Source organism: Leopardus geoffroyi, chromosome B4 (genome assembly GCF_018350155.1).
Source record: "Leopardus geoffroyi isolate Oge1 chromosome B4, O.geoffroyi_Oge1_pat1.0, whole genome shotgun sequence".
NCBI classification, from domain to species: domain Eukaryota; kingdom Metazoa; phylum Chordata; class Mammalia; order Carnivora; family Felidae; genus Leopardus; species Leopardus geoffroyi.
The window spans coordinates 78,371,104-78,475,292 of NC_059341.1; the positions used below are offsets into that span (position 1 = coordinate 78,371,104).

General features: G+C 48.5%; 3 protein-coding genes, 1 long non-coding RNA gene and 1 pseudogene across 16 annotated transcripts; 1 reads left to right on the top strand and 4 right to left on the bottom strand.

Moving 5' to 3' along the window:
* Positions 1-1,276: 1,276 nt before the first annotated feature.
* BIN2 (bridging integrator 2) lies at positions 1,277-35,594 on the bottom strand. 6 transcript variants are annotated; one of them, XM_045467134.1, is made up of 14 exons: positions 34,834-34,991; positions 27,058-27,138; positions 26,535-26,700; positions 16,870-16,924; positions 16,506-16,600; positions 15,831-15,926; positions 14,032-14,139; positions 13,642-13,727; positions 12,075-12,150; positions 10,533-10,615; positions 6,118-6,838; positions 3,671-3,751; positions 2,218-2,289; positions 1,277-1,410 (listed from the first exon to the last, which is right to left on the bottom strand). In XM_045467134.1, exons 3-14 carry the CDS (start codon positions 26,616-26,618, stop codon positions 1,387-1,389), a joined length of 1,581 nt encoding a protein of 526 aa, XP_045323090.1. In that variant the 5' UTR covers positions 26,619-26,700; positions 27,058-27,138; positions 34,834-34,991; the 3' UTR covers positions 1,277-1,386. The 6 variants fall into 6 exon arrangements, with proteins under 6 accessions (XP_045323090.1, XP_045323089.1, XP_045323088.1 ...); XM_045467133.1 differs by lacking the exons at positions 26,535-26,700; positions 34,834-34,991 and adding an exon at positions 35,457-35,594 and having other exon boundaries at positions 6,118-6,835; XM_045467132.1 differs by lacking the exons at positions 26,535-26,700; positions 34,834-34,991 and adding an exon at positions 35,457-35,593.
* Positions 35,595-35,743: 149 nt separating this feature from the next.
* On the top strand, positions 35,744-49,693 carry LOC123592158. Its single transcript, XR_006709611.1, has 6 exons — positions 35,744-36,243; positions 39,053-39,110; positions 41,999-42,119; positions 45,942-46,028; positions 49,032-49,148; positions 49,581-49,693. It is a non-coding gene; the product is annotated as an uncharacterized LOC123592158 (long non-coding RNA).
* Positions 38,378-56,304, bottom strand: CELA1 (chymotrypsin like elastase 1). Of its 2 annotated transcripts, XM_045467139.1 has the most exons (9): positions 56,299-56,304; positions 55,811-55,870; positions 55,049-55,131; positions 53,791-53,891; positions 52,788-52,913; positions 51,858-51,994; positions 50,442-50,587; positions 39,327-39,476; positions 38,378-38,532 (listed from the first exon to the last, which is right to left on the bottom strand). In XM_045467139.1, the coding sequence occupies exons 2-9, from the start codon at positions 55,848-55,850 to the stop codon at positions 38,515-38,517; spliced, it is 801 nt and encodes a 266-aa protein (XP_045323095.1). In that variant the 5' UTR covers positions 55,851-55,870; positions 56,299-56,304; the 3' UTR covers positions 38,378-38,514. The 2 variants fall into 2 exon arrangements, with proteins under 2 accessions (XP_045323095.1, XP_045323094.1); XM_045467138.1 differs by lacking the exons at positions 38,378-38,532; positions 39,327-39,476 and adding an exon at positions 46,130-46,673.
* Positions 56,305-63,353: 7,049 nt separating this feature from the next.
* GALNT6 (polypeptide N-acetylgalactosaminyltransferase 6) lies at positions 63,354-101,062 on the bottom strand. 7 transcript variants are annotated; one of them, XM_045467129.1, is made up of 13 exons: positions 100,693-101,062; positions 90,839-90,961; positions 86,551-86,640; positions 85,493-86,086; positions 83,731-83,903; positions 72,874-73,023; positions 71,563-71,797; positions 69,252-69,369; positions 67,659-67,859; positions 67,021-67,152; positions 66,094-66,195; positions 64,928-65,080; positions 63,354-63,658 (listed from the first exon to the last, which is right to left on the bottom strand). In XM_045467129.1, the coding sequence occupies exons 4-13, from the start codon at positions 85,981-85,983 to the stop codon at positions 63,545-63,547; spliced, it is 1,869 nt and encodes a 622-aa protein (XP_045323085.1). In that variant the 5' UTR covers positions 85,984-86,086; positions 86,551-86,640; positions 90,839-90,961; positions 100,693-101,062; the 3' UTR covers positions 63,354-63,544. The 7 variants fall into 7 exon arrangements, with proteins under 7 accessions (XP_045323085.1, XP_045323086.1, XP_045323080.1 ...); XM_045467130.1 differs by lacking the exon at positions 86,551-86,640; XM_045467124.1 differs by lacking the exons at positions 86,551-86,640; positions 100,693-101,062 and adding an exon at positions 98,776-99,694.
* Positions 101,063-102,938: 1,876 nt separating this feature from the next.
* LOC123591827 lies at positions 102,939-103,773 on the bottom strand (annotated as a pseudogene).
* Positions 103,774-104,189: the final 416 nt, after the last annotated feature.

Sequence of the window (104,189 nt, forward strand, 5' to 3'; positions counted from 1 at the left end):
ACCCAGAGTAATTCCTGAAAAACTTCAGTCATGTGTCCTCCTCTAACCCATTGCTAAATGCTGCCCATTCTGCTCCCTGATCAATATTCTGTCTCTATAAAGTTTTAGCTTCTCCCTCATCATTATTTGTCTAGTACCTAGTACAGTACTTGGTGCAGAGTAGGTACTCAGTAAATGCTTGCTGAATGACTGAATTGGGCTGTTGTCCATAACCCCAGACACAAAAGCAAAGATGTAGGAGTGTGTGTTTTTAGGCTGGCAGGAAGTCGAAGGGAGTTTTTAGTGTTTTCACAGAAGTAAATGATAGGACGTGAATCCTGGATTTCAGACTCTAAATTCAATGCTGTTTCCATTATATTATTGTATTTTGTCGGGAGTTCCATTTCTTCTTCCATCCTGCTGAGATGCCTTTTTTTTTTTTTTTTAAGTTTATTTACTTATTTTTGAGAGAGAAAAAGAGCATGCAAGCCAGTGGGGGAGAGGCAGAGACAGGGACAGAGAATCCTAAGCAGGCTCCGCAGAGCCCAACGTGGGGCTCAAATTCATGAACTATGAGATCACGACCTGAGCCGAAGTCGGAAGCTCGACCAACCGAGCCACCCAGGCGCCCTTCAGATGCTTATTTACGCCAAGGACCACATTGTAAACACTAGACACAGCTCTAAAATGCAACCCCTTTCCAAGGGCATTTGCTTATTAACTGAAAGTGAGGGAGGGCATGCAGTAAAGCGTCTGGATTGAGGAAAGGAACCTGTGGCCCCCCTGCAGCATTCTGACTGAGCTGGGGGTCAAGGATGGGACTGACGCTTTCTGAACAAGGGGTACATGCAATACGACCTAAGCGGAGAACAGTGCGCTGGGCTGGAACAACTTTGTGTTAAAATAAGGATCCACACACGGTTCGAATAATACTTTTATTTATTGTCTGCAAATCTGTTCTTCTGGCTCGAGGTCTTGCCAATGAGTGGTGAGTCAAAGATTTGTCTGCTGTTCTTTGAGTACGTGTGGTTATGGGTCTCTGTGCGGATGTGTCTGTCTATAGATGCTTTTGCTAATTTATGGTCATTTTCCGCCTACTTTAATTAACATATAAAGTCTTCTTATTCTGACAATGCTAAAGCCTGAGTTCAATACTCCCCGAGTCTAATGGTTTCTTCTCCCAGGCCTGCCTGCCTCCCTCCCTCCCCTAAGTCTGCTCCTCAGCCCCCATTAATGCTAGATCTTTAGAGACCATCAGCATTCACACGGGTGGAGAACCTAAAAATGAATGCTAGATCTTAAGTCCCTCTGACCTGTATACCCTTGAGCTGAGGAGCTTCTTGGGGAGGTGTGTGCTGCAGGGGGGGGGGGGGCGGGGGGGGGGGGCTCGGCAGTCCCTCTTCAGAGTTAGTCATTTTGCACTGTAGATACCTGGAGAACAAACAAACATGATTGGGTTAGATGCCGACCTGCCCTCTCACCAACCACTCCCGGGGAGGAGGGGGTGGAGGAGCTCAGTTTGCTTCTAGCAAATTGTATTTCTTGTAAGGCACTGGGCTGTACCCAGGGAGGCGATGTAAAACTGGTTGCTGGGATTACTGTAAAGACTGGGTGCAGATACTGTTCATCGCATCATTTGCCATCTCTTTACGAGGACTCACAGGGGAAACTTCTTTTCGTCTTAGTAACAAGAGCTGTTGCTCTCTTGAGGAGTGGGCAGCACGAACTAAATGAGCTGATCATGTTTTCCTCTTCTCCTTGGATGTTAGAAAGTGTTGCAACCACCTTTGTGGTCCACCCCCGGTACTTTTATTTTATAGACTGCTTTTTTGTCTTTCCCTAGTTCATGGCTCCATTTTATGCCATGGTTACTAATATACTTCTGAGTATGCTGTGCGTGTGTACGTATTTACCTTTTTGTGTGCCTTTTATATATATCTCAACTCCTTTTTGAAATAAGTTCCCATACAACTAAACACACATTTAGGAGATAAGGCTACGGCGAGAGGTCCAGAGGTTCAAGGTCAAGGGCTGGGAAACGGGCACAGAAACCACAAAGGCCCAGGTTATTCTTGGTTCCTCTGGCTCCCACCTGCCTGACTTTGCCCGGAGGATACTGTTCACTGCTGGCTTCCCCCTGTAGGCCACGGTGAGGTTTCCAGACTGTAACCAAACCTCTGTCCACCCCTAGTGCCCAATCTTCCCACTCATCCCATTCTGTGGATCTGGCCTCCTTACCTCTTCTTGAGGCTCGGGTGCCATGACGTCGCTCTCTTCTGGAACTGCGGAGACGTGAAGCTGATCTTGGCTCTACAAAAAGAAGAGTTCTGCTGGTTAAGAGGTGGATCCACCTCCCCAGCCTCTCCCCAGCTTAGAAGGGTCTTCTGTGCCCTACACTTTACAAGGGGCAAAGACAACACAAAGGGCAAACGTACAGTGTTGTTTCACTATGGCCTGAGAGCATCGGGGAAGGCTTTACTGTCATGCTGTGTTACAGATCAAGAGACCCAGATTCAAAGGTGAAATGACAGGGAACCGGGTCTTGGGACTCCCGTTGTCTCCCTGATCACTGTGTGATCTGTGTGACATGCATCTGTATATAAATCTATGTGGGAGTCTAGGAGGGTATAAATGTAGGTCTTTTTTTTTTTTAATTTTTTTTTCAACGTTTATTTATTTTTGGGACAGAGAGAGACAGAGCATGAACGGGGGAGGGGCAGAGAGAGAGGGAGACACAGAATCGGAAACAGGCTCCAGGCTCCGAGCCATCAGCCCAGAGCCTGACGCGGGGCTCGAACTCACGGACCGCGAGATCATGACCTGGCTGAAGTCGGACGCTTAACCGACTGCGCCACCCAGGCGCCCCGTGAATGTATTTTTTTAATTGAAATTTAACCTACACACTATAAAATTCACCCGCTCGAAAAGCAGGACCAACTTCTAACAGTCTGGGACAGCCACTTGGAAGTCTGTGGTTTCTCCTTTCGGGGATCTTTCTTCTTCTTCTTCTTCTTCCCTCCTCCAGTTCCAGGCTGTGAATTACCCCAAAGGTAATACTGCCTCCCAGAAAAGTACTATTCTTTCAGAGACCCTTCATTCTCTCTCAGGCAATTAAACAAAAATATGCCTCCTTAGCTGAGGACTGAACAATCCCCCAGGAGAGGCTGGGAGTAAGGAAATACTATAAATCTCAAACATAAGGAGGGGAGGAGCGGGGAGCAGGTTGTGTCCTATATCTCTTTCCCAAGGAGGACAGTGTTACTAGCGCATTCCTCAAAAATAGACAGCATCTCGGCCCCTATAATCGCCCCTCCAATAAGATTACTCCAAAGAGGCAAACCTGTTTTATCCGCCAGAGCCAAAGAGGCCATTCTATTGCTGACCCTATGCCAAAATCATGTAATATGTTACAGTCACACTTAAATTGATCTTGGACCTTCCGTGCCATTGAATTGCTCTTTGTGGTGCAGGCAAGTGAAAAGTGGCTACACTTTACCCATTCAAAATCCCACGGTTGGCCTGTACTTATTCACCGTCCACAAGTCCTGCCTCTTTCTCCCAGTCAGCAGAGCTTCCTCACACGAGAAGCCAACAAGGGGCAAGTTCTAGATCTTGCCCCGTTAGGACCTTCAGTGCCTCACGTGGATCAAGACCGAGGGCATAAGGGCGCTGACGACTTAGATGTTAGTACCTCAGGGGAGTCAGCGAAGCCCAGCTTCTTGTTCTCTTCGTTGTCTTCTATCTTCTTTGCCTTGTCAGACTCTGAAAAAACCTGCAGATCAAAGCGGACAATGTATGAGGAAGTGCCACGCCTTCACACCCTGGATGCCACCCTGGATGCTTTGTCTGTTAGCTGGTGCCCACAGTACTGGCCTGGTGCCTATGTCCAGATACCAGGAGGCTCTCAAGGTAGCCTGGTCAGCCCTCAGTGAGGCACAGGCAGTCACGGGGTGGTGTGAACCGAGGGGCACCAGGAATCTCAGACTCCCAGATATCCACGTGGTTCATGCCCCGGCCTCCTTCATTGCCCAAATGTTTCCTTTGGCCACTCCGTTTACTTTTTTTTTTTCTTTAAATTTTTTTTTTCAACGTTTATTTATTTTTGGGACAGAGAGAGACAGAGCATGAACGGGGGAGGGGCAGAGAGAGAGGGAGACACAGAATCGGAAAACAGGCTCCAGGCTCTGAGCCATCAGCCCAGAGCCCGACACGGGGCTCGAACTCACGGACCGCGAGATCGTGACCTGGCTGAAGTCGGACGCTTAACCGACTGCGCCACCCAGGCGCCCCTGGCCACTCCGTTTAAAACTGCAATTTAGCCGGGGCGCCTGGGTGGCTCAGTCAGTTGAGCGCCTGACTTCGGCTCAGGGCATGATCTCACGGCTCCTGGGTTTGAGCCCCGTGTTGGGTTCTGTTGCTGACAGCCCGGAGCCTGGAGCCTGCTTTGGAGTCTGTGTCTCCCTCTCTCTGCTCCTCCCCCACTCATGCTCTGTCTCTCAAAAATAAGTAAAAAACATTAAAAAAAATTAAAAAAAAAATTTTTTTTTTCAACGTTTATTTATTTTTGGGACAGAGAGAGACAGAGCATGAACAGGGGAGGGGCAGAGAGAGAGCGAGACACAGAATCGGAAACAGGCTCCAGGCTCCGAGCCATCAGCTCAGAGCCTGACGTGGGGCTCGAACTCCTGGGCCGCGAGATCGTGACCTGGCTGAAGTCGGACGCTTAACCGACTGCGCCACCCAGGCACCCCCCAAAAATTTTTTTTTTTTAAAAACCTCCAATTTAGCCTTCGCTCCCTGTGCCTTCCCCTACTTAATTTCTCTCTATATCTCTTATCAACACTAAATTGTAATTTACTTATTTATCGTTTCTTGCCTATCTCCCTTATTCTCCCTACCCCCTAGCCACTAGAATGTAAGATGCAGGAAGGCAGAGAATTTTGTGTTTTGCTCACTGTAATATCCCACCTCCTAGAAGAGTGCCTGGCACATAGCAGGGACTCAGTAAGTAATTATGGAATGAATGAATGAATGAATGAATGAATGAATGAATGAATCTCGGTGCCATCTAGTGAGGTGTCTCACCATAATCTTCTCTATAATGCACCTGACAGGTGATCATATATTCTTAGCTTTCAACAGCAAGGGACGGGGGCTATTTCTCAAGGTGGCCTATCCTATTTTGGTTTTTGGAAGTCCCTGTAAAATTACACACAGTTCTGCCCTCAGAAATCTCATAGAACAAGTCAAATCGCTCTTTGATATGATATAGCCTTTCCGTGTCATTTGAATAGAATACAACTTGATTTCCAGATCCTTTACAGAACTGGTCGCTTTCCACAGGTCTCTTTCTCTGTTTTAACACAATCCTTTTCTCATCCATATCCTCACCTTTCAAAAGACAACCCCTTTTGCCTTACTTTCCCCTGTTGAGTTCCTTCTTCTACGCCTCTCTCATCACAGAAGATGCACCTTGGAAATTTGCAGATGCCATTTTTCTTACTGTAGTCACAAGTATGATGAACTGGAATGAGACCCTCCTCCCTGTCCCTACTAAAAAATGTAAAGCTCAGGGTGCCAGTTGTAGATTCTTTTTCTTAAAAAAAATTTTTTTTTAATCTTTATTTATTTTTGAGAGAGAGAGAGACAGAGTGTGAGCAGGGGAGGAACAGAGAGAGAAGGAGACACAGAATCTGAAGCAGGCTCCAGGCTCTGAGCTGTCAGCACAGAGCCTGACACGGGGCTCGAACCCACAAACTTTGAGATCATGACCGGAGCCGAAGCCGGACCCTTAACCGACTGAGCCACCCAGGAGCCCCGTTGTAGATTCTTTACCTTGGGAACTCCCAGAACTTGGTAGCAAAAGCAAGCAATGAATAAGAATCTGTTCATAACAATAATAATAATATGAGAGATAAGTCCTTTGCAGAAGTCAACCACCCTGAGAGTACAGGTCACTAAATTAGTCGCTATGAATCTGTGAAACGATGCCCAGGACCAAAAAGGTGTCCGAGAACATCCCTGAAACTGTAACCTAATGACAGAAGATCTTATCACCTGGGGCAAGCTGACTGTAGTAAAGGTGATCTACATGGAGGATGTAAAAGGGAATAAAGACTCAACCAGACCCAATCTCACCTCAGAGGACATCAAGGTAGGGGAAGTACAAAGTTCTTCTGGGTTCAGATTGCTGATGTTCTCCTTTTCTCTGGCCTCAGGAGTTCTTACTGGCTTCTCTGGCGGCTGGGGGTCAGGAGAAGCCTCCAAGAGGGCCCTAGGACTGGTGGGCGAGCCCTGTTCAGAGGCTGGAGGGCTGGAGGGGAGGTTCCCCAAGGAGTGCCTGGGGCTGGGAGTGGCTCTGGGCGGAGGCGGCCTATTAGGAGGTGCAGAGGTCCTCTGGACAGGGGCTCTCTTCTTCGGTTGTTCGGACCCTTCACTTGAGGTGCGGGTTCGGAGGACCACTTCTGGGGGAGATGAGGGCTGTTCTGAAGGGAGAAGGGGTCCGCCTGGTGATGGAGATGGGGAGCCGGGGAGCGCTTCCTCTTGGGACTTGCCGTCCTCAATGGTGGGAGAGGGCTGGGCCTGGGCGGGGCCGTTGCAAGCTGGCAGAGGCTCTTCCTCCTCAGAGGAGCCAGCTTCAGACTCTCCCACTTCTTCTTCCTGGTCTTTTAAGGGCTCTTTAATCTCAGCATCATCTTCTCGCTGGGCCAGATCAGATGCCAGCTCTTCTTCACTTGCTGAGATGGAGTCCCCTTCATTCTTCAAAGAAAGCGCGGAGGGACTGGTAGGTGAGGTGAGAGGGCTGGAGACTGCGGATGTTCGAACTGGGGAAGAGATGACTAAAGAGCGTCTGCTGCTGCTAAAAAAGTAAGAGCGTTCAGATTCAGAAGAGCTGAGACCCGGAAGCAACCTAAATACCGCCACGTAAATAACGATGCATGCACATCATAAGAAAATAGAACAAAGCCATCTAAGATATGGGAAAGCTTGGGGACGCCAGGGTGGCTCAGTCGGTTGAGTGTCCGACTTCGGCTCAGGTCATGATCTCACGGTTTGTGAGTTCGAGCCCCGCGTCGGGCTCTGTGCTGACAGCTCAGAGCCTGGAGCCTGCTTCGGATTCTGTGTCTCCCTCTCTCTCTGCTCCTCCCCCCGCTCATGCTCTGTCTGTCTCTCTCTCCTTCAAAAACATTAAAAAATTTTAAGACATGAGAAAGCTTGTATACTTTGCGATAATGCTTCTGTTATATAGTGCAAAAGAGGCTATAACATGTTATATATATCACGATCTCAATTACGTAAAAAAATATATAAAGACAGCAAGACTGGAAAGAAACATAGCAAAATGCTGACAGGATGTTTTCTCTGGGGAAAAGATTCACAGGTGATACACAGTTGATTCTTGTGGACTCTCTATTTGCAAATTCACCTGGTCCCCAAAATTGATTTGTAACTCCAAAATGAACCCTCACGATGCTTTCTTTTGCAGCCAGCCACGGACACGACGCGAGCTTTGAAAAGTGGGTGTCTGAAGGGCACTTTCCCAGCCAAGGTCTAACCAGGCAACCCTCTGCCTGGTTTCAGCTCTTACAACCGCAAACATGTCCTTTTTGCCATGTCTCTCTCAGTGTGCTTTTCGTTGGTGATTTTGCTGTTAGAATGGCCTCCCAAGCAGAGCAGTAAAGTGCTTAGAGCGAGACGACTGTGATGTGCCTCACAGAGGAAAAAATGCCTGTCAGATAAGCTTCCCTCAGGGAGGAGTTATGGTGTTGTGGGCTAGGAGTCAACAACAAGGTGTCTTTCAACAGAAACACACACAAGAAGACAAAGTTACGTACTGATTGGCTGATGAAAATGCTAGGAGTGGGGTCTTATGGGAACCTAACTCCGTGTCTCCCTTAGGAGTAATGGTTCAGTATTCGCTAATCCAGTGGTCACGGTGACTTTATGGAACACAATGACCATGAATAATGAAAACTGACTCTATGCATTCAGTAGGCCGGACACCGTGCCGAGTGCTTGTATGGCCAACGTCAGCTTGAGTCCTCCTCACCTCAGGGGCCTCCTATGTACTGTCTACAAACTGATTAAGCAACCCACAGATATTTACTCGACAGATACCAATTATGTTGGCACAAGGATGGGAGATGGGAATAGGCAGAGAAAGAGAAAAACTTCGTTCTGGCCTTGTGGGAGTTTCTGATGTAAGATAATAAGCTGAGCGACAGAGGTTATTTCTAACACTGACATTCTAGGGTCAGTAGCTTTAGAGGCCCAGGACATAGCCAGAAAAAAACCGCATTTCCCTACGAGGTTCTGGGACATCTTGGTGTCAGTGATAGTAAGTTTCAGACAAATGGACCACTACAGAGAATTCTGTCTCTAAATGCTGAGAAATGGAGAAACAGAATTTTTGGAGCAAAAAGGGAATTCGTCTAGGAAATCTACATTGACCCTTTAGTGATGATTTGTAATCACTAAACAAATTGCTGTAACAGATTGCTAAATGGATAATACAAATAACAAATGTGAGCCCGATGCTTCCTTTAAGTCCCAAGATCAGTTTCACCACCTCCTTTAAAAGTCTACCCTGACCATCCCTGCAATGGCAGATACTTACTTCTCTGGAATTCCTACTGGTCTCATTGAGTACTTATGTGTGCAAGCTTATATTGTTCCTTGTCTCCATGGGTACCTTTTCTGTCCTTTCAACTTTTGGTAAATCACTTCAGGGAAAGGACAAGTCTCCTATGTCTTTGGGTCTCTAACTCTCAGCATAAAACCTTGTAGGTAGAAGGAATCAAAGGCTTCAGAATGAGAAAGTGATCACATTCTGAGGGACCACTGAACTGCTTATGTTTACCAGCATAAAGAATGTATGAAGGCAATAGACAACACACACACACACACACACACACACACGCACACACGAGAAGAAAGTCATAAAATTGAGAAGATATTTGCAATGCATAGCATTAAAGTATTAATATCCAGAACAAACAGAAAAAATACCTCCTATAAATCAATTTTAAAAAAGGGTAAACAGGGGTGCCTGGGTGGCTCAGTTGGTTAAGCATCCGGCTTTCGCTCAGGTCATGATCTCACAGTTTGTGAGTCTGAGTCCCACATTGCGCTTACTGCTATCAGGGCAGAGGCGGCTTCAGGTCCTCTGTCCTGGTCTCTCCGCCCCCTCCCCAGCTCACGCACTCACTCTCTCTTTCTCGAAAATAAATACACATTAAAAAAATTTTAAGAAAAAGGTAAGCAATCCAAGTGAAAATGTGAAAACAAGGTTAAACTGGAAAGTCACAGAAAGGAACCTTAAACGGCCAGTAACACGAAAAGATGCTCAAGGTAACCAGCGATTGTGGAGTCTGAGTTAAATTGCAAAAATTCCACTTCATACCCATTAGTTTAGAAAACTAAATAGGTCTGACAGTGTCATATGTAGCAAGAACATGGAGCACTGGGGGCTTTTACTACTCCTGGTGAGTTGTAAATTCCAGCAGTCACTTGGGAGAGCCATTTGACAATGACAATCCCTAGCAAGGCTGAAGAAGCCCAAATGCGCAGACTACGACTCAGCAATTCCCCTCCAAGTGCACACCCTACAGAAACTCTTGGTGATACACACAAAGAGAAATGCAAGCTGTGTCCGCTGTAACATTATTTGTAATAGCAAGAAACTGGAAAACAACCCAGATGTCTATCAGCAGGAGGACAGAAAAATAAATTGTGGACAGCCACACAACAGCATCCATCACAGGGGAAAGGAAAGACAAGAGCTGGTAACACGTAGCAACAGGATAAACAAATGTCACAAACGGTATGAAGAGAACAGAAAGAAGTTGCAAAAGAACACTTCAAGTATGATTCCAGTTTATAAAGTTTGAAAACATGCAAAACGGTATTTTCTGTGCGTGCGTGTATGTGTATAAGAAAAGTAAAAAGACATGCATGGGAAAAAGAAATACGAAATTGAAGACAGTGGTCACCTTTGGAGAGGGGGCAGGAAGAGAAAGTGAGTGGGGAAGGGACACCGTGTGCTTCAATAATACATATAGTAGCTGATTTCTTAAATCTGGTGGTAACTGCATGGCTATTTATTGTATTATTCTTTTTTTTTATTGTATTTTTTTATACTTTTAGGGATAGCTGAAATATTTCATACAAAAAAAAAGAACTTATAGGAGGCATAATACAAACAACAAAGTGGGGTGCCTGGGTGGCTCAGTTGGTAAGGGTCTGACTTTGGCTCAGGTCATGATCTCGTGGTTTGTGAGTTTGGGATTCTCTCTCCCTCTCTCTCTGCCCTTCCCTCCCCTCTCCCCCCTCTCTTTTTCTTGCCTGTGTGTGCACGCGTGCTCTCTTTCTCAAAATAAAACCAAAAACCCAAAAAACAAAAAAACCAAACCCAAACTCTTTACAAAAAACAAGTAACAACCAGCGTCATGCACATGACCGTGAAGGGAAGGCCAGGACCGGGGATGGAAATGGGAGTGCTGCGAGTGTTCACAGGACAAGGGAAGCAGCCAAGAGTCTCAGAAGTTGCTCACCTTGATACTCCCTTCACCACAAAGACCTTGTTGGAATGTTGCTTCTCCAGTTTGCTCATCACCTCGTAGAGACTGTGGTTCAGCTAGAGCCAGCAAGAGAGACGGTTGCTAGCCAGAGGGAACCTGAGACTGGCATATCCCTTCTCTTCTCCCTTTCAGACAGTTCCCCAGATAAAACCTCCCCACCCTTAACTATAAAACTCCTCCTCATCTCTTTTGCACTAGTGTCTAGGGTCCTGTCCTGCCACCCCTTCTTCCTTGACTTGTCTGTGTCCTAAGTTCTGTCTCTTCCATCAGACTGGCAGCTCCCTCCCTCAAGGCTGGGTCCTTGATGTCTGATGTTTGAGTTGAGGTTCTAGCTTCTCTCAGGTAATCCAGGCAATAAAAACCCATTGTAATATTAACGAGGCAAACCATAATTTAGCTCAAGAAACTGCGGACAGGAACATGTGGATGTGTGCACGAATTCAGTTAATGTTGTAATAGCAAAGAGTCTTGGAATCCCAGGACTAGAAAAGACCCCATGAGGTCATGTTGTGTGGCTGCCTGTCACTGCATAGGACTGGCCTTCTCCATTCACGCCCAACTACCTGAGAAACCCACCTGTGTTTAAACACCGCCCTCCTTGGGGCGCCTGGGTGGCTCAGTCGGTTGAGCGTCCGACTTCGGCTCAGGTCATGATCTCACGGTCTGTGGGTTCGAGCCCCACGTCGGGCTCTGTGCTGACGGCTCAGAGCCTGGAGCCTGCTTCCGATCCTGTGTCTCCCTCTCTCTCTGCCCCTCCCCCGCTCTCACTTTGTCTCACTCTCTCAAAAATAAATAAATGTAAAAAAAATAAAAAATTAAAAAAAAAACAAAACAAAAAAACACCGCCCTCCTTGCTCCCTAGCAACAGAAGATAAAGATTTCCACAGCCTGGGACTCCTGGCTGGCTCAGTCAGTAGAGCATGTGACTCTTGGTCTTACGGTCGTGAGTTTGAGTTCTGCATGTGGCACAGTGTTTACTTAAAATAAAAAATAAAGGGGCACCTGGGTGGCTCAGTCCGTTAAGGGGTTCGTGAGTTCGAGCCCCACATCGGGCTCTGTGCTGACGGCTCAGAGCCTGGAGCCTGCTTCCGATTCTATGTCTCCCCCTCTCTCTGCCCTTCCCCTGCTTGTGTGCGTGTGCTCTCTCTCTCTCTCAAAAATAAATAAGCGTTAAAAAAATAAATAAATAAAATAAATAAAAATAAAAGATTTCACAGCTTGGTTCCCCATGTCAGCTATTCCTTCCAAAGGCCTACCTCCTTTATTCATCTGAAGCTCAAGTTTGGCTGCCATTATTCAGTTGTTAATGGAGATGGGGAGGGGCCTCTGAGGCAGGTACAGGTGCTTTAACCCAGTTCAACAATGTCAGTCAAGTGCTATTATCTCCTCATGAGAAAAAGGTAAAAACCCGTGCTGCCAATATCAATATTTAATGAGCTTATGTAAGTTAGGGCTACTTTCACATTTCCTAGGAAGACCCACCTAGCTGTCCAAATTCGCCAAGATGTTTCTCACCTTGCTCATCTCCCTGTAGAAGACATCCCTCAGGTTGGAGATGTTCTGGAAGATGGTCACGTAACAGCCAATACGACTATCAGGGGCCAAAAAACAAAAACAAGACCACATGCAGGTGAGCGATGGTAAAGGAAGTCTTTGAGATACAAGGGAGGAGCTTAAGCCAACACCAGTGGACACGAAGAGTCCTCAGAGAAAAGCACCCTGCACCCTAGACTCAGGATGTGATCTGGATTTGTCAGGGTGAGGCCAGCAGCACACTGGGCTCTCAGAAGAGTGGGAAGGTCAGGGGAGACACTTATCGGCCCAGCCTGATGCCAAAACATGAGACCTCTAGGTGCGTGAAGCTATCTTGATCCAGGCCCTTTAGGTGCTAACGTAGATATGAAAGTACTCTAAAGACTTTTTAAAGTGCTGTAAAAATATAAGGCCATACCATTATAATTATTATCATAAATAATTATTCTTTCTCATTGTGCAATACCTGGGCTTCGATGAAGCCGAAGGCACATTGGCAGAATTCTACTGTGAGTGAATGGGGGAGATTTACATTTAAAGAAACTGTATGAAATTGCAGCGCTATTTAAATTAGGAGTCACCCTGTTTCCGATTCTGTGTCTCCCTCTCTCTCTGCCCCTCCCCCGTTCATGCTCTGTCTCTCTCTGTCCCAAAAATAAATAAACGTTGAAAAAAAAAAATTTAAATTAGGAGTCACATAACTGGTGTCTTAGAATACGTGTAGTGATTAAAAAGGCTTCACCAGGGACGCCTGGGTGGCTCAGTCGGTTAAGCGGCCGACTTCGGCTCAGGTCATGATCTCGCGGTCCGTGAGTTCGAGCCCCGCGTCGGGCTCTGTGCTGACAGCTCGGAGCCTGGAGCCTGCTTCACATTCTGTGTCTCCCTCTCTCTCTGCCCCTTCCCTGCTCATTCTGTGTCTCTCTCTGTCTCAAAAATAAATAAACATTAAAAAAAAAAAAGGCTCCATTATACAGAGACTGATATTAAGTGGCAATATAAAATACCGACTACAGCCTACAGCTGCCATTACAGCATATCTCGTACAATGAAAAGTCGGACACAAAGACAATTTCTACTCAGACGCCTCCTCCCAATGTGGGAGATTTACATCTACAACATGTTTACCTCCTGTGAAGCAAAGACATCATTAATAGAAATAATCATCCCGTGGCTTAGCGTCTCCATCGAGCCGGATGTTCGTGAGCCAAGCCGGCTTAAGACAGCACACACTGAGGCACGGAACCATATACTCCTGGCTCGCGTGATGACGGCCATCTACTTGCCAAGATCGCCCCTGTCCCAGAAGCACCTTGCCTTTAAACTGGAAAAGCTGGCAGGGCAGGCGTGGTTAGCTCTGTACCGCCGGTGAAGTAAGCAGGGTCTGGGGCGATAAGGCAGCTTGCCTAATGTCACCCAGCAAGGCAGTGGCAGGGCTGAGGCTACACATCCCACCCTTGCACCAGAGCTCAGGTGACACGTTTGGGTCGCCAGGTAACCCGGGCCTCCAGCGGCCCCGGGGTCCAGGCCTTTTCTGAAGGTCAATCATTACCTGTGATACAGAGCGGGCAACTCCTCCAGCAGTTCCTGGTTCAGGTCTTCAAACACACTCTGGGCTTTGTTGAACTCTTCCTCTGCCTAGGGGGTGAAACAGACAGGGCCGTTGCACTCAGTCCCGGGTCTAAGGCTGGAGAGGCTGTGTCTCCTTGATCCTCTGCGGCTTTTCAGGGACTTCCTGGGAACTGAGTCTCTCTTTCCCCAGACCCGTGCCCTCCCAAGCCATGAGTGTTTGACTATCCTGAGAGCATTGGTGTCAGGGAACACAGGGTTTCTTTCAGGACACGCTGGATGCTGGATTTATCGTTTTTAAACCCAGCCTGGCCCAGCGGGAGGGCAGGAAGGTTTTATCAGGTGTTTTTTGTTTTTTTGTTTTTTTTTTTACCTTGGCAGTCTTGGCCTCATCTTTCTTCTTGGCATTCTGCAACGCCTCCAGGTGGTGTCGGGCACTGTCATAGTCCACAAGTTTCCGACCCCGCTTGGCAATTCTTTCCTAGCCCAGAGGTAGGAGAGAGGCCTCGAGAGTCACTTTTCGGTGGCCAGGATGCAGGTGACAGAGTGTCAAACACAGAGGCACGATGACTGGGTCCTATTATCGCATTGCACTTTCTAACAGTTTTGTGCCCAAGGGATCTCCCTCGCTCTTTGGAAAGAATGGGAATTCTCGGGGGGGGGGGGGCAGAGTAAAGGGAAACCCTACAGAGCATGTGGAAGCCTGCACTAAACATCACTACTTCCTATAAACCCACTAGAATCTGGTTCAGCCTCCAGGAGACATGGCCTTGAGAATCTAACTAAATTCAAAGTCAGGGGTGCTGGGTCTTACTCCCAGTGCTGCCACTTATTAGCCCCGTGATGGAGGGCAAGGCACGTCTCTTTGGGAACATCAGCAGCCTCATCTGCCCCTATGGTGTTATTTGAAAGCTCAAACGCGGACTATAAAGTGCTTTGCAAATCCTGAAGCATAATAAAAATGGTAACTTGTTACGTGCACTGAGAGACCGTCTACTCAGTCTCGTCCAAACTACGTATTCAATCATGGATTTTATTCATGGATTTTATTTTATTTAAAAAAAAATTTTTTTTAACGTTTTTATTTCTCTTTGAGACAGAGAGAGACAGAGCATGAACGGGGTAGGGTCAGAGAGAGGGAGACACAGAATCTGAAACAGGCTCCAGGCTCTGAGCTGTCAGCACAGAGCCCGACGCGGGGCTCGAACCCACGGACCGTGAGAGCATGACCTGAGCTGAAGTCGGCCGCTTAACCGACTGAGCCACCCAGGTGCCCCTCAATTATGGATTTTCAAAGGACTAGTGATGATCTGGCCCAGCTTCCTACTGAACATGTGGAGCTGCAATATCCCAAATAAGTAGTTTACCAATTTCTGCTGGAACAGAGAATGGACAATTCCCAATTTCACAGCAGATTTCATTTTTTGAAAGCTTGATGACAGACTGAAGTCAGGACCCCTCTAATTTCTCCCTATTAATCTAAAAGCAGTGCAGCACCTGACAGAGTAGATGTTTAATAAATAGGAGTTGGGGCGCCTGGGTGGCTCAGTCGGTTGGGTGGCCGATGTCGGCTCAGGTCATGATCTCGCGGTCCGTGAGTTCGAGCCCCGCGTCGGGCTCTGTGCTGACCGCTCAGAGCCTGGAGCCTGTTTCCGATTCTGTGTCTCCCCCTCTCTGATCCTCCCCCATTCATGCTCTGTCTCTCTCTATCTCAAAAATAAATAAACGTTAAAAAAAAATTTTAATAAATAGGAGTTGAATGAATAAATGAACTCTAACTCTGCTTTCTGGAACAGCTTAGAAGAGGTTGCATCCCTCTTTTACCTAGCAGACTTCCAAGTATCGGATGTAGTTATCATGACTCCTCCAAGTTTCTTGTCTACAATATACAGATGGGCTGGGGTTTTTTTCCATAAGTAAAAGGGATGCCCTGACCTAGATCTAATTCAAAAACAGCTCCAATCTTCTTCACCCAAATCTAATTCTAAACATGCCCTCCACACACCTCTAACCTTCCACCTTAACCTCCCGTCTGACCCCAGACTTTTAATCCTCTTTCCTGAGCTTCATTCCCGACTGTGGGTTCAAACTCTATGTAGGACGTTTACCCTGTATGTTCTCTAACTTCCAGGGGCCACCTGTGACCCATCCTTGACTCTGCAAACCGATTACCTTGATCTCGCTGAACTGGGCTACGTAGTTTTCCATGGTTCTCACTGCCTGGTCAGCTAATTTCTCTTCGTAGTCTTCCCAAAGGAGATCATTGTTCTGTGGGGGCAGAGGCAGAGGGCAGTGGTGAGGGCCCCACTTCTCAGCAACAACCGCCTACCAGGGGAAAGCCCAAATTCTGCCTGCCACAGACTTCCTTTTTTGGAGCGCTGTATTTAGAATATCACGTTGGGTTCCGGTGAAGAAGTCAGGTGAAGGAACAGCCCTTCCCGAAGGGGCTGCCCTATAAGACACCGGACGTACATTCAGGGATTAAGAACAGGAAGAGATGGTCAGAGTTTTGGACTCTAGAGCTTGGAGGACAGGCAAATTTGGGAGCACAAAACTGCATGAAGTTAACTTTCAAAACCAACCGCTTGGGTCTTATGGAGCGGAAACTTCCGTAAGGTTTTAGGAGGGGGAGAAGGGCAACTACGGAGGAATCCGTAGACTAGGGAAAACTTGTTTTGACTTCCATAGTTATTGCTTTTTGCTACCGCCCGTGACCGAGGCTACATAAATGAACGATGCGGATTGGCTCCTTTGTTTATCCATTTGCTGGGATAGAGAAGCAAAGATGAGGCTGAGATGAGGGCAGGAGTCAGTGCCAGAAGAGGTGTCTAGCCCAAACGCTCTTACCCCTACGATGGCCTTCAGCTCGTCGTGACCGTCCCACTCGTTGCTGTAGATCTCCTGCAGGGTTTCTGACACTCTTTTTGAGCTTTCGTGCATCACTGAGAGGAGAGAAGTCACGTCTACCATAAAGTTTCCCCCAAAGTAGGCTGGTATAATCATACGGGCGGACAGGCAAAATCAGTGGGTCTACTTCAGAAGGACGCAGACCAAGAAGGTTTGGGTTATCCGTGAGTTGCTCTCGCTCTGCCCACAAGCCCCAGGACTCAGGGGCAGGCAAGTAAGTGATCAAACGCCTGAGAATGGTTGTTTTTCTTTCCGCGCTCAGGCTTCTCAGGAGCTCGAATCCCCTGTGCTACGCAATACCCACCTTTGACGGCGCTAAGGAAGTTCTTCAGGTCCTTGTAGAGCTTCTGGCCTTCTGCCTGAAAGGGAGAAGTGCTTTCAGTGACTGAACAGATACGTTTGGAAAGACGCCTTCGAGGTCAAAGTTGAAAAGTAGGTTCAAAGCAGACGTCAATCCTGGAATCTGCAAATGTTATAAATGAGCCTCTGTTCTCTTTCCCGAGAAGTTGTAGGTTATCTTTTTGGGGGCGATCTTTAAGTTGGGAGATTGTTCCCATGGCACTCGCAGATTTTCTTTCCTCTGTTTGTTCTCCCATCCAGCGAACAAAAGCCTACGCCCCGGGTTCCTCTGCTGGAAATATGTGTCCTCCGTGACCCTGTGGGTTATACCTTCCTCCCTCCTGTGCACCCTGACCATTCCTCTCCTCTCCTGATGTCCTTCTCTGCCTTGCCTCACTATACCCTTCCCTTCCATCAGTCACATGTTTTACACTCTCCTTCAAACAGCCTCATCGCTGATTCTCCTCCTGTTCCAACATCAATAGCTTCATCCATAGCTCTATCCATCTACCCAATTCTTTCTTTGTTCCCGTGTCTGAACTCTCATTTTTTAAAAATATTTAATCTTGAGAGAGAGACAGAGACAGAGACAAAGTGTGTGAGTGAGTGGGGGAGGGGTAGAGAGAGAAAGAGGGACAGAGGATCCAAAGGGATCCAAAGTAGGCTCCGTACCGACAGCAGAGAGCCTGATGTGGGGCTGGAACTCATGAGCCATGGGATCACGACCTGAGCCGAAGTTGGATGCTTAACTGACTGAGCCACCCAGGTGCCCCTGAATTCTCATTTTTTAAGGCTAGGACTCCCAAGCACAGATTAGGTCTCCTCCCTATTAAAAAAAAAAGGCGGGGGGGGAGAAAAGAGAGGAAGGTATCATTTAAGTTTGGAAGTTTTTCTCTCAACCCCACAGGTGACCCACTTCTGTTTTAACTCTGACAAATGTTCATTGAGCCTCTGCTTCTTGAATCCAGCAACCAGAAACTCGTGACTTCTTGCTGAGACTGTGCTTCAATTTAAAATAGCCCTAGGGGCACTTGGGTGGCTCAGTCTGTTAAGCGTCTGACCCTCAATCTCAACTCTGGTCGTGATCTCTCGGTTCGTGAGCTCGAGCCCCGTGTCGAGCTCTACACTGTCGGTGTGGAACCTGCTTGGGAGTCTGTCTCTGCCCTTCCCCCTGCACTGTCTGTCTGTCTGTCTGTCTCTCTCAAAATAAATAAATAAATTTCGGGGCGCCTGGGTGGCGCAGTCGGTTATGTGTCCGACTTCAGCCAGGTCATGATCTCGCGGTCCGTGAGTTCGAGCCCCGCGTCGGGCTCTGGGCTGATGGCTCAGAGCCTGGAGCCTGTTTCCGATTCTGTGTCTCCCTCTCTCTCTGCCCCTCCCCCGTTCATGCTCTGTCTCTCTCTGTCCCGAAAATAAATAAACGTTGAAAAAAAAATTTTTTTTTTAAATAAATAAATAATTAAATTTCAAAAAAAAGGTTCTATTAGAACTTTTGCCCACTGGTCTTAGGCTGGCCTTCTGTACTCAGAGTAGATCTGCTTTCTCTTGCACATATGTTTGAAGACATCTGTCACATACCCCGCACCAAGTCTTCTCTTTCAAAGGCTTCCTCTGTTGTTCCTCATGGTGTTATTTAAAGCTCCTTCCGCCTCTGGTCTCTTTCCTCTGTGTGAACTCCAGTTTCTGGGAGTTGAGGCTAGACCATTGACCTCTTGGAGCCTGACTTCAGGAACGTGGGCTTGGACTGAAAGGTGCAGTCCACTTAAGGGGGTTTCCTGGGGCCAGACCTGTGGGTCAGGACAGTGACCTTCACGCCAGCTCAGGTGAAGGAGTATTTAAGTTGAGATGCATTATTATGAAGTATACCCATAAGCTACTTGTGAACTTGCTCATTTATTTTATTTGTTTGTGGTCATCACTAGATAGGCTATTGAGCATACCAAAAGTATAAACAAATGTATGGGAGGAAAAACTGAAAATTCAGAAAAGTCTAACAACTTAAACTTTTTTTTTTTAATCTGTGGAAATCTTTGCAGGAAGGATGATTACTGTGTAAACAGCCGAAAATCTAGGTCAACTCGGGGTCAAAGTAAACTGGACTAATTATTTCATCCATCTTTTTGCCTCCAGCATTTACTTCTAAGCCAGTCCAAACTTAAAAAAAAAATTTTTTTTAGCATTTATTCATTTTTTGAGGGACAGAGAGAGAGCATAAGTGGGGGAGGGGCAGAGAGATGGGGGAGACACAGAATCCAAAGCAGGCTCCAGGCTCTGAGCTGTCAGCACAGAGCCCGATGCGGGGCTTGAACTCATGAAACGCGAGATCACGACCAGAGCCAAAGTCGGATGCTTAACTGACTGAGCCACCCAGGCGCCCCAGCCAGTCCAAACCCTTAACCATACTTCAGGTTGAAAGTCCTGGGAGCTGGGATGCCTTTAAGCATCTGACTTCAGCTCAGGTCATGATCTTGCAGTTTGTGAGTTTCAGCCCCACATCGGGCTCTCTGCTGTCAGCACCGAGCCCACTTTTGATCCTATGTCCCCCTCTCTCTCTGCCCCTTCCCTGCTTGTACTCTCTCTCTCTTAAAAGTAAATAAACATTAAAGAAAAGAAGAGAAGAGAAGAGAAGAGAAGAGAAAAGAGAAAAGAAAAGACAAGAGAAAAGAAAAGAAAAGAAAAGAAAAGAAAAGAAAAGAAAAGAAAAGAAAAGAAAGGAGAAAAGTCAAGTCCTTGGAGCTGAATGCCAGGGCTCTAGGGACATGAACACACAGTCTCAAGGGCGTCTAAGACACTGTCAGGGAGGTGGGAAAAGAACTGGCATTGTGCGGTATTTCACAGCAAGTGAGGATCAGGAGAACATCAGAGAAATGACCGGGGGTGGGGGGGGGAGGTGGGTTCAGATGTTATAGAGAGGTTAGAGTGCAGGAACAACTGGTCACAGTAACTGGACTTGGTAACTGGAGGTCACTGGTAATCTTGAGAAAGTGCTTTCAATAGCATGATGGAGACGGTCAGTCAGCCACCAAAATTCAGAAACACTCAGCATTCATCAGGAAGGATGTTCCACTTCCTTCTTGCTTTTTCATTCATGGGAAAAAAGTTGAAACAGCCTAAGATGTTAAACGTGCATAAAAGCTTTTAAAGATGGAAATGGTAGGTGGGTGTAAGTTTGAGAGTTTTAAAAATGTGACAGCTCAGGTTTGAAAGAGTTTTGAGGATTATAAAAATTAACAAGGATTTCAAGTTCCTTTTTGAAAGAAAACAAAATGAACTCAACTTTTTACCTCACCATGAAGATTTGGTCTCCAAAGTACATATTGGAGTAACAAAACCTGTTAAACCATCTTGCGTAATTTATTTAAAAAAAATTTTTTTAATGTTTATTCATTTTTGAAAGACAGAGAGAGACAGAGCACAAGCAGGGATGGGGCAGAGAGAGAGGGGGGACACAAAATCCAAAGCAGGCTGCAGGCTCTGAGCTGTCAGCACAGAGGCCGACGCGGGGCTCGAACCCACGAACCGCGAGATCATGACCTGAGCCGAAGTCGGACGCTCAATGGACTGAGCCACCCAGGCGCCCCCATCTTGCATAATTTCTACAAATGAAATTCAAATTGGTTTTATCCCATTAGACATTATATGGCCCGACAAATCCGATCAGTAATCAAGGCTACCGTGCATGACCATGCACTTGTATGTATGCTGTTCAAAACCAGGGGGTTCTACTGATACCAGAGTCCATAAAATGTGAATGCCTTCTGCCTTCCATGGCACCTCACAAAAGCCTAACTCCCCTTCTGTGTTTTAGGATCAAGCTTCCAGGTCAAAGTTCTTCCTTTAGGCTCTTGCTCTTTCCTTTGAGGAGATGAAGTGTGTGTGTGTGTGTGTGTGTGTGTGTGTGTGTGTGTGTATGGGGGGGAGCGGTAATGGGAAGTGGGGTAGCGGGACGCCAGTGGGTGTCATTTTATTTCACTGACCTGTCTGCCCTCCTACCCTGAAATGTCTCCAGGCTGAAGAATCCTAGCCTTCTTCTTCAGGTGTGACTTTTACGGTCTTAGGTTCCTCCCTGTCTGTGAGTCAAAGACTTGCAAGTTATTCCACTTTTCCGGTTCCAGTTTCCTCATCTATAAATGTCGGGTCAGACCATTTCTAGCCCTAAATCTTATCATTTTAGCATTTCCGCTCTCTGAATACCCGGCCAAATTCTTGGCATCACCATAAAGAGTCTGACTCGGTCCTTCCAACCCCTATATAAACAGCCCCAGCCCTCAGGTAACGGACCATTCGCTGTAGAAGCTTGTCCTAAACCCTTAGGTAGACAGAGCTGTGTCCTAAGAGACTGGGATACTGAGGATGGAGAAGAAAGTCCCTGTCCTGGGGCTCTCCACTTGCTGGAGAGAAATGGACTCAGAGAAACCCAAACGCTCAGCACAATAGTAAGTAGCCTGAAGGTCCAGAAGCACGCTCTAGAAATGCTCCATCTAATGGAGGCCCAGAGGGGAGACGAGAAGCTGGATTGTTGGGTTTGATTTTAAAGGCAATGAATTGGAAGCAGCTGTCACTACCAGAAATAAGAGATTAAAATGCTGCTTGGGGAAAACAATTCTTCCTCTATAATATGTTTTGAAGAGGGCGGGGGGGGGGGGGGGGAATGGGGAAGTAAACAAAGCCTTCAAAGAAAACTTACCTATGGAAATTTGATTAGAAACCTGGGCAAGCGGCCAGGCCCTTGAAATCAGGCTGGGAAGTTTGGGAGTGATATTTATTTATTTATAAAAAAATTTTTTACGACGTTTATTCACTTTTGAGAGACAGGGAGAGACAGAGTGCAAGCGGGAGAGGGGCAGAGAGAGAGGGAGACACAGAATCCGAAGCAGGCTCCAGGCTCCGAGCTGTCAGCACAGAGCCCGATGTGGGGCTGGAACTCACGAACCGTGAGATCATGACCTGACCCGAAGCCGGATGCTCAATGGACTGAGCCACCCAGGCGCCCCTGGGAATATTTATTTATTGATAAAAAATATACCTACAAGCTGATTGCGGTAAGGGACTGGGTACATGACCAACTGGTCCAACTTCTGGAATACTTCACTTTCAATCTCCTTGACCTTGTCTTTCCCCCCTCTGTTCGTCTGAGCTATCCGAGGTCCCGTCTCAGAGCTGACTGTATTGTTACAGTCTTTTTCCTTAAACGGTGAATGCCTGAGGGCAGGCGTATTGTCTTATTTGTGTTGAAATATCAGGATCTAGCCTGGCATACAGCAGGCTCACTTGTTAAGTGAACTTTTCAGGCAGGCTCAAATACCAGTCACTATGGGTAAATCATTCTCTCAGGAGAAAAGCTTCCCTTATTCCTAATCTACCTCCGCTTCCTTTCTCAAACAGATCTCCACCCCCTCTTCAAGTGACGTTCAGCTGGTGGGCTCACCCAAGAGATTCTGAGGGGACTGTCTCATCTGATCCTCTTATTCTTCTAGATGGCCCTTCCTTCATCGCTGACCCTTCCTTCCCACACACCTGCCATTGGTAGATCCAGCCTTTAACGCCAAGAGGAGGAGAAAGGACCAAGCTACAGAAACCTTTCAACGTGGGTGTTGACTTACTGACTCCTGTTCTTTTCATACTGGGGTTAAAAGCCGAAGGGTAGGCGCCTGGGTGGCGCAGTCGGTTAAGCGTCCGACTTCAGCCAGGTCACGATCTCGCGGTCCGTGAGTTTGAGCCCCGCGTCAGGCTCTGGGCTGATGGCTCAGAGCCTGGAGCCTGTTTCCGATTCTGTGTCTCCCTCTCTCTCTGTCCCTCCCCCGTTCATGCTCTGTCTCTCTCTGTCCCAAAAATAAATAAACGTTGAAAAAAAAAAAAATTAAAAAAAAAAAAAAAAGCCGAAGGGTAACCTTGATTGAGCAGAGGCCCAGGGAGGCCTCCTCGTGCGGTCCAGGGGGAAAAGCACAGGGTTCACATTTGAATCCTCGCTCTGTAGCCCTTGTGCTTTACCTTGATTAAATCACCTCCCTCTCAGATCCTATTCCCCGCCCTCTGCCCCCTTCCCCCCCAATTCAGACTAAAATCAGTGGTTGCCAAATGCTGTTCTCAGACTGGCTACCACCTCATAATTACTAGAAGCTTAATATACAACATAGACTCTCCAGTTAATGATCAACTATGGCTGTTAGTGTCACATAAAAAAAAGATAAGAACACGTCATGTGCCTCCAGATGAGAGAATATCCCACCTAGAAAAATATCAAGTATTCCTGCCACCCAAAGAAACAAAATCTGAATCTCATCAAACCTCTAAATCTATTCATTTATGGAAAATACAAGAGACAGAGGAACATGTTAAACAGTACCACGGGGATTCAGTCGGCCTGCAGGAAACTTCAGGAAAACAACCCGGGATCAGCAAGTAAACCGCAAAAAGGGAGGCATTAGAAACCTGCAGATGAAGAGATTTAACTTTAAGGGACTTAAACATGTCCACAAGTTACTGATTTAAACAAACCAGGGGAGGGGCGCCTGGGTGGTTCGGTCGGTTAAGCATCCGACTTCGGCTCAGGTCATGATCTCACGGTCCATGAGTTCGAGCCCTGCATCGGGCTCTGTGCTGACAGCTCAGAGCCTGGAGCCTGTTTCAGATTCTGTGTCTCCCTCTCTCTCTGCCCCTCCCCTGTTCATGCTCTGTCTCTCTCTGTCTCAAAAATAAATAAACGTTAAAAAAATTTTTTTTTAACAAATCAGGGGATTAAAAAAATAGGGGAGTGAACATTGGACATTTTGAATTATGAAATTATTGCTATTTTTTTTTAAATTTTTTAACGTTTATTTATTTTTGAGACAGAGAGAGACAGAGCATGAACGGGGGAGGGGCAGAGAGAGAGGGAGACACAGAATCTGAAACAGGCTCCAGGCTCTGAGCAGTCAGCACAGAGCCCGACGCGGGGCTCAAACTCACATACCGCGAGATCGTGACCTGAGCCGAAGTCGGATGCTTAACCGACTGAGCCACCCAGGCGCCCCTGAAATTATTGCTATTTTTTAAAGGTATCACTTAATCTTATGTTTTAGTGGGGTGATTAACCTGAAATATCTGAAAAGATATTTGTATTACGTTGTTAACTGAAAAGGGCAAGTTATGAAACCATTACAAACAGAATAATCTCACTATTGTGAACCTTATATTTATTCTGGATTTACTTGGCTACCATACACATACATAGCACAGTGACCATAAGGATATGAAACAACAGTGGTTGTAGCATGGGAGGGTGCAAAATCATGATTTTTTAATTCATGTTTTTCTTGTCCTTTCTGGTTGTAATGAGTAAACGTCTTATCGAAAAATATTTTTAGGCATGATAATGGCTTTGTGGTTATATTTTAAAAGAGTCCTTATCTTGGGGGCAACTCAGTGGCTTAGTCAGTTAAGCCTCTGACTCTTGATTTCAGCTTAGATCATGATCTCACTGTTCGTGGGTTTGAGCCCCATGTCGGGCTCTGTGTTAGCAGCATGGAGCCTGCTTGGGATTCTCTGTCTCCTTCTCTCTCCTCCCCTCCCCAGCTCTCTCTCTTTCTAAATAAATAAATAAACTTAAAAAAAAATTAAAAAACTGGGGTGCCTGGGTGGTTCAGTTGGCTGAGCATCCAACTCTTGGTTTTGGCTCAGGTCATGATCTCACAGTTTTTGTGAGATTGAGCCCCACATCAGGCTCTGCACTGACAGTGAGGAGCTTGCTTGGGATTCTCTCTCTCTCCCTCCCTCTGCCCCTTCCCCTCCCCCTCCCCCACTCATGCGGTCTGTCTCTCTCAAAAAAATAAATGAACTTAAAAAAAATTAAATTAAAAAAAAATTAAATTAAAATAAAAAAAGAGTCCTTATCTTTAGAGATTAATAATGAAATATTTATGGATAAAATGATATGATATGCAGAATGTCCTTCATAGTAATCAAGGATGGGGGAAAGTGGGTGGAGACATAAATGAGTTGATTAATTATTAAAGCTGGGTGATGGGTACATGTGGATTAATCATACAGGTTTTCCTATCTTTGTGTATATTTGAAATCTTCCATTAAAACAAGTTTAAAACTACGGATTCCCAAGCCCTATTACAGGTGACCTTGCATTTAAAAATATTTCCCAAATGATCCTGATATACAATTAACTGCTGAATTAGATTATAGCTAGGGGTGCCTGAGTGGCTCAGTTGGTTGAGTGTCTAACTTCGGTTCAGGTCATGATCTCATGGTTCACGAGTTTGAGCCCCCCATCAGGCTCTCAGCCCTTGGGGCAGAACCCGCTGCAGATCCTCTGTCCCCTTCTCTCTCTGCCTCTACCCGGCTCATGCTCTCTCTCTCAAAAATGAACATAAGACAAAAAATTTCTATAGGATATAGCTAGTGTCCCTTTAATAGCATCATAAAGAATTATTTTCCATATAATTCGATGCACTGATATTGTGCAAGAATGAATTTGGCTGGTCTTTGTCCCCAGTCCTGGGAAGTTAACTTCTAAATCCTTGGGAATTCCTGAGTGATGGGAGTGTGTTCATTTTTCATGGTGGGCCTCTTCAATCACGTGTGACTTTATAATAAACAAATGGCTCAGGATGGTGGCTGGTCAGGCTGGAAAGATGAACCATGTGATTAGAGGGCTGGGGCTTTGAGACAGGTGATATCAGCCTGACCTCCAGCAGAAGGGAGGGAAAAGGGAGCTACGGATTAAATTCAATCATGTGGCCCATGATTCACCATGTAATGAAATCACAACAAAAAACTCTAGACACCTGATGCTTGGGTGAGCTTCCTTGCTGGGTAATCCTATATCAACGTGCTGGGAAGGTGACACATCTTGAGAACACAGAAGCTTCTCGTTTGGAATTCTCCTGGACCTCACCTTATGTCCCTCTTCACTTGGCTGGTCCTGATTGGTGTCATTTATAATAAAAGTGTAATTGTAAATAGAGCACTGTCCTGAGTTCTGTGGGTTGTTCTTGTGGATTACAGGAACTGAGTGGCTAGTAGGACCCCCCCAAAATTTGTAGCATTGGTCAGCAGTGTGGGTGTCCTGGGAGCTCTGGAGCCTGCAGCTGGTGTCCGAAGTGAAGCAGTCTTGTTGGGGACAGTGCCCTTAACCTGTGAAATGTGGCCGAACTCTGCGCAGTTAAGTGTTAGGACCACATTACAACTGGGTATTCACGTGAGTCAATAACCCCCTTCTGTTACAAAGAGGGGACTGCGATCTCCAGGGCTCATGTAAGAATTAAGTGAGATAACATGTGTAAAGCACCATGCACAATGCCTGGCACGTGGAGATGGAAAGTGAAATATCTTGGGGCACCTGGGTGGGGGGGGGGGGGGGGGGGGGTGGGGCTCAGTCGGTTGAGTGTCTGACTTTGGATCACGTCACGATCTCATGGTTGGTGAGTTTGAGCCCCACATCAGGCTCTGCACAGACAGGGCGGAGCCTGCTTGAGATTCCCCTCTCTCTCTCCCTCTCTTCTGCCCCGCCCCCCCATTCGTGCTTACTCTCTCTCAAAATAAATAAATAAACTTAAAAAAAAAAAAAAAGTGAAATATCCCATGGAAGCCTACACCTATTGCCCACTTCTCAACGTAAATTTTCTGTAAGAGAATTACCCGTAGCAGCCAGTGAAGGTAGAAGGAACCGAGACAATAGGAGGTTTGCTGGTGAGAATGACAGGTGAAAGATGGACGGATCATTTAGAATTCTGGGCTTCGGCGAGGTAGATGTAGTGGCCAAAGAGGCAACAAGGAAAATCGGGGGCTACTACGATGGGAGAGCCTAGGGTGGGAGAGAGGCACCCTGAGGAAGTGATCACCCAAAGACTAAAGTGGCAGGGGCTCGTTCCAACTTTGTCCAAGGACCTAGGGATGCCACTGTACCCCGGGGGAACCACTAAGAGGAAAGAACACTTGTCTGTCTCCCAAAACCCAAGGTCGGTGGGAACAAGAAAGGGAAGCGTCTCTGGTTCCCAGAGAAACAGGAAGCAGCAGGTTACTCTGTGGCCCTTGCCCCCCAACCCCGGGGGGAGGGTGGGGTAGGAGGGATGCCTGTTGGCTTGCCCAAACCTACTGTTCTTCTGCTACCCTCAGGTCTCCCTTCTTCCTCCAAGCTCCCCCTCCCCACCCTCCAGATTACCTGTTGCTGGTGGAAGTTGTTGGCACTTTGTTCAAACCGTTCATCTTTGGTTTCCACAGTCTTCCCCAACTTCTGCAGAACCTGGGAATATAAGTTGGAAAGGTCAATGAGGTGGAGTCAAGTCCCTCTCATCTGTTGGCCTCCTATGACCCTAGCTTCTCAGAGTCTCGGATGCAATTAAAGGGCTGTACTCGTATCAGCCCAATGGAATTTAAAAAATATAGAGTGCACTGTTGGAAGAAAAATCGTATTTGGTGGTTCTTCTCAAATTGGGGTATGCCTGAGGGTATCTGGCAGTGTGCAGGGGTGTATATACAAAGCCCAGAATAAATATGGCATACATGCCTGGAATGACATTATTATTTACAGTGGGGTCCCGGGGGTGGGCTGGGGTAAAGTATTATATTAAAACAAGGATTAATAAGAATGCAAAATATGCAGCCCTAACGATAAAATATGAGCCTTGAAGGTACTTTTCACTTGAGAGATGGTCTTCCAGCCACAGCCCCAGATTCCTCTAGATAGATGAGGTTAGAGGCAGGCAGGAGACTGTTCTCTTAGGAGAGCCCTTGTGGAAAACGCTGAAGAAGACCCACACAACGCATTTAGAACCCAGCTCGGAATGAATGCTCTCTATCTCCTCTCTCCTGGGAGCCAACCATCATATTGGTCTCAGCACTAATATAAAGGACCGGAAAATGAAAAAGATACGGTGCCTCTTCTCATAGGGGACACTCACCTGTGCACAAGCAAGAAAGCCCTGCATCTTCCACCTGTAGCCCCCATGTTGGGAGGAGGCACTGTCATCACGCTGCCCCCGGGCCGAAGTTAGAATCTCAGAAGTTGCCCTCAACTACTTCTCCCTCACCTCCTTCATCAAATCCCTCAATATGTCCATCTCTGGAAACCGTCCCATGCTTTCTAGTCTTGCGGTCATAACTATGTTCCGGGCCCTTGCTGTTGCTCTCCTGCATCTGCTTAAAACCTTCTAATGATTCTCCACTTGCCTGCTCAACAAATTTGCATGAAATGCCCATACGTGTCTCAGTTACTCTTGATCTTGGGGTTGTGAGTCTGTGCCCCACGTTGGCTATAAAAATTATTAAAAACTTTTTTGGGAACATTTATTTATTTTAGGGAGACAGAGAGAGACAGAGCATGAGTGGGGGAGAGGTAGAAAGAGAGAGGGAGACACAGCATTGGAAGCAGGCTTCAGGCTCTGAGCTGTTAGCATGGAGCCCAATGAGGGGCTCAAACCCATGAACTGCGAGATCATGACCTGAGCTGAAGTCAGATGCTTAACCGACTGAGCTACCCAGGCGCCCCTAGAAATTATTTACATACATACACACACTTTAAAAAAATTAAAAAAAAATTCATACTCTATATCCTTTATGACACTTAACCGCTTTATCCCATTAATCGAGTTAATCACTCCCTTCTAAGTGTTTGCAACTTCTACACCTTGTAGACATTTCTATTACCATTTTTTTTTTAATTTTAAATGTTTTTATTTATTTTTGAGGCAGAAAGAGACAGAGCATGAGCAGGGGAGGGGCAGAGAGAGAGGGAGACACAAATTCCGAAGCAGGCTCCAGGCTCTGAGCTTAGCACAGAGCCTGATGCGGGGCTTGAACTCACAGTCTGTGAGATCATGACCTGGGCCGAAGTCGGACACTTAACCGACTGAGCCACCCAGGCGCCCCTCTATTACCATGTTATGATTTAGGTTTATCTAGCTATGTCTCCTTCTAAACTGTAGGCTCCTTGAGAACTGGGTACTTGCCTTACTCATCTAGATTTCTCAGTACCCAGCAAAGAGATACTTAATACTTCGAACAGGAGGGAGAGTGGGACTGACAACGGGAGGGGACCGACCAATGGGCTGGGACTTGAGTTAAGATTTTGCTAGACTGGAATAGAGTACAAGGGGGGAGGGTGGAAAGAGGACAAAGTCACGGAAATACCCACCCACATTCACACCGCTTTGGGAGATGACTCAGCATGGCTGGTTTAGGGTGTGTTATGGGGAGTAGTGGGTAAGGGAGCCAGAAAGGGAAACTGGAGTCTCGTCGTGAAGGGCTTTGAATCACGTGCAAGCGTGCCCAGGTCTTGGGGAGTGAGGAAGGCTCTACATAGATACTTGGGCCCACCTGTCCCCATTCTTTCTTTTTTTTTTTTTTTAGAGAGAGAGAGAGCACATGTAAGCTGGGGAGAGGGGCAGAGGGGGACAGAGAGAGAATCTTAAAAAGGCTCTGCGCTGAGTGTGGCTCCATCCCACTACCCTGGGATCATGACCTGAGCCAAAATCAAAAGTTGGAGGCTCAACTGACTGAGCCACCCAGGTGCCCTGACCATATGTCCCCATTCTTTTTTTTTTTTTTTTTTTTAATGTTTATTTTTGTGAGCGAGAGAGAGAGAGAGACAGACAGAGCATGAGCAGGGGAGGGGCAGAGAGAGAGGGAAACACAGAATTGGAAACAGGCTCCAGGCTCTGGGCTGTCAGCACAGAGCCCGACGCGGGGCTCGAACTCATGAGCCTTTGAGCCGTGAGATCATGAACTGAGCAGAAGTTGGCCGCTTAACCTACTGAGCCACCCAGGCGCCCCCACCCCACCTTGTGTCCCCATTCTTTTTTTTTAATTTTATTTTTTATTTTTTAAAATTTACATCCAAATTAGCATACAGTGCAACAATGATTTCAGGAGTAGATTCCTTAGTGCCCCTGACCCATTCAGCCCATCCCCCCTCCCACAACCCCTCCAGTAACCCTTAGTTTGTTCTCCATATTTATGAGTCTCTTCTGTTTTGTCCCCCTCCCTGTTTTTATATTATTATCCCTTCCCTTATGTTCATCTGTTTTGTCTCTTGAATTCCTCATATGAGTGAAGTCTATGATTTTTGTCTTTCTCTAATTTCACTTAGCAGAATACCCTCCAGTTCCATCCACGTAGTTGCAAATGGCAAGATTTCATTCTTTTTGATTGCCGAGTAATACTCCATTGTATATATATACCACATCTTTATCCATTCATCCATCGATGGGCATTTGGGCTCTTTCCTTACTTTGGCTATTGTCGATAGTGCTGCTATAAACATTGGGGTGCACGTGCACCTTCGAAACAGCACACCTGCATCCCTTGGATAAATGCCTAGTGGTGCAATTGCTGGGTCGTAGGGTCGTTCTGTTTTTAGTTTTTTGAGGAACCTCCATACTGTTTTCCAGAGTGGCTGCACCAGCTTGCATTCCCACATGTGTCCCCATTCTTAACCCAGTGGTTAGCATCTCTAACTTCTGGAGCTCTCTCTGTAGTGGTTACGATCAAGGGCTCTGGAGTCTGACAGATATATGCCCCATCTTGGCCTTTCGATTTATGGCTCTAAGCCTTTAGGCAAATAAGCCTATCCGTCTCTTGAGCCTCTGTTTACACAACAGCATCTCCTGGAGTTGTCCGGAGAATTAAATGACATACATTCTCAGTGCTGCCCTTTGGTGAGTGCTCAGTGCAAATCCATTAGCATTATGTCTAATTGCACTCCCTTCCCTATGAGTGCCTATTTCCTTCTCAGTTCAGCCATATGTCTGTCTGTGTCTCTGACTCCAGCTCATTGAACACCTGACCCTGGGTACACCCGGTCTGCCATCTTCCCTGCACCCCCACCCCCACCCCCACCCCAGACAACAGAAAGTTGCAAAACCACCTTGTCTAAGTGGTAATTGCAGCTCTCACTTCCTTCCTGCTACTCCTCCCTTCCTTTGCCTGGAGGGGCTGGGGGGTGTTCTTAGGTGGAAGGGGCTGAAAGGGTAGTCAACCCCGGCTAGAGTAAATGTGGCATGCCCAATATCTCCAACCCCCAAAAGCTCAAGGCAAAAAGGCTTAGAAGGGGTGTGAGTATGTGAACTGAACACTCCCACCTTCAACTGTGAAACTGAAAGATGAGTTCAGTGATCGCCCTGAGAGCATAACCAGTGCCCTGGGCCCAAAGTCCTTTGTTGCCATAAGCAACAGGGCTGCGTATCCAGGCACTTACGCCGTGTTGTAGATGTTCTCCCGCAACGAAAGTTCTCTGACGGAAGAGAATGTAGAGTGCTGAACAAACATCTGAAAGAATTAACACATTCTACCTTTGGTTCACTTCCTAATGACAGTGCACCCAATGCCAGTTCTCTAAAGTTCTACACTAAGAATTCTGCGTTTAGAGAGAAAGAAGAGGAACAAGAGAAAAAGCGATTACAAAAAAAAATTCACTGCAGATGTTTGGTGGCTATAGGTCCCTACCAGGACCCTTCCCCCTAATCATTATATTTTAGTTAACCCTCTCAATTGGGGTCATTTGAATAGGGCCTGGCTATTAGGGATGACAGATTTTTGTTAAAATTTTTTTCTTAGGTGTGATAACAATATTGCAGTTTCTGTGAGAAATCCTCATTTTCGGGATGTACGTTAAAGTAGGCTTTTCCTTAGCGTGGTCCTAAATTTACTCTCCCGTCTTTTCTGCCATCGATCCCTGTACTCCAGCTCACCTGCAATTCTCACTATTCTGCCTCAACGGTTTTCCACACTCCCTGCCTGGCTCATGCTGGCATTTCCTCAGCTAGAATGTTCCATCCCCCCCCACTTGCCTGAGGAACTACTAATGGGCCATCATTCCTACCTCAAATTCCGCCTCTGCTATAAAACCTTGCTCAATTCTCCTCAGTCTTTCTCTCCTCTGAATTCCCACAGACTGCAGACCTCTCAGGTGACTCATTTCACCAATTTTTTTTTCTTTCTTTTTTTTTTTAAATTTTTTTTTTCAACGTTTATTTATTTTTGGGACAGAGAGAGACAGAGCATGAACGGGGGAGGGGCAGAGAGAGAGGGAGACACAGAATCGGAAACAGGCTCCAGGCTCCGAGCCATCAGCCCAGAGCCTGACGCGGGGCTCAAACTCACGGACCGCGAGATCGTGACCTGGCTGAAGTCGGACGCTTAACCGACTGCGCCACCCAGGCGCCCCTTTTTTCTTTTTTTTAACTAGACTGTAAGCTTCTGGCAGGCGAGAGTGCCTCTTATTCATCTCTAAATTCCTTCCTGGGTCCAGCCCAGTATCCCGGGCAAAGGAATTTCTTGGTTAAGTATTGTTGACAGAGCCCTTTGGGAGACCGGTTGAGTAAAAGTCAGTAGAGGAAAAGACCAGCAAAGGAGGGGTAACACAATGCCCCTTCCGAGCCATTTGCCACAGAGCAATCGTGGATGGTGAAAGCACTCATCTGAACTGTGAAGACACATCTTCCTGTAAAGACACAACTCAGTCTCATGTTGAGTCTGGGTGGAGACTGGAAAATAAAACAAGAAGAACGCTTCATCTCCCTCGTGTGTGACGGTCACTGGACCTTCACGCCTAGATTTTCAGAGGAGAGGGACTGAGCAAAAGGTGTTTCTACTCCCAGCTTTGCTCCTGAGAGAGAGGGTCAGCAGGAAGTGGGCAGGCACAGATGTCACAGCGGTTTATCAAGAGGCTTGTAGAGAGAGAGGGCCTGAGGTTGGGATCCAAAGGCGGGACACCTGGGTTTCAGTGACAGTTCTGCCATTTGCCGATCTCTTTTGAGCCTCGCTTCTTCATTTCTAAAATTGGGATATTAATAACATGCACAAAGGGCGGCAAAGGTGAAATGAGATCCTATCACGAGAGCATTGGTTCCATAAAGAGAGAGAGATCGTGTCTTTCCTGAAGTCCTCTGCCTCGACCATAATCGGCACTCGATACCTGACACATCTATTTGACACTGTGGTTGCTACGTATTACTTAGAAGATTACAGCCAACTGCTTATACAAAAACTACAAATTGTTCCAGGGAGTCCTTTCTTTTGACTGTAACTTTCTCCCTCTCTCTCTTGCCTTCAATAACGTGTCAAGACTCAAGGACTCTGGCAGGCTGGGCTGAGCTCCTCCTCACATTCCAGGCCATTCTCACTCTATCCAGGCAGCAGCCGCTGCCTCTACGGTGCCAACTGTACTGCTCCAAGTTCAATGTCTGCCCGCCCTTGTGTTTATGTCTAGGTTCAGAGCATCCTCCCGTTTTCTGCCTTAACCTGGAAAGGTCCCCAAGGCAGAGGTGAGGTAGCTCCTCTCTGCATTCTCAGGGTTCAGACCAGGAAGAACAGGTTACCTGGGTGGCTGGCTCTCCCTTTGGGGAATATTTGCTTCTGAGGTTCAAGGAACCCTCTCCTGTTCTCACTTTGGCATCCTTACCACGTTGAATTTCCAAGTCACTAAGCATCACCACTCTCATTTTTACACGTGCAGAATCTGAAACCCAGAGCAGGGATGTTACTTATCTAAAGCTTTGGAGTCCATGCTTAGAAAAGGAGACAAATCCCCAAGGGCATAGTGTTGATGATAGGCTGGATGAGGACAGAAGGTGAAACAGTGAGGTAAAGTCAACTGCTGTGTCTTTTTTTTAAAATTTTTTTTTTCAACGTTTATTTATTTTTGGGACAGAGAGAGACAGAGCATGAACGGGGGAGGGGCAGAGAGAGAGGGAGACACAGAATCGGAAACAGGCTCCAGGCTCTGAGCCATCAGCCCAGAGCCCGACGCGGGGCTCGAACTCACGGACCGCGAGATCGTGACCTGGCTGAAGTCGGACGCTTAACCGACTGCGCCACCCAGGCGCCCCTGTGTCTTTTAAAAATAACTATTATCGGGGCACCTGGGTGGCTCAGTCCTTTGGGCGTCCGGCTTCAGCTCAGGTCACGATCTCACGGTTTGTGGGTTCGAGCCCCACGTCGGGCTCGGTGCTGACAGCTCAGAGCCTGGAGCCTGCTTTGGATTCTGTGTCTCCCTCTCTCTCTGCCCCTCCCCCGCTTGTGTTCTGTCTTTCTCTCTCAAAAATAAACATTAAAAAAAAATAAAAAAAAAATAAACCAAACTATTATCCATGAATTTTTTTTTGTCTCCTGGGTTTTCTTGTTTTTTCCAACCTGTCACGTAGCTGGTAGCTCCTTCTCTTCCACACCACTTCTAACTAGACCTTCCCACAGGCTCTGATCTCTATCAGATTTGTAATGAGACAGCCTTCGAAGAGGCTAAAATCGTGATCAAGGTGAAATCAGAGCAAGGTGAAGTAATGAAGTCGAGCCACACAAAATCTTGCCTTTTCCTCCACTCTTTCATATGACCCTGGCTTCCTCAAAGGCAGAAAAAGGAGATCCATCTATCAGAGTGTTGCTACGTGGAGAGCAGAGGTTCAGGTTAAAAGGGAAGGACATACCCTGGACAGGTGGAAACAAGAATGTCATGGGGCGCCTGGGTGGCTCAGTCAGTTAAGCGTCCAACTCGGGCTCAGGTCATGATCTCGCAGTTTGTGGGTTCAAATCCCCACCTCGGGCTCTGCGTTGTCAGTGCGGAGCCTGCTTTGGATTCTCTGTCTCCTATCTCTGTCCCTTCCCCACTTGCACTCTCTCTGTCTCTCAAAAATAAATAAACACTAAAAAAAAAAAAAAAAAAAAAAAAGGAAGAAACAAGAATGTCACTAAAATGTGTCGAGGAGTGCCTTGGTGGCTGAGTCAGTTCTGCCTCAACTCTTGATTTCAGTTCGGGTCATGATCCCAGAGTCTGGGATGGACACCTGCCTCAGGCTCCAGGCTCTGGGCTGGGTGTGGAGACTGCTTCAGATTCTCTCTTCTTCTCCCTCTGCCCCTCCCCAGCTCATCCTTTCTCTCTCTCTCAAAGTAAATAAATAAATAAAAAGAATAATGTGTAGAGAAGTGTTACAGGCGGACAGCCTACCTCAATGTTGACGCTGGAGTAAGGCCACCCAGAGCCAACCAAGGACCCAATCTAAAAAGAGATGCTCCTTCATCATCCTGGACCGTGTACTTTCCAACGCACAGAAAGCAGATATGGGCTACTGCTCACATCAGCTTAAACACTGCCCAGAGGCCAGGCGGGGTTAGGTTACGGAGTCCTTGTGGACTGGGCGGTCCCCGCTGGCAGCACAGCTGGTCATCGCTGTCGTCACTTTGGGGAGAATGCCCTCTTGCAACCTTCAATTTCATCCTCTGTGAAAGAGCACCCTGGCTGGGTTGCTAGGACAAATCTGCCAACGTTGGTTCCTTTCTCCCACCTTTCCTGGGTCGCCTGAGCGTTACTTAGGGTTCCCGAGGGAGACTGTGGTCTCCTCTGCTTCCCTACCCTTGCCCAAGAACGGGTAGCTTTTTTCTGTTCTCTATCAACTCTTTGTAGTTTAAGGAAAATCCACTCCCATTCCCGTCTGCCTGGGACCTTCTGTTCAGCCCAGGCCCCCCCCCCCCCCGGACACCCCCACCCCCCACCCCCCACCCCCACCGCACACCGCTCTCTCGCAGAGCCAGGCCGGCCGGAAGGGCAGGTGGTGCGACCCGGCCACATACCTTCTCCTGGGCCCTGCTGAATTTCTTCTGCACCTGCTTGGCGAAGAGGCCGGCGGCGCCACCCGCCTTGCCCTCCGCCATCCTGCCGGCACCGGGTAGACTGGGCCCAGCGACCTGTGGTTTTCTGGAGGCCCCCAAGGAGGAAGTGCGGTTCCCAGCATGCCTCGCATCCGGCCGTGGCCGTGGCCGCCCCGCCCCACGCCGCTCGAGACCCCCACGGGCTCTCCGAGCGGCCTCCTCCCAGCGCAGCCACGGTGGCCCTGAGGCCCCCACGCCCACCGCCGCTCAGCCCCCCCCTCCCCCCCCCCCCAGGCCACCGGGCACTTCTGGAGCCCAGGCTGGGGGCTGCACCTGTTCAGGAGGAGGCTGGAAACTTGGGCCTGCCCTCAGGCGGCGCTCACTCAAGCCCAGCGTCAGTGCTGCGCGGCCCGAGGGATGGGCGCGCCAGCCCAAGGAACCGAGTTTTCTCCTGCGAGCCAGGACACGTTGGCGCCAGAAAGCCGATTCGCCGAAACCCTCAGCACCGGGAAGCCACTGGAACGATGGGGTAGAAAAGATCGCGATCTCCACTTCGCACGGGTATTGACCACATCGGGGAAACGTGTTTCACGTCCGCGGGCACGTCTCCTGGGTTGTCGAGTACAATGCGCTTCTGGTGCCAGGGATTTTCAAGATGGAAAGCCTCTGCGGAGAGGTTGGCAGTAAACCTAGAACTGGTAGGGATAGAGCGCGGAAAGGGACAGGACTCCACAGGCGGATTTGAAAGGGAGCAACAACTGAGCCAGAGGTAGAAATGGGGGTCCCCGGGAAAGGAGAGGATCTTACTGGAAGGACTGGGGAGGAGAGAATGGAAGCTTGTGCTGGGGGGGGGGGGGGGGGAGGGGGCAGACTTTCTGGCTGGACAGACTAGGGCCTGTACTGGGTGGAGGCAGAGTGAAGACAGACCAGGAAAGTGGGGACGAGGCTGCTGAGATTACATCTGTGCCTTCCCGAGGGAGAAGGTTCCCGAAAGGAAGTTACTTCCTGTCTCCCTTGAGGGGATAGCTGGAAATTAGGAACAGTAGGTTTGGAGGAACCATTTACTCACGGATTTTACAGCGGAGGTAACATTCCTCCAGGAAGGGAAGAGGATCAAAATAATTTCCTGAGGAGTGTGGAGAGGGAGGCTTGTCTTCCATTGTTTTACAGGCCATTCCCCCAAACAGACATATTGCCCTCAGGGTCAGCTGTGTGCCGGGCATTGCTGGGTGTTGGGAAACCAAGATAAAATTAAAACAAAAAAAAATTTTTTTTTTTAACATTTGTTCATTTTTGAGAGGCGGGGGGAGAGGAGAGGCAGAGAGAGGGAGACACAGAATCCAAAGCAGGGTCCAGGCTCCGAGCTGTCAGCACAGAGCCCCACGCAGGGCTTGAACCCATGAACTGTGAGATCATGACCTGAGCCGAAGTTGGACGCTTAACCTACGGAGCCACTCAAGCGCCCCAAGATAAATTTTTAAAAATGCAGTCTCTGACCTCAAGGTGCTTGAAGTCTGAAGGTGGAGATGGGCTGGTCATCAGACGATTATAGTATTATGTGCTTAATGCATTTATAGAGGTGGATACAAAATTGTCAGGTTCTACATCATTAGGGTTTATTCTGGATGTTCGTCGTGGGGCTGTTCTAGAAGGGGTGAGAGTACAGAAAATGGAAGGACTTGATGTTGGGTGGGAAGAGGGGAGAAGGCCAGAGGATGGCGGTGCTGTGGGAACACTGAGAGAAGATGGTGATGATAACAGGTCTGTCACTAGCAGAAGGAAGGCAACACCGATGTCACTCACAGGAGTCCACGGCATCCTCAGCCACACAGCCCCCAGCCACTGCTTCCTAAGAAACTCTCTTCCATGCCAGTCTCTTGGGAACTGAAATTGATGATCACCAAATCCTGTGGTTTTAGAGCACGGACGATCTTCAGAAGTTAACTAGAGGAGGAAAGTGAGTCAGAAAAAGCTGGTGACTTGCCCAGAGGTTCCCCGGTTCCTCGGTGTTGGAATTAAGATGGGGACGCAGACGTCCTGACCCAGCTTCTTACAGTGCATGCCTACGCTGTCCCAGAGGCCTCTGCTGACTTTGCAGCCTGCACATTCCAGGACCAGTCTTAGCCGGTTTCTCCTGTTATAATGTTAACTACCTATTCCCTCCGGTCTGGTCCTCTGTGATCGCAATGAAAAGCTGCTTCTCAACCTCTTAGCCTTCTTTCGGTTCCCTGTTCGGTCGATTGTAGGCCACTCCAACAGACTGAGCCCCGGCCAGGATGAGGCAGAATTATCAGCTTCCCAGTTCTCTGTGGTTTACAGAACCCTGGATCCGGTTGTCTATTTCAGTTCTGGCCTTGACATGCTGACTCACACTTAGCTGGAGGCCCTGTATTGCGGTCTCTTCTCCCTTTTTGTTCTGCTCAACCCTTTCCTTTCTTCGTTCAGTATCTTCTTTTTTTTCTATTCTCGCCTCCCTAGCCTCCTTTGTAATTTGTCACTTTCTTTGTCTGCTGGCATCTGACCTACTACTGAAGCCTATCCTCCGATCTGTAGTGTATCCTAGCAGTTATCATCGCCCAGAACCGTGGGGCGAGCGCCTGTTCTAGGCACTGGAGGGGGGAACAAAAGAAGGATGAGCCCACAATCTACCTGGGAGAGTCAGGGCACGCTTCGTCACTCAAGAACATTCGAAAGCACTCTGTGCCTTTGCATATAGCAAATGTACATGGGAGAAATGCCAGGTGGGCAGATTAATGGCTAGGTGGGTCCTAAAAGGATGCAAAAAAGAGTTTGTGAAATGGCAGTAAATGGAAGATCCAGCACAGAAATGTGAAATCCAACTTGGGTCCTATAACTCCATTTCCTCTAGAGGGCCTAATGGCGAACAAAAAGACTCAGGATGATCATGCATATTCAGTTTTATTTGCTTTCCTGGATCTGGCTCAATGGCCTCTCACAATGTTTTTTTTCCTTGATGGCCTCAAGTCCTTTCGTGGGTCTAAGCATCATCTTGGGAAGGCCATGGGATTCAGGAAGACGTTCAGTTGGAAGCAATGACCTGAAGGAAAAGCCAATATGTCCACAGTCAGTAACTCCTGCCTCCCTCCCTTCTGTTTTCTTCAGGGCTCCTGGTTGAGTGTAGCCCGGCCCTGGGTTTCTGAGGGGAGTTGAGGGAGTTGGGGGGGGGGGGCAGGGGAGGGAGGGTAGGGGTATGGTAGGAAGTAGGTCTCAGCTGTGTCAGGACAATTCAATGTTCTAGGCACATATGTAGCACCTAGTGGCAAGAATAGGCCTTGCAATGGTTGTGAATCAAAGTTCACGCCACGAGACTCCAGAGTGTGTTTGAAGGCTAGAGGGCATAGGTGGGATGATTGTGAAGCTACCACTAGGTCAGTGTAGGTAAAGCCTCATCTAACCTTCAAGCATCATCTGAGGTAGTAAAACCTCTTGCTAAAGGGTAGAGCAGATTCTCATAATGCCCTTAGAAAGAGCTCATGGGAGAAAATGTTAGTGACTCTTCCCTTTCCCAGGTGCACGCAGGACTTTCTGAAGCTGTTTTTCTCTTGGCTTTGACTTAGGACAGCACTGCCATATGCCCGGTTGAGGTCTGCTGTTGTCACCACCTTACCCTAAACAGTAAGCACTTGGGTGATGTCGGCTGAGCGGGTATGCAGAGGGGAACTTGGGATGGCAGCATTATTGAGGGGAAATGCATCATGGAGGCAAGAGAAAGGAGTAAACGAATGTGGTAAGGAAGATGATGGCCTCCCTGTCCAATTATTGCTCCCCAGCCCCGCCAGTGTATGGGTCTCCAGGTGACCCTGTTTCAACCTGTCATTTGAGAGGACTTACACTGTTGATCCAGGAGATGTAAGCAGAGACCCGTGTGAAGACTGTGGGCTTCCTGGAGACGTTACAGCCCAGACTGGACACGAAACTGGTCACTCCATGGACAGCATACTTGCCATTCACGAGGCAATGGAGAGGGCCCCCAGAATCACCCTGCAGGGAGGAGAAGGAGGGTCCTAAAACTCCATTTTAAAATCTTTGGACCTTTGTTTTTGCTTATACCCCACTTCTGCATGCAAACCCTGTGCAGTTTTAAAGCTCCAGTTCAAATCCCTACTTCCTTCATATCCCCACAATCCAGATGAATCTCATCTTCCTGTCCTTTCTTTTGCTGTACTTAGGTCATGTTCTGCCTTGTATTTTGGTTTCATAATTTGTTTCTACCTGCCACACCTATCTATGAGCTTTTTGAAACAGCTTTTTGAGACTGTGTCTTACTGACACGTTTCCTCTCCACAGTGCTAGCATAGAACTTTGAATATCTTAAGCTCAATAGCTTTTATTGACTTAAATCGAACCTGGGAGTGGGGGGAGTAGGGTGTCCTCATGATGTCTTCATCCCCAGCATTTAGACCAGTGGTTCTAATTAGACTTAGCCTTTAGACACAGGGTAAGTAGTCAACACATGAAACTAAACTGGGGTGAAGGGGAGAGAAAATGATACATTGGGTAACGGTTACATGCTCAGGCTTAGAATCAGAGGAACCTGGGTTTACCTGGACGCTCTCCTCCTTACTCAGCTCCCAGGATGCCAGTTCTATAATTCCAGACAGAAAATCAAAAGATAGTTCTCTGGAAAATCTGACCAGCACAAGAAGGAAGACCTAAAGATCCTGCCATTAGAGGTCCTCCACTGAAACCACCAGACCTTCACTAGGTCACCCAACAGACCAGTTCAGCGTGGATGAATCCCACCGAAGGCTCACGGCCACTGATCAGCTTTTTATTACCTCACTCTGAAATGAAAGCAGATGGTCAAGGAGTACCACACATCTGAAGAAAGCCTCTAAGAGAAAAATAGAATTCAAAACGAAGAGACAAAGAAATAAACAAAAAATGAAGGGGCAGCCAAGGGTACGCAGGGAGAAGGAAACAAGCAATAAAAACCTGTGATTAGTATTGCATCCATGATACAAGAACAGCATACTGCAAAACGAAACATTCAGAAAACAAAAAGAGCCTTCGGAAATTATGAGTATGATAGTAGAAATGAAATGTTGGAAGGATTGGAAGATACAGTAGAACAAACAAAATATAGAGAAACTAAGAAAATAAGAGGACCGTCTAAGGAGGTAAATAGGTGAATAACAGAAATTCTAGAAAGAGACTATAAAAAATGGAAGGAAAGAAGTCATCAACAAACAAACATTTTCAGAACCAAAGTTCTGGAGTTTCTAAAATGAGAAAACCCAGGGGCGCTTGGGTGGCGCAGTCGGTTAGGCGTCCGACTTCAGCCAGGTCACGATCTCGCGGTCCGTGAGTTTGAGCCCCGCGTCAGGCTCTGGGCTGATGGCTCAGAGCCTGGAGCCTGTTTCCGATTCTGTGTCTCCCTCTCTCTCTGCCCCTCCCCCGTTCATGCTCTGTCTCTCTCTGTCCCAAAAATAAATAAACGTTGAAAAAAAAAAATTAAAAAAAAAATAAATAAATAAAATGACAAAACCCACCAAGGCTCTCTCACGATGAATGCAAATAAACCCATACAAAAACACAAAATACTGGGGTCAGGAGAGGGTAAAAGAAGTCACTTAACAAATTAGTGGGGAAGTGTGGGGCCGAATCAGTGATAAAATGGGCATATATTTTGCCGATTTAAAGACAGTTTTTAACTCCAGGGAAAACAAAGTTCTGCAGGAAATGAGTGATTTTAGAATACAACATGGATGAGAGTTCAGGCCTTAAAACAGAAGGAAATCTTGCCATTTGAAACAATGTGGATGGACCTCGAGGGCAGTGTGTTCAGTGAAAGCAGTCAGAGAAAGGCAGATACAGGATGATCCCTCTTACTGGTGAAATCTAAACACAAAACAAAACAAGCTCATAGATACAGAGAACAGAGTGGTAATGGCCAGAAGGGGAGGGGGGAGGAACGGGAAAAAAAAAAAAAAAAAAACAAAAAACCCAAAAACGCTTCCCTTTCTCATGAACTCACTGAAGGATTTGCAGCATCAAAGAAGAAAGAGAAATAAAGGAACACAGGACTAGCGACCCACAATAAAGCATATGCGTGCTTGTGTGTGCCAAGCCTGTTTCTGAAAGGATGGAGACAGCCAGGAACAGCCGTCAACTCCATGAAGATATATGTAATCTCACTTATAATGCTGCTTTTGATCACAACGCACTCTGTTCCAACTGTTAAAAAGGAGACAGCAGGCCCAAAATAAAGTCACTTATGCTGAACTCCACCAAGACTTAATACCTAACCTAACAGTAGCTTCAGTTTCTCCCAGAAATGTGACCTTTAACCAGCCAACCTGGAATTTTTAGGTCAACGCCAGGCGGCAATGTGCTGATAGACCCCTTAGGAGGGCCACTTTGCCTAAAACAAGGCATTCTTTGCCACAGCTCAATGAAGCTGCTTTCTGTTCGCTGGAGGAGATGCTATCTGATTCATGAATCATTGAATGAAGCTACTTTGATCTTTAAATTTACTCAGCTGAATTTTTGTTATTTAACAGATTTGGTGGCAGAGGCCAGAGCAAAGGGCACTTCTGACAGCTTTGGGGACACCAAGAAACAGGCATAAAACTCTGCAAACACTGAGTTTACTGTCTTTCTCACCATTTCCAAGGGCCATGGGTAAGTCCCTTTGTCAATTCCATTAAGAATGAACTCTCATCACATCTTTAATAATGGGCATTTCTGGTCTTTTATCATGTACAGAGAGTTACTGTTTTACAAAAGCTTCCTGCAAATGTGTTTTATCCTCAGAGAAATTCATGGAAAAGAATCTAACGGGTACTCTAGAATACAGATTCCTGATAACTTTCAGATCAAGCAACTGAACTGGGTGAGAACTTCCAGAACTAGTGGGAAAAATGGATTCAAATAGGACAGATGTTAATTACATGGGCATGAGTGAATTGAGGAGAGGATGATTATCATTTGTATGACTTCTTGTTTAAAACACTACTGGTTGTCTAATGTTTTCTTTTCCAGATTTTAGGAAACCTTTTTATCTTTTCTCTTAAGCTATCAACAATTTGGTAAGATATACATTTGTGACCAAAGGTGAAACATTTACTTGTTTTTTCCCTACCTGATCCCTCCAGAATTCAAAAATTCTCAAGTAGTCTTTTCATGACAATATACAGTTGACCCTTGAACAACATAGGGGTTAGGGACATTGACTGTCCCTCCCTGTGTAGTCAAAAATCCCTGTATAACTTTTTATTCCTCCAAAGTATAACTACTAGTAGCCTACTATTGACCAAAAGCCTTACTGATAAGAGAAACAGTCAATTAACACATATTTTATATGTTAGATGTGTTATATATGGTATTCGTACAGTAAAGTAAGCTAGAGAAAATAAGATGTTATGAAGAAAATCATAAGGAAGAGAAAATACACTTACTGTTGTATATTTATTGAAAAAAGAATCCACATATAATGGACCCACACAGTTTCAAACCCATGTTGTTCCAGGGATGCTACAGTTAGTTGTTTACACAGGTTCAATGAGAATCTGATCTCCTTGTAACAAGACACAATTAGAAACATTGGTTATATTACCAAAGCTCTGACTGGAATACCATATTTGAGAACATTATGCATAGACTCAGATATGACCAGACACTTTCAAGAAACTAAGATCAACTTGGGGTGCCTGGGTGGCTCAGTTGGTTAAGCATCTGGCTCTTGATCTCGGCTCAGGTCACGATCACACAGTTCGTGGGATCGAGCCCCACATTGGACTCTGCACTGACAGCATGGAGCCTGCTTGGGATTCTCTCTCTCCCTTTCTCTCTGCCCCTCCTCTGTCTCTCTCTCAAAACAAGAAAGAAAGAAAGAAAGAAAGAAAGAAAGAAAGAAAGAAAGAAAGAAAGAAAGAAAGAAAGAAAGAAAGAAAGAAAAGAAAAGAAAAAAGGAAGAAGGAAAGAAAAGAAAGAAACTAAGGTTGACTATACAGAGCCAATAAAGCCTCACGGAAAGATTGACCTGGCACTTTACTTGAAAGATTCCAGCAAAGCAGTCTTAAAAAGAACTTACGTGGTCAGTCACTATTCTTGCTGCACTTATGTAAATAATCAGGCAGAGTTTAATGTAAACAAACTAATTCTTCTGTAAAAAAATGAAGGTAAGTGTAGAGAGAAGAACTTATGTTTACGCTATCATCTGTATTAGATTCTAATCATGTTAATTGTCTCCAAGGTTCTATTACATACTTATAAACTGGATCCTGAATTCTTCTAGTTTCCTAAAAAAATCTGGCTCTGACTCTTCAAATTAACATTTCCAATTTTCTCTCACCCTTTTGATTTGGAATCAATAAGAACACAGATTGCTCCTGAAAGTCCTTGGAAGGGACTACCCTAGGTCCTCCTCACCACCCAGATGGTGGTCAGACTCCAGGGACTTGGACATGCATCTCACAGCTGAAGAAGGTCCCACCTGACATCGGGTCCTACACAAACACTGGAGATGTTCCAGCCAAAGTGACTAGGAAGAGAAGTAGCTGACATGGAGGTAGACTTGCTTTCTCCCAAGATGCCAGATCAAGACTTCATACTTTAACTGACTAAATACGAAACCCTTTCTTCTTCCCTTTCTTTCCTTCACTCTGGAGCTGGCCTAGAAAGATAATGCCATCATCCATATCTCCTGGGCCATGGCTAAGGGGGATAACCTCTGGAACTTAGAACAACTTTTTATTTCAGGCTGAGAGAAGACCTAACTGACTCCTGGCTTGAATGGACAAATGCAACAATCCCTGAGAATGAATCCATTAACAGTGCCATCTTACTGAGAAGTGTTTTGTGCCCTGAGAGGGGTTGTCTTTGTGGTAATTATCACTCCCCTTGGGCTTATGAATGACAAGATAGCTAGCACATAGCCAGGAAATGCCTTTTAGGTTATCCAACTGTGCCCCTAGGCTTTCCACAAATGAACTAAGACACCTCATTGTACAATTGCCCTGGATTTACATCACCGAGTTGGAGAAAGAATTGAGTTAGAAAGGAATCATCGAGTTAGATCATTGAGTTAGAAAGGAATTTTTCATGATTCAGGATTCACTTCCTTTGGCAGGGCTACACTTCCCTGGTTAGGAGTAAAGGTACATGAGCATATGATCAGAAACCTCTCTTTAACTCTTAAAGATATTGTAGAATCTGTTGCCAAGACAATAGCTGCCCAATAAAAATCCTTAGACTCTCTAGCCAAAGTTCTTTTTTTTTTTTTTAGGGAGAGAGAGAGTGAGTCAGGAAGGTCAGAGGGAGGGAGGGAGAGAGAGAGAGAGAGAGAGAGAGAGAGAGAGAGAGAGAAAGAGAGAATCTCAAGAGGCTCCACACTCAGCACAGAGCACAGAGCCCAATGTGGGGCTTGACCCCATGACCCTGGGATCATGACCTGAGCCAAAACCAAGAGTCAGACACTCAACTGATTGAACCACCCAGGCGCCCCATAAGTTATTCTTGATGATAGGATAGTCCTTAATTATCTTTAGCTGAGTGAGGGGATGTCTGTACTGTGGCCAATACCACCTGTTATGCTGGATTAACACTTCTGGAGAAGCTGAAACTCAATTAAGTAAGATCACTGAGCAAGCCAACGTGGTTTACAAGGGTGACTGCTACAACAGGGTCTTTCTTTGACTTACTTGATTTTGATTGGTTTGGATGTTGGGGACCATGGCTCCAAAGTGCATTCTAAACACTGGGAAGTATTCCGCTTATAGTAATCATCATAGTCTCCCCTGTCCATTGTTACTCTGTCAAATGTTTTAAATGCATGTTCACAGCCACTAATCACCAAGAAAATGATCTCCCCAAAACAGGAACATCAGAAAAAGAATGAAGAGAACGAGCAACTTACAGATCGTTGAACCTGAAGTCATGGCCTGTGAATATCACAGAGATTAAGCAAAAAACCATATGACCTGTGAATACCACACAAAGGATCAACAAAATTTCACAAAAAGCAGTGAGAACTACAGGGCAGTTGCTGAGAGTAGCACTAATGCCATAAATTTTTATCGTACCTGTCAGCTGAGAATCTGATCAAAAGCGAGGAATTGTTAAGGAGACAGTAGATCCAAAACTGAGTCACTTGTGCTAAACCCCACCAAGACTTAACACCTAATCTAATTGCAGCTTCAGCTTCTTTCAGAAACGTGACCTTCAGCCAGCCAAACTGGAATTTCCTGGTCAGCACGAGGAGATAATCTGCTAAGAGACCCTCTCTGTTCCCCTTGGGAGGACAACCTTGCCTAAAACAAGGCATTCTTTACTAATAATTTCCTTTATTCCAGCTCCCTCTCTGCCTTTAAAAACTTTTCCTTTTCTGCAGCTTGATGGAGCTCCTTTCTATTTGCTAGATGGGGTGCTCCCCAATTCCTGAGTCCTTGAATAAAGCCACTTTGATCTTCAAATTTACTCAGTTGAATTTTTGTTATTTAACAGGTACCTCTGTGAAAAAGGAAGAGAGATCCACATCACCCATAATGCCTGAACTGAAAAGTAGGAATACAAGCGTTTATATTTATAGAGGTATGGAGACCCCAAAAGAATCAGCTGACAAGAGTTGAAAGTGGTCCCTTCTGGGGAGGGAGATCTAGAAGAGTGGAAGGAACACAATGATTGTTCTTTTCCATCATTAAACTCATAGTTTTATTTGTCACCTTAAGCAATTTAATACATATAGCCTCATTAAAAATTGAAGTTTAAAGGAAAAGACACCAAAAGTTCAAATTGGGGATGATTCTTTTAAAAAGGAACTAGCCGTACCACACCCCAACTACTGCTTAGGAAAAGAGGATGTTTTCTTTAGACTACTGCACTCAAAACAAATCAAACAAAACAACCTAAAAATCTTCCACCCAAATTCTAATAGAGGGTTGAGAGTGTTTCTGGGCTAGAGGAATGGAAGGTAATTAAATTACATATAACACTATCATCTTATGTTAATTGACTTGAAAAGAGACACAGGCTCTGGAGAGATGGAAGGTGTGGCTGAGGATCTGAGGGCAGAAGGAAGAGCTGGGAAGGAGCTCGGTGGGAATGAGCGGATCCATTCTGAGGTGAAGAGTTGGGGGACCCAGAAGTCTGAAAACCCAGAAGACACACTCTTGGGAAACTCCAGTGGCAAGGGATCTGGAGACACAACTGCCTCAGAGAATTGTCAGTGTAGAGCGGCTGCAGATAGCAAAGTACGCTACTTATTCAGACTTTAAGACCCTGAGAGAGGGGCGCCTGGGTGGCGCAGTCGGTTAAGCGTCCGACTTCAGCCAGGTCACGATCTCGCGGTCCGTGAGTTCGAGCCCCGCGTCGGGCTCTGGGCTGATGGCTCAGAGCCTGGAGCCTGTTTCCGATTCTGTGTCTCGCTCTCTCTCTGCCCCTCCCCCGTTCATGCTCTGTCTCTCTCTGTCCCAAAAATAAATAAACGTTGAAAAAAAAAAAAAAAAAAAAAAAGACCCTGAGAGAGCAGAGGGAAAGTGAATTAACTCAGAAAGGTTAAACCTTAAGGTAATGGGGGAAGCTGGCTGGTGAGGACCTGGAAGAGAAGTGCTTACCTATCAGTCTCTACCTGCATGTAGGGCTCCCAGGATACAGGACTTCTATGTTTTCACACTAGGAAGGTCCTGGGCAAACTGGGATGAGTTGGTCACCTTACTTCCATGGTTCTAGGTGCTCACCAGAAACACTCCACTTAGCTCGGACCTTGCATTTGGTCTGCAGTCTTGTCCTTTAGCTCCAGTAATGCAGGAAAACCCAGCCCTGGATTAACGCATCCCTGCAACTGGGTCTTGAGTAAAATGGAGTGAATCACACGCTCACTTAGTCATTGTGCGGTCTGCAACCTCACTCTATCAGTAACATCTTGGAGGTCAGTCATTGTCCTACTCACTTGAATTAATCCAGACCCATACAACCTTTGTACCTTCATTATCAGCATCCAACCTGACTCCTATTTCATAAGTACATAGACAAAATAATGCAAACACCTGCCATGCTCCAGCCACCCAGCCTGCACACCCTTTCATATCTGCGCACATTTTGGTGTCTCTCTTCCTGTGCTCTTGGTTCCATCGCTCCTCCTCTGGGATCTTGTGCTATCCGTTATTTCCTCTCGCTGACTCTACAAGACGCTTTCTTCTCTGCCTATTAACACACTCAATTTTAACATACTATATTCAGCCCCTCCATGACTTGTCATCTTCCTTAAAGCTACCAGACTTTTGTTTTTTTTTTTTTGGTCCCTCTCTTTCACCCAAGATTCGTGGAAGAGCATTCTCCATTCCTTACTATGTTTCTTGTTGACTCTTCATTTCTTACCTTCAGTAAAACTTCTGCCCCCTCCAGTCTACTGAAACTGTTCTTGCCAGTTACCAGTGACCCACCAACTGTCCAAGTCGGCACTTCAGTGATCTACTGTGGCTCCTGGATGCACTGTGTCATACTGTGTATGACACGTTAGTATTTCCGGAGACTCTGGAAAACCCTTATCACCTCTCATTCCTCTTAGGTCTTATGGGTTCTTTGTCCTCCACCTACCCCTGCAGCATTCAAGTATTCATGTTATCACAGTTTTTCCTCAACTCACTGTTCTTTCTTTTCTCATTCTACCACCTTTCCCCTGCAGGATGGGGGTGGCTGGGGTGGGAAGTGGAGCTCATCTGCTGTACCTCTAGCCCAGCTCTCCCCACACTCTCTTCTTTATATCTAATTACTTACTGGTTAATTATACCTGAATGTCCCATTGGGATTTCAGACTCAACTTGTTCAGAATCAAGTTCATCACCTTCTTTCCCAAATCCTATAAACCTTCTGTCATTGGAGGCAGCAAACCCCTCCCCTAAATCACTTAAACCGGATGCCTGGAAGTCACTCCAGATCCTCCTCCTTTCTCCCTCCTCTCCACTACCCTAGTTCAAGCCCTCAAATTTATTGCCTAGATAATTACAATAGTCTCCTAACCTGTCTCTCGTCCACCCTTCCCCTCTTCAAAGACACACTTACCTTGTCATTAGACGATACCTCTAAAAGGCAACTCTGATAATGCTATTCTCCTTTTTGTAACTCTTCAATGGTTTCCCGGTGCCCAAGAGATAAAGTTCATGTCCCTAAGCATGTGATGGAGATTTAGGGCAGGCTGCCCCAAAATATACCACCTTGGGACATCGATTATTTTGAATTAAAGTTACTTAAGCACCGACAATGTAAGAAGGATATTCTAACCCTACTTTGTTTCTCGGAAAGCAGAAAATATATCTCCCATGTGAAAGGTACCCCCCCATACCAGGAGGTAAAGAGACATCCTTATGGCTGGATATAGGGAATTCAGGGCTATAGAACAAACCCTCTTACCTCACCTTGTTGGGTCTTCACTAATTTGCACCAAACCCAAACTTCTTTGTCTTGCCAATGCTTCACAGATTTATTATTTCTTTGTCTGAAAGGTCTTTGAGTCTCATATTTTTATGAGCTCCTGCGCATATGAGATTAAATTCGTTTTTCTCCTGCTAATCTGTCCTATGTCAATTTAATTATTAGGTGAGCCAAAGAACCTAGAAGGAAGAAGGAAAAATTTTCTTCCCCTGCACATGGCACTTGAAGCCCTAAGTCATGTGGCTCCTGCTTGCCTTCAGTGTCCTCTCCAGACCTTCTCTGGTATGGTAATAGTTTATTTCTAGCCCAAGGGGCAGCCAACTTTTTCTATAAAGGGCCAAATAGTAAACATTTTAGATTCTGCAGCCTGTGGAGTCTTTGCTTCAACTATTCAACTCTATCAAAGCAGCCGTGAATAATATGTAAATAAACAAGTATGGCTGTATTCGTTCCAATTAAATGCTCTTTAATGAACATTAGAATCTTATCTTTTTCATGTGTCATGACATTATTTTTGTACATTTATTCCCAACCATTTAAAAATGTAAAAAGCATTCTATAGAATGGTTGCAGAGAAACAGGCCGTGGATTTGGAGGCTTGTGGGCTCTGACCTCTGCTCCAGCTGTAGGGAACGCCCTGTAATTCTCTAAGTGTTCTAGATGGTTTCTTGGCCCATGCCCTCATTCATGCTATTTCTCTTTCTCTCTGAACAGCTTTTCCCCTTTATGCCTGGCTTTCTCCCATTTAACCATCAGGACTCACTACAGGCTCCACTTTCTTGGGGGGAAGCAAGTCTTTTCTGACCCCAACAGGTACAGGTAAGTGCCTATCTTTTGGGCTCCTATATCACCCTACGCGTATCTTTATTATGACACTTACCCACGTTGTATTACGTGTTCTATCGTATGTCTGCTCCTGCCATTCCTCCACTAAAACACTGTATTTGAGTCATCTTTGTATCCCTAACACTTAGCACAGTGCCTGGCCTCTAATAGGTAATCAAGAACATTTGTTGAACTGCATCAAGAAATCTATAAGATGGTACGCTGCTGGTTGATTTTGTCTAAAGAGAAGAGGATCCCATGTATCATATATATAAATGATTATAACACTATTTTGTGCGCTCTCCCCTGCCCCATTCATCCGTATATACTCCTGGAAATACTGCTGAGGTAAAGGGTTGGTGGAGAAGGAGGTACAAGGAAAGCTGGGATCGATGGGAACAGAGCTTTCTTATTCACAGTTACGACCACCACCACTCCAGGCTATAAAAAGTCTAGGTGACAAACAACTTCCAAAGAACGCACACATACACCAACACGCAAATGTTGGGCCACAATCCAAGCCTCTGAGGTCAGGGCATTAGGCAAGGTGAATTTCAGGAGATTCCTTGAGTGCCGAGTTCCTGGCACAGACTCATTCTCACTGAGACGCCAGAGTAGCAAGCGGAGTCTGGACAGGGGGTGGGAGCAGGTGTGGAAAAGGGAGTGAGGAAAAGGTTGGGGGCGGGGGCTGGGAGGCCAAGAGGGGAGGGGCCCAGCCTGCGATTCCTGATGCCTCCTGCATGTGTTCACCTGGCATCCAGAGCGAATTCCGTCTCCTCCAGCGCATACCATGGTGCTCTTCACGGTGGAGCCCCAGTAGCTGGAACTGGAGCAGGTGGCGTAGTCCACACTGGGCAGGTAAGCCTGCTGCAGGGCCTGGGCCAGCTGCCCGTTGGCTGAACAGGACACACAGCGTTGGAGGTCAGCCCCAAACCCCCTCGGGGGTGGGGGGAGCCTTCCACACCCTCCCAAGCCTTCCCAAGCTCCAGTGAAAGCTGAACTCAGGGCAAGCTCCTTCCAGGGCGTGCCACAGATCCTCTCTCCTCCCCACTTTATATGCAAGCTACAGGCCCCTTCCTTCAGGGCTCATCCTTGATCACTGTTCCCAAGCTCCCAACCCCCAACCTCCAATCTCCCTACTGCTGCTTACAAAAAAGGAAAGCACTTTAAAGTCACCGGAATGGTCGTATTTGTCGAGAACTCCCCTGCTTTCACTTCACACTGTAAACCCCACGAAGCAGAACCGGGACCATACACCCTTCTTTTCATTTCCTAAGAGCTTGCTGCAGCTTTCCTTTATCTGGCTCTTTGGACTTTTCAAAGCCTTTGCACATGAATTACTTCTCTGCATCCTTACAACGATGCTTTCATGTTATAGAGATCAGGAGGTCGAACCACTATGATATTAAGTGAACTGAGAGCAGCTGCATTAGAAGGATGTCTCTCTCTCTCTCTCTCTCTCTCTCTCTCTCTCTGTCAGCTCCAGGTTTTCCCAGCAGACTGGCTGCTTGTGGCAAGGCCTTGCCTCTCCCCCAGAGCTCAAATACCGCCTCCTGGCTGACAGATGTCTGTGTCAGTCCTAATGTCCCTGCCCTTCTTAACCATCTCTGCTCATAGCCCGTCCTACCTTTCTGTGTTGTCTGGATGGCATTGCCTACCCGAACTCTTCCCGCAATGAGCAGAAGAGAGCTAGCTGAGTTCTCTTTTGCCTTCACTCCTCTGGACCTACGGCTACCTCTGGTTTATTCACCCCAACCCACAGCCCGGCGACTTTGGAGGTAGCGTGATGGTGTAACGACCACCAGAGTGGGAGCCAGGATACCCGGGTCCTGGCTCTAGTGAACTAGTTACTAACCAGCCATGTGGTCTTAATTTTCTTGGGCCTCAGTTTCCTCAGGTTATAAGATGAGAGGCTTGTAAAAATACGCCGTGAGGGAAGGTGGTATGTTTTGTTTTGTTTTGTTTCTCAGTTATAAGACTCTATGAATCTCTGACTTGACTGTTCCATGGCCTATTCTTAGCTCGATTTCACACACCAGTTCTTCGATCTCTGGTTCCTCGTCCCTGACTAGGGCTGCGACCTAGGGCTACAGAAAAATGCTCCCCAGAAGCCCAGCTACCTACTCAAGCCCTGTGTGGTGGATTTTGCCAAGGCAGGCGACTTACTCTTGGTCATGCCCCAGCCCGTGATGTAGCAGGGATTGTTGTTGGCCAGGATGGTCCCTGCCGGGGGCAGGACACCCAGCTGCACATAGTTGTTGAGGGTAACTCTCTGGGCCAGGCGCAGCAGGGCAATGTCATAGCTGTGGGAGGAAACGAGCCTGCTCAGGCCTTCCGTCAAGGTCGGCACGGCACGCGGGGCGGCCCTCACTAAGCCTTTGTGTGCCCATAGAATTCGAAAGGAACACCTCGGAGAAAGGGGGAGGCTGGTTTGCTCGGCCTCCGACTCCGTCAAACACAGCTGGATTGTAGGATATTACTTGTCCAACAGCAGCACCTGCTGGTGAGGTCTAGGTGTTGTGGTCTAGCTGTGGCCTCTGCGACCTCAGTGGTGGTAGTGGGGCTTACGTCTCCCAGTTATGAATGGGGAATCAGAAAGGAGCCGAGTGCTGTGATCTTGGCCGTAGAGAAGAATTCTCAGGGAAGAAAGACCTACCGTGCCGCGTGGGTCTGAAAACTCCGCGGCGATATCCCAGCTCCTTGAACCCGCTCCCCGCCCCCCACGCCCCCCAGCACTGACCACCAGTTTAACTACCTCCTTTCCCAAAGCGTACGGCTCAGTCTGGCACGAGTTTTCTCAGATCAGATTCATTTTAAGACATTTACTTTTGCTGACGGAGTCGATTCCCTGAAATGAATACTAAGTAACAGCAGAAATGGAAACCTTGAACGCTGCAGAGAAGGAGTTTCAGGTGACCCAATCACGCAAACCAGCCTAGATCAAACAAGTCACAAAGGCCTGCCAAAATTCTCAAGCCTCCCAAAAGCTAAATTCTCAGAGTCCTTCCGAATGAACGTGAGAGGGAAGCCAAGCCCCTGTTGCTGGCCAGTCAGCCCCCTACCTCCAGCCCAAGGCCAGCCCAGCCCTGTCCCTACCCGGCGGCCACGTTATTGCTGTTCCAGTAGGGATGCACCACGATCTTCTGCACACTCACACGCTGCTCGGTGCCATCGTTCTGGCTCAGGTTGTGCTCTCCAGCCACCACACGGAAGGTCATTTTGCTGGAGTGAGAGAAGAGCAGAAAGCCCTGAGTGATCCAGGGGGCTCTTTTCCCTCAGAGAAAAGTTGGGAAGCCATCTCACATCTTATCTTTAGAACAAGAACTCCTCGTAACTGGCCCAGGCAGAGGGCAGATGAAAAAGCCTGGAAGACGAGGAAGTAGCAAGCCCCCTCGTTCTCGAATTTACTAACTTGTGGCGGTGACAAAAACTACCAGCAACTTCACTGCCCCATTTTTAAAACCTAGCAGCAGAGGCTGAGTATCTCATAACCTGGGAGAGGTATGGTGAACATAAATGAAATAATGGCTCTCAGCCCACAGACAGATTTTGAGGGAAGGATAAACCAATAGTTTAAAGCATGATCCCTGGGCCAGCAGCACCAGCATAACCTGGAAACTTGTGAGAAATGCGGACTATCAGCCTTCAGCCTGAACCCACCAAATCAGAAGCTCTGATTTGTGCCTTCCAGGTGATTCTGATCCATGCTCAAATTTGAGAACAGTTGCTCAAGACACATACGAACAAAAATGATTGCCAGCCAGGCATTGACAGGGCACTTAAATATTGACCTACTTAATCCTCACAATAACTCGGCAAAGTAGGTATTATGACCCCATTTTAGAAATAAGAGAATGAGAGCTTAGAGAAGCTAAGGAAGTCATCCAAAGGCACAAAGGTAGAAGGCGAAACGGGATGGGAACCTAAGCTTGCCCGATGCCAAAATCTGTACCTTTCGTTATAGTCTACTACCTCCCCACAGGCCCCCCAACACCCCCTTAAAGGCTTGTCCTGAGTGCTCAAAGATACATCTTCCTCCAGAAAAGCCAGACTTCTCCCCTTCCAGAGGCTCAGCAAAGCTGGGTTTTGTTTTTCTCACCGGTCCACGCAGTGAGCAGCTGTCATCACCCAGTTCTGTCTGATGAGGGTCCCCCCACAGGTGTGATACCATTTGCCCCCAGAGAGGTACTGGAGGGAAATCTAGAAGGGGAGGAGAGAAAGGAGGGAGAGGTTGGCGTTTCTTAAAAGGCTTTGCCCCAAACTGCATATTACACTTCTTTCCATTCCTTCCATCCTTCCAAACATTCTCCAGCTTTGTGGGCCAGAGATGGCAAATGGGTTTCATTTGACCTGTCAGTTTCTACTGATCGGTCGCTATTGGCTCCTCGGAGTGGCGGTGAGAAGGGGTGTGCAGACGGCCCCGGGATCAGCAGGGAGTGCTCCACTGTTGGGTGATGTTTGCTGTGTACGTGGACGGGGGGGGCAAGGCACACACACAGCGTATTTGACATCCCCACTCGGGGTTGGTGCAAAGGGCCGAGAACCCAGGTCCTTTGACCTGCGTTCCTTCTTGGAAGGAAACGTGGCCATGGAATGGCTCCATCACCTAAGCCCACAGGCTTAGGTCTCCAGAGCTCCCCTTCCAATGACCTCCAGACATGTCCTGTCCCCCCACTTCAGGGAATACTCAGAACCACCACTGGAATATTCATTTTTATCAGTTCATGTCTTCCTCAGCACCTCGTATTCCACCATCGCTCTACTTCTGAAAATTCGGGTGCAAACTTCGGTGAACTGAATCGAATTCCAATTGGAATGATTCCTCTCAAAGTGTGGTTATTCACCAGTTAATTTGCCAGTTTTACGCATTTAGAATTGCTTAACTCAAAGCCTAGCTGCCCTGTTACGAAAGTAGAAACGCTTTAAATAGCCAAATAAGCTACATGCTCTACTTGGGGGTGGGGTGGGGGTGTGCTTGAATGCAGAGGCACACAGTGCGGAGTGGTGTGTGTGTGTGTGTGTGTGTGTGTGTGTGTGTGTGTGTGTGTCAGGGTATTGGGACTCGGAGCTGTGGGTCTGGCATGCAGTCTTGTGCGTGCCACTGGGAACATAAATGTGGTTTGGGTTTGGGTGCGTGCCTGGGAAAGTAAGTGTGGCTGGTGTTCAGATCCCCTCCCCCAAACCTTTTGTATGCTTTTTCCACCTTAAGCCTGGACCCGTTCAACCTTTTACCTCTAGAATCCAGACAGTTAGAGAACTTGTGGGTAAGGATGTGCACAAACACACATGATGTTGTATACCAGCACACATGCAGCTCTCGTTTTGTTGGAAGTCTGGGGCTGTGAAGGAACACCCACCTGCGAGGGCCAGGAATTCTTCCGGGCCTCAGTCCCTCCAACTACCCGGGCGTTGGTTTCTGGAAAGTCCTGGGTGCTGTGTCCTTTGTGGGGCAGAAGAAAAGTGAGTGATGACTAAGCATGGGGTCAGCTCAGGGTGGGGGGCAGGGTGGCTGTTGTGCTTTGTCTGCGAATTCACAGTTCCTCCCTAGCAAGTGAGGGGCCCAGCTGAGAGTTATGGGAGCCCTTTCGCCAAACAGGGGAGTCTGAGTGGCTTCTGCTTCCCCCCACCCCCCAGGTGTCCCCAGAACTCTGGCATGCTACGAAGGACCCATCTCACATCACTGGGCTAGGGCCCCAGGGGCTCCCTGTGGTCTCAGCCTTGCTCGGGGCCATCCCAATGGCCCGAGGTGACCTCTCACCCCTCTACCCACACATACGGTGCTTTGGCAGGATTCTCCAGGGGGCAAGGACGGCAGTGCACATCCCAGCCAGACACCTGCTGAGGATGTCTTCCTGTCGATGAGGGTGGTAAGGAAGCCCAGACCCATGAAAGAGCCTTCTCTGTTTCGTGGCTCAAGGCCCTGCCATCCAGAGGGTCCTGCATGGAGAGTGGCCCTCACTGCTCCTACCCTGGATTCCAGGAGGGTAAAGTTTTTGCTAGACCCACAGGGTGTCCCATCTCACCCTGGGATAGAGAGCAGGCCTGGACTTCAGGATAGCTTTTGGCTCTGCTGTCCAAATCCTCCGCCCTGTAGAAGTCAGGCCCGAGGACCCACTTACCATAAAGGACCAGGGTGGCGAGCACCAAGAAGCGTAGCATGTTGCCGGCCGAGTAGACCACTGCCCCCTTGCCATGAACCAAGCCCTCTTTGTACTCCTCTTATCAGCAGCTTTGCTGACCGTCTTGCTGCCAGCTGTCAGGGCTGCAGATGGAAGGCCGGGGAAAATCACAGGTGACGTGGAAATACAAATGAAAAGATGTATTTTCAAGTAAACTCATTTATCTGTTGTTCAAAGGCAGAACAAGGTCAGGTTAGGGCTGACTTAAGCATCTGCATTCAGTTGAAAGGCATCCAGTGAACTCTTTTTTCAGAAAAAAAGAGAGGGAACCAGGGCTGGTCTTTCCATCAGGGTGCTCCCTTCACAGTCTGTCACTGCCTTACTGTCCTCGGTGACACTGTAAGTGCAGAGATCCATTCAGTGCACCAGGAGGTGGAGGCAAGGGGTGGGTGTGGAGGAGGGAAGAGTAGTTAGCAAAAAGAAGAGACCACGACCTCCCCCTGCCCAACGAGGAAGGTGGGCTATGCCTCCAGGACAGAGGTGTAGATGCAGGAGGACTAAACCAAGTAGGGATGGTGGAGAGAATTCTGGCAGAAGAAGGTACTAAGAAACGGGTTTGGGGAGACTCAGAAAGCCAACCAGAGAGCTCCCAGAGAAGGAGACCATGAGGTGGGTTAGGAGGGGGAGCCGCAGGATAGGGAGATGGTCTGAGCACTGTGAGCATGGAGGGCAGAGGGAGCAGGTGAGGAACAGGCCTGGCCTGTAGGTGATGAAGGGCCCTGACTGTCAAAGTCGGGAGAGGAGAAAGGAGGGAGGGGCAGGGCAGGGCGCCTTGAGGCGGGCAGAGGACTTTGGGTCGGGAGGCCCCAGAGCAGAGGGCCAAGAGCGGGGCTGTGATTGAGGCAGAGAGAAGCCAGGAAGCCTGGAGGGAGGCAGGAGAGTCATCTGGTTCACCTGGGGGTCTTTGTGGCCTAGCCACTTTCCAGAATCCAAGGTTCATGCCTGCAGTTGCAAGAGAGGCCTGGAAAAAGCTGTAGGAAGGAGCTCTGTAGGCCATGTCATAGAGTTCGGGGCCATCACATTATGGCTCTCGGGGCACCCGGAGGACCCCCTTTCCAGTCTGACTGCCAGGATTCCAATAAAAGCAGATGGGGAAGAGGCTGAGCTGAGCTGGGCTGGGGAACTGGGCCTCTTTGGCCATCCTCTCCCCACCTCCCTAGTTAAGAAGCCAGCTCTAGCTCCAGGATGAGAAGCCCAAGAGGAGGCCTTTAGGGCCACCTAAACATTACCCCTCAATATCACATACTCCAAAGTAAGCCTCTAAGGGCGCCGTCGATGTCACACTCACCTCCGTACCCTTGGCCTAGGGCCACCCAATCTGTGTTTGCATAAAAACCAAAGTCTTCAGGGACGACACTTAAGGCCCTCGCAACCAGCAACTGGTGCCTAGTCTGCATGCCCCAGCCTCATCTCCACTGCTGGTCAGACTCCCATTTACACCGTTCGGGCCAGACGTAGACAGTAGTTGTGGTTTAATTGTTGAGGCATTGCGTTTCTTCTGGCCAAGCAATTCTAATTCTAGGATTGCAATCCTTTTGAAAGAGACACAGGCACAAAAATAAATGTACGAGGACGCGGGTTATGGTAGAGGTTGTCACCAAGTTGTCGCAGGACTGGAAAAAAAAAACCCCAAGTGTTCATCAGCAGGGAAAGGTGAAAGAAATTAGGTTTAACCAAATGATGGGGCACTCTCCAGCTTTTAAAAAGAATGAGTTAGACTTTAATGAACTGACATGAAAAGATGTCCTTGGGATATTAGATGAAGACATCAAATTGCAAATGATACGGTACTGGGTACGTGTGTGCTTGTTATTCACAGAAAAAGGGTATGAAAGGGTTTATACCCGGAAGTTGGTACTTCTAGGGAATGAGTCAAGAGGTATGGAGGCATCGTGAGGATCAATTTCACTTCTTAAACTCATGTCTTTCGGTATCGTCTGGCTCCTCTACACCATTACTTTTCTAATTAACAATAAGAATCTCTCCTGGGGTATTTGGCTATTTTGGGCAATGGCGCCAATATTCTTCAAGTAGGAAATAGAGCCCCAGGAGGGACCAGCCATTTAACGCTACAGTGAGAGTCTTCGGGAACCAGGGGGATAGGAGCACAACATCAAGGTTTTAAGCAAGATTTAAGCAAGGTGTTAAGGCTTTAGGCGAACTCTGAGGATGATCAGAGGGGTGAATTTTAAGGAACAGTGCAGATACTGGGGTAGGGTGAGGCCAGCCCCAGCTAAGGGGAGGCCACGAAGTCTTGTATCACCCCATCAGTGCCCTCTCCCTCTTCTTGACCACCTATCTCCCCTAGTCCTCCCCTCATTCCCCAATCTGGACCTACTCTCTAGGTGTCGTATGTGGTTTCTTCCTCTCTTCTGCTGCACCTCTCATTCCCTGTGAGTTACTCTTAGCTGACTGCCCCTGGGAGAGATTATACTGCTTTTGCACAGGGGTGAGGAAACTTGGCACTAAACAGGCCACCTTGGTTGGGCGTATATCGTAATATTGGCTGGAGAGCTGTTGAGTGAAGCCATAAGAGCATGAAGGATATGGGACAAATGGCAAACAATCAACACCTGATAAATGTTTGGATCCTTAATGCAACCAAAGATAAAGCTAGGATTAGAGGTGGGATCTCTGGCTCCCTATGGTTTACCCGAATTAGCATGGCCTTCAAAGTCTTCTCACTTGGGTCCCAACCCACTGTTCTGCAGGGCAACTTATCCCATAGGCACAGCAGGCACAGTGCCTAGGGCCCACAACACTTTTAGGGCCCACCAAGTTTTCATTTCTTTTAAAATCAGAAGAAATAAAATGAATACCATCAGCCTGGATTATATTCATTTTTATACCAATGCGGTTGTGAAACGTAATTAAAAAAAAATTTTTTTTTATGAAGACAAAAGGGCCTAGGTCCCATGAAAGTCACAATGCGGTCCCCATCCTCTAGCTTCTACATCCACCACTCCTTCACCCTGATGTCCCCTTGGTTTGTCAGATCCACTTGTACCTTTGTCTCTCTGTGACTCTTCTGAGTCTCGATGGTTGCTTGTGTGGGATCCCACCTAAGGACCCACCCCTGAGGTCAAGGGTCAAATGTCACCATCTTTGTGAGGCCTTCCCTGACTCCCCTAAATGGAAGGAGTCGTTCTTTCCATCTCACCTGGTGCATCTCTGAACATCTCCAGGCTGGTCCTGACTTGCTTGCAGCTGCTTCGCTAGCTCTAGGGTGTGAGCTCCGAGGAGGAAAAGCCGCATCTTACACCTGCTCATGTCCACATGGGCTTGACACACACTATGTAGGCTAGATTAGGGGCCACAGGGATGTCTGGGGACAAGAGACAGTGATGTGACAGAACTTTTCAGAGGTGATGTGTGTGGCTCTACACAGCCTGAGCCAACTGATTCTCCAACAGATCAGCTAAGGGACACTATGGGGGAGGAGGAACCAGTGGTAAGTTTCCTTTACCAATGCCATAAACCCTTTATTTTCCCTGGGACCTCGTGTCCAATTTTTGCCAGCAAGGAGTTTTTACTTTCCCCACCCCTGGCCACATCCTGGCCACATCCTGGCCACTCTCCACTCTCCCTCTGGCTAGGCTACCCCCAGAATGTTTCCTCCACAGGGTCCTGAAGGCTCTCAGCAACTTAGGAGACCTCCTGCTGTGGGAGTTGTGCAGGGAGAGGCAGCTGTGGTCCCATGGCACCCTCCTGTGGTAATGCCCAAGATGACAGCCTGCTATGGAAAGTCAGAAGCCCTTCTGGAAGGAGTGTGAGTCTTCCTCTAGGCAGCTGGGCTCTCTAGTTCAGACAAGGTGGCCACGTATGGTGGGGTCCAACTTGCTTGGAGAAGAGCTGACATGCATGCTGGGTCTGCTCGACGTGGAAACTTCACGTGGGTACAGCACTCAAGGCCAGTTAAGCAGTCATGCTCAATTCTACACACTGTCCCTACTTCCTCAGACTTCCCAGGGCCTCAGGTTGCCAATACCTTGCTGCGTGGCATTGGACAAATTACTTCCCTTACCTGGCCTTGGTTTCACAATATGAAAACGATAGGGCTGGACTGTAACGATGGTTTCAAATGGTGCTCACAGACCTTTAGAGGTTCAGGGGCTGCTGGGCATTGCCCTCACCTGCCCTCAACTTCACCCATTGCCACTTGGCTTTTCATCTACAGTATAGATGGGGCACTGAAACAAGGCTTCTAGGACTTAGACCTGAGAATCCCGGGCTCCATGAGCTGGCTTTCAACACGAACATCCCAGGATCCCCAAATATGGCCTCCCTCATGGCTACCTGGCTCCACCGTTCTAGGCTTTACAGAGACCCGCCAGTCAGAAGTGATCGGCGTGGAGGGAAGAGAGAATGGGAAGGCTGATGGCTAGGTGTCTAGCGTTCCTGTGGTGTGGTGGAAGGAGCGCTGGCTCAGCCGGCATTCCAAATCAAGTCTCAGCCTCCGCTCCCGCCATCCACTAGCTGTGGGACTACAGACAAGCCCCTTTATCTCTCCTTGCCTCTACTTTCTTATCTGTAAAATGGGCAAGGTGCTTCCCCTCCTGTCTTTCTCACAGGGTTACTATGCAGATGAAGTAAGCTAAAGGATTCTTGTTAGGGTGCTTTCTGTAAATTACTCAGCTCCAATATTCGCAGGGAGACTGCTGTAGACCTCTGTACTATTTCACTAGTTCTGTGGCTGCTCTACGTGACCAGGGACCCAGGACGTGGCCTCAGAGGTACTTTTCTTGAACTCAGCATTGCTGCCCTGGGCCCTACCCAGCCTGCCTTCTCTACTTGGAAGTATGCTTCTAGGACAGAAGGCAAGCTCTAAGCCAAGTATCACATGTTCTGACTGTTTCTTCCATCAATGTGGAGCAAAGAGAATGGGCTCTGTGATGTTGCAAGGAATAGAAAGGTCCTGCTTTGATATCCACTGGGTTTACAAATCCATCTTTATATTCGACATGGAAAACCCGAAAGACTCCACCAAAAAACTGCTAGAACTGATAGATGAATTCAGCCAAGGCGCAGGGTATAAAATGAACATACAGAAATCGGTTGCATTTTTATACACCGATAATGAAGCAACAGAAATCAAGCAATCGATCCCATTTACAATTGCACCGAAAACCATAAAATACCTAGGAATAAACCTAACCAAAGAGGTAAAAGATCTATACACTGAAAACTATCTAAAGCTTATGAAAGAAATTGAAGAAGACACAAAGCAATGGGAAAACATTCCATGCTCATGGACTAGAAGAACAAATATTGTTAAAATGTCGATACTACCCAAAGCAATCTACACATTCAATGCAAACTCTATCAAAATAACACCAGGATTCTTCACAGAGCTAGAACAAACAATCCTAAAATTTGTATGGAACCAGAAAAGACCCCAAATAGCCAAAGCAATGTTGAAAACAAAACCAAAGCTGGAGGCATCACAGTTCTGGACTTCAAGCTGTATCACAAAGCTGTAATCATCGAGACAGTATGGTCCTGGCACAAAGACAGACACATAGATCAATGGAACAGAATAGAGAACCCAGAAATGGACCCACACATGTATGGCCAACTAATCTTCAACAGAGAAGAACAGCCAATGGAAAAAAGACAGTCTCTTTAGCAAATGGTGTTGGGAAAACTGGACAGTGACATGCAGAAGAATGAATCCGGACCACTGTCTTACACCATACACAAAAATAAATTCAAAAAGGATGCAAGATCTAAATGTAAGACAGGAAACCATCAAAATCCTAGAGGAGAGAACAGGCAACAACCTCTTTGACCTCGGCCACAGCAACTTCTTGCTAGACACGTCTCCTGAGGCAAGGGAAACAAAAGCAAAAATGAACTATGGGACCTCATCAAGATAAAAACGTTCTGTAAAGGGAAGGAAGCAATCAACAAAACTAAAAAGCAACCGATGGAATGGGAGAAGATATTTGCAAATGACATGTTGGATAAAGGGTTAGTATCCAAAATCTATAAAGATCTTACCAAACTCAACACCCAAAAATCAAACAATCCAGTGAAAAAAATGGGCAAAAGACATGAACAGACACTTTTCCAAAGAAGACATCCAGATGGCTAACACACACGTGAAAAGATGCTCAACATCACTCATCATCAGGGAAATACAAATCAAAACCACAATGAGGTACCACCTCGCACCTGTCAGGATGGCTAAAATTAACAACTCAGGAAAAAACAGATGTTGACGAGGGTGCAGAGAAAGGGGATCTCTCTTGCATTGCTGGTGGGAATGCAAGCTGGTGCAGCCACTCTGGAAAACAGTATGAAAGTTCCTCAAAAAACTAAAAATAGAACTACCCTACGACCCAGCAATTGCACTACTAGGCATTTATCCATGGGATAAATGTCCATCAACTGACGAATGGATAAAGAAGATGTGATATATATATATATATATATATATATATATATATATACACACACACACACACACACACACACACACACACACATACACACACACACACACACACACACAATGGAATATTACTCGGCGATCAAAAAGAATAAAATCTTGCCATTTGCAACAATGTGGATGAAACTAGAAACGTATTATGTTAAGTAAAATAGTAAGTCAGTCAGAGAAAGAGAAATATCCTATGATTTCACTCATATGTGGAATTTAAGAAACAAAACAGATGAAAATAGGGGAAGGGAAGGAAAATTAGATAAAAACAGAGAGGGAGACAAACCATAAGAGACTCTTAAATACATAGAACCTGAGGGTTGCTGGAGGGGAGGTGGATGGGGGGGGGGATGGGCTAAATGGGTGATGGGCATTAAGGACGGCACTTGTTGGGGTGCACCTGGCTCAGTTGGTTGGGCATCCAACTTTGGCTCAGGTCGTGATCTCACAGCTGGTGAGTTCGAGCCCTGCATTGGGCTCTGTGCTGACAGCTCAGAGCCTAGAGCCTGCTTTGGATTTTGTGTCCCCCCCTCTTTGCTCCTCCCCTGCTCGCACTCTGTCTCTCTCCTCTCTGTTTCTCAAAAATAAACATTAAAAAAGAGAAAAGGACGGCATTTGTTGGGGTGAGTACTAGGTATTATAGTTTAAGTGATGAAATCATTAAATTCTCCTGAAACCATTATTACACTATATGTTAACTAACTGGGATTTATTTTATTTTATTTTATTTTATTTTAATTTAATTTTATTTTATTTTATTTCATTTTATTTTATTTATTTTATATTTATTTTATTTTATTTTAATGTTTACTTATTTTTGAGAGAGAGAGACACACAGAACACAAGCAGAGAGGGGCAGAGAGAGAAGGAGACAGAATCTGAAGCAGGCTCCAAGCTCTGAGCTGTCAACACAGAGACCGATGCAGGGATCGAACTCACGAACTGTGAGATCATGACCCGAGCTGCAGTTGGATGTGGCTAAGCCAACCAGGCACCCATTAACTTGGATTTAAATAAAAATTTTAAAAAATTATACAAAACTTGTGGAAAAAGTGTTTAATCACCAAGAAATGCACATTAAAACAATAATAAAATACCTTATTTTACTTAAAAAAAAAAAAAAAAAGAAAAGAAACCCATCTTTAAGGCCTACTGAGAAGCTGATAATCAGGTTCCCCAAAGTCCTGTTTCCTGAGAGGCTTGTGGGAACTCCTGTGGGGATGATGAGGAGCTTAGACGAACAGCCAGTGCTGGTGGGGGTCACTGGGATTGCAGGAGGCCATAGCTGGCTTTTTGTTCTCAGATGTCAAGCAGGTACCAGATCCTGAGTTCCTGATTAACTGGTCCTAAAAGATGACACAGTAAAGGGTCAACCTGGGCCTCAGATCTCTAATGGTGCTACTAGGCGGGGAATTAGACAGGGGGCAATAAATAAAAAGCAAGGGAAATGCAGCAAGGCCCAAAGAGGACATTTCCAAATTTCTTTCTTTGGATGCCAGATACCCTGACGGGATGCATTCCTGAGTTTCCACCTGTAGCCAGTGTCAATTCCCCACTGCTGGCTTCAGCCTGAGCGGCTGGACTAGAGGAAGGCAGGACCGTGGGGCTAATGCTTTCAAGAACCCCTCCTCTGGACGGCCAGGCTCAGAGCCCTGAGCCGCTGCTGCATAACCCCACTTTCTGCCTTTGATCATATTTTGACTCTTCCCTTCCATGCAGGCCCAAAATTAAGTTCCTTTTCCCCTAAGCCAAGGCCTGAAGATTGGGGTAGGGTGGGGTATGGAGGCTCACTGGCGGTGCTAGTCTGGGACCAGTATTGTAGAGATGACATTCGGTACCCTGAGGCAGTGTGGTGTACTAGAAAGAACCTGTGCTTTTAAGCCAGAAGGATCTTGGTCTGAATCCCAGGCCAGCCATTTACTAGTGATGGGGCTCGGGCCAGTCACATACTTGCTGAGCTCCAGCTGGCCCATCTAGACACGTGGGGGCACCACCCACTTGGGAAGAGGGTCTGCAAGATTACCCACCCCCAGTGTATGTACTGGCACACGGAGGCCAGGCGGGAACCATACATAAGTGACTTCACCTTCATCTAGTTGGGTTCGGCCTAAAAATACTGGAGCCACGACAGAGATGGCCATGGACCACAACTGCTAACCCCAGCTCTCTATCAGCCGGAACTAAGACTTCACCGGACGCTACCTGGGCCCTGAGGACCCTGCCTGTGGCCGAGCCCACTTTCTCCACACTCCCTCCGTCGTTTTTTAAAAAAAAAAAAATTTTTTTTAACAGTTTATTTATTTTTGAGACACAGAGAGACAGAGCATGAACGGGGGAGGGGCAGAGAGAGAGGGAGACACAGAATCGGAAGCAGGCTCCAGGCTCTGAGCCATCAGCCCAGAGCCCGACATGGGGCTCGAACTCACGGACCGCAAGATCATGACCTGAGCCGAAGTTGGACGCTCAACCGACTGAGCCACCCAGGTGCCCCTCCCTCCGTCGTTTTGATCCACCACACGGCATCTCAGGCACAAGGTGCAGAAAACGAGGAGGGGGTGGGGGGCAGTCGCGGCCTCAGGTTCTAGATTCCGAGCCTCCCGGGGCTGCTGACTCACCTGGGTCAATTCCCACTCCTCATCCTTGGGGACTTGGCTGTTTTGGCCAGTGAAGTGACAGCTCCGCAGGCCCAGAGTGCCGGCACTGGCGTGTAGACACAGCTGCTTCGCGATGTTATGGCGTAGGTCCCTCTGGGTTGTGTACTCAAAGTACTAGGAGTCAAGACAAGGGGAGGCGGAGAGTTTGCCCACTACCTTCCGGGGCCAACCGCCCTAAGATTCCAGCCAGAGATGGCCTCTGAGGGAAGAGAGTGACTGAGTGCCAAGACTGCCGCGATCCCCGTGCCACCTTCGGGTCTCTTACCGTATCGAGGCTTTCCCGGAATAATCATTGCCTAAGATTTTTTCTTTAAAATCATTAAAAACTGAACTCCATTTTACATGCGATCTGTGAGATCGTGGGCCTGATATGCTAGTTCCTTGGTTTAAAATTAAAAAAAAAAAAAAATGCTCGCCAACGTACCACTCAAATCATCACGCAGGCCAGCGGTACAGGAAATGGCTTCTAATGATTTTGTTTGGATTGCGTATGTTGGCAGCCTGTTCAGTGTCCCTTGCCTTGCTTTGGCTCCGTGTCAGGTGCCTCTTACTTACCAAACACTGAGGGACTGGGGGTGGGGGAGGACTGAGGACTAGTTATTGCTCAGGGAAGCTCTGGGCACTGGAAAGCATGGGGTACATTCCCAGGATGCCAGGTTACTGTGACATGTCGGTAGATGGTGGTTTTGGGGTCACTGCTGGGTGACAGAATCAGAGCGGTAGCTTCTGGGCAGGGGAGGCTTTGAAGCAGAGCGCGGGGGAGAGCAAATGCTCAGAAAGTTTCCACGGTTCCTCTCAAACTTCGCTCGGTAGCTGGCACCCTCCAGAAGGCCTTCCTGATTGACAATCGTCCCCTCCCACTCCCTCTCTAGCACCTACCACTGATGCCCAGTGCTCCCCAGATGTCCCTGCTTCATCCTTCACACCTTGTCTGCCTGTATCATATATTCCCCCTCGGACTGGGAGCTTTCTGAGGGCAGGGGCGGTATCTCCTCCTTTCCCTGGATCTCCCCGACCCCAGTCCTCAGGAAAGGATAATTCTGAGCGGAGAAAGGGGTCTGTGAAACGAGGAGTTGTTCAAGAAGCAGGCTTCTCTGGGGCCTGCCCGGTAAGGTGCGGCTGCGTACCTGGTTGCCACCAAGGCCGTGGCAGGTGTACATGATGAGGGGTTTCCCCCCATGGTTGTTCTCACCCACATCCAGGCACTGATCGACACCAAGGTTCCTGATCTGCAGAATGGTGAGGACAGAGGGGAACGAGGATAACACAGTTAGGAATTTTCTGGTGTGTGGTGTGGGGCTCAGCTGGAATAAATTTGCAGGGCTGGATTTCCCCTCTGTGATTTTCCTCCTCTGCTCATCAACCCAGATGCCAGGAGTTCATAGCGAAGTGAGGGGCTTCGCCTAAAGGCTGGGCACAGGCAGGCTGGGCAAGCTCCCGGGCTGCCAGGTCTCTGGGAGAAGCCCCTCAGCATGTGTGAATTTCCTTATGAGCAATGGTTCTCAAAGTGGGATCCCCAGACTGTCAGTGCCACCTGAGGACTTGTTAGAAACGGAAACTCTCAGGCCCCATTCCAGTCCTACTGAATCAGCATTCTGTGTGTGTGTGTTTGTGGGGGGGGGGGGGGGGGGGCGGACAGAGGGAGAGAGAGAGACTGAGGGAGAGAATCCCAAACAGGCTTCGTGCTCAGTGTGGAGCCCGATGTGGGGCTCGATCCCACAACCCTGGGATCACAGCATGAGCCAAAATCAAGAGTTGGATGCTCAACTGACTAAGCCACACAGATGTCCCAGCAATCTGTGTTGTAACATGCCTTCCAGGTGATTCTGATGCAGGTGAATGTTTGAGAACCACTGCTTATGGGCTGTTTCCCCCTTGCAAGGTTTGAGCTATCTCTAGAAGCCCCAAAGTGGCCTTCCAGTACTCCTTTGGATAAAGGAGTGTACAGAGTAAAAATCAATTCTTGTTTGCCATCCATCTGTGGGGTAAGTGGTCTTGGACCACTCCTGGGGCTTCTGTGATGATGGGTGGGCAAGCTGGTTTTTAAGACTTACAGCTCCGTAGAAGGTGGGCTTCAGGTCGGGAACGAACATCTCTGGGTAGATGTTGTGCAGGAACCAGGAAAAGTTGCGACAATGTAGTCGTTCCTTCAGCTGCAGTCGTTCCGAAATGTCACCGAAGGATTTCTGTCAACCGAGCCAGCCCCCAAAGGGTGAGTACCACCAGCCTTGACCTTCTTATATGGTTGAAGTAGGCAAGAGTTTCTGGGGCCGCTTTCTCCCAGAATGGCTCTCCTGCTCATCCCTGCTCAGATACTGTTGGGGCTACTGGCTTAGCTCCACATCTAAACCCAGGCTCCCTGTCTTGGCTTTGGGATGCCCACCCATAGCTCCCTTCCTCCTGCATCTCCTGACTTTCCTATCAGTTTTCCCCCAGACCTCAATTCCGAGCCTCTCAGAGCAAAGCCCTTCTTAAAATGCCAAGACTCTCTAGGCGGGACCAACAAAAGCTCCTCCCATTCACTAGCCTTCAAAATCTGGCCTCTCTGGGCTCTAGCTCACAGGGTCTGAGGGGTAAAGGGAGGCACCAGATGGTAGCGATGGGTGGGCCTCCACCATTCAGCCCTTGACTATGGTCTGGGATTCTGCACTTCTCTTCACCCAAACACGTCCTGAGCACCATTTCCTCTCACCTCTTGGGCCATCTTTGCTGCCTGGAGATTTCTCCGATAGAAGATCTCCTTGTAGCTATCCATCCAGACCTCAGCCAGGCGCACTTGGTTGCGAGCAATGACACTGATGCCCTTGGGGAAGGTGTGAGGGCTCTTGGTGCGGAACACGTGGCCTACCACAGAGCAGGGGATGATCTCCATTTGGCCCCCACACTGCCACACCTGCCACAAGAGGACACCAGATAGGGCCTTCAGGGGAGTAGTGGGTCACTGTCCCCTCCCCCAAGTAGCTCTGTTCTATTCCCAGGGTACTAGGGTCCCAGGTCTAAGAACTCAGGGCAATGTTGCTCTCCCAAGCGGGGGAAAAAAAAAGGACATTGACCAGGATTCTTCCTAGGCCGTGACTATGCAATTCCTAGCTCTAGGGTTAGTTCAACTCCGATTTAAGCAAATGGAGATTTGTGGGGTCCTGAGGGTTGTCAGGGCCCACTTTAGAGAAAGGACAGTCGCCTGACTTTGTGTCTGAATACCTCCTCTAAGCTCTAGGCACTTGGCATGTTGACCTGGGAATGCTGAGTTTATCCGCTCACCCAGGCGTTACTGAAAACTCAAGCTCCCTCAAACCAAGAGGCTTGTGACCCCATCAGAGCCCTGGCGCATCAATCATAGCAAGGGTAGTCAACTCCCGGGTGCGCTGTGGTAGTCGCCCGGACTTCTAGCACGTTAGCTGCCTAGGGAAGAGACTGAACAGAGATCTGAGGCTCATGGATGAACCTGCAATCAGAATCTTCTGATTCTGGTGACTGATCTGGTGACCCTTCTCTATGCCAGTGGGCTGGTTTAAGACATCCCTCCCACCCGTGTCCTCTCTTTCTTAGGTTTTAGATTAGTAAGCATGTTGTTATTCGTTTTAGTATAGCAGCGGCACAGCTCCATGACCACAGTCACAGTCACACAGGCATCAATGATGTGATTAATCTGTGCAGGCACGGCGAGAGGTGACTTCATGAACGAGCTCATCTACTTGCTAATTACCTCTCCCCCGGTGCAGGGATCTGTGTGGATTTCACGGAGAGGAAATTCTTTCTTCCTAACCTAGTCCTGAGTTGCCTTATTCCTGGAATCCCTCAGAGTTCTGGGGTCCACGAGAGTTTGGGCCATCACCTTCAGTAACACAGAGCTTGCTGAGCAGAGGGTAGGAAACTTCCAAGGCTACCAGGGCCTGTGCCCTCTAACCTGGAAAGGGAAACCCGACTTTTCCTGAGAAAGGACAGCGACTGCTGACTGCCCTGTTCCACCTTCATGCTCACACTTTTCCCAAAGACCTCACAAAAGATGTTTCCAGTCCCCAGGTGTCCAGGTCCTTTACCACTAGTATCCCTTCTCTCTGAGGAGGTCTGCCCAGTAATTTGGTCCACGTTGTCCAATCTGATTGCCACGGACGGGGGTGGGGGAACAGAGGAAAGGGGACGGATACCAGGACAGGAAACAGCCACCCTTCTAAGTCCACCTCCAGATGTGATATCCCCGAGGCTGCTGCTGCCTGAGAGACAGGGCCTCAGGCTGTCCCCCCGGGACACCGTGGCTCCCCCATGAAGCCCTCTTCACTCTCACCCGGAAGGACATTTCCACGTTCTCCCCTCCCCAGATCTCCATCTGATTATCATAGGTACCGATGTGCTCAAAGTAGGACTTGGAGATGGAGAAGAGGCCGCCAGCAAACGTCGGGGATCTGGGGAGACAGAGGGAGAAGCATCTTTTGGCGGGGACGACGCGTAGAAGCCTGGTGCGGAAAGCTGAGGACCCGGTGTTAGCTAAAGCCCGGCCACTCCCCGCCTCCTTTCTTCCTTCCTGGGATATGCAGCCCCTCTTCCATGGACTCATTCCTTCAGCAAATATTTACAGAGCTCTGTTGTGTTCTCTCCACCTTCTGGGACCAGGTCAAGGAGAGATGTGATTATCATCACTCCTTCTGAAAGGCACTGATGCGTTCGTTCAAGGTAGGATCTATTAAGCACCGGCCACCAGGGCCCATGTGCACGTTAGTCACGCAGCCTAGAAAGCTCTCACTGTCTGAGAGCTCAGTCTAGAAGCAGACGGCAGAAGCACCATTGTCTGCTTTGGGGCAGCAAAGTTCCTAGAGCACAGCAGTAACTCCGTTATCAGAAGCCGGGTGAAATGGTCTTTGGAAATAGGATTCAAACCACGAACGAACGAATATGACCTGGATGGACCCCCTTCTGTTTCAGAATCCCCGGTCCTTTCTAGGGATTAGAAAGGCGTGTTAGTAGGGCCTAGTCCTTCCGCACCAGAAATTTTAGCTTTCAGGAAAGCTGCCACCTGCTTTGAACAAAGGAAACCGGTAACAGGTGCTCCTGGAAACAGAGTAGGAAGTGAGGTGAAATTAAGCTCAATTTGGTCTAATGGGAGCATTTGGAGGTTCCAAGGAGCTTCTGGCTTTCAGACAAAGGCAGGGAGGTACAGACCCACTGTAGGGGAAATTGGTAGAAACGTCCCATTTCTAGAATTCAGATACCACGTTGCTCATAAGACAGGCGGGGCCAAGAGTTGAAGGCAGGGTCGGAGCCTGAGGAAGACAAGGGGAGGAGTCTATATATAATCACTAGCTGTTGGCATCTGCACCCTGGCCAGCCTGGCTTGGATAGGGCTTTGCTGCCCTCAGTGGGCGGCTCCATGTGCTACAATCAAGCAGAAAGATCCTAAAACCTTCTCTATCCACCTAGAACCTATCAAGGTGCTTTCTATGCAGCAGGGGCTCAGTCAGTGCTCACTGGACTGATTGGTCAAGGAGCCTGACCTTAGTGTTACCCTATGGATGCTCTTGCCACCCTGAAGTAGGAGTTGGCTCCCAGAGCCACTTTCTGGAAGGACTTTCAATCAGGAGTCATGCTCAGGCAGGCCTTCTGTCACTGCTTCTGACCTCTCCCAGGCATCCTAAGCCATCCCAAGTAAGGCCCGGAAAGCCTCAGAAAGCCCTGGGACTCAGGTGAGCACTTTGGAGCTAACCTACTTCTTCCTGAGGGTCTCCCTCAATTTATTTATTAAAATAAAATAAACTTGTGGTCTCTAGCAACACCAACTGGCAATCTGGAGAGGGAAGGGCAGGAGGTGAATGAGAGGCAGACCCAGCTGGGCATTAAACAGAGGGTAAACTTTTAAGCATCCACCCTATAGCTCAGGGGTGGGCAAACTATGGCCTATGGGCCAGAGCTGGCCTGGCTTCACAAGGCTCTGGGCAAAGAAAGGTTTCTACCTCTTTAAATGGCTGTTAAACGAAAGCAAACAAACAACAACAAAAAAATCCCAAACCAACAGAGAGTAACGTGCAACAGACTGCATGCAGCTGGAAGGTCCTAAACTGTACACTATCTGGCCCTTTATCAAGAAAGTTCAGGGCAACTGTACCCAACTGCAGAACACTTGTCCATTTTCTTTTAATATGTTTTCAGTCTTTTCAAAGGTGGTGACCTACAAGGGCTATTCAACAGTGACCTCTACCCACCATCTCTCAGTACCTCTGCAGGCGCCAGTCACAGCCTTCCACGTGTGGGGAGGAATAAACAGAGGACCTACAGAAAGCCTTCGGTCAGCGCCTGGCACACACTTAGTGGTGAGGAAGAGCAAGCAGCTACGGCGTGAGGCAGCGCGCGGTGTTGCAGTTAGCAGCATGGGCTTCGGGTCAGGCCGGCCACGATGGCTTTCCTATTCCACCAACTGCTAGCTGCCTAATCTGAGGCTGATTGCTCATCACTAGGAGCCTGTACAGCAGCCCGTACCCACCTCAGAGGGGGTGAGGATTAAGGAAAATATGTCAAGTGCTTCCTAGAGTGCCTGATAAATGTGGACATAAGACGGTCCAGGTCCCCCGGGGCCGGCGTGGGGCTCAGCAGGCCATGGTACTTACTTGATGGGGTAGGTCTCATCTTTGCGCCTCTGCTTCTCATGTGCGGGCAGAGCCTCCCAGCCAAAGGTCAGACTCCAGTCAAAGTTGCCACGGCTGTGGACCCTGCCCCTCGGGACGGGCTTGGAAAACTCGAAAGTGTTCAGGTCGATGGTGACGATGTCTGGGCTCACCACCACCGTCTCGTCCTCAGCAATGCGAGCCAGGAGGGGCTCCAGCCAGCCATGGAAGCACTCGCCTGCAAGCCGGGACCGGGAGACAGCAGTCAGGGTCACACCCACAGCCAAGCCCAGGCCCCACACCCGCAGGGAGACTCGGGAGGACGAGAGAACCTTCCACACACTCCCTAGTGTTAGAGAAACGTAGGCAAGCTCCACAGCTATAGGAAGCAGAGAGAGGTCTCCCGAGACCCTCCTCTCCGGCCCCCGCCCCCAACCAAAAGGCGGAGGTAACTCTGAAGAGAAGGATGGAGGGCTGGTGGGGAGTAACATGGTCAACTCAAATGATCCAAAGCACAGGGAAGGCCCCAGATGGGTGACTTCAGGGTTTCTACCTATCCACTGTGTGGATTTCAGAAGGGGGTGTCTCCTGTCCCAGAGGGACCGCACCCCAAGCTCCAGCTCCACTTGTGGAATAATAATCCCTCTCACTTGTCTGGCCCTTTGAGATCTTCAGGGAACTGCATAGATTGCTTTATTTGGACTTTGGAGTAGTAAATCTGTTGGTGAGTAAGGTCGACATCCTCGTTCCCACTTTACAGATGAGGAAACTGAGGCGGTTAGTGACAGAGTCAGAAGGCAAGCCCAGGTGTCCTGACTCCCAGTCTAGAGCTTTCCCTAATACATATCACCACTTCTAGGGAACAATTTCTTTCCAGACAATGGCAGAGAGGTGTTTGGGTTTGGGGCAATGGGGGGGGGGGGGGTGGGGACCTTTTTGTCCCTATGTGGCCCTGCGGGAAAGCTCCACACAAACCGCTTCCCAGGGGTGACGGGAGGCCTGAGGGGCTGAGCTCAGAATGAGGTACAGAGCAAGCAAGGGAGGGAGAGAGGAGTCTGGGGCTCCAGAGCACAATGCCAGCAACTGTGGGGTCACCGTTGTTTTAAGGCCATGGGTGCCTGCTGATTAAACATCCTTGGGATTGGGACGAGAAGAGGGCACGAGAAGCCGAAGTGAATCCCAAGCCACCTCCAGTCCCAGAACGGCAGGGGCCTCGGGGATGCCCCGGCCCTGGCTCCTCGGTCCACCAGGGGGCGGGGGAGGGGAGCAGACACTCCCCCACCCCCACCCCCTACCAGGTCCCCCCATACTTACAGTGGGCGTCCAGGAAGGTGAGCACCTCTGCCTGTGCCACGCTGGCGCCCAGCAGTCGGGCAGTGATCAAGCCCTTCCGCTCCTCCTGCCGCACCACCCTCACGATCTGCAGCTTCTTTACGTACTGCTCGAGTTGTTCCTTTAAGTACTCTGGAAGGGACAGGGGCATCGGTGCCAGCTCACTGCCGTGTGGCAAACCTAACCCCCTGTGAGCGCCAAGCCGGGCACTTTCGGGCCCCCAGCAGGCCTGAACCCCTACACGACCTAAGCAATTCCACGGGCGCCGAGGATGGGAGGGGATGGAAGGAGGAAGTTCCGCGTGTGGCCAAGCAAACCCTGCTACCCCGAGCCCACCGTGCGAGGAGACTGGCCGTGCCGTGCCGATCCTGTGCCTGTTGACCTAGGAACCTTCCCTAACCTCCGACCTGTGTTTCTTTGGTCTCAAATCAAGTTTAAACTTCCGACAGAGGCTCCCAGCTGCCCCTTGGTCTCTGCATCCTCTGGGTCACCATCTCTGGGAACCGTGATTCCGGCTTCCTTTCCACACCTGGAGGTTGTGGCAGTCATGTCTCGGTATCAAGGACTCCCTGTCTTCCAGGCTCCTCTGAGCGAGCCGACAGGTAGAGCACACACCAATGTTGATTTCTGGCTTGCTGGATCAGCAGCCAGAATCGTACTCGAATCCTCTCTATTTCCTCCTCTGCATGGAGGAATCTTTAAGAAGATGAAAAGACACTGAGCCACTTTTCAATCAAATTTAAAACCAGGTACCAAGGGCCGGCCCTGGCTGGGCACAACGGTGAGCCTGTTGCCCAGGGAAGTGGCGATTACAGGGCAGGTAATCAGTGACCTGCCAGAGCAGTGCAGGGCTGGGGGTAGCCTGCAGCCAATGCAATCATCCTGGATTTGGGGAGAGGTGGGGAAGGCTCTCTGAAGGGAGGGAGGGACAGCTCTGCTGAGATCTCCAGTTCCTTCTGAGTGCGGGCTTACTTCACGACCCTGTTATCCATTCTGAAATCCTCAGGGCTTTAAAAATAGCTCTATTCTGAAACAATCCATCCTGAAACCTATTCCAGATCCTCCTTATGTCTTATTAACTGCTATACTGCAGTGGCCTATGGTTTCAGAAGAGGAGGTTGAAGGCAGATGTGACAGATGAGTGTGTCCTTTCTGTTTTGGGCTGTGGGATCAGCCCAGGGCTTAGGCCTTGCTTTACATGCAGTGTTATACAAATTGTGGGGCCCCAAATCAATTTTGAGGGTGTGTGATTGATATCTCTCTCTCTCTCTCTCTCTCACACACACACACACGCTATGCCCAAATACCTGAGCGCCTACTATGTGCCAGTCATTGAACTAGGTGCTTGCACGTTGACTTTCTTACTTAATCTTTTCTACGAAGATTAAAATGTTCTGAAATATGGAGTACTGTCCCTGATGTTTATAAGTCAAAATTAGCCTCATTCGGCAGCTTGAGTCTAGCACTCACTCAGCAAACACATGCTAACACACTGCCCAGGTGTCAGACATTATCCAGGGCAAAGTCGGGCCTGGTCTGGCTCTTGCCCTCAAGGGGCTCCTAGACTCATCATCTAACCATAGCCCCAAGGGTCGGCTCTAACAGGAAGGAGGAGGGAAGAACCCCAACCAGGAGCCTCACCTTCTCAGCATGGCTGATGTTTCCCCTTAGGGCTTAACTGCGCTCAGAGGAAGTTCATGGTGGTGGAGGTAACCCAAGGACAAAACATCACAGGAAGTGGGTTTTGTGGTAAGAGACTGCAAAGTGCTGAGCTGTGAACCCCACGGGGTGCTGAGCTCTACAAAGCCCTTCTCCCACGCCTTCCTTCCAGTCTCAGGTGGTTAGGCTGGACCTGGGGAGTCTGAGCATCACCCTCAGGCCCTTCTAGGGGTGGGAGACAACTCCCCTCCTTCCTGTCATACCCTTGGACCCACTGGACACATGCCCCAGAGATGAGTATAGCAGAGCTGAAGGTGGAGACGCAGCTGAGCCCACCCATACTCTCTTATGTCCCCTAGACGTTATCCTCCTAATTCAGGTTCAAAACCCCACCACCCCAACCCAGCTCCGTTCCTCATGGCTGGAGTCTACGAGACCCCTGTGACCTCGAACACACCCGCCTGACTCAGTCCCATGGTTTGAAATACCATCCTTCTGCAGATGGCTCCTAGGTCTTTTTCTCTCGGCCCTGCCATCTTCCCTTGGGTGTCTAACAGAACCACAAACCTAACACGCCCAAAATGAAACTCCAGATTTCCTCCCCTCTCTAGTCTCCCCATGTCAGCCTGTGGTAGCGGCATCTCTCCAGCTGCTTTAACCTAGGAGTCATGCTGGACTCTTCCCTCTTCTCACCCACCACAATCAGTGCATCAGCCAGTGCTGCCAGTTGGTTCTCTCCACCCCCACGGTCACCCCAGCAATGATGTCTTAGCTGGTCTCCTGGCCTCTACTCTACACCACTCTTTCCAGTCATTCTTGACATAACAGCCGCAGTGAGCAGCAGAGTTATCTCTTCAAACGATAAATCAGATCATCGCACTACTGTGGCTTAAAATTGCACTTAAAGGGGTGCCTGGCTGGCTCAGTTGGTGAAGTGTGCAGCTCCTGATCTTGGGGTTGTGAGTTTGAGCCCCATGTTGGGTGTAGTGCTTACTTAAGAAAAAAAATGCACTTAAAAACAAATCTGAACAGTATGGGGGCTCCTCAAAAAATTAAACACAGAATTACACAAGATCTAGCAAAGGGTGGATGAATCAATAAACAAATGTGGTATATACAAGCAATGAAACATTCAGCCTTTAAAAGGAAGGAAATTCTGCCATAATCAATTGAGATTTACCCCAGGGATGCAAGGATGGTTCAATGTATGCAAGTCAATCAACAAGATACACCACATTAACAAAAAGATGGTTAAAAATCATACGGTCATCTCAATAGATTCATAAAAAACACTTGACAACATTTAATGTCTACTCATGATAAAAATTCTCAACATTAAGTCAGTAGAGAGGGAATATACCCCAACACGATAAAGACAATACATGACAAACAGACAGCTGACATTACACTCAATGATGAAAAGCTAAAAGCTTTTCCCCTAAGATCAGGAATAAGACAAGGGCACTCTCACCACTTTTATTGCACACAGTACTGGGAATCCTAGCTGCAGCAATTAGACAAGAAAAAGAAATACAAGACCTCTAGATTGGTAAGGAAGAAATAAATCTGTCACTGTTTGCAGACACGATATTGCATATAGAAAACCCTAAAGACTTCACCAAAAGTCTGTCAGAACTGATAAGGGAATTCAGTAAAATTGTGGCACACAAAATCAATAAACAGAAATCTGTTCTGTTTCTATACACTAATAATGAAATAGCAGAAAGGAAAATCACGAAGACAACCCCATTTAACACTGCATCAAAAAGAACAAAATACCTAGGAATAAATTTAACAAAAGAGGTGAAAGACGTGTATTCTGGAAACTATCAGACATTGTTGAAAGAAATCAAAGATGACACAAATAAATGGAAAGATCTACCATGCTTATGGGTTGGAAGAACTAATATTGTTAAAATGTCCCTACTACCCAATGCAATCTTCATTAAAATACCAAAAGCATTTTTTTCCACAGAACTAGGACATATAATTCTAAAATCTGCATGGAACCACAAAAGATCTCAAATAGCCAAACCAATATTGAAAAGAATAACAAAGATAGAGGTACCACAATTCTAGATTTCAAACTATACTGCAAGCGATCATGTTCAAAGCACAAAAACAGACACATAGATCAATGAAACTGAACACAGAGCCCAGAAATAAACCCATGCTTATATGGTAAGTCTATGACAAAGGAGGCAAAAATATACAGTGCAAATAAAATAGTCTCTTCAATAAATGGTGTTGGGAAAGCTGGACAGCTACATGCAAGAGAATGAAACTGGACCGCTTTCTTACACGGTACACAAAAATAAAATCAAAACGGATTAAAGACCCAAATGTGAGACCTGAAACTATAAAACTCCTAAAAAAAAAAAAAAAAGACACAGACAGTAATCTTTTGGACACCAACTTTAGCAATATTTTTCTGGATATGTCTCCCCAGGCAAGGGGAACGAAAGCAAAAATAAACAAGTGGGGCTACATGAAACTACAAAGCTTTTGCACAGAGAAGGAAACCATCAACAAAATGAAAAGGCAACCCACCGAAGGGAGGAGATATTTGCAAATGATATATCCAATAAGGAGCTAATATCCAAAATATATAAAGAACTCCTATACCTCAACACCAAAAAACCAAATAATCTGATTAAAAAGTGGGCAGAGGACCTGCATAGACGTTTTTTCCAAAGACAGATGGCCAACAGACATATGAAAAGATACTTAACATCGCTACTCATCAGGGAAATGCAAATCAAAACCACAATGAGATATCACTTCACACCAGTCAAAATGGCTAGTATTAAGAAGATAAGAAGTAAGTGTTGGTGAGGATGTGGAGAAAAGGGAGCCCTTAAACACTGTTGGTGGGAATGTGCACTGGTGTAGCCACTATGGAAAACAGTCTGGAGATTCTTCAAAGAACTAAAAATACAAGTACCAAATGATCCATTAATTCTACTTCTGGGTATTTACTCGAGGAAAACAAAAACACGAATGCACCATTATTTGCGGCATTATTTACAATAGCCAACATATATATGGAAGAAACCTGAATGTCCACTGAATGATGAATGGATAAAGATGTGATATATATCCACAATGGAATGTTGCTCAGCCGTAAACAATCATGAAATCTTGCCATTTGTGATAACCCAGACGGACCTAGGGGGTATCATGCTAAGTGAAATAAGTCAGTAATAGAATGCTAAGTGAAACACTGTCTGATTTCACTCATGGGGAATCTCAAAATCAAAACAAACAAACAAAACAACAGTAACAAAAAAGAGAAAGACTCATAGACACAGAGAACAAACTAGTGATTGCCAAGGGGAGAGGGGTGGAGGAACAGGTGAATAGGTCAAGAGGATTAAGAGGTATAAACTTTCAGTTATAAAACAAATAGGTCACAGAGATGAAACACAGCATAAGGAATATAGTCAATAATATTGTAATAAATTTCTGTGGTGATAGATCGTAACTATGCTTATCGTGGTGAGCATTTCATAATGTGTATAATTGTCAAATCACTATGTTATAAACCTGAAACTAACAAAATATTCTATGTCAACTATACTACAATTAAAAACTTAATAAGGAAGGAAATACTGACACATGCTTAAACACGGATGAATCCTGAAGACACTATGCTAAGTGGAATAAGCCAGAAACAAAAGAAGAGATAGTGAATAATTTCACTTACGTGAGGTACTTAGAGTAGTCAAATTCATAAAGAAACAAATGTGGAATACTGGTTGACAGTGGTTGGGGGGAGGAGGGAATAGGGAGTCATTGTCTCATGGGTACAGAGTTTCAGTTTGGGAAGACGAGGGAGTTCTGGTGATGGACGGTGGTGATGGTTTCACAATAATATGAAGGTATTAAATGCCACTGAATGGAGGGGCTCCTGGGTGGCTCATTCAGTTAAGTGTCCGACTTTGGCTCAGGTCACGATCTCATGGTTCGTGAGTTCGAGCCCTGCGTCGAGCTCTGTACTGACAGCTCAGAGCCTGGAACCTGCTTTGGATTCTGTGTCTCCCTCTCTCTCTGCCCTTTCCCCACTTGCACTCTGTTTCTCTCTGTCAAAAGCAAATAAACATGAAAAAATATTTTTTAAATGCCACTGAATGGCACACTTAAAAATGGTTAAGATGACAAATTTTATGTTATGCATATTTTACCACACATACACACATGAAAAATCCAAACACTGACCACTGTTTACAAAGGTCTTGGGATTCAGTTTTGCTCATCTTTTGAGCTCACTTCGTACCGGTGTTCTTTTTGTCTCCTTGCTCACTTCTCTTCAGCCACGCTTGTCCTATTTCTGCCCTATTAACACACCTAGGCTGAAGGCCTTTCTAATGGCTGTTCCCTTTGCACGGGACCAGAGTAGCCTTTCCTGGCTACCTTGACTAAAAGAGCTCTGTAATTATTCACGAGCTCATTATCCTGCATCTTTTCTTTTTTTTTTTTCCCCCTCTAATTTCTTCATAGCCCTTATTACCCGAAATTATTTATTTTCTGTCTTTCCCATTAAAAAAGTAAGCTCTAGGGGCACCAGGGTGGCTCAGTCGGTTAAGTGTCTGACTTCAGCTCAAGTCGATCTCACGGTTCGTGGGTTCGAGCCCCACATCAAGCTCTGCACTGACAGCACAGAGCCCGCTTTAGATCCTCTGTCTTCCTCTCTCTCTGCACCTCCCTCACTCATGCGCACACACGCGCGCTCTCTCTCTCTCTCAAAAAAATAAAATAAAATAAAATAAAATAAAATAAAATAAAGGGTGCCTGGGTGGCTAAGTCGGTTAAGCTGTGGACTCTTGGTTTCAGCTGGGGTCGTGATCTTGCGGTTCCTGAGTTCAAGCCCCACGTTGGGCTCTGTGCACATAACACAGAGCTTGCTTCACAACCTGTCTCCCTCTCTCTGCCCCTCCCCCACTTGTGCTCTCTCCCTCAAAAATAAAATGTTAAAAAAATTAAAAAAAAGAAAAAGTAAGCTCCAAGAAGATAGAGACCTTGCCAACCTCTTCACTGCTGTACCCCCATGGCCTGGTGCCTGGTAGATAACTAAAAAAAATACTTATTAATAAGCAAATCAGTGAATGCCGCCTTTATTTACTGTTTTCTTGTGGGCTGTCCCCCTCTTCCTTGGCTTCTGAAAAATCTAGAAAAGAACAAGAGAAAGCCTTTCTTGTAGGGAGGACTTCCTCACTAATTTTTCCTGTTTTGTTTTTATTCTGTGTTCATGCCCATCTGTGTTTTATTCAGCCTTGACTGTAACTGCAACTGGGAGGTTTTTCTTGATGAATCCATTTGGAAGGATAAAAGGAGAAGTAAACGAGTGTGACGCCCCATGGGAATATCCTACAATTCACGGGTCCGGATAGAACATGTGGACACAGGGCCGTACCTTCAAACCTAAATCAAGATTCGCTGTCGGCCGCTTTCCGTTTCCAGGTGTAAGGAGTAGACTGGCAGATGAAATTAACATGTGGGAACAGAATTTCTTTATGGGCAGAAACGGAAGAAAATATGGAAATGGAAACCTTCCCAGAAAACCCAGGACATAGAGTTACTACGGAGAAGTCTTCTTATATTATAAAACAAGGACAGAGGTAGGAGATAAAGGTGATAAAGCAACTTTACCTGTTGAAATACACACCTGAAGTTGTAATTCAACTAAAATCAGAGGCTTTGAATAGTTTCTGACTTGCATTGCTTAGGAGTTTAGGAGGCCACGAGACGACCTGCTACTTCAGTTCTGAGCGGCAAGTGGAAGTGAGGGAACTCTTGGGCTGAACCAAAGTGCTCCCCAAATGTCTCCTTCCCTGGGCTTCACAGTGTATTTCCTGACTTCAGGGCTGCCCTTCACCTGCTTCCCTTCCTACAGCACCCCCTGCTGCCCAACGGCACCTCCTAACTCCTCTCTCCGTGAGCAACTTGCTCACTGAGAGTCCTGTTCACTTCCTGACTCTCTGGGTCCTAAGTGTGTCTGATTTCCTCCCATCCATCTAGCAAATTCCCACAGGATGAAGGTGGAGTTTCTCTCCCCCTCCCCCTCCCCCTCCCCGAGGGGCAGGGCAGGACTTTCAATATAGGGATGCCCGGTTGGGGGCACAGTAGACCCATGGGCCTCAAGGGCCAGTTTCGAGAAGCTTGTAGAGCGTGCCAGACCGGGAGTGGACCTGGCTGCTGACCTGGCCATGCAGGAATGAAATATGTGCCTGGGCTTCAGACTCCAAAGTGGGAAAGAAAAAGTTCCCCAGCCTGGCACCAGGCCTCATCTCCCGCACCCTAGTATCAAATGCCTGTATAGTCATGGCCATAAATCTGCTGCCAGGTGCCTGGGTAGAAGGGCAGGAGAGCATGGACATTGTGTTTCAGCAGAGACACAGCCCTTGTTTGTGCGTGTGTAATGAGAGCCAGTTAATCTGATCAAACGGTCAAACACGGGAAATTGTATCCCGCGGTGGACTGTGGAGATTTCTGACCACGGATCTGAGTTTCTTCCTTTTCCCCGCTGATCTGAACGTTGAAAGTATGTCTAAGAGTCCGAAAGCCCTCAGGGTGGGGTTGTTTATCGTAGGGTCCACAAATTCCCTGGAATCCCCTGCAAAAATGTGGGTGTGTGCACACTGATGTAGCAATTGTACGCTATTCTAGAGAGGGGGCATAGTTTTAACAGATTCTCAAAGAGGCCAGGACGTAGAAAAATAAGAATGACTGCCTTAGTTTTTCAGGCAGGTGATTCTGAGATACTGGACCAGGCTCTGAGACAACCAGAGAGAATGGGAGCATGCATCTGGTGGCCGGCGAGGGGCAGGCCCTTTGGAGGAGCCACAGGGGTTACTGCAAAGTCCATCCTACCAGGCATAGGCTGCTGTGCCATTCATTCGTTCACTCATTCATTCATTCATTCATTCTTCATCAGAGAGAGCACAGGCAGTAGAGGGACAGAGAATCTTAAGCAGGCTCCGAGCTCCACACCCAGTGCAGAGCCTGGCAAAGGGCTCAATCTCACAACCAGGAGATCATGACCTGAGCCGAAATCAACAGTCAGATGCTCAACCGACTGAGCCACCCGGGCACCCCTGCTGTGCCCTTTAGACACCACCGATGCCAGGCTGGCCTGATGTTACTTGTCTTGCCTGGTCGGAAGGGTTGTCCTTTACGGACGCCCAACATTCTGGGTGGCAAGGTGAAACAGTTTGGAACTGCCACCGCATGTGAGTCAAGCTCAGCAGCTTCTGCGGGATGGGCAGCACCGGGTTGGGGGGAGAAGGGTTTCCTGTTCGAGAGGAAGGGCAGCTGGTCCACCTGTTCTCGCTCCAACCATTCCATTGCTACCGAGTTTCCCTGCAGGAATCTATCGAGATGCCCCTTCCATCTCTGCTAAACTCTTTGTTCCTCCCTTCTGGAAGACTGATCTCTAGCTCCTTGTCCACTAGACCCTCCCGTTGCATCCCTGAAACGGGCTCGGTCCTTGCTTTGTAAGTGCTGCTGCCAGGTGTCTGTTCTCCCCGGGGAAATGCGAACACCCTGACTCAGTGGGGCTCACACTCAGTTCCTTCTGCTGCCTTCTGGCCCTATTCCAATTTTTGGCATCAGTCCTACTCGAAGGCAGGAAGGAGACTGGGGAAGGTAAGGGGACAGCGGCTCTACTGGACGGCCCCCGGGCACACACTGGGAAGTGTGGAATCAGTTCCTGCCCTTGAGAAGGGAGTGCGGGCCCTGGAGGCCAAGCTGGGAGAGCCACAGATGGCTGTGTGCCGCAGAAGGAGGAGGAGAAGATGCCCAGTGCCACAGTCCCTGTCCTCTTCTGGCCCATCATCCCACTCTCGGGTGACTCTAAGAACTTCCTCCCCGGAGTTGGGGTCCTCTGCCTCCCTTCCTGACACTTTCCCTCCCCCCAGAACGGTCACCCTTCTAAGACAAGGTCATTCTCCAGCTTAAACACCTTCATTGAGTCCTCTTTTTTTCCTAAATACTTTTAGCATGGCACCAACTTCAATGCAGCATCTTTTATAGTGTCATTTCCTACAACGAACCTAAGCTTCGGCCACGGCAGACCTCTCAATTTTTCACAAACACACCTATGTCTCTAGAACATTCTGCTACGCCATTCCCTCTTCTAGAAATACCCTTCAGTGCCTCTTCTCTCCCTAGACACTCCTGCCTAAGGGCCCAGCTTCAACCTGGTCTCCGCTGTGGACGGTCCTCGGCATGCCACGCAGAGATAACTTCTGGCTAGGTGCTCCCACAGCGCAGCGTTCCCATACAAAGGGTGAACCAAAACTAATGCTTACGGAGCCCTTCCTCGACACTAAGCACTCTTTGGCACACGGATTGTCTCATTTCTTCCCCATCTCTGATTCCTCGCCCAACATGTGAGGGAGTCAACTGTCTTCATTTTCAGAAGAGGAAACGGAGGTTCAGAGAGGGTAAGTATCTTGCCCAAGGTCACAGAGCTAGGAAGAGTCAAGGCTAGGATCTGATTTCCTGGGTGTCAGACCCTCAAGTCCATGCTCTTTCATGCGTGTTAAGGCCGTGTTATGGGCCGTATGCCACCGTGACTGGTGTTATAAGACACCATCTGACCTGTGGGGGTTGTTGGCCTTCTCACGGCAAGATCTGTCCCATGTCATTCGCCACTGCAGCCCCTCTGCCTAGGTCAGTGCCGGGCAGCGTATTCAGTGGCTGTCTGCGGAACTGCTTTGAAGGGTGCAAGTTTGGAGAGCAACCTCACCAACCTCTTACCAACTACCGCAAAGACAGCTTCTGAGGTAGATTCTCCCAAGAGTAGAAGAGGAGTTTAGCAGGTAGGAGACAGCGGGGAAGGCCCATCCCCACCGTCTGCCCCGACTTCTCCCCGCATTTCTGACTGGGGGTTGGGCCTGGCAGCTCCAAGGGAGTCTTAGAAGCCAGAACTGCAAAGCTCTTGGAGCTCTTTGGCTGAAGTGGGAATAAAGTCCAGACTCTAGGAATGTGGTCTACCTGCCCCCTGTCCCCTACCTTCCTGTCCCTCACCTGCCTTCTCCCTGCTCCTGGACTTCATGGTGAGCAGTGACGCCAGGCAACAGGTGGTGAGGGTGCCTGCTCCCTGGAGAGAACCTGCCCTCCTTCCCCGAGGACCAGGGTAGGCACTGGCCCCCTCCCCAGGGCCCCCTCCGGCCTTACCGTCGGTGCTGGCATCATCCACCAGTATGATCTCCTTCAGCAGGATGGCGGGGCTGGTGTGCAGGACGCTGTACACGGTTCGCAGCAGCGTGGACCAGGCCTCGTTGTGGAACACAATGATGACGCTGGTGGTGGGCAGTGGAGGGCAGCGGCGGAATTTCTGGTCGACACACCTGGACAGACGGAAGCATACAGATAGAGCTCTCCAGGTCCCCGGGAGTTCCAGGGGCGGGAGGGCTCTGTCCGTAGGTTTCCATAAGCATCCTCTGCTCTCTGCTGCGCTTGGGAATGGCTGTTCTCTGTTCCTGGCTTACTCTGGTTTTCTACCTGCTCTGAGCCTCTGCACAGGTCCTAGCCGACCCACTCCAAAACCTGTCCGCCCCACAGCTGGCTCCGTGCACCAGCTGCGATGTGGAGGGGCTCCCCTGCCCGTTCCCCCCCCCCCCCCCCCCCCCCACCGCCTGGCTTCTCTCATCTGCTCTAGGACGTCCCAGGGCTGACTCTCTCTTCCTCAGTAACGTGCGTACTGCATAGAGTGTAATCCAATCCAGAGGTCCCAGCGGGGGAGTAATAGAGCGCGAGTTTGACATCCGAGAAAAGCGACTACAATTTCCACACTCAAGGAGAGAATAAGGCTCTTCTCTTTGCAATGTACGGTTCTTCTCTAACCCATTTCCTCGTTAATTACCTGTCATCTGATGCTACTATCACACATGATTTCCTGTGGCCTCTTCTCCGCCTTCATCTACTCAAACTACGCTGGGCACGTGGCCACACCGCTGCCCTCCTGACATTCCGCCTTGGGTGGGAGTGGGAATGGGTGAATCCTGGATTATCAAGGAATCACGTGGCCTGACAGCCTCTCTTATCCCCCTCTGCGGGTCACAGAGATTTCTCATGGACCCTCCAGAAGAGCCTCCCCAACTTCCTCCACTGGCTGCCCTCATGCCCGACGCCCCTCCCTGCTGAGGAGCTCCCGATAACTCCGAGTGGCTCCTTCTAGGACTAGACTAGCTGGTCCAAGTCCGAGGAACCCTAGGTTCACAGCCCGGAGGAACCCTGAACCTGAGGATGGGAGCTGCCACATGAGAAAAGGCCAAAAGGGTGCATAACTCTCGCGTTGGGAAAAAAAACAACATCTTTGACTTAAGGGCGGTGTGAACACGGCCACGGCAGCCTCAGTGTGAGGTGGCTGAGCAGGGATCCAAGTGCTGGTTCACTGCCCAGGACTGGAAGTATAAATGGCTTCCTAGAAAGGTTGGAATGAATTCATGGCCCCGTGGGCCTTCATGGCAGGAAACCAGGAGGTGCTGGGACAGTCATGACCATCTGGGCTGCCGTCAGGAAATGTCCCTTTCTCAGCAGCTCAGCGGCAGAGTGCTCCAGGCTCAGGCAGGCCTCAGCAGAGGGCAAGGCCACCGACTCTGCAGCCTGGAACCAGCCCTCCCAGATACCCTTGTGTCAGGCCCTGGCCCCAGGCCCTGAGTCCCTCCTTCTGTAACCTGTCACTTTCATAACTGTAACTTCATAATTCATCATTTTACTCGCACAGTATCCCTGGGCCTCCGGCCTGACCACAATACCAACCACCAGCATAAGGGCACTGGCCAGGAAAAGAAGGGAGGGCTTAGAGGAAATCCTTGCCCACATCGTAAGATCACCATCAGCTCTTTAACCTGGCATTTGGCCCGTGGCCATGACCATACCAGCCACGCTTTTGGCGGAGCCCTGGCCTCACCCCAGGACTTTGGGTGCTACTCACTCAGGGGGTCGGGTGTCCGGCCCCAGGGCCCTCTGCAGGGAGATCCGGTCACTGGCAAACGCATTGAAACAGTGTTTCTTATAGCCTTCTTCCTTCTCCTGGGTCTCCAGACTGGTCCACTTGTCCTTCTGAAATGCTTTTCCATCTGCCCCAGGGCTATTGGGATCCTGTGGTGGCCGTTCCCAGAAGGGCCTCAGCTCTGCTGGGGTATAGAGCCCAGGTAGGCAGGACCGGTTTATGGAGACCGGTGTCTCCTGGGGCTCTGGGGCCCGGATCTGGAGCTTAGGCATTGAATCTCGAAGGTTGTTCACGGCCCCCAGCATGAGGTCCAGAACATGGTCCTTTTGGCTCACCAAAGACTTCAGCCACGGTTTCTCTGTGGCCTGTTCCGTGCTGCTGACATCCCTGTGCATGATGAAGAGAAAGAGCACGAAGGCACTGCCCACCATGGCCAGGCGCATGGGCATGTGGCGTCTACGGAGGAGACGCATCCTCGGGGACCGATGGGGACCCCGGCTGGGTCAGCTCTGAGTGCCGGGCCCGACCCTGGAAATAGCTTGATCTGTTGCGATGGCCACACCTTGGGGCCTCAGCCTGAGAAGGGAAGGGATGAGAGAGAGAAATGAGCCAAGGCACAGGTGTGGAAGGGGCTCGAGGTTTGAGGCCAGGCTCTGTTGCTCAATGCTGACAACACCCTGGCCCAGTCACTTCGCTTTTCTGTGCCTGACTTTGCTCTCTCCGTAGAATGAGGAGGCCAGACTCAGTGTCTCTTTCCTGCTCTAAGACTGTGCCACTGATGGGTCTAGGGCACCGACACTCTGCATGAAGAGGTTTAATCGACGTAACCACCTTGGGAAACAATGTGACATTATCAAGCAAAATCGGAAATGTACACATCTATGACCCCCGCAATTCTACTCCTGGTTTTACATCCCAGATAACCTCCTGCACACGAGCCAGGAGGCGCGCGCAGGAAAGCGTCTAGCAGCGTTGACTCAGATGGCAAAGAGGAGAAACAATCCAAGTGTCCATCCACAGAACGAGTAAGTGTGAAATACCCATAGAACAGAGGCTTCTACGGCAGTGACACAGGACGAGCTGCTTCCACAAGCAGCTACATGGTGTAATTGGTGAGTCTAGACAGCAGGCTGCAGAAAGATACATACGGTATGAATCCACTTACAGAAAATTCAAACACCTAAAACTAAACAATATATTGTTTATGAATACAAAAATGAACACGTAGCGGGGCGCCTGGGTGGCTCAGTCGGTTAAGCGGCCGACTTCGGCTCAGGTCATGATCTCGTAGTTTGTGAGTTTGAGCCCCGCGTCGGGCTCTGTGCTGACAGCTCGGAGCCTGGAACCTACTTCCAATTCTGTTTTCCTCTCTTTCACCTTGCCTACTCACACTGTCTCTCTCTCTCTCTTGAAAATAAATAAACATTAAAAAAAAATTTTTTTTTTAAATGAACGTGGTGGTAAAGCTATAAAGAAAAATGAGGGGGGAAAATCCCTGAAGGAATAACAAAACCAAAATTTCTGGAGACGGAGGAAAATGTATGGGAACAGAGGCGCACAGTGGACTTCAAAGTATTTTTTTTTTTAATTTTTAAAAAATCTTTATTTATTTTTGAGAGAGAGAGGCAGAGTGTGAGCAGGGGAGGAGCAGAAAGGGAGACACAGAATCCAAAACAAGCTCCAAGCTCTGAGCTGTCAGCACAGAGCCAGACGCAGGGCTCAAACTCACCAACCGTGAGATCATGACCTGAGCCAAAGTCGGAGGCTCAACCGACTGAGCCACCCAGGCGCCCCACAAAGCATTTTTTCTTAAGTGGATGGTGGCTGCTGGTAGAACTGTTATTCTTTATACCCTTACATATGTTTTATAAATATTCTTTTCTATCTACTCATATTTAATTTTTTAATGTTAATTTTTGAGAGAGAGAGAGAGAAAGTGGGTAGGAGGGTAGGGGAGTAGGGGAGGAGCAGAGAGAGGGGGACAAAGGATCTGAAGAGCGCTCCATGCTGACAGCAGAGAGCCTGATGTGGGACTTGAACTCACGAACCACGAGATCAAGTCCTGAGCCGAAGTAGGATGCGTAACCGACTGAGCCACCCAGGCACACCTATCTACTTATATTTAGTTAAAAACAAACAAACAAACAAACCCAGGGGCGCCTGGGTGGCTCAGCTGGCTAAGCGTCTGACTGGCTCAGGTCATGATCTCACGGTTCATGGGTTCGAGCCCCGCGTTGGGCTCTGTGCTGACAGTTCAGAGCCTGGAGCCTGCTTCGGATTCTGTGTCTCCCTCTCTCTGCCCCTCCCCTGCTCACGCTCTGTCTCTCTGTCTCTCTGAAAAATAAATAAACATTAAAAAAAACCAAACAAACCACAAAAAAAAACCCGAAGGTTCTATAACATCTTCCAGACAGAGATGGGCTTATAGGTTTACCAGCTTCTGTCCTCAGGCACGTGTTCCCATGGCTCAGAGGATGAATGTTTGCCAAACTTTCTGTGGAGAACTCTAGATATTGGTGACAGTAGACCTGGGTGCAAATTCTGTTCTGCCTCTTCTAGCAATAATAACACCTACCTTCTACGGTTGTTGTAAGGATTAAAGTACCATGTAATAATTCATGGAAAAAGTTCAGCAGTCTCTGCACATAGCAAGTTCTCAAAAAGTGTTAGTTTCTGTTATTAGCATCTTGTGTGACCCTTGGACAAATTCATCTCTCGAAGGCTCAATTTCCTCATCTGTAAAGTGGGAGGTAACTAATACCTAACGCACAGGGTCACCATGAAGATTAAATCAGCGATAATGTAGGTGCAGTGCTCGGCAGAGTGCCTGGCACGTACTAAGCCCTCAATAAATGCTATCAATTATTTCTATTATTATAATTAATAAATCCCTGCTCAGCTTCCCAGCAATTATCCTTGAGTACCTGGTCCTTGGCCAAAGCCACAGTCATTACCCATAGCATGTCTTGTTGAAAAGTAATTCCAGTTGAGCTACTTAATGCTGTTTTTTAAACACACAAGCTCCTTCCTGCCTGTGGAGAAAAGCCTCGTGTCTGGAGTCACTGGGATCTGTGGAATATGCATCCATCGTGATCTCCAGAGGGAGCGGGGCTACACAGGTGGTTTTCTTTTACAACGTCAGATTCGACAGCATCAGCAAAAGTCACATAAAATGAAACCTCTTTGAGCAACTGTTTTGTATCAGGAGTTGTCTAGGAGACAGGAGAGGAAATGTGTTAATTCCGCCAGCAGTGATTGAATAGGGCAGGTACTCAGCCAGCCAGATTGGGGATGGTGAGAAGTGGGAGCTGGTGCACTGAAATAAGAATATGCGGATTATGACCTGCGGAATGAGGTGGCCCAGGCCACCCACATGGCGTCTGTAGGTAGCTCCCTCAGCATCTGAGGTCCCACTTGGGGGAAGTGAAACCCGTGGGGTTATTCTGATTGAAGGCCGAGTTTCAACACACCCATACAAAGGAAGCAGAGGCACAAGATTTGTTATTACTTACAGGTCCCAGAAGCGAGGGGGCGCAATGAGCCAGGGGGAAGGCCTGTCCTCTGTCTGGGGTCACCAGGAAGCAGGAGACAGACATAGCTAGCTAGCACCTATACTTAAAGGCGACGGGGCAGAGGTCACTATCTTCTCCCAGGCTTAACTCAAAGTAGTTATTATTTTTTTTAATGTTTATTTTTGGAAGAGAGTAGGAGCAGGGGAGAGGCAGAGAGAAAGGGGGACAGAGGATCCCAACTGGGCTCCACGCTGACAGCAGAGAGCCCGAGGTGGGGCTCGAACCCAGGAACCGTGAGATCATGACCCGAGCTGAAGTCGGATGCTCAATGGACTGAGCCACCCAGGCGCCACCTAAGTGGTCATTTTAAAAGGTGCCCTGCTAAAAGCAAAGTGGGAACTTTTGGCAGGCATCCTAAACTCAAGTCCTTATCTAAATGTCCAGGCTGTGGATGTGAGTAGGGTTATCATACTGTAAAATGCCGAGGCAGCAACTCAGAAAAACAAAGCCTTCTTTCTCGAAAGTTGTTTTTCGCATCACAGTGGGGGAGGCAGAGATGGGCAAGTCCAGCCTTCAAGGAGCATACAGTCAATTGGGGAAGTCAGATTTTTTTTTAATTGAAGTATAGTTGACCTGGGAAGTCAGATTTTCAATGGAGATCAGCCAATGAGACAGGCATCCTTGGTGCCCAGGGAGAGTGGATGCAGCAAACTCAGCAAGTGGGGGAAGGTGACGTCTGTGAAGAGGTCTCACGGGGGGAGGAGCTTGGGCTGAGCACTGACTCACAAGTAGGAGCTGGCCAGGCCAGTGAGTACCTTTCAGGCAGAGGGAACAGCACCAACTACGGCCTGGAGGTGGGAGAGAGCATGGCCAAGCAGAAAACTGCCAGTAGTTTGGTATGGTGGGAGCATGAAAATAGCCGAGGATGGGCCTGGAGAGGTGGCTGCAGGTAGGTCCCCATGCCAAGGAGTTTGCCCTTGACCTGAGGTATGGGAGCAACAAAAGATTAGCCAGGGCTCAGCATTACAGGAAAACAGTATGATAGCTGGTGGAGGGTGTCTAGGAGATAGATCTGATTGGCAGGTGGATGGCCAACCGAGAGGCGCGTCGGTCGCGGTGAGGGTCTGACCCAAGACAGCAGGAGTGTGGATGAGGAGGCAGGACCTGGTGCTAGGAAAACTCCCTTGGGTGATGGGATGGGACAATTTGCCCCAGTTGGGACACAGAGGGGTACAGAGCGGTATGAGAGAATTCCTCTCTCCAAGAGATCTTAAAATCTAGTTGGAGAATAAGAATTGCCAGCACTGGGTCCAGGTAGCACCTGTCCAGGGAAGACACGGGAACAGGAAAAAAAAAAAAAAAAAGATCTTTCACTGAACACCCTTCTGCACTTTGAACCCTGACTACATTATCTATTCAAAAATTAATAAAATTAAAACTTCATAATAACAGCACAGGCAGTAAGGACTAAGCCGGGAGACAGATCTCTCTGTGGGCTTGAAGGAGGCTTCAAGGAGGGAATGGGGATTCAGCGCAGACACAGGTTTCTGCCCTAGAGGTTGAGCCGCGCTGGGCCAGCACAAGGGGTTGAGCTAGACATCTCCTCAATTCTGGAACTGCCCCAGCTAAACACAAACAACAGGGCCCGTAAGTGGGGAAGTGTCTGCCATGACAGTGTTGCCCCATCCTGCAGGCTGCATCTTCCCTGATATTTTCTGTGTACCTTCCGACTCCAGCAAGAAAGAGGGCGCACAGTTAGGAACAAAGGCTTGGTAACAGCTTAGTTACCAGCTGCTGCCAAGTGCTCAAGACTCACCTCCTCCAGGAAGGCCTCCCTGACTGATTCACTCAGAATCACCCAGGTCACTCCAACTCCCTCGTCCTGGCATTGCCTCGTGGTCCTTTGCAGTGGGGTTCACCTTTGCTCCTTTTATTTCCCCTGGAGAAAGAGACCTAGGGTTAAATTGAGTCCTTCCCAGGCATCTGCTCTCTCTCAATCCAGTCTGCCTGTCTAAGCCTTGCTCTCCGAAGTTTGCAGTTCCTCAAGGTACTAACCACATCCTGAAATGAAACGAGACACCTGTGATTAGCTGTGGCAGGAAGGGACTAGGTCTCTAGTTTGCTTGCTCAGCATGTGGGCAATGGGAAAGAGTCCCTTAGAAGAGACACACAATCGGATGGAAACCAGAAGACTTTGGGATGAAGGATTCCTGGCCTCTGCGTAGGAGATTCCCAGAAGTGTGGTTAGCAGGACTGGGGAGTCAGCCCTCCACCAGCCTGGTGAAGGAGTCGTCCCTATTGTATGTAGTACTTGGTGAAGTTCAGGGCTTCCCAGGATCCTCACCCCAGTGTCTTCTATTGCCCCTCACCTTGAGGCTCCCACGCCTGACCTACAGGACCACTGGGCAAGGGTGCCCATAGCCCTCATCCACTCATTCCCCTCCTGCTACTGCTGCACATTCATTCCCAACTCTTTTTCCTCCAGCCACCCTTGGTATTGCCACACATGGAACCATCTTGGTTTCAGTACTGAGATGACGCCGGAAATCCTCTTCTTCCAGGAAGCTTTCCTAGATCGAACAAATGCAACCTGCTTCTCTGGCCCCACCAGCCAGAACACGAACTCACCTTCTGTCACTGGTATAAGGGACTTGAGGTTTTACCCACCCGAGTGCCTGTCTAAGCACTGATTACAACCCATCATAGGATTGTGGAATAAATTTCAGGTGTTGCAAATCGGCATGAAAAACATTCTTTAAAAGATCAGAATAAAATAGAACAAAAAAGAAAGTCTCAAAGTGCCTCATATGCAATAGGGGTGAGTACTGTTTTGTTAAAATTTCATGTCAGTTATTACATATACATAGAGTACAAGGTGTCTTAGCAGTTTGAAGCTTTAACAACTTCAGAAAGGTAAATACTATAAACTTAACATCATTTGAAAATTTTTTACCTGATTTTTATGAATTTTGAATAACAAATTTTTACTTTCATGCTGTTCTCCACCCATTGGAGACGATAAACATATCCCGACACACAGTTAAAATGAAAAATGTGTTATTTAAAATTCATAAAACTTTGGGGCGCCTGGTGGGTGGCTCAGTCAGTTAAGTGTCTGACTTCAGCTCAGGTCATGATCTTGCAGTCTGTGAGTTTGGGCCCCACATCGGGCTCTGTGCTGACAGCTCAGAGCCTGGAGACTGCTTCAGGTTCTGTCTCCCTCTCTCTCTGCCCCTCCCCCACTCACTCTGTCTCTCTCCCTCTCTCAAAAATAAATAAACATTAAAATTTTTTTTTTAATTCATAAAACTTAAAGGTTAAGGAGATTTAAATTATTACCTTTTTTTTAAATTTTTTTTTTAACGTTTATTTATTTTTGAGACAGAGAGAGACAGAGCATGAACAGGGGAGGGGCAGAGAGAGGGAGACACAGAATCCGAAACGGGCTCCAGGCTCTGGGCTGTCAGTACAGAGCCGGACGTGGGGCTCGAACTCACGGACCGTGAGATCATGACCTGAGCCGAAGTCGGACGCTCAACCGACTGAGCCACCCAGGCGCCCCTAAATTATTACATTTTAAATGAGGCTTTTTCTAGGGGTGCCTGGGTGGCTCAGTCGCTTAAGCGTCTGACTTTGGCTCAAGTCATGATCTCGCAGTTTGTGAATTCGAGTTCTGCATCAGACTCTGTGCTGACAGCTCAGAGCCTAGAGCCTGCTTCGGATTCTGTGTCTGCCTTGTTCTCTGGCCCTCCCCCGCTCAAGCTCTGTCTCTCTCTCTCTCTCTCTCAAAAATAAATAAACATTAAAAAAATGTTTAAATGATGCTTTCCTGTTAGTTTGTAGAATTCATACCTCTGATGTGATTACAGTGTAAAGGTGAGACTTTGGGGATACGCTGTCACATGGAAGCGGGCACTAGGTGTTGTAAAATGTCTTTCTTAGGGGTGCCTGGGTGGCTCAGTTGGGTAAGCGTTGGACCCTTGATTTGGGCTCAGGTCATGATCTCATGGTTTGTGAGTTCGAGCCCCACGACTAACAGTGTGGGGCCTGCTTGGGATTCTCTGTCTCCCTTTCTCTCTGCCCCTTCCCACTTGTGTGTGCGTGCTCTCTCTCGCGCGCGCGCTCTCTCTCTCTCTCTCTCAGAATAAATAAATAAACTTAAGGGCACCTGGGTGGCTCAGTCGGTTAAGTGCCCGACTTTGGCTCAGGTCATGATCTCATGGTTCATGGGTTGGAGCCCCGCATCCGGCTCTGTGCTGACAGCTCAGAGCCTGGAGCCTGCTTTGGATTCTGTGTCCTTTCTCTCCCTGCCCCTCCCCCACTTGTGCTCTGTCTCTCTCTCTCTCAAAAATAAACAAACATTAAAAAATTTTTTTAAAAATAAACTTAAAAAAAAAAAGTCTTTCTTATTTTGGCCCAGTCATAGAAGTTTGAAAGCAGGGCTGCAAGATCTGTTCTGTCACACCTTTGTGAACTCCTGGGCCAGACAGGCAGGTTGTTTTCACCTTTGTTCTCCTTTCACCTTTGTTGCAAAGCCTAGCACAGGGTTTTTTCCTGGAGTAGATGTTCCATAAACTCTTGTTACATGAGATGATGCCCGAGGGGTTAAAGTGAGCTGTTCAAAGCTCCGAGGGAATGCACTGCACTGGCTTCACTGAAAGATATTTTGGATGCGTTTACCACAGCAAGCATGTGAGTTACAGGATATTCTGTGGTCACACATCAGCGAGCGGCTTTGGCTAGGTCTGTCCGCGAGCCCAGCACCCTCATTTTACAGGAGAGGCCAGAGTGGCCAGGTGACTTCTGTAGTATCACACAGCCTGTGGCTCCCGGGGGCCAATGCCAGTTTCCCAGCTCCCAGGCCACTGCTCCGTTCCCACACTCTGACCTCCCGGTTGCAGGTCGCCTGGGGGAACTGGAGACCAGTTTAGGCTCTTGCGCCCCAGGGGCCAGGCTGTTCCTCCCCTCCACCCCCCCAGCCTCCTCACCACCCACTGCTCCGCTCTTACACCGCCCCTCCCCTCCCTGGCACCTGCCCTCCCCCAGATCCTACCTAGGACTACCGACAGATGCTTTAAAGATGCCAAAATTCTAAGTCCCAGGCAAAGTCTCAGCTTTTGTGAAAACCAGCGGCAGCCAACCAGAACACGCCCTGGCCGGCCAGGTGGCCTTTTTGTAACAAAGTTTCTTTCTGTTTATCAGCAAAGCTGCTCACCTCCGGGGGAGACGTGGCAGCCAGGAAGTAGGCAGTCGACACCACCACGGGGATGTTTGCTCAGGTTACTCACCCTACAGCTCAATTACAGGTTCTTCGACAAGTGCCGACTGTTGCCATTCTCTCACCGAGGGCACAGGTGTGTGGAGCTAGACATCCCGCTGGGGAGGGGACAGGTCAGGCTACTGGCGAGGGGGAAGGGGACCCGAGAGGCCGTTTGGGGCCAGAGGATTCTTTCTTCGCCACCAGCACTTCTTGCCATCAAACACAGCACGCATTTCACTTCCTCTGTTCTCATGAGTAGCAAATTCTCTCCTCCAACCCGCCCCCCTGACCCTTCAGATTACAGAAGGCTGGGAGGTTTTCACTTTCCCCATAATTACACCTTCAGGACACTTCAGTTGTTCCTTAAGACTCAGGCGGCAGTCCTGTGGCTTATTTTCCCAGAAAGATGCCCCGAAAGTTATTTCTGTAGCTAGTCTATCAAGTTTTTTTCCCCATGGTGTCTAGGTTCGTTTTATGTTTGCATAAAATGTTAAGCCTAAGTTACCCAAACACGGATATTCCATTGAAAAACCCACCCCAAACTGGCTCACAAGGTATACCTCGAACGGTGCTCGGCGAATGTTCGCTAATTTACTCCGAGGCTGTAAAAGCCACTGCAAATCAAAATAATACGTGACCGTAGTTGAGCAGCTCATAGGTTTTTCACCAGAGGACCTCCAGGCCTGTCGGGTGGGGGCAGGGATGTGCAACTGTTCTCACACTGAGCCTGGAGACTGCTGGCTCCTTCGAGGGGTGGGGGAGAGGGAGGATGGAAGGGGGGGAGGGGTGGGGGAGGGGTTAACCGGAAGGGTACTCCCGAGGGCTTGGGCTGGTCCCCAGATTTGAGGAGGGGGTGGTGAGGGGAGAGGGCAGAATGGAGGTTTTTCTTTCCCTCCTCACCGCACGCTTTGCTCCAGGCTGTAGGACTGCGGTCCAGGACCACCTGTCCTCACACACACCACACCCTGAACTCAGGGTCTATACCCTGCCCCCTTGGTGGGCCGGCCTTCCCAATTTCCCCTAGGCTGCCAGAAGCATCGAAATCTTTGAAACAGCCCCTGCCCCTGCCCTTGCCCCGCTCCCAGGCAGGTACCAGGGCTCTCAGTGCCTTCTCAACGTCAGGTTCACTCCACGCTCACTCCCGGGTCCTGCTGATTCATTCCCTGCCTCCTGGATCCTCCTCTTCCTCTCTCTCACTCAAAACCGTCCTCTGAGACTGAATCCTTATCTCCCAACATCTGGAGGATAAGCAGAAGCTGCCGGTGGCCTCCTTTGCCTCAGGCCTCTCTCCCTTTTACAATCTGAACAGCTGTATTCTTATTCCTTTAGTGACATTTGATTGCAGCAAAGACAGGGCCTGGGCTGTCAGCTTCCTGCTTGCCACTCACCCTCATTGGCCTACCTTTTCCTCCTCACAGCCTTTTCCTTATATATATTTTTTTTAATTTTTAAAAAATTTTAAATTTTTTAATATTTATTTTTGAGAGAGAGAGCACGTGCGCGAGTGGGGGAGGGGCAGAGAGAGAGACACACAGAATCTGAAGCAGGCTCCAGGCTCTGAGCTGTTAGCAGAGACCGATGCGGGGCTCGTGAGATCATGACCTGAGCCCAAGTCGGATGTTTCACCGACTGAGCCACCCAGGTGCCCTTCCCTTATATTCTTGCTCAACAAGCTGTGTTCTACTCTCTTTCAAATTCTTCCTCAGGCTCCCCTCCTCCAAGAAGCCTTCTTAAGACTAAGGTGCCTCTTACCGCCCTCAGGATCCTGGTGCATTTGTTTCCAAATTTCACTGCCCAGGCTTCCCCTTGTGGGACTTCCCCACTAGATTTTGTGAGAGAGGGAGAGCCGGTAGGCCTAGACTCAGGTTACCTACATCCTGTTTGCTTTCCCCTTCCCAGTCCTTAAATCTCCTGGGCCTCGGTCTTCTGCCTCCAGAATGGTTTTCCCCGACAAGCCCACCGAGCCTTCTAAGCCCCAACCAACCCACCTAAGCCGTCTAAGCCCCACAGCATCCCACAGCCCTGGGGAATTTGGTTGTGCTATTCTACTGCCTTGTTCTGTCTGTCCTTTGTTCTCTCTTATGGGTAGAGCTGAGGGTGAGGATTGGGTTTCTTCCTTCCTTCAAATCTATCTAGGGCTCAGGACCAGGTTGCCAAGGGTGTAGGAGAATAATGTGACCCCACAGGGCTCTCAGGTGCCACAAAAGAGTCTTCTGACGGTCCCTTTTCTCCCCAGACTGAACCCAACCTTGTTCACTGTGCAAGCCTTTGACACAGCACAATTACAGCATTGAGCACAACACAGAGACAGGCACTGCCCTGCACTTGACCTCTCATTTATTCAAACCCTCACTCTCATTCCCATTGAATGAGAACGGACATTTTGGGCTTTCTCAGAGTGGGCCAGAGGGCTGGATGAAGAGCCAAGTTCACCCAAGTCTTTGGCACGGCCATTCATTGGGTCCCTCTCGTGTACGGACACCCTCTCTGATCCTCAGCTTCACTTCCAGAGCTGGCGAGGTCTGCATGAGCCAGAGGAGGCTAAGGGCAATACCACCACCATTTTTAATATCACCGCTCACCACGTCAAGTCAAGGGACAGTTATCTTTTCCATTTTACACAGAAGGAAACTGAAGCACAGGGAGGTTAAGTAACTTGACCAAGATCACATAGCAAGGAAGGGGCAGAGGCAGGGTTTGCACTCAGTCCCACATCTCCAAAGCCCACTGTCTTCACCATGACCCCGCACTGCCTCCCATTTGGCTGGTGCTTGGAGCTTCGCCAAAGCACTTTCACATACACCTTCTCATTTGCTCCCCACCCAGGGAGTGTTTATGTGACTTGGCCAGAGTTAGGCAGCTAAATTAGAGACAGAGCTGAGTCAGCCGCCTGGATCCACAATACCTACTGCCTCCCTGCACGGGGAGACCCCTGGTCCTAGGGTTAGCTGCCCCCTCCTATTCCTGACTTCGGTTCTAGGCAATGGTTAGCTGGACTAAGACTGTGGTCATATCTCCTGTTCGTTTATCTCCCACCTGAACCTGGGCTAAGATGTTTCTGATCTCAGAGGGCATCCAGCATGCATCCGTGCCTCCCCTTATCAGCCGTGATGTTCCTCCATGCTGCTGTGGGTGGGTGTCTGCTGTCCTGAGCAGTGATTACCAAGGACCAGGCCATCTCGGGCAGCTCAATATCCTTCACGGTTCTACCGGCTCCAGATGAGCTCTTCTCTGTCTTTGACAGTCCTGTCGTTTCTGCCCTGATACCCCTGAAAGTAGTTTGCTCTTGTTCTGTGTGTCTAATGGTTGAAGAACAGGAAGGAACTGTTGAGGAACTAGGGAAGTACCTGCAAGGATACTGGCTTCTGCAGGATAATTTGAACCAAAGTCTATTTCAACCCCCTCACCTTACCTTGTACTATCCATGGCATGAATTTGCCTGTCTCATCCTTTTTACCCTTCCTAGGAGGGGTAGGGGATGAGGCTCCTGTGTTGGAGAGGTGAATAGGGCCTGTGTAGCGCACACACATCTCTGGTAAAATGAGCCCCAGGTTCTTTGGTGTGTCCAGAGTTATTAACCTCACCCAGTGCCTGTGAACTGCATGTGTGGGTCTGGAGGGGCAGCATTAAAACCTTTCCTGGGACCGTAGCCAATAGAGGGGGTCTGTTTTAAGCTTTGCTGGTAAAATGAACCCCCCTTCCTCCATACACACAGGACAGCCCCATCCTACCCTCCGCAGAAGTCAGGGTCTGGGGTGACTAGCTTTGGGGGCAAGTAACAAACTGTTCCTCCTTTCAGTTAGCCTGGGGCTTGTCGGAACAAGTGACGGGGAAATAGGGAAGTTGGGGACAGTCACAGTCATGAACACCCATCAGACTCCCTTCCCATAAAAACCACACAGCTCCCACTCCCCAAAGGCCCAAGACTCCAGAGAGAGGACATCTGAGACCCCACCTCTACTCAGGAGCAAGGTGGCGCTGGCAGGAGGATGCCTCTCAAAGATTTCCGAGGTGGAGCACGTGGGGTGGCCCACTCTGGGAAGAAGGGGGACGGAAAGATTACGGGGACGTGGGTGGGTAAAGGGAAAAGGCTGTAGAACCCCGGAGGGGCTGCTGTGGCTCGTCCCTCTCTCACCCCACCCCTTCACGTCCCAAAGGTCTGAACTTTTCATTCGTCTTTAAGCGAGGCGCGGAGGTGGAGGTGGGGGGGGGGGGTCGTATCGAGGGAGGAGCTAGAGGCCGCCACCACGGACGAGGACCCGTCTGGCCCAACCCCTTCATTTCACTACTGGGGGTGGCGAGGAGGAAGTGGTGAAGGAGAAGGTCGGCGGAGGAGGGAGGTGGGGAGCAAGGACCTGGCAGAAGCCAGTCCGACTGGGGGAAAGTCCCGAGCAGCAGGCGAGCTCTGAGTTCCAGGCCCGGCGGAGGGGGCGGGGGGGTGGGTCGTCTATCGCGAGGGCCTGCGAGGGTCGCCGGCAGCTTCTGCCACTTACCTGGCGCACGGAGGGAGAGCCGCAGCCGCTCGGCGGTGTGGCTCGCGGGTTTCCCGACGGGACGTCCTGGAGGGCGGGGCCGGGGCGGGCCCTGCACGGCCGCTGGGGCGCGCACTTCCCGCGCTCCCGGGCTAGGGGCAGGCGGCCACCCGCAGCGCCCGGAGCTCTGCTGCGGGCGGCCAGGAGGCCGGCGGCCTGCTGGGGCGCGCCCCCTGCCCCAGGCTCCCCCCCCGCCCCCGCCCCCGCCCCGCCGCTGCTAGAAGCTTCTCCAGCTTCTCCTGGTCTCAGCCCACCCAGGGGTACCGTCCCCGCAGCCAGGCTCTCGGCGCCGAGAAAGATCCGAGGGTCCTAGTGGCTCCGAAGACGACAGGCATTAAGCCGAACCGCCGGCGGCGCGGAGCACTGTGCGCAGGGAACCGCAACGTGCGGCGCGCCGGCTCAGAGCGCTCAGGGCCGGGAGGCGGCGGCGCCGGAGGGCCAGAACGCGGCCGGGCGGCGGGAAGCCCCGGGGCTCCGTCCCAGGTTTGCTTCTCATTGGCGGGGTGGTCTCGGGCACATGACTCCTCCCCTCCATCCCCCGACGACTGCAGGTGTTCACTGTGGGCCGCGAACAACGCTCGGGGCTTCTGACGCCAGCTCTCGAGTCAACCCCAATCCCAGCGAGCGCGAAGGTTATGAGCCAGAATGTACCCGGGACGCGGCTGATCCCACAGCTAGAGTGCTGCCCTAAGTGTGGTTTCCGGAGCTGCAGCATCAGCATCCTCCGATAAGTTGTTAGAGACGTAGATTGTTGGGTCCCACCCCAGACCTAAATAATAGGAAACTCTGGGGGATGGGGCCCAGCAACTTGGGTTTTTAAAAGTCCGCCAGGTAATTTTGGTGCATGCTCAACTTTGAGACCCACTGAGCAAGCAGGGGCAGGGCTAGAATTAGAATCAATACATTCAGTGCCGAAGCACAGGCTCTGAATCCCCCTGTGGGCTGCCCCAGAATTTCCCTCCAGCTGTACGGTCCTGTGATGTCATCTTTTGGGTCCTTTATCTCAGTAATAGAGACGTAACGTGGATGACCACAAATAGCTAGTAACTTGGAAATTTTCTATGGTAGAAACTTGGACCACTAATTCTGGTTTTCTTTTTGTTCGAGTGTTTGTTTATTTTTTTTAATGTCTATTTTTTTTTGAGAATGAGAGAGAGAAAGAGGCAGAGTGTAAGCAAGGGAAGGGCAGAGAGAGAGGGAGACACAGAATCTGAAGCAGGCTCCGGGCTCCAACTGTCCGGACAGAGCCTGATGGGGTGCTCGGACCCACGAACCCCGAGGTCACGACTTGAGCCGAAGTCAGTCGCCCAACCAACTGAGCCACCCAGGCGCCCCTTGTCTGAGCGTTTAAATGCATTTGTGTTTCTAAGCCTGTAAGACCTGGGAGCCATCGTGTACACAAGGGGGTAAATCTGAGCAAGAAGACTGCTCTCAACAAGAACTGGGAAGGGCAGGGAAGCCCCTTGGGGATCCACAGTGCACCTGAGGGAAGTAATCTTGTTTTCAAATCTGGGACCCCGAGGCAGGATTGAGTTATTCAGAAGGAGGCCGGAGGTTTTTGGGTGATGGAGTCTGGAGAGATGAGATGAGGCCAGTGGAGGCTGGAGAAGACCTTGCCCAGGAACGCTAGATCAAGGGACCATGAAGGATGGACTTCCCCAAAGGAGGCAAAAAGGGAGGCACCCATTCACTCTTGGCATGGTCGCCTCTCTCCTAACTCCAGGCCCTCCCATCCCCAACTCCCTTGCTTTCACATTAGACCCTGGGGTGTAAGCTTCTGAAGACAGATCTTCTACAGAATTTACTTTGATCCTTTACAGACAGACCCTCAGGGCTGGAAGTCCCACCGCTCCAGCTGCTACCATTCTTGTCACTTACCTTATTCGACAGGTGTCTTACTCAGACGAATGGCATCTCCTGTGAAAGACCGTGGGCTGTTGCCCCTCATTTGTGCTTTCTGGGGCTAGACACTCCTGTACATCTGACCCTCCGGTCTTTGGGGTTCCTCTAACTCTGCTCTGGGACCCTTGGGGTTGTGTGATCCTGGCCCGGCCCTTGGGCTTTAGTCGGGACTCAACTTGACCTGAGGGTGATAGGCTCGGCTGGACTCACAGCCTCCGTTCTTCCCCCAAGTCATGGCAGAGTCACAACCACTAACCCTAACCCGGAGTTCCCGAGAGGGTGGTGTCGGACTTCTCAGGGAAGCCTCATCAGTCTGCATCGTGTGCGCCGCATTCCAGAGGCAAATTACTCATCCCATTTTACTTCAGCTGACTCAAATTTCAGATATGACTTTGAGTCCTTAGAATAATTAGCTGCCTAATTTGGAGGTGCATGTAGTCTGCAGGATACATGACCCACCCCTGATGTGTCATACACTGAGCTATTCTCTCCTAGCTGGAAGGATGGTGTGGAGGTCAGGAAGGTCTGGAGGTGAGCCGCTGCAGAATGGTGACCGTGACCTCAGCCAGCCACTGGTTGCAGCTGCTTAAGAAAACAGTGTTCTTTTTTCTTTTTTAAAAATGCTCATCTATTTATTTTGTGAGAGAGAGAGAGAGAGAGAGAACACAAGCAGGGGAGGGGCAGAGAGAGGGGGAGACAGAGAATCCCAAGCCGGTTCCACACTGTCAGCACAGAGTCCAACGCGGGGCTCCCATTCACAACCGTGAGATCATGACCTGAGCCAAAGTCAAGAGTCTGACGCTTAACCAACCGAGCCACCCAGGTGCCCCAAGAAAACAAGTTTTCTTTAATTGAAGAACTTATATAGGCATGTGGTTAAAAAAATTTTTTTTCAAGCACTATAAAAAGGTATGCGGTGCAAGTGACATTTTTTCCCCTCCTTAGACCTTTAGTCCTCTCCAGAAATCACCTCTGCATAGTCATCCACTCTTCCCCATCACTAAGCTCTTCTGTAGAACAGGTCTGAATTCCTTGCTCCTCAAGAAATCCTGTGAATTTCATTAGTTTCTCACAGTCTCGTTTTTATTTCTCAGTCATTTTAGATTCTGTTTCTGGGCGTTCCGAGTTTTGCTTTTTACATTATTGTGCTTTGGGGATTCCCCCCAGAAGGCAGGAAATGTGGGGGAGAGCAGATCGGTTGAAGCAAGCGAGACAAGGGCAGCTGACAGGACATCAGCTCTGGCCCTTATCAGGTGTCTTCCTTCCACATGTAGTCCCTGGTGAGGGGGATGCCCACCTCTAGGTGGGGCAGAATGACCGAGACTTGCCCATTAGGGCAGGTGCTGGCTGCACTCCGCAGGCCAGGGTTACAGAGGAAGCTGCCGTGACTTTGCCAGGCAGGTAGAAGTGGGGTTAATGATGCCCAACATTGCTGTAAAGCTTGAGCAGATAACTGATGTGAAAGCATGATAATTGGGTTCTTCTGTTACATCTGTTTCTTTATCTTCTCTCCCCATATTCCCCCTTCCTCCTTCTCATCTCATTTCCACGCCCCAAAGAGAAACACGCAAGGCCAGAAACGTTCTAGGATCCCAGGCAGAGCTGTCCCAAGTTCTGCCACAATCCCTCATGGGGTATAGTTCACTCACCTCCTAGTTCAATAGGAATTACAGATAATTTCCTTATCTGTAAAATGGGTACTAGGGTAAGGTGAGTGAGGTATTTGCCTTAGGTGCAAAATTGAAGGGGACATCAAACCTCAGTTAATCGAGTAATATTTAATATGATATTTTAATACACCCAAATTAGTGCAAAAAATCTATCTTGAACAAAGTATCAACAACGGTCTTTTGAAATGTTAGAAAGTTTCTATTTTTTCTGTTTATTTATTTTAAGAGAGAGAAAGAGAGAGAGTGGGGGAGGGGTAGAGAACAAGAGGGAAAGAGAGAATCCCAAGCACTGTCAGCGTGGAGCCCAGTGCGGGGCTCAAACTCATGAACCGCGAGATCGTGACCTGAGCCGATGTCAGACCCTTAATCGACTGAGCCACCCAGACGCCCCTGGAAATTTTTTGTAATTATGGTTTTTTTTTAATTTTTAAATGTTTATTTTTGAGAGAGAGAGAGAGAGAGAAAGTGTGAGTGGGGGAGGGACAGAGAGAGAGGGAGAGACAGAATCTGCAGCAGGCTCCGGGCTCTGAGCCATCAGCACAGAGACCAACACGGCGCTCAAATCCACAAACCATGAGATCCTGACCTGAGTGGAAGTCAGGTGCTTAACCGACTGAGCCACCCGGGCGCCCCTAATTATATATTCTTATTAAGCACCAGCTTAATATTGCAGAACATTTCAAATTATCTTTCAACAGCCCATTCTTCCCTCTCTCACCCAAATTCTTTATAATAAAGAGCTCTTGAGGTAAAGACATACTCCCTTGTCTCTGTATAACCCTTTATCAAATAAAGGCCAAGAGCCGTGTACATCCGTCCTCAAATGCTGCCCCCGGCTGTGGAGGCAGCGTCTGCCCAGACTCAGAGCCTGAAAGACTCTTTGTTCAGGAACTGTGTCTTTACAAAGCAGGTCCACCACTTGCCGGGTTTATCCTTCTGAAGGTCAAAACCTTTCTCGGCGTCTCAGAGCCAGAGTCCAGTCTCTTGCCTTAGCTGCTATACGTGGGCCCTCATCACTTCCCCTTCCCCTTTGTTGACAAGTTTGGCATAAACTGCATTAAGTGGAAGACCGGGTTTCCAGGCATGGGAAGACTAGAGATTCCCAGGGTGTGCGTTTCTCTCTCACCGTGGCTTTTGGAATCACATTTTTGGGGTTCCTTGAGACACCAAGATGCTCCAAAATGTAGAGTTCTGAATACCAAGTTTCTGTCAGCCTCATTCTAATCTCACGGTTTCTGAACAAGACATGGCCTCCAAGCAACAGATGGCTTCGTCCGTCATATCTACATCCTTTGGTCTCTCTAGCGGTGGGTTGTCTGAACGGACTTCTGATAGGCAGCAGCGCCATGATTCCAATGAGTTTGGTGCAGGGCTCACGACAGAAGAGTGATCAGCTGACATCTTGGGGGTGCCCCGAAGTATCAATTTAAAATAAACGATAGTGACCTGCTGGGCCGTATAGAAGCCTGAGGCAAAAAGAAAAGGTGTACCTCATATACATTTAAAAAGACTTTTTTTTGGATGCCCAGATGGCTCAATCCGGGAAGCATCTGACTTCGGGTCACGATCTTGAGTTTCATGAGTTCGAGCCCCGCATCAGGCTCCTGCTTGGGAGTCTCTCTCTCTTTTTCTCTCTCCCTCTCTCTCTGCCTCTCCCCCATTTGCATTTTCCCTCTCTCAAAATAAATAAATAAACTTAAAAAAAAAAAACAACTTTGAAGTCTACAGCATAGAAAATTTGCCTGAGTCTCCAGCCTGCTGGCCTGCCATGCCAGTTTCGGACTTGCCAGTCCCCACAACTAT

Coding starts and splice junctions, on each gene's coding strand:
- BIN2 (XM_045467132.1), bottom strand. CDS start 35,537: ATGGCGGAGGGCAAGGCGGGTGGCGCCGCCGGCCTCTTCGCCAAGCAG. Junction 16,601..16,869: donor CTTCCTTAGCGCCGTCAAAG/GTGGGTATTGCG, acceptor CTCTCCTCTCAG/TGATGCACGAAAGCTCAAAA. Junction 3,752..6,117: donor CTACCTTGATGTCCTCTGAG/GTGAGATTGGGT, acceptor TTTGATCTGCAG/GTTTTTTCAGAGTCTGACAA.
- CELA1 (XM_045467138.1), bottom strand. CDS start 55,850: ATGCTACGCTTCTTGGTGCTCGCCACCCTGGTCCTTTATG. Junction 53,892..55,048: donor AGAATTCCTGGCCCTCGCAG/GTGGGTGTTCCT, acceptor CTCCCCTTCTAG/ATTTCCCTCCAGTACCTCTC. Junction 52,914..53,790: donor GCTGCTCACTGCGTGGACCG/GTGAGAAAAACA, acceptor CTCTCACTCCAG/CAAAATGACCTTCCGTGTGG.
- GALNT6 (XM_045467130.1), bottom strand. CDS start 85,983: ATGCGTCTCCTCCGTAGACGCCACATGCCCATGCGCCTGGCCATGGTG. Junction 65,081..66,093: donor ACGGCCTTGGTGGCAACCAG/GTACGCAGCCGC, acceptor CTTGACTCCTAG/TACTTTGAGTACACAACCCA. Junction 63,659..64,927: donor AGGAGTGGGAATTGACCCAG/GTGAGTCAGCAG, acceptor GTCATCTTTTAG/GACCAGTTAATCAGGAACTC.